Source organism: Peromyscus eremicus, chromosome 1 (genome assembly GCF_949786415.1).
Source record: "Peromyscus eremicus chromosome 1, PerEre_H2_v1, whole genome shotgun sequence".
NCBI lineage: Eukaryota > Metazoa > Chordata > Mammalia > Rodentia > Cricetidae > Peromyscus > Peromyscus eremicus.
In genome coordinates, this window is record NC_081416.1 from 80646139 (window position 1) to 80790317 (window position 144179).

Consider the following 144179-nt stretch of genomic DNA (forward strand, 5'->3'; position numbering starts at 1 on the left):
CTAGGCCCGCCCCCTCAGACTCCGCCCACACCTGCCCAGGTGTTTTCCCCAGGCCACCCCCGGGCTTGGCTGAGCCCGGAGTGAACCACGACCCCGCAGCGCCACCTCCCGTCCCGAGTCAGCTCTGCGCCGCAGCCCGGGCTGCGCGGCGTCTTGCTGTGGCCCCGCGCGGGCTTGCTGCCGCCCCGAGGCCACTTAGCAACCTGCATTCCCGCTGGGTCAGAGCCCCATCTTCCCCCAGGTATTTAGCAGAGCCAAAGACTGTGCAGCTCCTGGGCCTCACTCTGGCCCAAATCACAGGAAAGCTCTTATACCATTTCCAGCAGACGTTCCACGCAGCCTCTTACTCCTCACCCCTCCGACCTTGTCAGGACCTGCAGCATGAAGCTGCTTCAGGGTCCTCTGGAGTCTGGCAGCAGGAGCTGTTCAACCAAACCACTCATTCTTGGGGCCTGCCAGCTGCCTTTCTGTAGGAACTCACACAAACGACTGCTAGAAATAAGTTTAGAACACTGAAACTGTGAGGGACCAAAGATAGGTATCCGAGTGACGATGCCTTAGAGCTGGGAAGAAACATGGCCCCACAGAAGGGATGGCATTAACAAGAATTAAAATGCCTTAGACTCTGATGTGTTCATACCCACCTACAGACTTTGTTAAAATTCAGGTTCTGGGGTTGCGGATGTAGCACAGGTGGTGGAGTGCTTGTCTAACACACTGGAAGCTCTGGGTTTGAGCCGCAGTATCGAACTGAGTGTGGTGGTGCATGTCTGTAACGCTAGAGCTGGGGGTGAGGGTGAGAAGAGAGCTCAGAAGCTCAAGGACATCCTCAGCCTTATAGTGAATTTGAGAACAGCCTGTGCTGCATGAGACCCTGTCTCAGAAAAGGAAGGGAAGGAAGGAGGGAGAGAGGAACGGGAGGAAGAAGAAAGGCAGAATCTGATTCAGTAGGCTGGGGTGGGTCTCAGAAGTCTGGATCTCTGGCTTCCTGTGAGATGCCTCTTTTGCCTGACCAAAGATCGCGCTTTGGGTGAGCAGATACGTGTCAAGCATTATTGAAGAACAGTTTAAAGAAAACCCCTAACCATGATTTCTTGCAATAAATGCTCATGATGGAGAATTAACACAATAATCCACACTCCTCACTAAATACAGTTAGTAGCATTATTGTACTGGCTAGTTTGTTGTTAATGCATGTGATAGTTACTTAGGAAGAGAGATTCTCAGTTCAGAAAATACCTCCGTAAGATTTGCCTGTGTGCAAGCCTGTGTGCATTTTCTTGGCTGGTTGGTGACTGATGTGGAAGGGTCCAGCTCACTGTGGGTGGTGCCACCCCTGGATTGATGGTCCTCCATGCTATAAGAAAGCCAGTCGAGTATCCCATAGAGAGCAAGCCAGTCAGCAGCACTCCTCCATGGCCTCTGCATCAACTCCTAACTCTAAGTCCCTGCCCTGCTTGAGTTCTTGCCCTGATTTCCCTAGTGATGGACTGTTATCTAGAAATGTGAGTTGAAATAAACTCTTTTCTCTCCAAGTTACTTTTGGTCACGGTGTTTTATCACAATAGAAACTCTAAGACAATTATTATTTGACATACACACACACACACACACACACACACGTATTGGGTATATATTGCACATACATGCATATGATGGGTGTTTTATTATTTAATTTTAAAATAATTATTTTTAATTATGTGTGTGGTGATATTTTGTTTGTGCACCCCCATGAGAGTTATCTGGGGATCAGAGAACAGAACAGTCACTAGATTAAATATAGAGGCCAGGCAGTGGTGGCACTGGGCCACACTGGGAACAGAGCCAGGCATGGTGGCACACACCTTTAATCCCAGCACTTGAGATCTCATGCCTTTGCTTGGGAAGGACACACATCTTTAATCCCAGGAAGTGATGGCAGGAAGCAGAAAGGTATATAGGCGTGAGGACCAGGAATTAGAGGCTTTTTAGCAGCAGTTCAGCTGAAATCCATTGAAGTGAGGACTCAGAGGCTTTCAGTCTGAAGAAACTAAATTAGCTGAGGAGTTGGCAAGGTGAGGTTGGCTGTGGCTTATTCTGTTTCTCTGATCTTTCAGCATTTACCCCAATATCTGGCTCCAGGTATTTTATTAATAAGACCGTTTAGCAGTTCATGTTACGTGTGTGTGTGTGTGTGTGTGTGTGTGTGTGTGTGTGTGTGTGTGTCTGCGTGTGAGCATGTGCACATGAATCCAGGTGCCTGCAGAAGCCCAAAGAAGGCATTGAATCCCTTGTTGTTATAGGCAATTGAAAACCACGGGATGTGTGTGCTGGAAATCAAATTTGGGTCCCTACAAGAGTAGTGCATCTGAGCCATCTCTTCAGCCTGAAAGTTTTAAATGTACACTGTTTTAAATGTTTTGAGTTTTTTAAATGACATTACACAGGCTGTTCTCTATTATAGCATTGACATGTTTTTCATCTCTCCATATATGGTGGGCAGCTTTCCTCACTATGCACACGTGCTTAAGCCCATCGCATGTTCTCTTACTCAGTTTATTGTCCCTAAATATTCACTAATATAAATCATTCTTAGTATAAAGTCTTGTGTGTATCTTTAATTATGTCCTCAAAATAAATTCCTGCTAATGAGAGTTTTCCATGTCAATGTACTCCATCAGTGTAGTTCATAAAACAAAAAGGGACAGTTAAAACAGCAGAGGTGTAAAATGGTATATAGACCATAATAATAGTAGATTGTGTATAGCTATCATGCCAGTATGTGTTAAAACATGCATGTGTTAAAGAGTATATATGTTCAAAAGAGGTTATTTCTCAATATAGATGTACAAGTGATTTTGCCCATTTTTGTTATGTTGTTTTGTTAAACTGGAAATATGTTAGCTAGGCAGAGTGGGTCACACCTATAATCCAGCATTTGGGAGGCTGCGACAAGAGAACCACCATGAATCTAAGGCCACCCTGAATCACATAGCAAGTTCCAGGCTACAAACACAATAAAGAAATAAATTAATTTTAAAAAATTAAAGGGTTCAATGAAAAGGTATCTTAGTTACTTTTTTATTGTTACAAGACACTATGACTGTGGGAACTTATAGAAAAAAAGAGTTTATGGGGCTAAAGTTTCAGAGGAGAGCCCATGACCATCATGGTGGGGAGCATGGAAGCAGGTAGGAAAGCCTGGTGCTGGAGCAGTGGCCAAGAACGCACATCTCGACCCAGCAACTGAGGCAGAAATAGCTAACTGGGAATGGCACAGGCTTTTGAAACTTCAAAGCCCACTCTAGTAACACACACACCTTTACCAAAAAGACCACACCTCCCAATCCTTCCCAGATAGTTCTACCAACCAGGGACCAAACATTCAAATATATGAGCCTGTGTGTGTGTGTGTGTGTGTGTGTGTGTGTGTGTGTGTGTGTGTGTGGTGTGTGTGCAGGAAGGCATATGCTAGCCACAGTGCACATGTGGGTGTCAGAAGACAACTTTCAGAAATAGGTTCTCTCCTACCATATGGATCTTGGGAATTAATATTGGCTTATCAGGTTTGGCAGCAAGTGCCTTTTCTTGCTGAGCCATCTCTCTGACTCAGTTTCCCCACTTTTGCTTTTGGCATTCACAAACATCAACTGTTTCACGAGATCTTCTATTCCCCAGCTTCTCTGATCTGATGGGTCACCTTCCCTAAGATCAATACCGCTTGAAACTTCCTTTTGCAATAGTTATAGAGTTTCAGGGTCAGTACAGGAGTTCAGGGTCTCAAGGTTATTGAAAGAAATAGCAGGGGGTCTAAAGCTTCCAGAGAATCAGAAGCAACATAGAGATGTCTAAGGTATCTTAGAAGACACGGACTTAGGCACAAGTGTGGGGACTCTGTCAGATAAAGAAGCTTGCTCACAAGCTGGGATCTTCCTTGCTCTAGAGCAAATGGCCTTTGGTTCTCATCTTGTGCCTTTGGGATGAGAACAAGTTTATCTCTTCCAGCCTCCTCTTTGAATAAGTCTCTTTTGGAAACTGATTACTGGGGAGTCAGGACCAGGGTCTTTAATTTTTAAAGTGTTTTATTATATATATGGATGTTTTCCCTGCTTGTATGTCTGTACACCACATGTGTACCTGGTACCTATGGAGGCCGGATGAAGAGGGCATCAGATCCCCTGGATTTAAAGTTACAGACAGTAGTAAGTTGTGAACCCAGGTCCTCTGGAAGAGCAGCAAGTTCTCTGAACCACTGAGGTGTCGCTCTAGCCCCTTATTTATTTAGTATGTGGAGACATGTCGTGGTACATGTGTGGAGGTCAGATGACAATTTTCTGAATTGATTTAACCTTCTGCCATGTGGTCCCCAGGGCTCAAACTCAGGTCATCAGGAACTAGGTGCCTTTTCCTGACGAGTCATCTCACTAGTCCTGGACTGGGGTCCTTAGATTCACGTGTGTGTGTGTGTGTGTGTGTGTGTGTGTGTGTGTGTGTGTGTGTGTGTGTGTGATGCCGCTTCTCTGGCAGGAAGCTGGCTTTAGGTAATCAGGACCGTGGACAGCAGCCACTGCCTGTCCCAGCTTCTAGGAACTTCTATGCAGGAAGTCTCTAAAGTGTTGCTGGTCACCACAAAACGCCATTCACAATCTGAAGGTGGATTCAGCGAGAAGGACAAGGGAGCTAAGGTGACATGCTCCAGCCAGCCTATCAAGTCACTATAGATACAGTCAGCCACAGTTAAGCTGCCTTTACAACTAGAAATGAGCGATCAATTCTTAACTCTCCATGTTACTTAATGACCCATCGAGTTGCCATACATCGAATTAGCCAATACTGAATGATCTCTCCCAGGTGAAACAGAACTTGGTTGCTGAGAGCCTCTGGTGCAACATTCTCATCAACTAATCCATGCATGACTACATACAGTGGATGTGTTTACATTGAACTCGACTAACAAGAGCATAACGCATGCCTGAATACGTTTGTATATTGTCTTGGTAAGAAACACCATCATTGTCTTTTAGGTGCACTTCAGTACCATTTTTTCCCATAGAGCGGGGATGGATAGAAATTGGAAAACAGTGGCATTAATGAGACTACAAAAAAAGGAGTATTCGCTTATAGTATGAGAGCTGACGACAAGATGTCCCCACATTTGACCTTGGTCAGGAGAATATGTGATGGACTACTCAGATATGTGCTGCTCTGTGCACCTCCTTATGGGTACCTCCGTACTAAGTTTCAGTGATTAAAAGAATTTGCAAATATGGGCATTGTGGGGGTAATGAGCACTGATTTTATTTATTTATTTATTTATTTGTTTGTTTGTTTTTTTGTTTGTTTAATTTGTTTTTTTCGAGACAGGGTTTCTCTGTATAGCTTTGGAGCCTATCCTGGAGCTCGCTCTGTAGACCAGGCTGGTCTCAAACTTAAAGAGATCTACCTGCCTCTGCCTCTCGAATGCTGGGATTAAAGGCATGTACCACCACCACCCAGAGAGTACTGATTTTATTGTCTAATTTTCTTTCAAATTATTTTGTGTTCATGTATGTGCTGGTGTATTCATACCAGCATGGTGGTCATATGTGGTGTAGTACATACATGAAGGTCAGTGTCTTAGGCAGGGTTTCTATTGCTGTAAAGAGACACCATGACCATAGCAACTTTTATAAAGGAAACACATTTAATTGAGGTGGCTTACATTTTCAGAGGTTTCGTCCATTATCATCGTGGTGTGGCATAGTGGCATGCAGGTAGACACAGTGCTGAGAATCCTACATCTTGACACACAATCGAGAGAAAGTGGTCTGAGACACGAGGCATGGCTTGAGCCTATATGAGACCTCAAAGCCCACCTCCACAGTGACACAGTTCCTACAAAAAGGCCATACCTATTCCAATAAGCCACGCCTCCTAATAGTGTCACTCTCTATGAGCTTATGGGAGCCAATTACATTCAAACCACCACAGTCAGAGAATGACTTGCAGGGGTAGATTCTCTTTTCCACCATGTGTGTCCCAGGGATCAAACTCAGTTCTTCAGGCTTGATGGAAGCGTCATCACTTTCTGAGCCATCTTGCGGGCTCTTGTTTAGTTTCCTTTAAGCCAACTGGACTTGTTCCTCATCTCTTAGATTTTTCCCCTCCAGGTGTGAGGAGAGAGAAGATAGCCAGGGTTTCTCACAACGGCCCACACAGCCCTACATGTCTGGTCCAGTCTTCCTTCCCTTGTGTCTTGGGGTAAACAATTACATATTCATTTGCAATCTTCTTTTCTTTAATGAACTTTTCTTCTAATAACTGAGCTACATCTCATTACATTTAATGTGCTATGTATTTATTTTCACTCATCTCAAAGTATTTTCTGATTTCCAATGTGGTTTCTCTTTTTGATCTAGATTGTTTGGAGAAGCTTATTTATTCTATACATTTATGGCTTTCCCTGGTTTCTTTCTTTGAATTTCCACTTTTATTCACTTGTAGTCAGAGAACTACTACCATGGTTTGGGTAAGTGCCCTCCAAAGACCTGAGGGTTAAAGACTTGGTCCAACTGTACAGTAAATTTGAGGACACAGTGCACTCCATGAGGCTGTAGTTACAGTCTGGAGAAAAAGATGTTGGGTGCTCTAAGAGGAGGTAGACCCATGGAAGAAGGATGAATCAGAGAGCAAGGGGGGTCAGCAGAATGTGGAAACAGGAAAGGGGGACAGGAAGATGGAGCAAACGACAGTCAAGGAGAAGGTTGTAGTTGGGAGAAATGTGGGAGGATGTAGGACGCAGGAAGATGTAGGCATACAGGAAACTGTGACTGAGGGGTTCGTTTCAGTTGAAAGGAAAGTGGGTGATTGCTATGAAAAGCACTAACAGAGGCTGCTGGGCTCAGGCTTTCTTAACTCGGAAGGGTCAAACACTCATTCAATTGCAGGTGATTTGGTTGGTTGGCACTGGGGGTGGGGGAAGTTGACTAGTTGGCAATATATGTGTCTTGTCAATATACATAGTATGTGCATGTGTACTGTAAATGACTATGTATACAGTCCCTGGTTTGTTATTTGTCTCCTGATGGAGCTGATGAAACTCTATGGTTTGACCAACAGTTTACTTCACAAGCAGTTGAGCTTTATAAGTGTTCTGAAGTAATCTTTTAGGGAACAATTAATCCAGATTGTCAAAAGGGAGTTCTACATTCTATTTAATGTTTTCTCAATCATCTCTTTTCTATGATTCAATTTTTTATTGTAGTTTGTGTGTGTTGGTGAGCACAAACCACAGGGTGTGTGCACATGTCAGAGGACAACTTTGCGGGGCCAGTTCTTTCCTACTACCTTTACACGGGTTCTGGGGACCAAGGATCTCAGGCTTGTGCAGCAGACCTTTTTAACTGCTAAACCATATTGCTGGCTTCCATCTAGTTAAAAAAAATTGAAATGCACTTGAATTTTTAAAATGTACTCCCCAAAATCTACTTTTCTACAGACATTCATTTATTTATATTTATGTATGTGGGTGTTTTGCTTGCATGTGTGTCTGGGCATGTCATGCATGCAGTACCCATGGAGGCCAGAAGAGGGCGTCAGAGCCTCAGGAACTGGAGTTACAGGTGGTTGTGCCATCATGTGGTGATGGGATCAAATCCAGGTCCTCTGCAAGCACAGCAAGTGCTACTGAACTTAAGCCATCTATTTCTCCACCACCAGTACTTGACTTTTTTATAATAGTAATCATTATAAAATGCTAAACAATTCACACAAAATCAAAGTATTGCTTAATAAGCATGTGGCCCGGATACAAATTACTCTATTACTAACAATTTCGTCTATTATTTCAGACTTAAAAGTTGTTCTATAAATAACATTTTTATTACCTAAGCAGATTCATGTTTTTCTGAAATTTTATTTTTTTGTTCACTTACAAATTACATGGTCTTTCCATGGAGATCTGTAAGATGTACTTTATTCGTGTGTGTGTGTGTGTGTGTGTGTGTGTGTGTGTGTGAATTTTTTGTTCACTTACAAATTACATGGTCTTTCCATGGAGATCTGTAAGATGCACTTTATTCGTGTGTGTGTGTGTGTGTGTGTGTGTGTGTGTGTGTGTGTGTAATATATGTGTGTGTGAGCACATAGGCATGTGGGTGCACATGAATATGTATGCATATGCATGTGTAGGCTAGAGGTCAATTTCAGATGTCTTTCTCAGTCACTGCTGCCTCTTATTAAAGCAGATTATTGAGCCTCAGGGATCCATCTCTCTCTTCCCAGCTCTCAGTACTGTGGTTAGAGATGCCTTGCTATTTTCAACAGTCATGTAGCATTTCCAATACTCCTTTCTTTAAAAAAAAAAAAAAAAGAATCGAACTGAATGCGGTGGCACACACCTTTAATTCCAGCACTCGAGAGGCAGAGGCAGGTGGATCTCAAAGTTCAACCTGGTTTATAGAGTGAGTTCCAGGACAGTCAAGGCTACACAGAGAAACCCTGTCTTGAAAACAAACAAACAAAAAAACCAAAAACAACCAAAACCCAAACCAAACCAAGCAACCAAACAACCCCCCCCCCCAAAAAAAAAAAAACCAACAAAAACAAAGCAAAGCAAACAAACATCAAAAAAGCTGAACACTTTTTTGGGATAGGGTGGGGATTGTGTCTCCTAGAAATGTCAGAGAAGCTGCCTTGAAGTCCCACCAGCATGGCTGCCTACACATGAGCTAAACAACCACATCGTCCATGGACATGCTAAGGTGGATGCGGGGGAGCTCACAAGGCCTCAGCCCTAGAGAAAGAATGACAGACAGTTAAGGGAAGCTGAGGGTGGGAGGAATGGCCTTTCTCAGGGGAAAAACACACCAGTTCTTCTTGATCTACAGACACTTTCCTTCTCCTGCTCAGCCGCTAATTTCCCATGAGAATGTGTTACAAATGAAATATTTTTCCATTTAAAGTGAAACATCCCAGGATTTTTTCAGATCATTCTGGTTAGATTCTTTTCCCCTCTAACTGAACTCAAGATACTTAATAGGGGTTCTTTTTTGTCTTTAAGATTCTAGATCATAATGCTATTGATGCCCACCCCCATGTTGCACAGGATACAATTAGTTAAGACTATAGTTAAGCTAGGCGTGGGGGTGCACACCTTTAATCCCAGCACTCCAAAGACAGAGGCAGGTGGATCTCTGAGTTCCTAGCCAGGCTGGTCTACAAATCAAGTTCCTGGACAGCCAGGGCTGTTACACAGAGAAACCCTGTCTCAAAACAAAACAAAACAAAACAAAACAATACAAAACAAGAACAAAAGACTACATTTATCTCTGAACATAAAGAGCCTTGTTTAGTTGTGGTTAAAGCAAATACTCCTGGGAGATGAACTAAGGCCACGGAGAGTGGAAATTTATCGCATTGATGGACATTATTTTAAAAGACTATTTCCAGGCAAAGATGGAGAGAGACTGGGCTCACTACACATTGCTGATTGCAATATAACATAATACAAACACCTTGGAAAAGAGTTTGTCATTCTCTTATGAGACTATGCATATACTTAACACAAAATCCAGCACTCATATCCCCGGGCAGAAAAATGTACATGTACATTTAATCAAATTTCTGAACATTGACGCTCACAGCACCTTTAATAGCACTAACCTGAGACTGTTTCAGGTATCTCTCAGACAGACTTCAAGAGCAAGGTGCTCAGTGGGGTGAGGTACAACTCTAAAGGTTATCTAATGACATGTCTCCATTTCTGTGACATTCACTTTTGGTGTGTATATATGTGTGTGTAGTGTGCCTGCGAGTGTTCTCATGTATGTGGGCACACATGAATGCACATGCCCATGCGCATATACGGCAGACAGAGATTAACATCCGGAGTCTTCCTCAATTGCGCTCCATCTGATATATTGAGGCAGGATGTCTCACTTGAATCCAGAGAGCTCCCATTCGGCTAGTTTAGCTAGACAGTCTGATGTGGGGATTGCCCATCTCTGCCTCTTGGCACTCAAGTGCTTGCTGGAGATCCTACTTCTGGTCAGACCTCTGACAAGAACCACAGAGAAGAAGAACAGATTGGTTGTTGTAAGGTCCAGGAATAGAGTCAAGAAGGGAATGGGTGAGACAGGAGAGGATTTCTTTGTGGTGACAAGCCAGTTTTGTGTCTTGGTTGTGGAATGATACAGGAATCTATACATATTTACAAAGCACACACATGCACACACACACACACACACACACACACACACACACAATGTGCATATTAAAACTGGTGAAAACCGGGACTCAGTGGTTAAGGGCATCTATTGTTCATGCAGAGGAACCAAGCTTGGTTCCCAGCACCCATACCAGGTAGCACACAACTGCTTGTAACTCTAGCTCCAGGGGACCTGACAACTTTGTCCTACAAGGGTACCCACACTAATGTGTGCATATCCACACATACATACACACACACACACACACACAATTTTAAATAAAATAATTACTCAAAAAAACTGTTGGAAATAAAATAAGTCCTGAGTCTGGTCAACAATATTGACTAGTGTAAATTTCCTGGATTAGCTATTTTGCTTTAACTGTATAAGATGTTACTGTTTATAGAAGCTTAGTGAATGCTCAAGAAATTCTATGTACTAGTTTTGAAAGGTCTGTGAGTATGATAATTTATTTTTGTTATTTTTAACTGTGTGTATGTGAGTCATTGGCCTCTTTTTTTTGTTTTGTTTTGTTTTTCAAGGCAGGGTTTCTCTGTGTAGTCCTAGTCCTGGCTGTCCTGAAACTCACCCTGTAGACCAGGCCGGCCTCAAACTCACAGAGATCCACCTGCCCTTGCCTCCTAAGTGCTGCAATTAAAGGCGTACACCACCACCGCCTGCTGGTTGGTCTCTTTTTTATTATAGATATTTTTGTATGTGTGTGTAGTGTATATATATATGGGGGTGGGGGTGTTTCATGTATGTATGTGTGCAAGTAATTTTGCCTCTATTAAAATATTCTTTGATGCACTCTTATTTGTGTCAGAAGCACTTGCCTAACACTCCTGGGTTTGACCCTCAGCACTGAAAAAATATAATGAGTCTAAGGAGCTTGTCTTACTAGCCCTACCCTAGACCCTGGCAGTCTGTTAAAGCACAGAGACTCCAGGACAGCTCCCAAGGCTCTCCCACTTGGGTACCACCTTCCAAGACCCTTGGCAGCTGTTTGCACATCTGTTCTTTCCCTCGCGTTTCTCTGGCTGAGCAAGACCTGGCTGCCATCACTTAAGCTTTTCCTACTTGAACTCTAGAATGCTGTCTGTGTTCTCTCTCCCTCTCCCTCCCCCTGCCTCTCTCCTGTAAATAGTATTATCATTTTGAGGGCATTACTTCATTGTGTTTAGCCTATTGTTTTGTTTTTGAATGTCTGATAAAATTCTGATTTTTCACTTTGTATGTGAGGCTTTGACCTCTCTTTTTATTATAGACATGTGTGTGTTTGTGTGTGTGTGTGTGTGTGTGTGTGTGTGTGTACATTCATGCGTGTATATATCGGTGTGCATGTACCTGTGTACATGAACATGTGGAGAATAGAGGATAGCCTTGGGTGTCATAACTGCCATCCATCTCCCTTGAGATAGAGTCTGTCACTGGTTTGGATCTCGAAAATTAGACAAAGCTGGCTGGCTCCAGGAATCCACCTGTCTCTACCTAGCACTAGGACTACAGGAGCATGGCCACCATCCAGCATTTTCGTTTGGGTTCTGGATGTGGAACTCAGGTCCTCATGCTTTTGAGGCGAGCACTTCACTGACTAAACCATCTACCCTGCCTGCTTTCTGCTTCTGATGGACTCTTGTGGAATCTCTCAATCGCCTGCCTTCTGCTTCTGATGGACTCTTATGGAATCTCTCAATCGCCTGCTTTCTGCTTCCGATGGACTCTTGTGGAATCTCTCAATCATTGGGCTCTTCTCCTTTCATCCTTCCTTTATGGCTTTATATATTCTTTTCAATTGCCTCTCATTATGGTAAAATCTCGGTGTCGAGGAGCGGGAAGGGTATATGTTTACATTGTGTTCCTAGAACTTTCTCTATCCTCCAATCTCCCCTCTGAATCAGACAACTTGCCCTGGCTCTTCGCATCATCTCTGAGGGGTGACTGACAGTCCCTATGTGTTTCTGCTGGCATTTCAGTTTTCTGCACGTCTCACCATCCTGCTGTACCCGACACCTCAGTCATCTGCTCCTTGACTTGGGCTATCTTCTGCTCTGACCAACTCACAGCGTCCACTCTGATTAGCTGGCTCTTCGGGAAGATGCCAGACTCATTCCCAGCTCAGGCCTCCTCTTGCCTCTGTCTGTAGTGGTGGTTCGGATTCCCACAGCAGTTTCTGGTCTGAGTGTGCCCCCCACAGAGATCTTTTCAATACTCTATACTTGGTGTTACTATTTATTTTTGGTAGCTTTAAAAAATTTACTGGCGGGGCTGGAGAGATGGCTCAGAGGTTAAGAGCACTGACTGCTCTTCCAGAGGTCCTGAGTTCAATTCCCAGCAACCACATGGTGGCTCACAACCATCTGTAATGAGATCTGGTGCCCTCTTCTGGCCTGCAGTCATACATGCTGTATACATAATAAATAAATAAATCTTTAAAAAAAAAAAGTAAAAAAAAAATTTACTGGCTTTGGTTAAGACTTATTCATTTATTTGTGTGTGTGTGTGTGTGTGTGTGTGTGTGTGTGTGTGTGTGTGCAGATGCATATGCCTGTGTGCAGGCACAGAAACCAGAAAAGGACATCAGGTATCCTCCTCAATCACTTTCCTACCTATTCTTCTGAGGCAGTCTCTCCCTGAACATGGAGCTGATGTTTTCTCAGCTAGGCTGGAAGCCAGCAAGCCCTCGTGATCCTTGTATCCACTTCCCCCTAGGAGCTGGTGTTACAGATATGTTATGTGGGTGCTGGGATCTATACTCCAGTCCTTATGCTTGTATAGCAAGCAACCTTAACTGATGAACCATCTCTCCAGCCCTTGATTTTATTTTTCCTCAAAGCACTTACCAGCACCTAAAATAACACTACATATTTATTTATTTGCTTATTTCTGCTGTTTATCATCAAGATGGAAAATACTTTGTATTTTCACAGCTGCATACTGGGATCTTGAGCAGGTACCTAGGTTAGCACCCCAGTGTTTGTTGAGTGTGTACACTTAAATGACTCTCACAATGTTCTCACAAAGCAGAGGTTTTATGTTTTCTCTTTGTGTGGAGTTTCAGTGTTTCTCAGGCAGATGGAATTCTGTTGGATCTCTAGAAGGACCAGGTGTGCATCCTGTTATTCCTGACTCCTGAGATGATTTCAGGAGTACCAGGAGGAATTCATCCTCTATGGCTTCTTACTACATTCCCCCTCCTTCCTGGCCTGTGTGGTCTTAGAGACCTAGGTGTCCTCATACCCACAAAACATGTCAGTTACCTTTGCAAGTGCCAAGATGGGATGCTGTCCTCAAGGAATGAGTGCTCCGTGAGCTATCCTCACAGAGTTTGGTGTCCACCCTTCTTTTTAAAATTAAATGTTACCTTTATGCTGTTTTACTTACTGTTTTTTGTTGTTTAAAACAGGACCTCATATAGCCAGAACTGTACTCAAATCTGCTATATAGCTAAGGCTGCCTGGGAATCCCGATCCTCCTGCCTCTAACTCTCAAGTACTGGGATTACAGTGCCTGTTACTATGCCTGGCAGCTAAATGTATCTTTTTTCTAGGCAATTATTCTGCCACTAAGTTAAATCTTTGCCCTCTTTTCACTTTTAATTTTGAGTCAGAGTATCAATAGCGTGCCCAGGCTGGCCTCAACTCCGTCTGGAACGGAGACTGGCCTTGAATTTGTCATCTTCCTATCTCAGCCTCCTAGGCAGGCAGCACAAGGCCAATTTAAATGCACCATAATGGACTTTTTATGTTGCAATCGTTTCAGATTTGAAGAAGAATTGTAAAAAAGAATACAGCAAGTTCTTGTCTTCTTTTTTCAGCTTCCTCTAATATTGATCTCACATAACTATATGTCCTAATGGGCTTTAACTGTCAACCTGACACAGCATAGAAATAACTTGAGAGGATAGCCTCAAATGGGGACTCCTCTAGATCAGAGTGGCCTTTGGGCATGTCTGTGGGGGATTGTTTTGATTGATAATTAATGTAGGAGGGCCTAGCCCACTGTGGGTGGCACCATTTCCTAGGAAGGTGATCCTGGGCTTTATAAGAAAGCCAGCTAAGCATAAACCCATGAACCAGCCAGGAAGAAGGGTTTCTGTTTCAAGTTCCTGCTTGAGTTCTGGTCCAGACTTCTCTCAATGATGAACTGAAGTAAACTCTTTTCTCTATGTATTAGTCAGGGTCCTCTAGAGGAACAGAACTTATAGAATGAATCTATACACATATAGAAAGAGGATTTATTAGAGTGACTTGCAGGCTATGGTCCAGCTAATCCAACAATGACTGTCTACCAGTGGGAGGTCCAAGAATCCAGTAGTTGTTCAGCCTATGAGACTGAATGTCTCAGCTTGTCTTCAGTACATGCTGGGAACCTGAAGAAGTAGGCTCTAATGCCATTGGATGAATGGACTTGCTACTGGGGACAAGAGCAAGCAGGCAAAGAGAGAGAGCTTCCTCCTTTCATGTCCTTTATATAGGCTGCCTGCAGAGGTTATGGTCCATATTAAAGGTAGATCTTCACACCTCAAAAGGGCTGAATTAGAAATGGTTCTTCTCACTTCAAATGATTTAATTAAGAAAAACACCCTCACAAAGTTGCCCAGCCTTTTGGGTTTTAGTTAATTCCAAACGTAGTCAAGCTGACAACCAAGAATAGCCACCACACTCTCCTGAGTTGCTTTTGGTCAGAGTGTTTCCTCACAGCATCAAGAATGTGACTGGAATTCCACTGCACCATGGTATACTTTTTAAACAAGTGAAGAAATTCACATTAGTATAACGCTCACTATAGTTTATTTTGTGTTGTTATAACAAAATACATGATGCTGGGCCATGACTATGCATATAGAAAAGAGGTTATTTAGTCCACAATTCTGGTGGCTTGACAGGTCTAGTAGTGCAGTGGTAGGTTGCAGACTGTGTAGGGACCTGCCCCACTGGGAACTTAGGTCACCTGTGAAGAGGTGGCCTGGAACCTAGGAAAGGCAAGTACGCGTGCCACTCAGCCCGTTCCCCAGCCTCCCTCCTACCCAGAGACAATCAGACACAATGGGGAGTCAAGTCAAGCAAGAACTCGTTTATTGATAGGCAGTAAGCCTCTTTTATACCAGAAAACCTCAGAACCCTAGGAGGGGATGAAGGAACCAACCAATCATTTTAAAGATCACCCTATTTACAAGTTGTTTATGCCCTGACATCATCTCCTGTTTTTAGCATAAATAACTTGAGCTAACTTCCTTCCTCACTATTTGTCTTTAATCTCCATACAAACAACCCAAGCTAACTTTCTTTTAGCCATCCTTTGTATCTATTCTCTGCACAATCAGCGCAAACTAACTTCCTCTGGTACCATTTGTATTCACTCTCTGCACAAACAGCTTAAAGCTTAAGCTCTATTTATCTAAATTTCTTTCAGCACCCTCTTTGCAGCCCATGTATGCCCCACAAGACTGTGTCACCACACTTTGACTCCTAAAGCACAGCAGCCACATGTTATTTGCAACTACAAGCTTTTGCCCACCTGACTTCTGCTTCTCACATTCCATCTGTACACTGTCTTTCCTGGCTGGCAGACTCCTATAAAGCCTTCAGAACTCAGATTGACCGTTTCTCCTGTTTCCTACATTGAATACTACTTTTTGAGTGAGTGTGGGATATCTTCCTCATCTTAGTCTGGTTCAGCTGCTATAGTCAATGCACAAACAACACACCTTTACTCCTGAGAGCTCTGGATCCTGAGAACTCCAAGGTCAAAGTACTCAGTAGACTCTGTACCTGCTAAGGGCCATTTCTTTGGTTCATAGAGGTTATCTTCCCATGATGGAAGGAGTGAAGGATCTCTTTTGGAAATTTCTCCAGTGACCCAATCATCTCCCAAAGGCCCCACCTCCTAGTATCATCACTTGGAAATTATGGTTTCAAATATGGGCTGGCACGATGTCTCAGTAAGTAAAGGTGCTTGCTGAGAAATCTGATGACCCGGGTTCAATTCCCCAGACCCACATGGTGGATCTACTTCTGCAAGTTGTTCTCTGACTTCCACATGTGTGTTGTGGCATCGTGACAACACTAATAAAGATATAATAAAATTGCAGATCATGAATTTTTAAGGTACAAACACATTCAGACCCACAGCACCTCCCAACTGAATTATCGCTCTCATGGTCTGTATGCTTCAGGATTTCATTTTTCATGTCTGTGACTATACCCAGATGCCACAATATCCTGGTGTAATTTATTAGCCAGTATGCCCATTTTAAAGGACAAAGACTAAATTAAATCATCTTTGTCATAGACTTGCTTTCTATAATCAGACATTGAGTTGAGAATTCTCAAGTGATTAGCTAAGGAAGAGCTCTCAGAAGAGACTGCTAAAAGGCCACATTAGCTTTCCAGTACTGTAGCAAATTATCTGAGCTAATTAACATAAAAAGATGAAAAGTTTATTTGGGCTCACACTTTTGGAGAGTTTGGTCCATGGCTGTTGGCTCTTACAGCAAAACACATCATGACAGGAGTGCATGGTGTGGCAAAACTAAACTGCTCACCTTGTGGTGAATAGATGAGGGGATGGGATGTGGAAACCCTGGCGTCCCACAGATTCCTTCAATGGCATGCATCCAGTTATGTAAATGCTCCCACCCAGCCTTACCTCTTAAAGACTCGACCTTCTACCAAGAGTGCCAAGCTGAGGGCCAACCATTAAAACATGGTCCTTCTGTGGAGGCCATTCCAGACCCAAGCTCTAATAAGGTGAGAGGGAGCAGGAGAAGGTCAAGAAAGATGTCCAGGGAAGATGGGTGTGGTAGTTTGAATGAAAATGGCTCCATAGGCTCATAGGAGGGAGTGACATTACTGGGAGGTATGTCTTTGATGGAATAGGTGTGGCCTTGTTGGATGAACTCTATCACTGGGGGTTGGCTTTGGGGTTTCAGGAGCCCAAACCAGGCCCCTTGTCACTCTCTCTTCCTGCTGCCTGACTGTCCAGATGTAGGACTCTCAGCTACCTCTCTAGCACCATGTCTGCCTGCATGCTGACACACTTCCCACCATGATGATAATGGACTAAACTTCTGAACTGTAAGCTGCCACCTCTATGAAATGTTTTCCTTTATAAGAGCTGCCATGGTCATGGTGTCTCTTCACAGCAATAGAAACCCTAACTAAGACAATGGGATTAGAGCAAGGCCCTGGAAAGAGTCCCTGCACCCTAACCATGCAGACAGCTCTGGAACACGAGCCATCCCTCTGAACTTGTCTCAACTGGAGACAACGAAGATGGCTTCCATTTCCTGCACCCAGTATCCATTGGCTGGGAATCCCCGGGAGACAAGCATCCCTTGATTCCCCATGCACACCCTCCTGGCTTGCCAGGAGCCTACGGGCAGCACTCAGAAGAGAGGGACATGTTTGACTACCAGAAGGAAGCAAAGCATGCAGGAGCTGGAGGCCAGCTATGAAGAAAAGTCAGAAGGCTCCCAGAGGATGATGGGAACAGCAGCCACGCCCGCTGCAATGTGAGGCTCAGGACAGGACTTGGAAAGAGAAGCACATGAATTGAGGACACCAGCGAGAGCTCCAGTGGAGGAATGTGTTTAACTCAGTGCTGTGGCCTTGAGCCAGCAGAGATGACAGAACAATAATAATAATAATTCTTTGTGAGATTTCACTAATGAATTGGAGAATCTAGAATGTTTTTCAAGAAAAAAATGAAAGGACTAAAACTAACCTCAAAGGAGAAAAAAATTTAGGTATGGCAGTATTGGTGCCTAAAAATTTAGAAAACATTTCAAAGAACTGCCAGGTCGATCAAATAAATTGTGCAAATTCTCAGAGCCTTTGAAGACATGTCATTTAAATGATTCAGAGCCAAAGAAAATAGGAATGCTTTGCAGTTGGTTAAAAAGAACTAGCAAACCCGAGTGAAACTTGCCAAAGATAGTAGACAGACATTCCTCCATATGATACATACATACATACATACATACATACATACATACGCACGCATACTTTACCAACTGATCTTGGGAGCTATCTCCAGCCTAAGCTGGCTTTCTTATATGAACATAAAATTATGATAAAAAGATAAAGTAGTATATTTAATGTTATCAGTAAGGCACCCTACTTGAGAAGTAGTAATGTGGGTCAAGTTTGGTTTCTCAACACTTGAGTACTCTTCCCTTGAGGGAGCCTCACTGGAGGTGGGAGGCAACTTTTCTCTATTGTGATGACGGGAGGGATGTAATAGTCCCTTCTCTAAGTCCAGCTGCTAAGGACCAGACCAAAGCGCTCCTGTCCAAACGATGCTTCTCCCTTGGGCTATCGTGATGGTGCTGTGGGAGCAAGAGTCCAAAGACAATGACAGATTGCTAAGGACATTCATGGTGGCAGCAGAGTCCAGCAGTGTGACTACTCTAACGGCAGTACTGGTCTGGGTGGCATCAACTTCCTTCATCGTCCAGCAATGGCATCTTAAGCAGCATTTTCTGGAGCTCCGTCCTGCCTGGGTTTTCTTCTTCAGATTTGCAAATCTGATTCTCAAACCTTTCTGACAGTTCTATACATTCTTCCAGTGAAGTCCCAAGGCCACATTAGTGGAAGCAACTTAAATTGTTCCTGTGTTAGCTACTGTTCTCATGGCCGGGACTAAACACCAGACGGAAGCAATGTTGGGGCGGGGGCTTGTTTAGGTTCCCTGTCCACAAGGTTCTGTAACTTCCCAAAGCAATGCCACCAGCTGGGGACCAGGTATTCAAACACACACACACACACACACACACACACACACACACACACACACACACACACACACGAGCCTGTGGGGGACATCTCATGCTATCGTACCTGCTGCTTGTGCCCTCTAATGGGCAGATAAGGTCGAAGGAGAAGTGGGTGCAAGCTCATTTTCGTGAACACACAGAAGGTGTTTGATAAAGTTCAAGATCGTTTCTGATAATGATCCTTTCTGAGTAGGAATAAATGGATACCACTTTAATGCAATAAATAATATATATCTCAAGCCCCAAATCAGCCCGAGCTTAATGGTGAGGTCCTGGGAGCATGGCCATTAAAGGCAGAAACAATGAATGCTTTTCTACTTTTTTTATTGTTACAAACAGAACTCTGGAAGGACAATTAGACAAGGGGAAGGTACAGATGGGCTTTAGGAAGAGGCGAGATTATTATCTCATGCACTGGTATGCATTCCTAAAAAACCCGAGTCAACTGAAAATGATGAAAAAGAACCCAAATTCACCAAAGACGGCTGTTTAAATGTTGACAAACAGTACACAAATGTCCAGTGTATAGTAGAAACAGATAGGAACACGTTCACATTGTGTGGGACCTATTAGGATGCTAGTGTCTGGGAGGAAAGTGTTGGCTGGGGCTGGCCCTCGGGGTTGGGCTGAGGAGCAAAGCACCTGCTGGGCACATTTGAAGATCAGAATTAAGATCTTCAGAGCCCGCATAAATGCCAGGTGGGCGTGACAGCCTGCTTCTAATTCCAATGCATGGAAGGTGGAGATGGGGGAATCTCAGGAGCAAGCTGGCTAGTTAGACTAGCCACATCATGAGCTTTGGTTCAATTTAGAGATGCTACCTCAGTGAGCAAGGTGAATGATTGAAGAGAGCACTCATCAGCCTCCACCTGCATGATCATGTGCATTTGCACAGTGCAAGTCCACATTCATGCAAAAATGTATACACACACTGAGCGTGGTGGTGTACGCCTTTAATCCCAGCACTCAGGAGGCAGAGCCAGGCAGATCTCTGTGAATTCGAGGCCAGCCTAGTCTACAGAGTGAATTCTAGGATAGGCTCCAAAGCTACACAGAGAAACCCTGTCGTGAAAAACCAAAAAAAAAAAAAATGTACACATACATGCACACCACATATGTACATATAATGCAAAAAAAAAAAAAAACAAGGAAAAGAAAAAAGGAGCTTAGAGCATTGCACATGCTGGGCGAGTGCCACACCATGAGCCGCATCCTCACCGTCCTCCTGAATGGTTTGGAAAAGACAGACTTCATTCCCGAATAAGTTAAAAACTGGGATGATGTGACTTCTTCCTAAATTAATCTACATAACTTAGGCCCCAAAGGATTAAATTGATTTGAGAGGCTAAGCAAATTGCTAATACTAGGGGAGGATAGCCTAGCAAACACTTCAATATATTCTAAATCTCTGTAACTTTGGAATATAGAATATAGATAGCATATAACACTTTTCCCCTAAGACACCAAAGGTAAAGAGTTTAAGTGAGATGAAAGTGGAGTTTTAAAGCAATGGGGAGAGGTATGTTATTTTCTTTCAAATGGTGCTTTGAGCCATGTGGAATAGAGGAAAAGTAAGATTTTGTCCTAGAATTTTTCTGTTGTTAGAACATTTGAGTTTGGGTAAATTACAAAGAAAAGAGATTTATTTTGTTTGTTTTGAAATAGGGTCTAACTCAGTCTGCCCTTGAACTTCCTATGTAGTGGAGGATGACCTTGACTTTTGATCCTACTGCCTCCATCTCCCCACTTTTGGGATTACAGGTGTGTACTGCTTCACATCCCTGGTTTAGGGGCTCTGGGGATGGAACTCAGGTCTTCATGGACTGAGCCACAGCCTCGGGGCTCTGCTGGAGCCTGAACCCAGGTCTTCATGGACTAAGTCACAGCCTTGGGGCTCTGCTGGAGCCTGAACCCAGGTCTTCATGGACTGAACCACAGCCTCAGGGCTCTGCTGGAGCCTGGAAAGTCTGAGATATGTTTTGGGTCTCTGGCAGGGCTCTTCTGTTGCTTCAACCTGATACAAAAAGCAGAAGGGCAAGTGGGTTGTGGAAGAGAAGACCAAGGAAACTGGGGAGTCCAAACTTGCTTCATTACAGCCTGCTGTCATGGTAACTAATTCAGTCTCACAAGAGCAAGCAGGAACTCACCCGAGAAAGTCCTCAATCCCTGTGTGGGCTTCACATCTACAATCCAAACCCTTCCCATCAGGTCCTGCTTCCAAAAAAGCCATGCCGAAACCCAACCTCAACATGAGTTTTGGAAAGTCAAAAGTAATTTAAATCATAGTAGACCCCTATCGCATTTTACATACACACACACACACACACACACACACACACACAGAGAGAGAGAGAGAGAGAGAGAGAGAGAGAGAGAGAGAGAGAGAGAGAGAGAGAGAGAGAGGGGTGGGGTGGGTATGCATGTATGCATGTACACAAATTCCAGAAATTCTAACATTAAAGTGAAGGGGAACCCCTCACAAGAAAACTTTGTGATCTCGGGGGAGGGGAAAGTTGTTTGTCTAAGCATGACCAATAATCATTTTTATAGATGGACCCATTTGAATACCTAAAACATTCAAATATTATATGTGATATGAAAACACTGTGAACACGGTTGTAAGGTAACTAAATGATACAGAATAGACAAAGAATAAAACGATTCAAAGCAGGTGGTGACAGACACCTGTAATTCCAGTATTCGGGTAGTTGAGACAGGAGGACCACCGTGAAGTCCAGGCTACCCTGCGCTACAGTATGAGACACCTTCTCACAAAACTGAAGTATCAATAACAAGAGTTCATATGCAAATTACTGTTGTCGGCCAACACTTATAAAAGGAAAGAAAAATACAAATGTATGTGGGTAACTCACACCAGTGTAAGTTTAAGAACTGCTAATTAAAAGGTACTGCTGGTCATTTTCTTGATTACAGACAAAAGAAACTGACACCAGCTGGTTTCAGCAATAAAGGAATTTATAGGAAGCCTATCAGGTTAGCTCACAGAGAAAACAGAGCTGGAGAAACAGGCTTGGGCAGAAACTCAGGGAGGCAGACACCAGTAAGAACTTGTCACTAATGTAGCCAGCAGGACATGGACACTGGCTGCAGCCATGCCTGGCATTATTATTTACGGATGCTGCACGGATGAACACATACCTATGGGGGTTAGTTATCTCCAACTAACCTTGTTTCTGCACTTCCAGAGTCTAAGTCCAGAGAGGCACAACTGGTTGGTCTTTATTAGGTCACCTTCCTGGGTTCTAGCTAATAGGGTGGGAAGAAAACATTCCCCCCAAACCTTGCTCTGTTTTCACGATAGAAGCTTGAGTTCTCTCCCCTCATTTTGTATCACTCTCAAACTGGAAGTTGGTTTGAATGTAGAAGAGCTAAAAAGCCCAGCTTGTATTCAACCTCATTCATACAAATAAAAGCACATTACTATGCCAGCTAAAATCATCACACTTCTTTTCATGTCTGTTAAAATATATTGCTGACTACCTGGCTACTCAGCAGAGTATGTGGCACTTTAATACATTACCAAATATGTGAATATCAACACAAATGTGAAGACAGGCATCCACTCTTTCCAGAGATGAAAAGCTGATTCCCAAGGAAACAGACGTTTCCCCAAATCTCTTCAGTGTTAAATAGTGTTAATTTGTTCAAACCCTGACTTCTGACTCCAAAAAGTGGTGATGCCATCTGGGTTCTTTCTTGTTTAAGTTGCTGATGTGATAAAGATGATAAACCCAGCATCTTCTCCTGGGTGTGAACTGTGTTCTCCACCCATTGTTTTCCAGATAAACCTGCCCCAAGGTAAGCTTGACAGTCTATAACGTGCCCAAGCTCCTTGACCTGAGTTTCAGCACAAGGGTAGTTGTAAGAGTAAACCGAGCACAGGCCAGGATACTCCCTGCTGTGCTCTTCTTTCTCATTTGTGTTTCTCTAGCTTTAGTGGAAGGGAGGGACAGTGGGATATTTATTATGGAATGATGTTTCCAGTAAGTCTTAAAGAAAGAACATATTGGGTTGAGAGATGGCTCGGTAGTTAAGAGCCCTGGCTGCTCTTCCTGGGTCAAAGTCCCAGTACTCACAGGGCAGCTAATGTCTGTGACTCCAGTCTCAGGGAATCTAACGGCCTCTTCTGGCCTTACAGCACACTGTACATATGTGATGTACAGACATACATTCAGACAAAACCCTCATAAGCATAAAAATACATAAAATATGACAACAACAAACAACAGATTAGTGCTCCAAGAAGGGACTCTTCAAAGCCTGTTCTGAACAAGCCCGGGATTGGATGGTTTGGGGGTCCCTGGGGACCAATATGCCTAGACTAGTAGGAGGAGCTTGTAAAGCAGTCCTCAGATATCCCTCCAGGAGTTCACTTGTAATTCGGATATACTCTGTAGAGTAAGTGATCTTAACTGAGTATCCCAAATGAGTGACCGTGGTGGCTTGAACGAAGATAACCCCCAGAAGCTCATATATTTGAATGCTTGGGTCCTAATTAGTGGAGCTGTTTCCATTGTAAGAATTAGGAGATGTTTCCTTATTGGAGGAGGTGTGTCACCGAGGGTGAGCTTTGAGTTTCCAAAAGCCCACACTAAGCCCAGTCTCTGTCTGTCTGTCTGTCTCTCTCTCTCTTTCTCTCTCTCATGTATGCGTGCACACACGCATTCTTGTTCTCACTCTCATTCTCTCTGCCTCCAGCTTTTGGATGAGATGTAAACTCTCAGCTACTGCTTCAGCGTCGTTCCTGCCTGGCTGCTATAATGCTTCCTGTAGTGATGATCACGGACTAACTCTCTGAAACTGTAAGCAAGTCCCCAGCTAACTACTTTCTTTTATAAGTTGCCGTAGTCATGGGATCTCTTCCCAGCAACAGAACAGTAACCAAGATAGTGGCTCACTGTGTGTTGAATTCCAATAGGGTCAAGTTAACGCTGGGGCCCAAAAGTACCAAGAGTCTACAGAAATGATACCTCCAGGAGTTCACACCAAAGGTAAGATTTTAGGGATGAGGAGAGGTGAACTAAGTGAGGAAGTTCAAGGGAAGATACCTGACGTGGGTAGATTAGCTTGGGCAAAGGTTCTCAGTCAGGATCAAATCACTAGGAGCAGCAAGTGTGAGTGCGAAGGTGGAGGGCCATGGGCTTCAGCTTTGGTTGTCTTCAGATGGCTTTCTTTCTGATGTTGCAAGGAGCTTGAGATACATTGAGGGTCGATGTTTTGATTAGGAGGTAGAAGTGGAGTTGGTTCGAGCCTATTCAGAGCAAACCAAGAACGTCAGTATAGGATACCATACTTACTATTGGGTAGAAAACTAGAGGTCAAAACTTTGAAATGGGTGTAGGGTGGCCTTTCTATTTTTAAAATGTTATGGGCTTTCTTTCCTAATATCTCCATGCTGCAGTAACCAGGATACAGGCTAGTCTCTCAGCAAAGAGAACATACAAGGAGAAGGTCACAAACCAGTGGGTTTTGAGTAGAAGGCACCCTTAATGCACACTGTTCTCCCAGGCACTATTTTTTTTTTTCTTTTTCAAATTGAACCAACATTTAAAAATAGAATTCCCACCTTCTCTCTAGAAATCAGATGACCTGGCAACACTAAGTCCTCATTCTCACATGTGAACAACTGACTGGAGGTGAGTGGCAGCCATCCCTTTAGAAGAATGTTAATTAGCAGTTTGCCACTGTCCACAACAATTCTCGTGTTCCCAAGTCACATGAAGCGTGACCTGATCACCAGGATCCTTTGTTCATTGTCAGGACCTATCTGGTCTCTGCGATAGTAGTGGGTCTGTGACCCTTGGTTTAAAGATCAAGGTTAAGGCTTTGAATCAAACTTGGGTTGAAATGAGATACCAAAAGCATTGAACTGAAGATTAAAGAAGGTATTCCATGCTTGGTATATCGTGTAGAATACAGGAGGTTATTATGAATGAGTATCCATTGAGAGTGTAAATTGTAGGAAGGCAAGCGGAAACCCAGTTAGTTCCATTCTTGTTTAGTACAGTATTTGGCACACAGTTTAAGTGTTCGGTAGCTATTTATTGAATGAATGAATGGATGAATGAATGAGTGAGTGAATAATGAGAGAGCTCAGTGGATTTAAAGGCTGTTTTTTTTTAAAATTTTTTTTTCAAAACTTTTCAGTGAGGTAATTCTAATAATACTGGTTTGCTGGGATCTCAAGGTACATCCTGGAAGAAAAGCCCACCAGAATGTGCCAGGCTCCGTGACCGCGTTCGGGTGATACGCGGCAGTGCAGCCAGTTGGGTTAACTTGCCTAGGACAAGACAAAGCTACGTCCATGAGCTCTTTCACCACCTGGCAAGGGACAGTTTGATTTCTGAACTTTCTTCAGATTGCTTCCATTTGACGAGCAAAGACCGAGACCCACCCCTAAAATCCACCACCTTGCGCTTGCCCAAGCTTACGGGACTATGCCCACACTAAACATGGCCAGCCTCGGGCTTCACACCGCAGAACCACGCCCGGAGCCTGGAGTCCTACAGTCGGGCGGTAGGGACAGCACTGTTCCCACAGTCAACATGGTGGCTGCACAGCTTCAGCATGGGGCGGGGCTGCGAGCCGGGCGGGTCACGTGAGCCGCCCATTGGGCGGCCGCGCGGCGCACGCGCGCCCCTCGGCCGCCGCTCTCTCGCTCGGTCTCTCCGCGGCGCTCAGAGGTGGTGTGGGGCTCGGAGCCCCCCGGGCCGGGTGAGGCGCGGGCGGCGGGATGCGGCGGCGGCCGTGGCGGGGTCGCGGTCCGGGCGGACAGGCGCGGTGATGAGCGTCGGCAGCTACCGCCATGTCCAAGGTAACGGCGCCCGGGCCCGGGCCGCCGGTGGCGGCGGGCGGGAAGGAGAAGCGCTCGTTCAGCAAGCGGCTGTTCCGGAGCGGCCGCGCCGGGGGCGGTGGCGGCACCGGGGGCCCCGGGCCGGCCGCGCCCTCGTCGCCGTCGTCGGCGCGCTCGGTGGGCAGCTTCATGAGCCGCGTCCTCAAGACGCTGTCCACGCTCTCGCACCTCAGCTCCGAGGGCGCCGCCCCGGACCGCGGCGGCCTCCGCAGCTGCTTCCCGCCCGGGCCGGCCTCCGCGCCTACGCCGCCGCCGCCGTGCCCGCCGCCGCCCGCCTCGCCCGCGCCGCCCGCCTGCGCTTCGGAGCCGGTGCCCGGCGTGGCGGGGCTCCGCAACCACGGCAACACGTGCTTCATGAACGCCACGCTGCAGTGCCTCAGCAACACCGAGCTCTTCGCCGAGTACCTGGCGCTGGGCCAGTACCGGGTGGGCCGGCCGGAGCCGGAGCCCGAGCCGGAGCAGCCGGCGGGTCGCGGCCCGCACGGCCAGGGCGAGGTCACCGAGCAGCTGGCGCACCTGGTGCGGGCGCTCTGGACGCTGGAGTACACCCCGCAGCACAGCCGGGACTTCAAGGTGAGCCCCGGGGGCCCGGGAGCTCGGGCGCTTCTTGGGCTCCTCCTCTTCGGGCCGGGAGGATTTCTGCGCTGGATGCTCAGAGAGTTCTGGAAGATAACCCAGATGACAAAGGAACACATTCCTCCCACCATTCACGCATTCAGCTTGGTCGTCTTCTAGCGCCCAGAGCCCAGGCGCCAGGTCCTGTGATCCGCCTTGGGGATGGATGTTGCCAGGAGCAAGACCCTGCCTTCATGGAAACTGCAGTTTTTGAAGCGGGTATTGGTGGGAGAGCATTCAGCAGGGTTCGAATCCCGCTACTTCTTTCCTAGCAAATTACTGAGCCTCTTGGTGCTCCTGTTTGCTTGGTACCTACTCACAGCAAGTTGACAGGCTACATTGGACACTGTGAAATTACCCAGTTGGGGCACTTTTAGGGGGTTCACCCTGCTAAGTAAAGTACTTCAGCTCTGTCTAGTGCCCTACACACATAGTGCTCTATTTCTTTTCATTCTTAAGTAAAACTAACCAGGTGTTGTCAGATAGTACTTTGAAGAAGGCAGAACCTGATGACGTAACAGATGGGGGAGGTGGTCCTGGCCTTAGTTTGCAGCTGCTGCTGGAGCTGTCCAAGTAGTGAGAGGATGGGATTGGAATCGGAGAGCAGAGGAGTTTGCAAGGTCCAGATGGTAACAGTCTTTTGGGCTGTCCTAAGGAGTTGGGGTCTTACTGCAAGTTGAACAGGGAGATGATTGGAGATTGTAAAAAAGGTAGTTGGAGGTGGGACATGGGTAAGATATTAACTAGAAGGATGTCAAACAGTGAAAAAAATCAGTTACTTTCCATTCCCTTTCTTAGTTCCTCATGCTTGGGAGAACACCCCAGTTTGATATTTAGCCTTTTTAAAAAAAAAAAAAAATATATACCTGGCTCCCCCTCATGTTCTACCAGCCTGCCTTATTCTTGGATACAGGGTCCCACTATGTAACCCAAGGCTGACTCTCAGCTTGAGGTCTTCCTGACAGCCTACTGTGTGCTGGAATCAACCTCCCCACTCCCTCTTCTTTTTAAGTAAGAAAACAAATTTCAAGTTTAAAGACTTTGGTGGACAACATTATGTTTATTCAAAAAAAAGTTCTTTGTGTGTCTGTGTGTCATTTGTGTAGAGGTCAGAGGACAAGTTGTGGAGTCACCTTTATATGGGCTCTGGGGCTTGAACTCAGGTTGTCAGGTTTACCCGCTGAGCCATCTTGTCAGCCCAATAGTAGCTAAATTTAATAAGGTTATGCTTTTATTGGATTTTTTTTGATTTGTCTTCTATTTATGGCACGTGGTACTGGTTTTCCATTGGTGCTATCAAGTTTCTCTCTAAAATACATTTCTCTAAGTACTGATTGGATTGCAGGACCGAATGATGATGTAGCTGAGGAGTCTGTTTTGGGTAGATCCTGCCTTCTTGCTGAGGAGCAACACTGCTATTACACACCACTCCCTTTTTAATCATTTTTGCTTATAGTGCTTACAAAGAAAAAGTGTTTTGCTGTTTGATCTTGAAATTTTGAATGGAAATATTAGTCTGAAATAAGAACTGGCAAAATAAGGATTCATGTTAGAGGTCTCAAAGTGAGAAACTAGGAGAATGGTATTTTTTATAGGCCCCTCTCCTTTGCTTACAGCCCATGAGTAGCCACAACAGTGGGGGAGTTTTCAGGGCAGAAGCCTAGTGTGAAGTTCACAGTTGCTTGGTATGTCAGCATCCTAGCGTGTAAACATTGCAGGTGCTTTTCCGTCGAGCTCTGAGTGGGCAGAAATGGGTTAGTAATTCTAGATGTGCAGGACTGATTGATAGGCATACTTTGGCAAAGTTGAGCATATTCTTCGAGGTTGTTCCCATTGCTCTTTATGAGGTTGTGCTCACTTTTACATCCATTAAGCTACCAACAGAAACAGGTCAATACTTCTAGAAGAACAGAGACTTTAGAGGCATACTTGGCAAAGTTGAACACATTCTTGGAGTCCTTGCTTTTGAAACACTGTAGTCTTCTGAACCTTTAGTAGAGTTCACTGTGTGTTCATTAATTCACCTCCCTTTTACTAACGGTTTACTCAGACAGGCATGCATTCACCACAGAAGGAACATTTGCTAATGAGAGTGTTGTGAAGTAGAAATGTTGGACAGGCTGACACAGTAGTCTGGTGGTTCTGTGGTGTTCCAGAGGCTTCATTGTGTTTGTATTGCTAACCTAGATCATTCTGTTCTACTCTGTTGTCCTTAGCTGTCACTGTGATTGTAGTCTCATGTTTGTTACCTCACGGTTGCCTGACAGTGACACCTGCAGCACCTTGTGTTCTAGTAAGACGACAGGAAGTCATGAGAGAAAGAAATGTTCTCTTAGGAGCCCCCAGCAGGCCTCTGCTGACATCTTTCACTACCTATACCTGCGTTAGTTAGCTGCCACAGAGTCTAGAAGCAGTGTTTGGGTTTCCTGCTTTAATACAGAAGATGAGTAGGGTTGGTCTCTTAGTCCACCGAAGTACCTCATCGACCGTGGGCCAGACACTTGCAATTGAATCCAGTGGGACTTAGGTTCACTGAGAGCTCATCTTGCACTTGAACTTGTGCTTGACTCGCATTTATAGTTCACTTGAGGATCTTGTTATAAAGCAAATTCTGATATGCGGGAGTGGGGCCTCACAGTCTGCTTTTCTAACAAGCTTTCAGGCCTGCTGCTGCTGACTATCTAATAATAGTGGGTTCCAAGGAGCGGATGAGAGGACATCCCAGAAAAGGAGGCGCATGTTTCCTGGGCCAGGAAGTGATAAAGGCTAGTGTGAAACTGCCTGTGCTTTAGGGAAACAGTGAGACATTAGTAGGTGGTTGCACCATGGCCAGCCATAGTGGTGCAGACCACCTTGGGGAAGCATGTTGTAAAGAAATCGTGAAGGGCTTTGCGGGCTGGTTTGGACTTTATCCATTGGAAGTTGGGAACCAGAGCTGATAAAGTAGGAGAGTGATAGCACTTCTTTCTTTCTGTCTTTCTCCCTCCTTTTGTCTCTTCCCTCTTCCCCCCTCTTTCTTTCTCTTGCTCTCTGTGGAGGATTGGTTTTCCCTCTTCCTTTTTTTTACTGAATATTATTTTGAGCATAAGAGAAGTTGAAGATAGATGTGAGGCCTGTCTGTCCCTGCCCTCTTGCCTGTTTGTGGCCAGCATGGAAAATTTGTGTATTTTTTGTATTTAAGCAGCTCACTGAATCTCCGAGTCCTGCTCAGTTCTTGGCTCCAGGCAGCCACCACCTGACTGGAGCTGGCAGAGGAGTTAGAATCAATTGGCCGCCTTGATTTTGCCTTAAGGTCTAGAAGAGTATTCACTAGATTTGAGTGTGATTATTATCATATTAAATCTTCCAGGTTAGTCATGTTTCTCTGTAAGTTTTCAGTTAGAATTCCTTCTTCTACCTCCTAAACACATTGATTTGTGCTTAAGGAGCTTGCCAGGTAAATGTGTTTGTTTTTTCTTTGTTTGTTTTGCTTTGCTTTGCTTCTGGTTGGACTATGGTTGTGAAATTTGAGTTTCCATTTGCTAGAATGACAAATTGACTGGCCTAACTTTGATATGCTTCAAGAAATTTTTCTATGTGCAGCCTGTGTCTTTTTTTTTTCTCTCACATGTATCCTTTCATGCTCTTAAAACACTGGTTTGTAATCAGAACATTTTTACCTTTTTTTTGTGCCACATACCTCCAATCCCCTGGGATGTTTGTCTATGTTTGGAGACATACTTGGTTGTAATGCCACATGGGGTAAGAGTGCTATTGGCGTTTAGTGGGTAGATTTCAGGGATTCTCTATGCTACAGTGTGAACCCCCCTCCCCCCATGATTTAGCCCAAGATGTCAATAGTGGTGAAGTGGAGAAGCGTTTTGTCTGTTTTCAGCACAGATTTCCCTATCTTTCCCAGCCTCTAGCCTATTTACCTTGTAGCTCTGTGTATGTGTGAGCCTGTGCACAAGCTTGCTCATGAGGGTAAAACTTAGACTCAGCCCTTGTGTCAGCAGCTTTCTTTGTAAAACAGTGAAGTAAATGATTTTGAAATCTGAATACTCATTCTGGTGTTTTAAGGGGGAATCAGCAAGCTTTAATTTTACCAGGAGCATAGGTGTTTGGGTTCATACGAATTCCTTTGGTTTCTAGTACTCAGTCCTTTTCGTAACAAGTGAAAAAAGACAAATGGATGGGTACATTCAACCGAGATAGGTTAGTATTTTAGCCTCAGTTTTCAAACCACGCTCGCAAAGAGCAGCTACAGCAGAGTGATCTACTGCTGGAAGTGCTCTGCAGACTCCTTCCAAGTTTGCAGTAACCAAGAACATGAGTTTGGGGCCTGGAGTGGCCTTATCAGCCCAGCCACTGGCTTAACAGGTCTCAGCGGAGCACTTGAGCAGGCCTAGTGGACATGCTGAGACAAGCAGCATTTTTCCCTCTGAGGCTGGTGCAGAATTGTAGTGAAAATAAGGTCATCTGCAACCAGCTCTGAATGTGTGCCACTGCTCCTGAGGCTCAGGTACTTTCAGAAGTCTTGCTTAAAAACAACCCTCTCCGACTCTTTAAATGCATGAGCTGATGGTACCATTTCTTATCAGGTGCAGGAAGCGGGAAAGGAGGCAAGTTGGGGAATAAAATACACAGACAATCGTAGAACTCCATGTTTGCTGATGTTCTAGTTCTTTTTGCTATTATAATACCACAGACTGGGTGATTTCTAAAGAAGTTTATTGAAATTTTGGAGACTGGGAATTGCAACATTGAGGGGCCTACATCTGACAAAGGCCTTCTTTCTTTATCAGCCTATGGCAGAAGATGAATGGTCAGGAGACTGAGAGCTTGTGAGTTTGCAACGGGGTGAGGAAGGAGGGTGAGAATGGGGTGTAAACTTGGTCTTTTTAATCAGGAACCTACTCCTGTAATAATGACATTTATCCATTCTTAAGGGCAGGGCCCTTATGCCCAATTGCCTCTTAAAGGTCTCAGTGTTTATATTGGGGATTACATTTCAAAAACAGGAGCTTTGGGGGTCATGTTTAAAACATGGCATCTGACTTAAACCCAAGCACATCTGCTCAATTATTGTGTTTAAAGGAGCTAGTTTAGGTGAGAGGTTGGGAATAGCAGATTTAGTGTAAAGATTATGGAACAAGGTTCTTGCCCTCAGAGGACCTATCTGTTTATAAGGAAGCTATTTTGAACTACTAATGGAAGGTTGAGTAGGAGTTCAGAGAACTGGATTGTAAGCTGCACTGTAAGCAGAAGACTGGTTCATCTTTTAATTCATTGTCAACAGTTAACACTTCTACAAATTTGAGTTCCTAACACTGTACTAGCTAGTCTTTGGGTATGTAGTGTTTAAACACAATGATACAGCAGTGGTAAAATAAAGAAGGTACTACATAGTCCCTTCTCAGAACTTGTCAGAGAGGAGGTGGATATTAGCCAGTGAACATTGACAGATAAGAAATTTTAAATCCTAAGAGCTAAGAAGATAAGGTACATGGGTGAGAATAATGAATTTGGCCAGATGGGTTGGGAGAAAAAAGGACTCAAAAGGTTATATTATCGGAAAGACCTGGAGGTGCATTCAGAAGTCTGACAGGCTTTGTTTGCAGTGCAATGAGGCAGGAGAGTAGGGCAGACGAGGCTGGAAAGGGTGGGTCTCACTGGGTCTTGTAGGCCAAGGTCAAATACTTAGGTTTCATTCTGAGCAAAGGTTGGCTTCTATTGGTTTCTAAGATGATTGTGTTCAAACATGAAATACTCATTCCTGGTGCTGAATAGTGAACACAGTAGAAGTTGGTAGACTAGTCAGTAGGCTTTTGTGATGGACCTGGTGAAATTAGTGGAGGGAGGAGATGGAAGATGGGGCTGGATTTGAGACACATGTTAGAGGTAGACTGTCTTTTCCTCATCATTGTCAAAAATTTGATTATGTATTTATGTATATGTCCAACCTCTATTTGACTCTGTCGTTCTATATGTTTGTCTTAATGTCAGTGCCACACTGTTTTGATTACTATAGTTGTGTAGTGAGTTCGAAAATCTGGTGTGATACTTTCACTTTTATGCTTTTCAAGATCCTTTTGGCTTCACAGTCTCTTGATATTTTGTATGAACTTAAGGACTTATTGGTTTTTTTTTTTTTTTTTTTTTGTTTTTTTTTTTTTGGAGACAGGGTTTCTCTGTGTAGCCCTGGCTGTCCTGGAACTCATTCTGTAGATCAGGCTGACCTCGAACTCAGAGATCTGCGCCTGCCTCTGCCTCCCAAGTGCTGGGGTTAAAGGCATGCGCCACTACCTCCTGGCAAACTTAAGGACTAATATTTCTGGGGAAAAAAGTGGTTAGAAATTTGATAGGGATTGCATTCATCCTATAGATTGCGTTGGGTAGCAGTATCATTGTAATGATACTTAAATTTCCAGTCCACAAAAAATAGGAGAACTTCATTTATTTATGTCATATTTTATTTCTCTCAGCTTCTCTCAGTGCAGTCTTTTTCTGCTTCCTTGATTAAAACTGTTTCTAGATATTTTATTCTAAATGATGTGGTTGTAAGTAGGATAGCTCTTTTTGATTTGGGAATTGGATCTAGGGTCTTTCCCACACTAAATGGGTTTTCTGCCGCTGTATTGAGAGCTACACTCTCAGCTGCATAACAAGAACGCTAATTTCTTTTTTGGATTGTTTATTAATAGTGTATAAAAGTATATAATTGACTTTGGTATGTTGATTCTGTATCCTGCATCTTTGCCAATTAATTTATTAGTTATAGCAGATTTTCCTGGTATCTATAGTTTTCTACACAAAAGGGGACATCATTTGTGAACAGAGAGAGATTGGCCTCTTTCCAATTTTGATATTTTTAGTTTTTTTTCCCCTGGTTTATTGCAAAGTGATATCCTTGTCTTATTTCTTGAGCTTAGAGGAGTTGCTTTCAAGTTCCCGTGTTGAACGTGGTTACCTCTCTCTTGAAGGAGTATCCTTTTCTACCTGGTTTGTTGATGTAGTTTTCCCCCGTAATTCATTGGAAGAGTTAAATGTTTCTGTATGAACGTGATTACCTCTCTCTTGAAGAAGTATCCTTTTCTACCTGGTTTGTTGACGTAGTCGTCCCCCCCCCCCCCCAATTTATTGGAAGAGTTAAATGTTTCTGTATCAATTTGAGGTGCTCCTGCTTCCCTCCTCCTTCATTTTGTTTATGTGAGGTATTTCACATTGCTTGATAGTGTGTGGAACCTTCCTTTCACAGCAGGAATAAATCCTACTTGGTTATGCTGTCTACTCAGATTTTGATACTTTTTCCTTTTATGTTCCAAAATATTTCTCTCTTTAGTAATTTAGTAGTTTGCCTGGGTAAACCTTGTGTGATGTGGGATTTATACTAAGTTTTGTGTGGTGTGGTAAGTGGTTAAGTGTGGACTTAATTAAGGGAAATTAGTGTCTAGTCCCACTCCTCTCCTTACCTTGAGACCTTGAGGCTTCCATTTCTGGTCTTCACTTCCTTATCTGTAATGTGGAGATGACAGGATATCTCCTTCCTACCCCTGTTTTGGAATATGTGAGTGAAGAACCTGGCAAGAGGCCTGCATGCAGTGTTCAGCAAGTGTTAACTGATGCTATTGTTCTCATCCAGCCTTATCATCATCCTGCTTCTCTACGGAAAGAAGGCTTCTTTAGCATTTGATGATGCATTTATGAATTTTACATTGTTTCATCAGTTCTATTGATATCAAATATTGCTTAGTCTCATGCTCTTCTTTAAAAGTTCTCATTTTGTCAAATTAAAAAACAGTTATTTTGTGTGAATTTCAATGTTAAGTATCTATATTAATTTTGGACAGAGAACTATACCTACTGAATACTTGCCTGCCATTGACAAATGCAGTAGCCTTCAACAAAACTGTAAACTAATAACGATACAGTGAGAAAGCTTGCATCAGCTAATAACTAAGAAGAAATTGAGGTAATAAATCATCTGTTCCCCAAAGGATAGCAGGATTAGATACATTTATTCATACATTCTTCCTGGAACCAGATCATCCCATACATTGTATGAACTGTTAAAAAACAGAGAAACTCAATTCCAGAGGCAAGGGGACTCAGATTTCTGAGCCCATTGTTGTTTTTTTAAACCCCAGTTCCTTGTGTGTGTGTGTGGGCAGTGATTACGTCTTACTCAGCATCAAGTTCCCATTCCTGGTTTTTGGAATGTATACACTGTTGGTTAATCTGAACCGAGTGGGGAAGCCACAGCTGAGGACGGCTTGCAGACTAGACTCTGTTAGCAGTGTGGATGTGCTGATGATGGCCAGGTCTGTTGTAGACTTGGGTCAGACCTCACTTGAGGCTTTAAACTTGACTGACAAACTGCCATTTCTGCAGTTGATGGTACAGTAGCAGAGAACAGGGAAGGACTCAGAAGATGGAATGGCTGGCCTCAGGACACAAGCCTTTATGTCACTGCTTCCTTAAAGCAGTCTTGTGAGGAGGGTTGCATGCACTCACTGTTCCCTTTCCTTCCCTTTCCTCCCTTCTCCTCCTCCCCCCTCTCCCCTCCACTGGGCCCCAGCTCCTTTCCTGACTTGAACATGTGCAGAGTATGCACTGCAGGGTGAGTTGAGAGTTTTTGGCAGTTTGTGGGGGAACAATGAAGGAGAGAGAGTTGAAAATAATATGGAGAGTTCTTGAGACAAGGTATCTTGGGGTGGCACTTTTCAAGACTGGTAAAGTGGAAAATGGTTTTGGAGGTGAGAGGTGAGTTTACTTATGTTTGAACTTTAGAAACCTGGGCAAAACCCATTTTTAGTGCTGTATCTGTTGAGTGCTGCATTTTCAGGAGCTGTGCAAGAATCATTGAAGTTGAAAGGAGCTGCCCAGTCCAGTTCTGGTTTGCCCACAGAACAAACACCTTAACCCAAATGCAGTTGATGTAACATAGATGCTTGTTTCCACTGGATTGTTTGACATTTTCCTTTGTGTACTTCAAGCTTTTGCTGTGACTCGGCCACTTCTGTTTTGGTATTAGTATGTGGTTTGATGGTTTTTTTCCTGTCCCTTTATACCCTTGTCACAATGCGGGGTTACTAAATGGGGCAGTGTTCTCTGTTTGTATAGTCCCCACAGCTGTTTCCTATAGGAAAAACCCTGGAAAACAATGACCTCGTAGTCTCCACACACTCAAAACAAAACAAAAATCCAAACCTTTTTTTTTTAATAGTAGTGGAAGAGAAGTCATTGAAAATTGAGTAAAATAATGTCATCTGTTGCCTCTTCTTTCAAAAATACTTGTTTGCTCTGTTATTAATTGTTCATTCAGTGTTCTTCAAATGATTTTTTTTTTCCTGTATAACAAACATTTTTTCAGGGAGCACATGGGGTTATCTTGAGTCTTTTGTTGTGCTGTGATTGTTTCTTGTCTGTGTAGAAGCCATTGTTCTGTGCCCACACTGAGGCAGTGCCTAGAGGAACTGGCCAGTCACTGAACATCTGTTGCTTCTTCCTCCAGTTGTTAAGCTCAGATGGCAGCAAACAGTACATCCACAAACAAATAATTCATGCTTTAGAAGATTCCAGGGGGCTGGTCAGACAATGACTTTGTTGGTATCTGCTCCTACTAAAAGGAATGTTGGTGCTTATCATCAGATCAGTACATTTTAACTCTTGGCATTCTACCTTTAAGAATAAGGCATAGCCATCTGGTTTGGGGGAGCATGAGACTGGAAAGATGGTCAGGGGCTAAGAGCATTGACTGCTCTTCTATCCCTCTTTTTAATTCCTAGCACCCATATAGTACCTCACACCATTTGCAACTCCAGTCCCTGGGGATCTGATGCCCTCTTCTGGCCTTCATGGACACCAGGCATACATGTATACATATAGGGAAGACACCTGTAAGAATTAAAAAAAATAGTCATGAAAATACTGTGTGTGTGTGTGTGTGTGTGTGTGTGTGTGTGTGTGTGTGTGTGAGGCATATTATTTACAAAGCAATTTCACACTCAGTCTTTAATCTTCACAGCAGCTCTTCGTGTCTTAAATTTGTTTTAGATATTGGGATTCTGTGCTAGTGAGCAGCAGAGCTGGACTGCATAATCTTGACTGACAAACTGCCATTTCTGCAGTTGATGGTGGAGCAGCAGAGAAAAGAGAGGTGTGGCCTGAGGGGCATGCCTTACAGTAAAGTGAAGGAGTTGTTTTGAGGAAAGGCACAATTCCGGCTCCTAGTTTGGGCCACCTATGTCTTAGTTATATAATTGAAGTAGTCATCCTACCTTCCTCATTTCTAAACTCCCAATTTTGAGGATGTTCCTGGCTTAACTTAGATATTCCTTATACCACATCTGGGTTCAGTCAATTTGTTTCTGGGGTCCTGGTTCTTCAGTGCAAATGGTACTGATACCACACTCTAGGAATGTATGGTTTTAAAGCTAGATCATGAATTCAGAGTCTAGTTGAGAGTTTTAGGGGCTTTTATGTAACTCTGCTAGACTTAACCTCTCCTTTCTCCTTCATAGGAGAGCCTATTCTTACAGCATGCAGATTCTTTTTCTTTTTTCTTTTTTAATTTTACATCCGGGTCGCAGTTTCCCCTTTCCTCCTTTCCTCCCAGGCCCTCTCAACGCCCCCGTCTTTCCACCCCCCAGTACTCTCCTCCTCCATTTCTGTCAAGGAAAGGGCAGGTCCCCCATGAGTATCAACAAAACATGGCATATCAAGTTGCAAAAGACTAAGCACCACCCCATGTATTAAGTTTTGGTAAGGTGACCCAGTATGGGGAGTAGGGTCCCAAAAGTCAGTAAAAGAGATGGAGACAATCCAAGTTACAGAACTATAACATATATGCAGAGTGCCTAGGTCAGTCCCATGCAGGCTCCCTGCTTGTTGGTTCAGTCTCTGTGAGCCCCTATGAGCCCAGGTTAGTTGATTCTCTGAGTTTTCTTGTGTCCTTGAATCCTCTGTCTCCTACAATCCTTTCTCCCTCTCTTCTGCAGGGTTCCCCAACCTCCACCTAATGTTTGGCTGTGGGTCTGCATATTTCCATTCGTTCTGGATGAAGCTCCTCTGATGACAATTGGGCTAGGCACCAATCTATGAGTATAGCAGAATATCGTTAGGCATTGTTACATTGACATTTTTTCCCCCTCCAGTCATGTTTGGTTCTATTCTAGGTCTCTGGGTCATCCAGCCTGTGAGTCCTGGTGTTCCAGGCAGTGTCAGGGGTGAGCTTACTCTCCTGGTGTGGGTTTTAGGCTAGACCAGTCATTGGTTGGCTACTCCCTCTCTAGGCCACCCTTACCCCAGCACATCTGATAGGCAGGACAGACTGTAGGTGAATACTTTTTCTCACTGTTTCCTCACTCTTTGAATGTGTTTTATAGTACCCACTCATTTGCATAAATCTCATCCCTTAAGGCTTTTTCTTCATTAACTTAGTAGTTGTCCCAAAAGTCAGATTCAAAAGATGAACCATTTTCAATAAAATGGTTACTTATTTCTAGTGTTAGTGTAGAAACCAAATTTCACTTTAGGTACTATCTGTGAATCTAGATGCTACCATTTCATATATTTCTTTCCCTAAAATTGTGGATACAAGTTGAGTATCTCTAATCTGAAAAACCTGAGATGAGAAGTGTTTGGGGTTTCAAATTTGGTTTTGGACTTTGGAATATTTGTATATATAATGAGATATCTTGGGGATGGGACCGGACTCAAACATAGAATTCATTTATGCTTCATAGATACCTTATTCACATAGTGAATTTTATACAGTGTTTTTAGTGCATCTGTGCCATCACAAGAGTGGAAGAGTGAAATATTCCACTTGTAGTGTCATGTCAGCACTTACAATTTTTGGTTTTGGGGGACTGGAAGGAAGATTCAGCAGATAATAGAGCTTTCCATAGGAGGATAAGGATGTGAGATTGGATCCCAGCATCCATATAAAAAGCTGGGCATAGCTGTGTGTGTGTCTGTAACCTTAATGCTATGTGGGGTGGACACAGAAGGATCTCTGGGGCTTGCTGGCTCCCAGCCTAATTTCAGTGTAAAAACCCATCTCAAAAGAATAAGGAAGATGCCAGATGTGGTGGTGAATACTTTTAGTCCCAGCACTAGAGAGGCAGAGGCAGGCAGATCTCTGAATTTGAGGCCCAGAGTGGGCTATGTGATCCGGCAGGGCTACCATGAGATCCTATCTTGAGAGAGGGAGGTATAGGGGAGAGCATGGCAGGACATTTGACATCTTGTGGCCTTTGCACCTGCACAGGCATGCACACTGCACATAAATGCATAACTATACTACACACATAACACCTAATATGTATGTATGTGTACACACACAATTTTGGATTTTGGAACATTTTGAACTAGGAATGCTCAACCTGTACAGTTATTCTGATTCTTCTGTGATTTTTTTTCTATGTACTAATTTTGGATGTGGATGTTAGAGGACATCTAGTGAGAATCAGTTCTCTCCTTCTATCATGTGGATCTCAGGGATCAAACTCAGCTATATCGGGCTTGGTGTCAAGTGAGCCATCTTACTGTGCTAGTTCCTCAGGCCTCTGGGAAATAAATTCTATTCTCCTTCTGGCAAAAAAAGTAGATAGTGATTGGTTTGATGACTCTTAAAAACCACTTTGTCCCTAGAAGAGTAGCCCAATTTCTGATCAGTGAGTCATGTCAGACCAATATTGTGATACCTGTTTCCCATGAGAGGAAATCAACATCATTACTGGGTTGTCTTTGTCTTGGGGTCAGGTAAAAAATGTTTATGACCAGTCAGTATCTTTCCTGGGGCATGAGTTGTTGCTTGTTTACAGGGCTCTGTGAAGATTTCTCCTCATTGAACCTTGTGTCTGGAGGTGTATAGCTCCAGTGTAGACTTTATTTTTCTTTTCTGAGCTATGTTCCTAACTCATTATTTTTGTTCCAAAGGGAAAAAGCAGTGTTCCTTTTTAAAAAGAGGTTATTATGAAACTTAGAGTCTTGCAAGTGTTTTGACTTTTATTTGGTAAGTGTCTGTAAGAATCATCAACTGAGGAGACAATTGGTCTAATTATAGTAGGATGTATAGGACTTAAGCCAATAGACTAATTATAGTATTTTCCAAACAGAAATACCCAGATTCTATAACGCAGACACACGTATATGAGGTTACGCTTAGGAAGGTCCATGTTTTATTTTTCACAGAAGCAATGCATTGCATAATTTTAATGCTTTAATATGCTGTTATTCAGCAGATGATAGTGATAATCAACTATTAAAAACTTAAAAAATATAGTGACTAAGTTTAGGACATCAAATAAATTAAGGTTTAATAGTGAAAAAATCTTAAAAGAAAATCAAGGTAGGGTTAGGTATGACTCAGAACATGATGAAATTGCTTGCCAGGGCTGTAGGGGTTGAGCCAGTTAAAGATTTTGGCCATCAGAGTCTTTCCTACTCACTCATTCAGTGACTTAGACATCTCTGATGGTTGATGGCACTTAGGACCCTGACTTCCATTTGCATTTTTCTGAGGCACACACTAAAGAATTGGCTATTATTTTATATTTCATTTAGTCTGGGGAAGAGGTAAGATAAATAGACCCCTGTGTCTCCTTGGTGAGATGTCACCGTGTTGAGGGGCTAAAATCAGCAGAAAGAGGAGCTTTTGTGTTTGTTCAGTGGGATTTTCTTTTCCTTTAGTTCCTTCAGTTTGTGATAATGGTGATTGAGGGTGGGGTTGACCCAGTATGGATTTTACCCTAGTTAGGGTTATATTAGTTCAGTTGCCTGTTTAGTCTTGCCTGACATCTATCTTGCTAAACAACATAGCACAGTATCTTTGTACATAATGATTGGTGGGTGAGTGTAGATGAGTTGAAGTGTTAGTGGTAAGAAGCATAAGCAAACAATGCAATTCTTGATAAAGAAATATTGACCCGGCATTGATACATAGTGAAGATTGTGATTTTGGTTAATTTGTTTCTGGGATACACAAGCTGAAGAAAACAAGAGTGTGATCATACCAGAAGCTCACTGTGCTTCTGGCAGTTGCTGTGACCTAGCTACATGCTTTAGACTTGTTATTTCTCCAATGACATGTAAGACCTCTTAGTAGTGTTCTCTGTTTCCTCCATGAAGTAAAACATGAAAAGCAAACTGATAGTAATGGTTTCTTGCCCTGTCTGTAGTTAGCTATCAGTGTCTAGGACTTCCATTGCTTGGTTCCTTCTGTCGGCTGACCCCCACCCTCCACATCTGTTTAAGGCAAATTCCTCGACTATTTGAATCGCTCCTCTTTGAGCTGAAGAATAATCTTCAGAGCTCTCCTTTCCATTAGCTGTTCCTCTCTGGATAGTCACAGATTCTTTCTTTGCCTGCACAACTCAGCTTCTGGGATATGAAGGATAGTCCGTGGAAGCTGTTCATTTTCCTAACTTTTCTTCTGCTTTACCCATTTGTGATGGATATTTGCTTCACTAGATCAAATGGGCAAGTGGCCCTTTTGTTTGCCATCCCAGAGGATGGGGCATCCCAGTGTCTGTGTTACATGACTTTTCTGTAATATTTTGCATTGTTGCTTCGATCTCCTTGAAGTTGTTTTGGTTCAGCTTGTGTGAACTTCTTTGACCAGTCTCATTTCCTTTTCTTATGCTCATGTTTGTTAAGATTCTGGCCTGGTGGCTGCGTTTCTCACTAGGTACCCCATTTGTTGTTCTGTTTGCTCATTTGATAGTCATATGCCTTTCAGATTTAAATCACCCACCTAGATATCTTTACTGAGCACCCTAAGCAGCCTTATTTGAGGTGATGTAGGTACCTCAAACTCAGCTTGCTCAGAACTCTGTGGTCTCTCATGTTCAGGTTTGTTCCTGATCATTATCCAAGTCAGAAATAGAAAACCTTGATGATATTCCTAGATTTCTCTTTAGCTCCACTGACCTAGTATCACCAGCTACCTATTTCTCTTCCATACTCTGTAAGCAACTGGTCTAATTGCTAGTATCAGTGATATTTCTTACAAAAGATGTTCTAGGTCTTTTTTTTTTTTTTTTTTTTTTTTAAATCTATCTCATTCTTCTGTTGTACATAGCAATGGCTTTGTTCTGATGTAGGTGAAGGAACAGAAGACCACAAGTCAACACATTTCACAGTGGAGATGTCCAGGGACACTGAAGAAGCAAAGATTGAGAGGGCTGAATCCTAACCACTAGACCACCAAGGAAGAGGTAGAAATAAAGACCAAGAAAGGAGTCTGGCCTCTGCTGGGAGAAGTTGGGTAGTGTAGTGAAGGCAGTCCTGCGCCTGTCCCACCCTGCATGATGTTTCTAGATGGCGTCCACCGTGTATTCCTCTAGCCCTGTTTGTTATCAGGTCCTCCCTCCACTATTTTTTGAGGCAGGGTCAGTTTCTGTATTCCAGGCTGGCCTTGAACTCATATAGTCATCCTCTTGTCCCAGACTCCCAAGTGCTGAGATTAGATGTGAGCCACCATGCCTGACTCCCCTCACTTGTTTGCTGGTGTCACATGAATTATTTCTAATATATCTTTGACTTTTCATCACAAACTGAATCTTAAGATAGTTTATAAATCAGTTTTTTTTATTTACATATAATTGGTCATGAAGCTGTGACAGTTCTTCACAATCAAATTACAGTCTGGTTTTTTTTTTTTTTTTTAGTCTTTATTTTTCTTAATTGGAAATATAGCAGGCAGTTTGTGACTTTCTTTCTCTCTCTCTGGTTCTCTCTTTCTCTCTCTCTCTCTCTGTGCATATGCACCTGCATGACATGTGTGGGGATGTGCACACATCATAACGTGTGTGGAGGTCAGAGGACAGACAACTCTGTTTCCACCAACCTTTACATGGGTTTTGGGGATCAAGCTCATGTTGCCAGGCTTTCATGGCAAATGACTACTGAGCTGTCTCTCCGGCCCCAGTCTGTGGTTGGTTGGTTTGCATTTATTTTGTCATTCTCTACCTTTAATATACCAGTAGGTCATTTCCCTCATGAAACTCCTCATTCGGTTCTTTGAACTCCATGCTCTTGGCCACAGCGCTAATAGTTTTTTCTTGGTCTCCTTTGATGTCTTCCCAAGCCTAAATGTGTGTGTCTTCTGGGTTTTCTCCTCTAGCTTAATGTCTTGCGACATCACTGGGCAATCTCAGTGGTATTTGTGATTGTAGTCACCCCTCTGTTGACTTCTGTACCTCTGTTTTTAGTGTGGACCCTTGCACTGAGCCCAGATGTGTATTTTCTCAGTTTTCTGCCCTGTCCTCCTCTTGGAGACGCTACAGAATGTCAGCCACAGTGGATTTGAAAGAGAACTCGTCACCTTCTTTGCTTTCCCCCTTTGTCTTGATGTAGGTGAAAGTCACCATCAGAGAAGACATGGGTGGCATAGAGAGGGCTACTTCCTAACTCTCTACCATTGAGTCACAAATTCTATTGATTCTGACACATTTCTAAGTCTCTTGCAAATTTCCCTTCTCATGTGTGCCTTCACAGTGTGTGCCTTCACGGTGTGTGCCTTCTCATGTGTGCCTTCTCATGTGTGCCTTCTCATGTGTGCCTTCTCGGTGTGTGCCTTCTCATGTGTGCCTTCTCATGTGTGCCTTCACAGTGTGTGCCTTCACAGTGTGTGCCTTCTCATGTGTGCCTTCACAGTGTGTGCCTTCACGGTGTGTGCCTTCTCATGTGTGCCTTCACGGTGTGTGCCTTCACGGTGTGTGCCTTCTCATGTGTGCCTTCTCATGTGTGCCTTCTCATGTGTGCCTTCTCATGTGTGCCTTCTCATGTGTGCCTTCACGGTGCTGCCTTAGATCCTTGTTTCTTTCCTCATTTTGTTTCATAACTGCTTTACCACTGTGGACCCTCCCCCTACTCCAAATGAAATACTCATAGCTAAAGTTGGAGTGCTTATTTGTCTCATTTATATGTAAAATGTTTTGCATGCGTTGTTTTCTAACAATCCCAACAGGCCATTACACCTCCTTTTACTTTGGAATAGTTGTATCCAGCTTCTCTTCACAGCACATGGTCTTAGCCAGTTCACTTAGAACCATTTCCTGGCTTCCTGTGCCATTCTTAGTTTGCTTTTAAAATCCTTCCTGAGCTCATCTTGTCTTTACTCATTCCTCTTGCTCTGCCTTGCAGACCTGCTCTTGCAGGTCTGTTGAACTTCTTGGTCTTTCTTGAAAGCATCATACTTTCTTATACTTTTTGTGTTTAAACATGTTGCTGCCCCCACTTTGATCCCTGCCTCTACCCCTTCAAGGCTTAAGTGACATCTCTTGAGATGTCATCACTGTCCATCAACTCATTCTCTATCTTGTGTTCTACTCCTGTGACACATAGTTTGTACAAATGCTCTATTAATAAAAAAATATATTCTAAAACATAATTCTTAGGATAATTTTAGAATTATAGAGAAGTCAACAAAAGTAACGTAAGAGTCCTTTCAAAATCTATACTAGTTTCCTTGTCATTAACATCTCATGTCAATGTCCTGAGTAAGAAGTTGACATTAGTACCTTGCTGTTGACTGAATTTCATTCATCAAGATATTTCTCTGGTTTTGTTTGTTTCTCTGTGGTCTTTTTGGGATACCCTTGAGATTTCGTATCCCTTCATTCAGAATTATGATAGTTTGTCTTCAGAGCCAGGAACTCACAACTGTTTGTGCTGATGTATTTCCTTGCATAGAGTATCGTGTCAAAGAATGCTCTGCAGTATCGAGGAAATTCCCAGCATGATGCCCAGGAGTTTCTGCTATGGCTTTTGGATCGAGTTCATGAAGACCTCAATCATGCTGTAAAGCAGAGTGGCCAGCCTCCTGTGAAGGTGAATACATGTACTCACTCCTTGCAAAGGCAGTCAGGGAGCAGGGAAAGGGGTAAGGAGAGAGGGAAGTCTTCTCACAAACTTCTGTTAAGGGCTGTTGCATTAAGCAGAATGACTAGCTCTGGGTGAGTATAAAACTAAGTGGGCACTTTATGGGATATTTTACCTGCTTATTGTGCTGGCAAAGTAGATAAAAGACAACTGTACCTAAAGACCTTACAGTCTAATGAAGGGAACCAGTCAGACACATACTGTGTAGATCAATAGAACAAGTACACAATCAAAAAGGAAATTTGTGAATCCCTCTGCTCTTAGACTTAGATTTGAGCATAGGAACTGAGGCCAGAATGGTTTTACTGAGAAACATAGCAATTCACATATATAACTTTTTCACATACAGCTTTATTATTATAGGTAAAGTGGTTCATATAGTAGGAAGAATACTTCTGTGGAGCATTTGAAGTTTGTTACAGTCTGTTCTGTATTTCAGATTTTCTAGTTTTAGAAAGTTAGTGCATTATTCTGATTTAAGGTCCTTTTGTTCCTGAACACTGTACTGTCATAACCGTGTATACATGGTTGACTCTGTCACCATATTAAGACACCCTAAAGGCCAGGCACTGTGTTACTTATTCTTGTGTCCTAAAATCCTGTACAATGTTCTCTACATGTGGTAGCACATGCTTAGTAGCTAGGGACATGAAAAGGTTAAAATGTGAAGCAGACTGATTAAGCATCAAGATGAAGATTGGAACATTCTAGGGAGGAGAACTGGCAAGTCTAACAGGCTAGAGAAATGTGGTAGTCTGTGAGGGAATGAGTCCATGTGACCTACAGGCTGTGTGCTGTGTTCTGTTTACCTTCGTACAGTATGTTACAGAAGCATCTGGGGTCCGTATACAGTTTATAAAGGAAGTTAAGTATTTGTGACACTTTAGGCTCAACTTCAATCAAGAATTGGTACTTTAGGCCTGTGAATTGTACTTCTTTTTTCTTCTTTGAAGCCACCATCAGAGGCTGATATGATGCCTGAGGGACCATCTTTTCCTGTGTGTAGCACTTTTGTACAAGAACTTTTTCAAGCCCAGTACAGGTAGGAGCAAATGACATGTTTGTTCCCTCTTGTTTTGTCTGCTTGATGGAGTTCTATGTGAGCTGACGTGAATGTTTTACATTTTTGTTTTCAAAGATCTTCTTTGACATGTCCTCATTGTCAGAAACAGAGCAACACTTTTGACCCTTTCCTGTGCATTTCTTTGCCAATTCCACTACCCCACACAAGGTAAGAATGTATGTGTAAAATTAACAGTTTGCTGTGATGGAGTACTTCTTCCTCTGTAGCCTTCTGTTAAGGAAGGCCTTCTACTTATTTAGTTAAGTAATAGACTTAATGGTAATGAACACAAGCCTTGTTATATTCTTGAGGCTAAGTGCCTGTCTGAGTATACAGGCTGAGCAGGCACATGATACAGGTGAACCCAGGCCATATTGGTTTTTTGTTTTGTTTTTGTTTTTAAACCACTAGTCCTAGAGTCTCTGGAGACTCTCCTTGTACTTATTTCAGAGTTTCCAGAAGTTAGGCTGTTTTGAAGAAAAAGACAACCAATTATGAATATGTTACTTGAGAAATATTTTTATGAAGATTGCTTTTTCAAAGATGTTTTGATTTGTTTAGTAGTTTTTAGTTAGGTCTAAATGAACTTTTCCCATTTGACTTCCACATAAAAGGGCAGAGTTTTCTTGTTTTTAGATAGAGTCTAATGTATCACAGTCTGGTCTCAAACTTCTGTGACTGAGAGTGACCTTGACCTCTCACTCTCCTGTCTTTAGGTTCCAAGTGCTGCAGTGGTGGACACATGCCACTGTTGGTGGTTTTCGTCAGACGGGGGGTGCAGGACTGTGCATACTAGGCAGCCGAGCTGTCTCAGGCCTCTGTTTAGTTTTTATGTTGCTTTCAGGTTAGGGTTGTTTCACTTCTTCTGTATTTTAGCTAAAATAAATGACTAATGAGAAGATCTGACTTTGATCTGTACAGGCCTCTCTATGTCACTGTAGTGTATCAAGGGAAATGTTCCCACTGCATGAGGATTGGTGTGGCTGTGCCTCTGTCTGGGACTGTTGCCAGACTTCGGGAAGCCGTGTCTATGGAGACAAAGATCCCTACTGATCAGGTAAGAACCTGCTAAGACCAACTACTCGTGAGCCACTAAAATATTGCTTTCTGCTTATCTGGATTTTTTTTTTTCTTTTTCAATTTTCTGCCAAATATGTTGTGGGAGGATGGATGGATAGGGGAAATCCAGACTCAAAGAATACAGTGTATAGAAAACCTTTGCCTGCTTCAATTAATTGTATATATGAAAGGAAAAACTGTTTTATGCAAGACCTTGTGGCTTTCTTTGTAAAGTGTAATTTCTTAACCTTTCACACTACTGTGGTGTTTGACAGAGAGACTTAGGAATCCCCTCCTGTTACGGTGGTGAGAATGGGCACCTTGCCAGTGTGATGTTCTGTATATAGTATATGTTCATTGTGTTGTTTTTCTGGCCCCTGTTGAGGCACTGGGGTTTGAACCCAGGGCCTTGCCACTGCTAGTAAGTGCTCTATACCTGAGTTATACCTGCCACCCTGTTTTGTTTCCTTACTGAAGACCAAAGTCTTTTGTTTAGATAGGGAAAAATTGGGTTTTCCCTTTTGGGGAAGGGGAAGAGGATCACATCTTTGATAAGTCAGTGTGTTTAAATTGACCAAAAAATTCTTTTGGCTTGTTGGTGACTTAAAATATTTTACACACAGTTTTTATTGGAAAAACATTACAGAAAACATTGCTTAGGATTTGTAAGGAAGGATGACTTACCAGTGAAATAGCTTTTCCCTGGATAGCTCTTGGAAGCTTCTATATAATCACTTGAATAATAAAGATATTTTGTTCTTTGGCCTCATTTGGCCCCATTTGGGCAAATACACTTAAAGCAGTGTTGCCTTAATGTAGCAGATCTTTTCTATTTTCATAGGCTGAGTACTGGCACAGTGATGAGATGTTGGTATTTTCTTTGCTTTAGATTGCCGCTTGATTCTTTTTCCTCTCCAGGATGAGGGAGGGCAGAAAGGAGAGAGGTCTGGTGTCTAAGGCAAATGCAGCTGTGTCTTTAAAGCCTCGGTGCTGTCTGCTCTTTTCACATGTGGTGTACATTGGTGATATAATTACTAGTTTGCTTTAGCCCTCAGCTTTCTGGAGAGGTGAATTATACTTCGTGCTCACCAGGAGGAAAACAGCATAAGCATAAAATTCCTTAGAAGGAAATGTGCAAAGAACATTTTTCTTTTTCTTTTTTTTCTGGGTCATTTGTGAAACAGGCCTCCGGCCTTTTCACTTCAAACTTGTTGAATGTTGGGACTCTTGAGGTGGTGATGGGGGAGGGGGAGTGGCAGTTGATGCCCAGTGGTGCCTTTTCATCCTGTTGAAGAAGGCCCTGTTTAAGGACACAGGGCTGGTTGATGGCAGGCTGGGCCTGGAACCTTCTCTTGCTCTGCCTAGTTCTTTGGAATTGGGCACTATTGCTGAACCTGCAGCATAAGCTTTAAATGTAGCCATTGTTTTCTCTCCTGTCTTTTGTTTTTCTGTTTCATTGTAAAAATATAACTTAGAAATTAAAAGTATCTTAAGAATCAGTGCTAAGAAGGTCACCACTACCTTTAGTGCTGTGTTGTATAGTAGTCTTTAGATTTTTTCTGGGAAAATTCTATAGTCTTTTCTAAAAGTATAGTTATTACACATATCATTCTTAGCTGCTTTTTGTTTACTTAGAGCTTGGCTTCATAATGCAGATATATGCGTGTCATCCTTTCTAGTAGCTTTCTTAGTCAATAGGGCTGCATTTAACTAGTTACTATCATTGGGCATTTGAGTTGATTTTATGTGTTTCAATACACATAGCCATGGTCATTTGACATTTTTTTTTTAATCTGAAAAGAGGAGTATTTAATGATATGAAGGAATATCTTAGATTCAGATGTAGTCTGCCCTCTCCATGAGACTGAAAACATGTGGAACCTTAGGCAGGTCTCTCTTTCCTTTTTCCTTCTGTGAAACAGAAGAATGAGTCATTCTGTTATAACCTGTCCCCAAACTTGGAGGGACTCTGGATTTAGTGCCATAGAGTTCTGGATTCAGAGTGTATTGTTACATAGTCACGGAAGCTATTATACTTCTAAGAGTCTCTCATTACCAGCAAATAATGTGGTCCTAGAAGACATCTAATAGCCCCCACTGAGCATTACCAACCTGATGGTCTTGTGAAGGTCAGGGTAGGATTGGAAGATCATTTTATATTGAATTTCCAGTTACCCAACTGTTCACATTTTCCCCATTTTTTAGATTGTGTTAACGGAAATGTACTATGATGGGTTCCATCGTTCCTTTAGTGACACAGATGACCTGGAGACGGTTCATGAAAGTGATTGCATTTTTGCCTTTGAGACTCCAGAAATATTTAGGCCTGAAGGAATTCTCAGTCAAAGAGGTAAATGGTCACGTCTCTATAATGCACCTGAGTTTGCAGATTTGACCACTGTGGGCATTGGAGTGTTATATGATAGTATACTATTTTAAAAATTGTGATTAAGTGTACATACTGTTGTGTTTTTAGATTTTTATTATCTTTGTTTGTTTTTCTTGGTTTCAAAAAAATCTCTATTTTTTTTTTAATTGCTAGTAGTGATCCTTCTGAACCCCAAATCTTATTCCTGTGTATTGAACATCTGACCCTTCACTTGCCTTTTGTACTAATTTCTTCACATGCCTTTACATTACCCAGATGTCCACCCCACCAGCTCTTCTTCTCCCTAGTTTGTACAAATTTGTCTTAAACTACTTGAATTCTCTAGTTGTGTATGTGTGTTTGTGTTTTAATCTCTGTTCTGTTCCTTTTCCTTTATTCTTGAAAGCTATTAAGCACATTATAAAGACGTCCTTCCCCAAGTTACTCAGAGAGCAAGACTGATTTCGTCTTCTTTTTCACATGTTAGCAACAACTGTTTTATTTGGTTCTTCTATCTCTGCCATGAATTTGCACTTGGATCCTTGGATGCCCTTCCTCCCATTCAGTCAGGTGGAGTTTTTCCTTTCATACCATTACTTCTAAGAAATCACTGTTCCCATATTTTATTCCTTTTTTGTTGTTTTTCTGTATCTCATTGCAACAGGAATTTATGTTCCTGTGCTCAATGATAAATAGAAATACAAATTTAAGAAAAAGACAGTAGAGGAGAGAAATCTCAAAACTAATTCCTTAAAAGAAAAAAAAAGGTGTAACTGAAAGAATAGCCCGACTTCTTTTGTAACTAATTACAAATTACACTTGGACAGAGTCTGATACCACGAAGATAGGCAAGTAAGTGAGTCAGAGTGTCCCCAGTGACTGCTTCCTCTAGGGAGGCCTTATATCCTTGGTTTGCACTGCTTCTTAGTGGTGTTTTTAGCTGAGGACCAAGACTTCAAATACATGGGCCTGTAAAGGACATGTTTGCTCACTCTCCTGGATTGCAGAGCGCCAGTCATTGCTTCTCATCTAGTGTATATGTTTGGTCTCCTCTGCCTTTCCGTCTAGACTGGCATTCTTTGGAGTGCTGCCATGTTATAGTTCATCTTTTCTAATATGCAGCAAGAGTCCAGCTAGTGATTTTTCAACTGAAAAATCCCCCAGTTCAGTTCCTGCTCTTTGATTGCTTAGGGTTTATTTTATCACATTGAGTTCCTATGCATTAATGAATCTCATATCTAAACATTATACTCTATCTAGAGCATGCCTCTCTTGAAAGGCACATCACTTGCAAGCATATGTTAGACTATGATTTAAAGACCTTATGAGTGCTCTAGTTAGTAGCAACATGTGAGAGCACCATATTCCTCACTCTGGGAATGACAGCTGTGAATTAGAGAGGTTAAATCACTGACCCCAGGTCCCATCTGTTAGGAGACACAGGGCTGTGATTTGAAGAGTGGATTTTTGTAGCAGTTGAACAGCATCCCTTTATCTGACTAGAAATACTGATTACTTCACACATTTACCTTTGCCGAGAACCTGGGAATGAGGTAATTTGTTGTTTCAGATTTGGTTCTGTTATCTTTATTTTTCCACATCACAGTTTAAAATGACTATAAAGTGATACCTACTCTTGTTACTTTGGGATTTCTTTGTGGTATTTATGCCTAAAATATGTAATTCTCTCTAGTAGCTTGGTTAAAGTTCAGGTTTTTGTATTTCTAGTGATTGCTTTGTTAAACTACGTGGAATTTATTTTGATATTAGCTTTGTACTTGTCATTCAAATTATTATAATGCTGCTGCATCTTAACAGCAAGTCTTAGATTGCTGGCTACTTAGCTTACTGCCAGAACTCTGCTGTGAGTGCTTTTCTATAAGCTGTTCTGTTTTCTTCTTCTAGTGTTATTATTATTGGTGGTGTTGGCAGAAAGGCCTTTTCTTCTTATGGAGGTACATTTCACTAGGTGACATCCTTTTGAAAGAGTAAAGGTATTAGCAGATATTGCCATTGACTAGCTACAGAGCCTTGTGATAGGTATTGAATAGCTGGATGGATGGTCCTGATAACAGGAAGCTCTGCTATAGAACACTGAGGATCTGTGCTGTGTGTCAGGCGTTTTTTGTCTTGCTAATGTGGGTTGATCTGTTCTAGTTATGTTCTCACAAAGGCTCTGGATTAGTAAGTGCAGTTTTATCTCTTGTTATGATAATCAGGGACAAGAAACTCCAGTGAAACCTTGTAGCTGACTCCAAATGTTGTCTACATTGCTTTTGGGATGCATTTGGTTACTGGTTACTGGATCTAACTTTAAATCGTATTTGTTGGTCATTCCAGTAAACTTGCCTTTCTTTTGAGTCAGTTTTCTGTCTGACTTTGACTCATGGCGAATTCTAATTTCCAGTTTTAAAGGTAGGGAAGCCTACTCTAAAGGAAACGAATGCTGATGCCTAGCCTAATGGCTAGATGAGTAATGTCATAATAGAGTGTTTGTCCCTATTTTTGATTGTGGTTTAAATTATATAATGACAGTTTCCTATTAGTTCTATTTCTGTTCTTTATAATGAATAAATAAAAAGAATCTTGAAGGGCTAAGTTGAGCGGTTTTTTTTTTTTTTTTTAATCTGTTTCAGGCATTCACTTAAACAACAATTTAAACCACTTGAAATTTGGCTTGGATCATCACAGACTGTCTTCCCCACCATCAACAGCAGCAAAACAAGGGAAAGTGGACTTGCCCCCCAGAGTGGCAAGTGACAAGATTGTTCTGCTTGTGTGTAACCGGGCCTGTACTGGGCAGCAGGGGAAAAGGTAAGAACCAGATTATTTCCCAGTAAGTACTGACATTTTTGAGGCTACATGATTTAAAAATCTTTTGAAAGCAGGAATGAAAAATCTACTTTCCATTGGAATTTTGTTTTGGTTTTGAGATAGAGACTTGTGTATCCCAGGATACCCGTGAACTTTTGATCCTCTAGCCTCAGCTCCCAAATGCAGGAGTTTCAGGCAGGTGCCATTATGCCTAGCTGCAGTTCATTTTCCATTCTGTTATTCACAAGGCATCTTTGTATAAGTTGGTTTGGTTTGTTGGATTGATAAGGGAAAAGCTATAAAATTAGATGTTAGAATTTGAAAGATGCTTATTTTAAAGCTCACTTAAGCTGGGTGGTGGTGGTGCATGCATTTAATCCCAGCACTTGGGAGACGGAGGCAGGCAGATCTTTGTGAGTTCAAGGCCAGCCTGGTCTACAGAGTGAGTTCCAGGACAGCCAGGGTTACACAAAGAAACCAACCTTGTCTTTTGGGGCGAGGGGAGAAAGAAGAAAAGAAAAGCTTGCTTAGATTTTGAGAGCTTATGTCCTATGTATATTAGGCTTTTATTAGAATGCTGAACCTGTATCTTAAAACTTAAAAAAAAAAAAAAGTCTTAACATATCTCTTTGGATGGTACATGATCTTTAGACTTATGTCCACAACTGAACTCATTATCTTTCTCTTCCAATATTTTCTGTGTTGGCAAATGGCACCATTATTCATTCATCATTCTAAGTCAGAAATCTGGGAGTAAACAAGTAAACAAAACAAAACTCTGAGTCCTTCTGAAATGTACTCATCTGTTGTTATCATTAGGTGAAACTTTTGTGATAAAGCTACTTTGAAGACATTCTGTAGTTCTCGTGAATTCTTAAAGAGGGCAGCAGAGAAATTGGAGAGTTTTGACTCCCAGATTTCTGACTGCTCATGGTAAGCAAGTCAGTAAGCAGCATTCCTCCATGCTTACCGTGGCTTTCTGATGGCACCTATCTAGGACCACCAGCTCAAGACTACAGTGAGCTGGTCCCTCCTTTATCAATCATTAATCAAGAAAATGCCTTGCAGACCAATATGAGGGGGCATTTTCTCAATTGACGTTTTGCAAAATGAATCTAGCTTGTGTCAAGTTGATGTAAACCTAGCCAGCACATAGGGATGGAGTCAGGCGGTGTTTCTAACCCAGTGGCTAGTGCTGTGGTTCATGGGGGAAGGAGGTTATCATGCAGATGAGTAGGAGAGAGCAAAGGAGGGTATGCAGTGCATTCTGTGCTGAAGGAGTATGGTCTGCAACAGATCTGGGTGTGAAGAGAAGGACACATTTGGGGATCAGTACATAGGTTTGAACAAGTAGGGTGTGAATGAAGCTGAGGCCAGAACAATGATCCTCAACTTTAACTTCATATTGGAACTACCTGAGGTCTCTCAGAAAGGCCTCAGTGCTAGATCACATTCCAGATTGACTTCATCAGAATCTCTGGAGCTGGCTTGAGCAACAGTAGTAATTTTTGATGCTCCTTTGGTGATTTCAGATGCAGCTAAGGCTGAGAACTACAATACTGTCTCTGAGTGTATGGGGTGTAGGAACCTGGAAGAGCTCAGCTGGCTTCTGTCCTAGTTAGGAGCTGACCAGCTGTCACTTGCTTGCCAGTGCCTCTCTTGTCAGTACCAGGATTTGGCTGCCTGCTTCTTAGATCTTCTAGCCTTACCTGTTCCTGACACTGTTTGACTTGGTGTACATGGTTGGTCATGCTCCTGTCCACTTTGGTGTTTCTTCACTGTCTTTGCCCCCTTGCTGCTTAACCGTGCTCCACAGAGGCCATTTATTCACCTGAGAGATCTAAGCATTTCTTCTGACCTTGTTATCTCCCTACGAGATTATCATTGTTGGGTTTTTTTTTTCTGTTTGAGAACTGTCCTAAAACAAGTTAGATAGTGACCAAGAATAAGGGCTTGCAACTCTGAAAGAATTGCTATATTTTAAGGTGACCTTTTTGTTTGTGTGGTAGATTTGGACTGCCTTTTGTCCTACACCTAGAGAAGACAGTAGCATGGGACCTTCTGCAGAAGGAGATCTTGGAGAAGATGAAGTATTTCTTGAGGCCTACTGTCAGCATCCAGGTTTGTAAGCATTTTGCTGTCCCAGTAGAGCATGCTTTTTACCCAGAAGCAGCAGTCAGTGCAGTGAAATGGCTTTTGTTGGGTTTTTCAAGACTTAGAATTTACTCCCAGTTTCTGAAAGGAGTTGCCATTGTAAAAGTTCCCTTGAACTGCTATGTATTCCTTTATGGTGCCTGTCTAGTACAGCTGGCATATGATCAACAGCTTGAGATGTTATAGAACTTCTCTCTGTAAATTTTAAAAATACCATGTTAAGAAGGTATCCATGGAAGACCATTAAATTAGTGTTCAATGAAAGCAATGGAATGCTTAAATACTTGATAAATAAGCTATATTTGAGTGCCTTGTACTTAAAGTGGAGGAGTATTTTGTAAGGTGAGCTGCTTGCTGTATCTGATCTGTTTTGGAAATGCCACTGTGAAACATGCCCTTGATTAAATCCAGCCTAATTCTCATTTGTCATTTGATATAGGTGTGTCCATTCAGTTTGCGTGTGGTCAGTGTCGTGGGAATAACTTATTTGCTGCCTCAGGAAGAGCAGCCCTTGTGCCACCCGACAGTAGAAAGGTAAAAACAAACACAAAACCATTTTCAGGAATCTCTCATGTGCTCATGTGACACTTACTGTGATGTCTGATGTCTGGTATAATTTCCATGTAGGTGTCTGAAGTTCTTTAAGCTCATGGAGAAATTAAGTACTAAACAACTTGATATGCCATGCATTGCTGATACTCATGGAGGCCTGCCCCCGTTCTAAACAGAAACAGAGGAGGAGTGGATGGGGTGGGGGCAGAGGGGAGGATGCGGGGAGTTATTGGGAGGAGAGGTGTCCAGGGAACCTGAGGTCGGGATGTAAAATAAAATAATTAAAAAAACTAACAAGTAAATATAAAAAAAATAAATTAAGTACTTGTTTTACTTTTGATTCATACTGGGTACAAAGTTGTCCTAGTCAGGGTTACTATTGCTGTTATGAATACCATGACCAAAAAGAAGTCTGGCAGGGCTTACACTTCCATGTTACTGTTCATCATTTAAGGAAGTCAGGACAGGAACTCGAATAGGGCAGGAACCTGGAGGCAGGAGCTGATGCAGAGGCCATGGAGGAGTGCTGCTTACTGGCTTACTCCCCATGGCTTGCTCAGTCTGCTTACTTATAGAACCCAGGACTACCTGCTCAGGGTGGCCTCACTCACAATGGGCTGGGCCCGCCCATCAGTCACTAATTTAAGAAAATACTTGACAGGCTTGTCTGCAACCCAATCTTATAGAGGCATTTTCTCAATTGAGGCTTCCTTTTCTCCATTGACTTTAGCTTGTGTCAAGTTGTCATAAAACGAGCCAGCATGGAAGTATTCTATGAATTTTCTTGAAATTAAAGTAGCTCATGTTAGGAAGATTAAAAAAAAATACACATACATACACATGCACACAAACACACATATATGTATGTATGCATGCATAAATAAATACTTAAATGAATGATAAATAAATTACACTCTCATCCATGAAGATTGAAGTGTTCCAGGCTAATGTTCTGGTCACGCCCTAGTCATTACCCTTACCTGGTGACTTGTGGTCTAGATGGTAAAGCCCATATCCCGTAGTTTGAACTCTTTACTTCTCTTTGGTCAAGTCTCTTTGCTATCCCACTTCCCACTACATCAAACACCTGCCTTTGTGTTTATTGTACTGATGATTGCTTGAACATGTGACACTGTCCATAATTCCTTTATTGTGAAAATATTTATTGTTCCTTTTCCTCTGATAAAATTAGTTGCTCTACTTTGCCACTCCTGTGATTTCATACATAATATTCTATTATCTTTATACTATCTATTATACTAGCAGATATATGTATCTAGACTATCCACATGTGGCTACATTAAATATGAAAAGTTGCATTGTTTTTATTGTAATGATTTTTTTTTTAACATATACTTTTTAAAAACACACAAACTGGTCATAGTGGTGCATGCCTATAATTCCAGTACAGGAAGATCAGGATTTGAAGGCTGGCCTTGGCAACATGGTGGATTTGAGACTTGGGGTGTATGAGACACTTGTCTCATTCTCCTCCACCACAATTTTTTTTTTTAAACAACATAGTCTTGTTTCAAATGTCACTATTTGGTTGACATGAAAGTAGCTAAATAATCTAAAAATATTGCACAGCATACAAAAGATAAAAGATGAGTAATATTATCCATTAGTGATGAATGTCTCGAAAAAATGGCGATGACCAGTGAATTGACTGGTGTGTGTTTATGGAAGAAGAAGGTACAGGGGAGTTGACATGGACACAAGGTAGGCATAGGGGGGTTGGGTTGGGCAAGTGTGAGAGCAGACTGTTCCAGGAAACTGAGTCTAGTCTCTGTGTGGGTAAGACACTGGGCAAAAATTGGAGAGATAATAAATAATATCTGCAAATATAAGCAAACTTATAAGGTGATACTAAATTTCTTTCACTCTTATTTCTATATTGAATGTTTTAAGGATTTTTCCATTCTGCTTGTAAACTAGTTACAAAATCAGTGGCTACATTGGTCTGATTAAAGACTTTCTGATGGGGACTATTAAGATTTCCTTTAATTACGAGATTCTAGATAGACTATAATCACACTGAAGTAAAATCTTTCTTTTAGAAAATACTATGTGGCTCCACTCTCATTCTTTAGGGCATTGAAGTCCTGTGGACCAGGCGGCACGGCTCATGTAAAACTGGTAGTAGAGTGGGACAAGGAGACCAAGGACTTGTGAGTTTGGTTTTCGGTCTTTTAATTTAGCTGTCACATACCATTCTTATCATTAACTGAGTATAGCTTAAGTGTGTTTAACCCTTTATGGAAGCAGTGCATTCTTCTTTACAAGGCTCAAAACCTTAGAAAATGTACTTGCTGCTGAGGGAAAGCCATTTGTTCATTAATTGCTGTGTATGTTGATTTGCTTTGACTTTTTGTTACAGGATCATCAGCTCTTGTAGGCTTATAGCAGACAGGATCGGGTGTGCTCAAGATTGTACAGCTGTAGACTAGTAACCTTCTATCAAGTACATGTTCTTAGATACCATGGACAAGAATGAATGATTTAAGCAGCATGGACAGAGCGAGAGAGAGCTCTGGTTAATAGCACATACTACTCTTGCAGAGGAACCAAGTTCAATTTTTGCACCTGTGTCAGGAGGCTAACAACAGCCTGTAACTCCAACTTTAGGAGAACTGACACTCTGGCCCCCACGGGTACCTATACTCACATGTGCACATACACATAATTTAAAACAAAATAAACGCAATCATGGACAGTTTGAGAAAAGCTAACTCCAAGTTAACTCTTGAAATAAACTTTGCAGATGAAGAAATTTCCAAGAATATTTTGGAAGGATGCAGAGTTGAATTACCACATTCTTATGCATTGGTCTTTTGGGTTATGAATTCATAGTACTTTGAAAAGCTGTTGCTATGTCTGTCTTATAAGACATTCTCTGAAAGCTGCCTTTCCCCTGAATTGCAGCTTGTTTGTAAACACTGAAGATGAGTATATCCCTGATGCAGAGAGTGTCCGTCTGCAGAAGGAGCATCATCATCAGCCACAAACCTGCACTTTATCCCAGTGTTTCCAACTCTACACCAAAGAAGAACGGGTAAGTTGGAGGGCCTGCAAGATGACAGTGAGGAGATTAGTCCTGCCCAGGAAAACTCCTCATGCCCGTGCTTTAGGAATTTGCATTCCCACAGACTCTACATTTTTAGTGTTAGTCCCTTTAGGACTTTAACAAGGAGTAACTTAAATTTTTGAGTATTTGGAGTTCTCTAGAAACGAACCTTTATAATTATTTTATTTTTAACGATTAATATATTTTTTGTTCATTTCCGCTTGGAAGTCTTAAATTATTTTCCTGTAATGAAAACTTTTCTCAGTTTTTTTGTTTGTTTCATTTTTATTTTGTTTTTATGTTTTTGTTTTTGAATCAAGGTCTCATGATGCAGTCCTAGCTGGTCTAAAACTTGCTATGTAGACCAGGATGGTTTCAAAGGCAGGCCTCTACCTTCCCTCTTGAGTGCTGGAATTACAGCTGTGGCCACCAACACAACCCAACTTTTCTCAATTTAGTATACATGTCCTGTAAACACAAGTGTCAGGGCCTATTGAAATTTAAATTAAGTAAAATAAGATAAAATGAAAAATTAAGTTCCTTAGTTGTGTAAACCCCATCTCAAGTACTCAGTGGCTCCAGTACAGAGCAGCGTACATATCATGTGATGTTGGATCATAGTGTACTAGACAACTTGGTTTCATGGTTTACCTATAGTAGGGACTCAGTAAATATTTAACTGTTGAATGGACAGGTAGGTGGATGGATAAGTCTCTGTGGGGCCCAGGCCTATGGGAAATTTTGACCAGAGTGTGTAGAGTTCATCTAATCTTCCTTTTCATGGCCTGTGTTAGTCTGACTTTGTGTGGCTGTGACAGAATACCTGATATACTGAAGATGAATAGAAGAGGGAAAGATCTATTTTAGCTCAAGGTTTCAGGCCACAGTCCTTTACTTTGTTAATTCTGGGTCTATTATGAAACAGAATATCCTGGAGATAGGAGTATATGGAGGAGAAGGCTATTCGCCTCATGGTTGGCAGGGAACAAGGGGAGAGAAGGAAGGGGCCAGGGAAAAGACACCCCAAAGATCACCTTGGGTGACCTTCTTCCTCCAGCCAGATCCTTCCCAAGGTTTCCAGTACCTTCAAAAATAGTCTTACCAGGTAGGGACCAAACATTCAGTATATGCACCTTTGGGGAGCACTTGTATTAAACTGTAACAGGATTATAATTTTGACCATTAGTTAACCCTTTGCTCCTGTCCATATGGAATTAGGCACCACAGGATTTTTTTTTTTTTTTTTAAACTCAGGTCCTCATTCTTTTTATTTTTATTTTTATTTTTATTTTATGTGCATTGGTGTTTTGCCATGGGTGTCAGATCCCCTGGAACTGGAATTACAGACAGTTGTGAGCAGCCATGTGGGTGCTGGGAATTGAACCTAGGTCCTCTGGAAGAAGAGTCAGTGCTCCTAACCACTGAGCCATCTCTCCAGCCCCCAGCACCTCAGGACTTTACCTCAGGACTTTTCTATTTTACCTCATTTAAAATGAATGATTGCTCCAGCTGCCTGAGTGCCTTCTGTTATAAGGAGTTTGCCTACTTAAGACCTGGTGCCCATTTCCTTTCTTGATAGGTCTGATAGGGACTGAAATTAGCCTGAAAATAGGTCCTTTGGTCATACAAATAGTAATTTTCTTCAAATAGTGAGAAATAATTTTCAGAATCTCACTGAGTTCTCTCCCCCAACCTGTTTGTAGCAAGTTCTTCAAAAATAGTTTATCAAAGGACATGTGTTATCAATTTTTAGCTTAATTATAAAATAGCAGTTGGTTTTGAAGCTGGTTGATTGAAGACTCTTGATTCACTGTCTTTTTCACTGGGTGTTAAAAGTTGACTTGAGATGTTTGTTTGAAAACAATACAAAGCTTAGGTGTTAGCAGATGAACTGATGGCTACATTTGATCTACAAAACAGCTCACTGCCCTGGATTGAGGAGTTTGTGCTGGCAAGGTAGGTTGCTCTAGACTCTAGAGTCTAGAGGCTCATTCCTTTAAAGGTTTATCAAGTTGGCTCCTAAACAAAGCGCTCTGATGCTTGTCAGTGACCAAGACAGTGGTTCTGCCTTCATGTTCTTCATACCCTAGACAGGAAAACAGCCATACATGGAAGTGAAGGTCTTAGGGTAGAAGGGAACTTGACATGGTTGAGAACAGAAGTGTAATCAGTGTGGCAGGGGCACAAGAGCTAAGGCAGAGAGTTAGGATAGTGTGCGCTCCAGTGAGAGCCTTGACTCTGTCTCCTACTAAATATCTTTGTATCCAAGAGAGGTGGTGCTTGGCACATAGGAAGTGCTCAGTAAGTATGTCCTGGAATATGTACGTGGTTGGAAGTTTAATATGGGGTTAAAAATAACAATACAGGTATAGAGGAGGAGGTTGAACTTAGTCAGTTGTGTGACAATAGTCTGGGGTCCAGCTGTCTTCAGGCTCAGGTGGGTGTGAGCCATTGTTGTGCTGTCCATGGAGGCTTTAGAAACACTGCCAGAAACTGTGATGATGCTGGTGCTGCTCTTTTCTTCATTTCAGATATGTATGTACTGTTAGTGAGGATGGCACACGGGGACATAGGTGGAAGAGAGGGTGGGATGGTACATCTGGAGTCATGATACAGCCAAGAATATTTTGATGAAGGAGGCCTTGAGGTGGGGGGGGGGTCTGGTAGTTATTTGGGGGCACTTTGACTGTCCTGTGAGTGAGATGTTGGGCTTAATTTTATGTAAAGACAGGATCTAAAGGTTGGGAAGTGCTGAGGAGAGTGATCTTGACCTGCCATGAGGAAGATCTGGGCAGAAGACCAGACTGGAAGTCCATATGTCTGCAGAGCTAGTTCCTTCATTGCCAGGAAGACTTGATAGACCAAGGATACTCAGAGTGCAATGGCCTGGCTTGGGAGCTTTCCAGCAATTTATAGTCAGTACAGAACCTGAAAAATGTCTTAGAAACTTTCAGAGTAATTAGATGTGTTATGTCATTAATACTGTATTTCATGGAAGTGTCTGTTTATAATGTGTTGGGATTTAAACGGACAGAACCTACTTTGACACAAGTGTGGAGACTGCGTAGCCGCATACAGGGAGTAGTAATAGGCCACATGAGATGTGGGCTTCCTGAATGGTAGTTTGGGCTCCTTTCATCTGACTTTCTGATCATTCCTGTTCGTTAGCCCTTCTGTCCACCAGTCTTCTGTGAACATGATAGAATTGCAGCAGCATGAAAATTGTGCTTCCCTTTTAAGTTACTCACTGGTCTTTCTCCTCTCTGCTACCCAGATTTACTGTTGGCAGCCCTCTTGTCCCCCCAAAGCCTCTTCTTGTTGTCTAAGTTGAAGTGTGGACACTGGTGTCTGAGGTTCTCAGTGGCCTCTGCTCAGGCTTCATTTGACCACCTCATGGTGCATGGCACTAATGACTACATATTCTCACCACTCTTTTTTGGCTTTACCTGAAGGGAATGCTTCTGGTTTCCATATTTCGTTTGTTTGTTTGTTTGTTTGTTTGTTTGTTTGTTTGTTTTGGGGTGTGTGCATCTTCAGATCCTGGTGGCTTCTTAAAACAGACATGTCCCCCAAGTTTTCTGACTTTGGCTCTTTCTCTTATATTCTGGTGGGAATTATCTTCCATTCCCAGGGCTTTTCTTACCTCATCCCATGTGCGATCCCAGGTTGGATGTCCCTTCTGTGGCTGGATTTTTCATGCATTAGACACTTCTAAGTTGACATGTCCCTAGCTTTTTCATTTAGAGATGCTGTATTTGGATGTCGAGTATTGGACTGGTGTTTGGAAGAGCTTGTTGAGAGCATTATGAGGAGGATTGCTTAGAGCAGTTCAGTGCTGCTGGAGGAGGGAATGGTTAGGACACATGAAGTGTGGAGGAGAGTGAGCGAGAACTTGGAGTACAGTGTGTTCATGGAAGTTAGTGTGGAGAAAAGACAGGCTCAGAAATGGAGGGAAGTGGGGTGAAAGGAAGAAGGAAGTGGGAGGGACTTGGGACTTGGGGTAGCCCCCTTTGTTCCACCTTGGTTGGCAGTAGTGAGATTTGCTCAGCTAAGACGTTCTAGACCAAGAAAGTCCATATTAATGCAAAAGTGATAAGATGCATTTGGTGGCATGCTGGGCTTGGGTGCCTCTGTAACAAGAGCATTTGGTCATTCTTCTTTGAGGAGGGAGGTTTAGCACTCATCCAGTGTCCACACTGGCCAGGTGCTACTTGTCATTGTGTTATCCCATTGGCTGTCCTCCTGTGCAGCTTCCAAAGAGATGCTGAGTGATACCAGGCCCTGGGCAGGAAAGTAGTTCAGCTGTCTGCCATGACAAAGACTTTCATTATGTGGTACCTAATGGAAGTCCTGCTCCTTGTTTCCAGCTTGCTCCAGATGATGCATGGCGGTGCCCACACTGCAAGCAGCTGCAACAGGGGAGCATCACATTAAGCCTGTGGACTCTGCCTGATGTGCTTATTATACACCTCAAGAGATTCCGCCAGGTAAGAAAATCCTGTCACTGGGGAACACTAGCATGACCTTGTTTCTCTTGACTCCTGTTGGTGGCTTGTATAGGTTCTTTGGTGACCCTGTTGGATTCACCCACTGATGCTGTCTGAATGTCTCCACACATGTTTGACTGACCCTATCTATAGTCATGTTTTCTAAAGCAAAATTTGATTATCCTGTGATCCTTTAAGTCCTGAAAATTATAGTTCATGTAGTTCATGCACATGTTTTACTTTATTCTCAAGGATTTGCTTTAGACTTATAAATGTTTTCCTTAAATTTTAGTGTGTTTACTTTAGGGTTGAGAAGTGATCAGGTAGAATTCTATTTCTACCTGATGTAATAAACAGTACTGTCCTGCTTCAAGGAGCTGTTATATAGTTGGGTAGGTGAGTGATAAATAGATATAAATATCAGCTTTTTGTTGTACTGCTTTGTGAGTCACTTTCCCCAAAAAGTCTGTCTACTACAACTTGAGGTGAAGAATGTCCTAGACAGCCCCAATGTAAGAGAATTTAATGAGAGGTGAGCTGTAGTGAGTCTTTGTGGCCTGAATTTAAGAGAGTTTGTGAGAAAAACGAGCAGCTGTTTGCTAGATGAGGAGGAGGAGGACTTCATGTGACAGAGTAAGCAGTTTATGCTGAGCCTGGGCCGTGAAGAGGCTGAAAGCAGGACAGTGGGGTGGCACACTCCAGAAGATGAGTGGTGGGAGCTAAGATGGAAGAGAAAGGCGGGTAGAGAGCAGTTGTCCAAGCATACCCTTGAGGGCAGAGTCAGCTCCAGTGAAGAACTTTGGACAGAAGCAGCAATTGCCAAAGTGTGTGGTGACATGATCTGTCAGCTGTTGGGTGGTTAGCAGGTGAGAGGTTGCAAGTGTTGTGGGCAGCATGAGGCTGCTGCTGACTAAGGGGTAGCAGAGGTGTAGCAACAGGGAGGGAGGGAGAGCTGTGAAGACGTAAGATGGAACAAGGGTGACACAGCTAGTCCCTGGCCGGGGTTTTCTGAGCACCGAGGTGGGACTTAGGGGACTCCTCCAGACTAGGCTTCGGGATAATGAAGCATGGCACTTGGCTTGGGCGTCCAGCTTGGGCTCTGCAGGTAGGAAATTGATTGAAACTTCAGTCCAGCCTTCTCTGTCTTCCTCCCCTAATGCTAACTGATTTCCTTCACTTTTCCTTCCAGAATCCCAGACTCCAAACAGCAGTGTCATCTTTGGCATTCCTTCTTGTCTGATCTAGGTCGCCACTTGTGCAGATTGACTTGGCTTTTCCAGGGAATCCTTGTGTGTCTCCTCCTGATTGCTGTCACCTACCACTAAATGACTTTCTGTTATTGTTCAGGCGGTTGCAGTTGCAGTCTTTTAATTGATTTCTTAGCCTCTGTAGCTCTGCCCTTCCTGGCATGTTGTACACACTGCTTACAGTTCTTCACTCACAATTCTGGTGACATCACTTCCTTCCTGGAAGCCTCAGTGCTTCCCTCTTCACCAGTAATAAGCCTGGCTCTCATTCAGAAGCTTTTCTCCTATGAACGTGTATTGTTCCTTAGTAGATCCATCATAAATCATTGTGATTGTCACATCCATGTCTGATTAGTTTGCTAAATGTTCTCCTGGACATTGAAAACACGCAATAATATTCATTCAACAGATTTTTAGGTTTTAAGGATATTCCAAAGGGTTTAATGGAAAATACAGATTATTCAAGATTGTTTGCTAACTAGTTAAGTTCAGCCAAGTAAATGTGCTAGTTGGAGAAGTGAGGAGGGAAGGATCACTGCTTATTGAATTCCTCTCCTGGGCTAGGTGTTGGGGTTTGCCCTTTACATGGCTGTACTCTATTATCTTCAGGCACTTCACAGAGTGAAAAGAAATTGTCACTTTTCTTCTAAGCTTGCCTCCCACCCCAAAACAAAAGCTTTGAGAGATAAATAAATAAAAATCGGGAGATTCATTTTCCCCTACATGCTGCTTCTCACTGTTCTACTTTAGGTAGTACTAAAGCTTATTGCTGTACAGAGTTAATACTATTAGTCTATTTCCCTTTTAATGTGTCTTGGGAAACATCAGATAGGTGATTCAAAGTGATTGAACTGACAGGGCCCACATTTCATGCTAAACTGAACTTCCATCTGCTTGCATTAAAATGTCATCAGAACTTGTTTTTCTTCTTGCAACAGGAAGGAGACAGGCGTATGAAACTTCAGAACATGGTCAAGTTCCCCTTGACTGGCCTGGATATGACACCTCATGTGGTTAAGAGAAGCCAGAGCAGCTGGAGCTTGCCATCTCATTGGTCCCCATGGAGACGGCCCTATGGACTCGGGAGGGACCCTGAGGACTACATCTATGACCTGTATGCTGTGTGCAATCATCATGGCACCATGCAAGGGGGGCACTACACAGGTCTGCAGTGCGAGAGGCTGCGTGTCTGTGCTGACGCTTCCTTCAGGCTGTTTGCTTGTAGCTTTTGAACCTCCCTTTCTCTTCCAGTGTGCCTTTTGCCAGCTCTGAGAGCAGCTTCATCCTCCAGATCTCTGTCCAAGATCAAATACATGAACCTTCTTCCTTCTGAGTTCATTCATCCAGTAGTGAGCAGACCTGATGGGAGAATGTTTGCACAAGACGGCTGAGGAGCCACTCTTGTTTACCCAGCGTGCCTCCCCATTATAGCTATGTGATGCTTTTGAGGCTCTAGCATCTCCCTAACTTAAAATGGTCATGAGCCACTTTCATGATGTCTTTATTCTTTTAAGGGTAAATTTACTTTTGCATTATAAAAGCAACTGTGGTCAGCATAAGAAGTCTAGAGAGAGGTGGAAAGGATGCTATTGTGAAACGGGCTTATCAGGTATATCCAGATAAAGGTTATTAACATTAAAAAAATCATGGTTAAAATATATATAATTAAACTTAGCATTTTAGTCAGTATTAAGTGTCCAGTTTGGTGGCATTGAGGACACATTGTTGTATAGCCACATCACTATCCATTTCCAGAACTTTTCATCTTCTCTAACAGAAACTCATTAAACAGTAATTTCCATGCTCCCCTTCCTCCAGCCTCTGACAGCCACCATACTCTGTCTTGATGAACTTATTACTCTAGGTACCTCTTGTACATGGGACCACACAGTATTATTAGTTCTTTGTAGCCACTTCATTTTATTGAGCGTAACATTTGTAAGGTTCATCCATAGTAATACTTTGATACATTTGCTCTTTTATACTGATGTGACTACTGGTATGTTTCACTCGTAAATATTAGTAGTTAGCTTGCAATAGACTCTTATCATATCACAGGTGACGAAATCCCACTGTGTATCTTCTAGGAGTAGGAACAAGTAGGTAGAGATGTAGCTAGAAATAAAATTTAAAGACACTGCCATGTGTGTAGTAAGTGGTAGTGGAGATGATCCCAGGGGAGGGGAGGAGACGCTGCCTGAGATTGGCAACCTGTTTGTGCAGTAGTACCGTGTGGGCTCAGAGTGAGAGCCACATCTTTACTGTGGTCCAGTAAAGATGATATTGCTTAATGATACGGTGGCATCATAGCTTGTGTAGTTATACTGATGTTCTAATGACAAATTGTCTAACATTGTGTTTCTCAGAACATATTTCTGTTAAGTGACTTGACTAGTAACTATTCCCATTGTTAAACATAGATTGTTTTCTTTTTGAAACTTTTAATCTAATGTTGATGACTCCTTGTAGATTCTTCTCCTAGCAGTTAGCCACCAATCCCCCTGTGTATTGGCAAGGTAATAGTGACGGTTGGCCTTCCCAACCTTGCACGCTCTCTTCAGTCAGGATAGGAAGATGACTAGCCATAATCACTCATTCTTGAAACCCTTGTAGTTTAACTCTGCTGGCAGCAGCTGTTTTTGAGAGGAACGACCCAGCCTCCTGGTGTGTTCATGGCAGAACAGTTTGGCTTCTGCTTGTCTGGGAAGTATTTGCAAGGAGAAAAGGGGTTCCTAAGGTGCTTTCACTTCACATAAGATATTAGTAGCACATAATATATTAAATATATTTTACCTTGTACTTTTTTTTTGTTGTTTTTTTCGAGACGAGGTTTCTCTGTGTAGCTTTGCGCCTTTCCTGGAACTCGCTTTGGAGACCAGGCTGGCCTTGAACTCCAAACACTAGTTAGATGGCAATGCAATGTTTGTTGTTTTATATATTTTTATAACAGGCACTTGTGTGATGATTATATTTCTAGTTGGATATTTGCTTTTCTAACATTACTAGTAATGTCTGTGTTCTTGGATGCTGAGTCATGAAATTATTCTTGACTCTTAGAATGGAAAAGGACTTAGATGTAATTGAAATCTACTAGCTACTCACTGTATTAACATCTTTGCCAGCATTTCTGGTTGATATTTACACTGTTTCAGCTTTGGTAAAAAAGTTATTTTCAAATTAGGGACTTATATACTACCTAGGCAAGGAATTGTTAGGGAAAACAGGACAGTACTAGGTTTCAGAATATCATGTTGTTCTTTATTTAGAACAGACTTTAGAAACTACTTGAAAACCTCAGAAGCAGTGTGACTTAGTAAAAGGAGCTTGGGTGTGATTGTAGACCCATCTAAGAACTTGGCCAAATAACTTTCCTTGGGCCCATGAAGCACAGTGATGAGCAGAAGTGAGTGTGTCTGCTCATTGGCCCTTCCCTAGGAGGTACTCGCATAGTCTCTGTCAGTGGTTCTCAACCTTCCTAATGCTAAGTTCCTCATGTCGTGGTGACCCCCAACCATAAAATTATTTTTGTTGCTACTTCATTACTGTGATATTACTACTGTTACGAATTGTAATGTAAATGTCTGTGTTTTCTGATGGTCTTAGGTGACCCCTATAAAAGGGGTTCCGACTCACAGGTTGAGAGTCACTGGTCTATATTATTTCCTCTTTCCTGTTCTATGTGTGTATTTGGGTTTGAATTTGAAGGCCAGAGGACAACCTTGGGTGTTGTTCCTTAGGCTTTGTCTACTTTGTTTTGAAACAATTTCTTACTGGCCTGAAGCTTGCCAATTTAGACTGTGCTGTCCATTGAGCATCAGCCTGACTCGATAGGGTTATCACTATGTACCATGCAGAGCCATCTCCCCAGGTCCCTCCTTTCCTGTTCTTAAGGCAATCCATTGCTTATCTTATCTCTAATGTTTACAGTTACAATTTAGAGAAAACAACCCTTGGCATTACATGACCTTTTTTTTTTTTTTAAATTATATTTATTTGTCTTTGGGGATGGCAATGCTTGTAGATGTCAGAGGACAACATGTGTGAGGGAGTTGGTTCTATCTTTCCATCATGTGGTGCCTAGGGATCAAATAGGCTGTAAGTACCTTTACCTGCTGAGCTACCTCACAGCATGTATTTAGCTGACGATACTCTGTTTTTAAGTTTTCACTAGAATGTCTTTGATGCATTCTTGCTGTAATTGCATAGTGTGTATATGGCTAACTTGTACAAGGATTCTAGAAAAGAGACTCTCAAACTATCTATGATAAAGGCCTTGATATTTTCTATTTTAGCATTTCCAATCCTTCATAAGCCAGTTTTGTAAAAATACAATACAAATGTTACAGCAGTATCATATTGCTAGATGTTTTTGAATGCTTATCTTTGTTTTGGTGCCTCCTTTTGTGGACAAATGCCAGGTTCTGAGCTATAACTTGAGTAGCACTGGCCTAGAAAACACTTTGGAAGGCAGTGTTCGGGAGAAAAGCAAGTAGAATTAGAAATAAATAGTTTGCTTATTAGTAAGTTACTATGTGGCCTTTCCATGCCACACTCAAGAACAGACCATCCTGAAAGGAAACAGACTGAACTAGAGCAAGGCTATTCTATCTCTTGGTGGGCGTATCCCTGTGCAGTTCTGCTCCCACTCACCTCTCCAGAATAGCAGCCTCCTCCCCAGATGGGCCCTTTGTGTGTTAGCCTGGCCTGACACCATTGGCCCAGCTGGTGCTGTTGCTATGACTCCATTTGTTGTGTGTGTCTCCATTTCACTCTCTGGTTTGGTAGCTGCACCTGATGTCTCTCCCACTTCAGAGTCTTTGCTTCTCTTTTGGGACCTGTCTAGCTAGGAACAGTTCCTCACCTGGGTCCCTTTTCATCTCTGTGGTTCCGCACTTGAAAAGTGAAGTGGCCTAACGAGGGTGTCACTCGTGGTGCCTGTCAGGATTGTATGTGCCCTGTCTTTGAGAGCTAACTAAGTCTGTGTCAGCATTTACTGAATATTCCAGCACCCATCTGTGTTCAGTAAATGCGTATTTTAAGAAGTGTGATAATAGTTTGCTTTTCTGGATAAGGTTTATAAGATCCCTTGATCCAGCCTAATAGTATGACTTGGCCTCATGACCTCAAGGTTTTGGCATAGGTATGGTGCTTGTGATAGAACCCAGGTTCTTGGGCACACTAAGCACATATTCTAATAACTGAGCTATATTTTTATTGGCTCTTACTGGTTCTGATTTTTTGTTTTTCTTGATAGTACTTAATTCTTCTTTATTTTTATCTCAGGCTTAGAGTTGAAACTGGGGAGAAGGCTCCATGTATGTATTCTTGAGTTCTGTGTTCTCAGGTTTGCAGGGAACTTCCGGATCATTTAGTCTTCCCCTGAAGGAAAAGGGTGGGGTACAGTAGGGCTTTAAGCACAAGCCAAAAGATTAGATAAACCCAAAATGCCATATACTCATCCTCCACCAGCTGCACAACTATGTGCTAGGCAGTCTTTGTGTGTGGGATAATATGGATGTATTTGTGGAGTGTGTGAGGTCAGGTGTCCTCAGGTACACCTACTTTGTGTTTTGGTTTCTTGTTGCTGTTTTTTTGTTTGTTTGTTGTTCTTAAAGACAGGGTTTCTGGGGCTTGCGACTTGCTGATTTGGCTAGGCTGGGTGGTGGGGATTGAACTCAGGTCCTCACCTTTGCCTGGTAAGCACTTTACCAGCTAAGCTATGTCCCCAGCCCCATAAGGAGTCTTTCTGAGCCTGTGTAAATTTGTAGGAATAAAAAAATCTCAGGATTAAATGAGATGTTTAGATTATGGTAAGTCTTAAATATTAGTTGGTGGCTGTTCATATTTTATGTCACTAGTAAACACAAAAATCAAAGTTCTTTACCCTGCCTTTTGACAATGAGACTGGATATTCTGTGTTGTAGAATGCTTCCTATGTATTGTGGACATGCCTGGCCTCTACCCACTAGATGCTTGTTGACCTCCACCACCAACCCACCTAGTTGTGACAATCAAAGTGTTTCCGTTCATTGCAAAGTGTCACTAGCAGGACAAAATTGTCACTGGTTGAGACCTACTTATACTTAGAAGTGTAATGAGTTTTCTGAGATGAAATAGTTATGAAATTGGAATACTTAGGAATTTCTTGGAACATTCTGCCTAGGTGTGATATGAAATTTGGATTTTTTTTCCCTTAATCTCTTTCTGTTACTATGGGCAGTTTAAAATGCTATTGAATTAATTATAAACGTGAACTATAAAGGGTATATATAATATAAAGTATGTGGGTAGAGTGCCTGGTGTGGCCTTGCTGGTGCTGACGGTGGGCTCTTTTTGGCAGCGTTCTGTAAGAACTCCGTGGACGGTCTCTGGTATTGCTTCGATGACAGCGATGTGCAGCAGCTGTCAGAAGATGAGGTGTGCACGCAGACAGCTTACATACTTTTCTACCAGAGGCGGACAGCCATCCCATCGTGGTCGGCCAATAGCTCAGTGGCAGGTAACCTGGTTCTTGGTGTGTTTTCCCAGAGCAGGAGGTTGTAATTCTTGGTCCAGAGGATGTCTCAGAAGGCTTCATTGATGAGATTAATTTTCACACTTCCACTTAATCTGGGAATCTAATATGATTTCAGCTAAGGAAGTTTGGGTGGATGCTGAACTATCATGGACCAGCAGAGCTCACATAGAGGTGGGGCAGAGCCTAGCCAAACCACTCATAATTTCCTTGTTGGTGAAGTGCCTGGAGGAATAGTGTTAGCAGCCTGAGGTGCTGTTCTGACATTTGTTTGGACTGTCTTGGAACATGTCCCATCTGATAACATCCACCCAGTGGGGTTGCTGGTTGTTTACCGTTGGTGAAGGTATGTGAAAGCATTCTGTAAGCAGTAAAGGACCATTAGGAAGGAAGGAAGGAAGAGTTATTTTTCTTCCATAAGATTATTCTTTTAGGGGAAGAATTGACTGCTGTTAACTGATTGAGGGCTTTTTTTTTTTGTTTTTTTGTTTTTGTCTATCTGTTTGTTTTTTCGAGATAGGGTTTCTCTGTGTAGCTTTGGAGCTCATCCTGGAACTCACTCCGTAGATCAGGCTGGCCTTGAACTCACAGAGATCTATGTGCCTCTGCCTCCTAAGTGCTGAGATTAAAGGTGTGCGCCACCACTGCCTGGCTGAATTTTGCTGATGAGATGCAGCCTATTATGTTAGTCAGTATAGACATGAGTCCTACACAAAACATGGATGCAGCTATAGATAATCCAAATGAGAGGAAGATGCATGCTTCTTACTGCGGACTATGGCTTTAAGAAAATAGCTTGAAATGTGGTAATATAATCAATAGGAGAGGCAGGGAGTGGTGACTTATGTACCTTTCCAGGCCTCTACGGGGGTCTGCTTAAAGCAACTGAAAGGAAGTGTTCCTCAAGCAGAGCAACCCCCTGCTAGGAGACAAGGCCTACATGGTGGCTGGAAGAGGGCACTCTGGTACTCTTGGGCCATTCCAGAATCTGAGATGTGCTAAAAATGATGGTCTCTTTAGGTCTGTTTAAGGCAGTGCTGCTTCATGTAGTCAATTTCAAGAACACTATTGCACTAACATATATTTAAAGGTACCCCTGGAATTGATAGGACTGATGGACATAGAGCACATTTGTATCCCCGACTGTGTGTGTGTGTGTGTGTGTGTGCTGGTGCGTGCGTGCGTGCGTGCATGTATCATTAGTATTATAAAATGGCTTTAAAATGTCCAAAAGACATTGAAGCTAAGTGAAACAATGTCTGTATTACTGCCTTTTCTCTGGGTGATTCAGTAGTACTGCCAGTGCTTAGAGCTTGTGCTTAGCGAGTCCCTTGTAGAGTGAGTGGCTGTGTGTCCTTGTTCTACTATTCCCTTGCCAGGATTAGGTATTGCTTTTGGAAACATTTATTCTATATTTGCATTTTGTTTCTACAACTTTTCTGTAGGAATTGCTTGAAATTTCTTCGTTTTTGCTAGAGATACTCAGCTGTGGGAGTTTGTTTTAACTCTGGAATGAGGACACAAGTCTCTGGCTTGACTGGCAGCTTAACTTGATAGGATGTGTGCAGTGCAGGACCCTGGCTGACCTCAGGACCCATCTTCTTTTCTGCAGGTTCCACAAGTTCTTCTCTGTGTGAGCACTGGGTGAGCCGGCTCCCAGGGAGCAAGCAAGCCAGCGTGACCTCTGCAGCCTCCTCCAGACGCACCTCCTTGGCCTCACTCTCTGAGTCTGTGGAGATGACAGGAGAAAGGAGTGAAGACGATGGTGGGTGTGGGTCTTGGTGTCAGATTTCCAAAATGACAACTCATAAACAAAGCACAGGTTCCGCAGGCTTGGGAACAAAGTCTTTTTCCAAGGAGTTTGTAGAACTCAAGAGAGTGGAGTTGCATAACTGAGTTGTGGCTTCTCTGTGACTCAGGGCTTTCTCCTTCTACTTCATTATTTCCCACTTTTATATTCCAATGTACAGATTAGATCTTCAGCTCTTTTAGTAATAAATACTTTTTGTTAAAATTTGCAGAATGGCTGTAAGGACCCAGAGACGTCTGTCTACCTTGCCTGAGACTGCTTCATGTAGAGTTGTTCTCAGTTCAATGAGGACACCATTAGGTCAGCTTGACCTCTACTCTAAACATAGTCACAATATCAATACTGGGGAAAATCTGATTAAATATTGAAGTGTATTTTGTTTATTTATTTTTTTTCTTGGTACCTTGCACTTAGGCTTGAGCCTTGACAGGATAGCCCTTAGTACTACCAGGAACCCCAAGTGGTATGGGATGGATTGGCAGCCTAAGTACTAAGAGCTGGAAGGGGGAGAGGGTGAGCTCAGCTTCTGTAATGAAGACAGTGACTCATCTTCCAGAGAGATTCACTTTGCCGCCAGTATTTCAGTTGCTTTAATCTGCTTCTAGGGGTGATGGATAATTCTTTTTTTTTTTTTTTTTTTTTTTTGGTTTTTCGAGACAGGGTTTCTCTGTGTAGCTTTGCACCTCTCCTGGAACTCACTTGGTAGCCCAGGCTGGCCTCGAACTCACAGAGATCCGCCTGGCTCTGCCTCCCAAGTGCTGGGATTAAAGGCGTGCGCCCCCACCGCCCAGCAGGGTGATGGATAATTCTGAGAAAATGAAATGGAGCCACACTGGAAGGTAGTTGGAAAGAAGTCAGGTAGGAGAGCTGGGGCAGGCTCTGACTCGACCTGCTTTGGCATTTTACTTCTTTTCCTCGTGAAGCAGGAGTGTGTTGGACTATGGTTGCTAAGCCCTTTCTCCTTTCTGGTATTTTAGGAAAAGCTGACTACGGAACCTATGCCTATTTAGGTGGATGTTATTTTCACCACAGCCCTGTAAACTTGGAATTTGCTGTTGTTTTAACAATAACCCAGGAGTAGCTTGCTTTAATCTATTTTTAAACAGTCTAGTTGGTGAAATCAATATCTTCTTAAGCATCATCATCATTTAGCCCTGCTCAGAGTGGTCACATAGAACAGAACTTGACTCTTAGAAGTCACAAAGGCCACAGCTACAGTTATAAATGTATACAGAATTCAGCTTGGAATTGTCTTGGGAAGGTTTAAACCTTTGGAAATACTAGTCTACCAGTCATTCAAGGTAGTATGTATAATAATATCCAAGGCTCTAGTTCTTTCCACTAATACCCTTTCATTGTTTCCTGTTATAGACTTACTTCAACAGGGAGTGCAATGAGGGTAATAGGTCTTGTGTCATTTTGGGCAAGGAGTTTGTTCTGTCAGTCCCAGGTGTCCTTCAGGAAGATGAAGGAGATGGGTTAGCATCCCATGTTTAGTGAACATCTGTGAGTGCCAGGATCCTTGCTGGACACAGACTAATAAGATTTTATTTAATTCTCTAATTAGACCAATGGTCAGCTGACTGTAGCTGGAGGCCACATATGGATGGCTGGTTTTTCCATAGATTTTGGAACATAGCCTTAATTGTATGCCACCTGTGGCTACTTTTACGGTAAGGTCACAGAGCTAAACAATTGCCTGAACAGCCTGACAGACTGACTAGGTCTTTCCAGAAGGTGTGCTGACCCTGATGTAGGATGAAGTAGGTGGAGAACATTTGGCTGACTTCAGTGTTAGCATGACCCTATTTTGTGGATAAGGGAACTGGTCTTTAAAAGGTTGAAAACACACAGCTATTCTTGACTCTAGCAAACAGGCCAGCTTTGAAGGTCATGGTCCTGTTGTTCCATCAGGCTTGCCCTCGCTCTCTCTCTAGTGTCTGAAGGTGTTACTAAGTGTTTTTGTTGGTTTAGCCTGACAGAATTTTCTCTGCTGTGCAGGAGGCTTTTCTACTCGACCATTTGTGAGAAGTGTGCAGCGACAAAGCCTGTCCTCCAGATCTTCTGTCACCAGCCCCTTGGCAGTCAATGAAAATTGCATGCGACCTTCTTGGTCCCTGTCTGCCAAGCTACAGATGCGCTCCAGTTCTCCTTCTCGCTTCTCAGGGGACTCCCCGATCCATGGATCTGCCTCCACCCTTGAAAGGATTGGGGAAGCAGGTGATGACAAAGTCTCCATTTCTTGCTTCGGTAGTCTACGGAACCTTTCTGGTAGCCACCAGGAACCAAGTGACAGTCACAATAGACGAGAGCACAAGACTGTGGGCCGGGCCCCACTGGCTGTCATGGAAGGTGTGTTCAAAGATGAGTCAGACTCTCGAAAATTGAACTCCAGTGTGGTAGACACACCAAGCAAAAATCTAGCACAAGGGGATTGCTTGCCCCCCGTCTCCGATCCTTTTGATAATAACAACCAGATTGCTTATGTGGACCAGAGTGACTCTGTTGACAGCTCTCCAGTCAAAGAGGTGAAACCTCCCAGCCACCCAGACTCCCTCACAAAGAAGCCAGAGAGCACAACAAAGAGATCCCCTAGTTCCAAAGGCACTTCTGAGCCAGAGAAGAGCATGCGGAAGGGGAGGCCAGCCTTGGCCAGCCAGGAGTCTTCTCTTTCAAGTCCATCCCCTTCTTCACCTGTTCCTGTGAAGGTTTCCATGAAACCTGCCCGCTGTCGGAGCAAAGCAGATTCTTCCAGGGCCAGTGGGAGGCATTCATCCCCTGCCTCTACCCAACCCAAAAAAGAATCGTCCCCCAGGTCCCAGGAATCCATGTCTTCTCCTTCACCACAGAAGCAGAAGTCTGCTTCTGCCTTCACTTACTCTTCTTCCTCCATATCTGCCAAAAAAGCCCCAGGCCCTGGCACCAGGGGCTCCTACCCTTCTGGGAAGAGCAGGACTTCTGACCGGAGCTTGAGTAGAGAGGGTTCCAGACAGAGCTTAGGTTCTGACAGAGCCAGTGTCTCCTCCACCTCCACCTCCAAACCCAGCTCTCCGCGGGTGAATCAGGCCAGAGCAGGGGACAGCAGAGTCGATGGCAAACACGTGCGGAGCTCCTCCATGGCCAGCCTGCGCTCACCGAGCACCAGTGTGCGCTCTGGGTTGAAGAGGGACAGCAAGTCTGAAGATAAGGGACTGTCCTTCTTCAAGTCAGCCTTGAGACAGAAGGAAACCCGGCGGTCCACTGATCTTGGCAAGACAACCTTGCTGTCCAAAAAGGCTGGTGGGAGCTCTGTCAAGTCTGTCAGTAAGAATACCACAGATGACAAGGCAGAGAAAGGCCATCAACCCCCAGGCTCACAGCAGCCAAACACAAATGCAGTTGGAAAAGAACAGCTTGTCTCCAAGGACCCTGCTTCTGCTAAACATTCCTTGCTATCTGCTCGCAGATCCAAGTCTTCCCAGCTAGATTCCGGAGTTCCCTTGTCTCCCAGTAGCAGGCTGGCCACCGAGAAAGGCTCCAAAAAGCTATCTTCCAGCATGCAAACCTCTGCACGGCCTTCTCAAAAACCTCAGTGATCTTCTGCAATTCGGGTGTTTTATCTGTACAGATGTTTATTTATTTAGAACTCCTCCCTTCCCACCAAAGCTCTGTATGCTTTTATTTTGTTTTTGTTTTTGTTTTTGGTCATGTGCCTGACTGTGTGAGAGAGTATGAGTGTGTGTGTGTAATTCAAATTGTTAAAAGTGTCGCCTTATTCTGCCATTGAACCAAATAACAGCCATAGGCAAAGCATTGATACCAAGCTAACTAGAATAACTGTAGAAAATAATCTGGATAGTCCCTTTAGCAATTGTACCTATTTCTTTCTAGAGAACTCTAACACTTTCACTGGACACTAGGGTTTGGAAACCTGTGAACTAATTAAGCTATCAGTGTGTAGACAGATGAACTGTTTGACTTGGGTTTCATCTGAGCAGAATTTATCTTCATGTAGATTGTTGAGTGGCATCAGGAGCTTAAAAAACAAAAACTGTGACGCTAACAGCAAAATAAACTGAGGGAAAACTTGCTTTCTGCGCTTGGGCCCATCTACCAGTTTTTGTAAGGGCAATATCTTAATACTAATGTTTCTCAGGTATACATACTCAGCTAGTATAGGATGGATGTACATTACTAATAAATGGGTTCAAGAGGAAGGTGACATGCGGGGAGGTGGAGACTGGCCTTTCTCCTACTGCCACAGGTAGAGGGATCAGAGGTAGACATAAAATCTTTTGCTGCCTTCACATCTGCAGTGATATGCATACCCTAGCCTGTCTTGACTCCTTGGATATGTTCTAAGATCTGGCAAAGTTTGGATAGTCAGAAATCCAGTCACTAATATTTCTTTTTCATTCTAAATTTGCTGGGTAAGGCCATTGGAATTTTAAACTATAGCAGAACAGTTAATGCCTTTGAAAAGTAACCAGAAAAAATTTTTATTCCAAGCTGGAAGCCTGAGTTGATACCATTTTCCTTCCCTGATGTTGCTTTTTTCCGTTAGAAGTTGAGGCTCTCATACTGCCCCTTGTGTGCATGTTTACTGCCTTGCCTTGTTGCTTGGGAAAGAAAGAAGTTGCCTGCTGCCGAGAGCCACTGACATGAGGTGTGTTGACATGAGATGCAACAAAGCATTGCATGTGCACTTTGGATCCTGCCTGTCAATCTTCCCTTTGACTGCTTTTCAGTAACTCTTTTATGTCTACTCTGTTCTGGAGAGCCCATCTCAGACCAAGAACTCAAGCAGAGTCTGGCATATGTTCCCTCTGGCATGTAGTTGCAAATTACATTATTGTATGTGAAAAGGGGAACCTCACTGAATTCTCACAGGTAAAACAGTTTTCCAAGCTTTGAGGAAATCACTTGGAAATACTTTCCAGCCCAGTTTTTTAGTATCCTTTTTTTTTTTTTTTAATTTTTTTTTTTTTTTTAGCATCAAGAGAATCATGGTCTTGATTCTCAGAGTAGCATTTGTCACTTTGTCATTAAGTATAGCATGTTGAGTTTATGTGTTATTAAATACTGAGGCTCATGGTTTCCAGGTCCATACAAACTCCTTTTCAGTATTTCTGTGAAGCGACTGCAGTACATATGTGCATGCAGTTTTGATTTCTGCACTGTCCTGTTTTTGTTTTTTGATTTTTAATGAATACCTCTTGGGAAGTATTTCCAGTAGATTACTTAAGTTTATTTTGCTGCTAATGTGGACATTAGCTGGTAGCTTGCAGGGTCAGGTTGGCTGGGATTTTCAGCCCTTGTGGTATTTGAGGCTTAGGTGTTCAACCTCGTGCACGTTACCACAGTGCTCCATGTAATCCAGTGTGTGTGAGCCAGTGCCCACTGCACTCAGACCCGTACTGGCTGCTTCTCTGTCCGTCCCCCTTTGTGGCTTCCCAAAGCATTGAGGCTCTCTGGCCTTCCTTGGTGTGACTGAGGTGACAGCTACCTTTGCATGCCATCATTGTTCAGTGGCACAAGGTCAGCCCCATCAGTGTTTAGCCACCAGTCTTGTTTTCTTATCTGAAAAAGCAGTAAATGTGAGGCCATCAGTATCAGGAACTGAGTGTTTGTGTGATTTGAGCCTCTGAAATGGTCTTAGAATTAGAGTGTGATAAGACAAAGGATTTTAATAACAAGCTGTTTTGCCATAATTAAGATGAATAGAAACTAGTTTAATTTTCACAGTACTTCATAGTTTTATTCTTGAATGCAGTAGGAATGGATCCTCCCTCCCACAAGTATCATGTTTTCTTAAAAAAAAAAAAAAAATTCCTCTAAAGTCTCTTTACTTTTCCATGGGATCTAGAAATACAATTTCTATAATATAATAAAATTGAAAAGCTCTGTGTGTGTGTGTGTGCGCGCGCATGCACACACGTGTACACACATACACACATATGGAGTTTAGTCCTTATTTCATATTTAATTTACTAGAAAAAAGTCAGGACATATGGCATTGTCTAGGCTATGAAGCTGTCATGCTTGTGAGGTTGGGAAACAATGAAATCTAATTCCTGACTACTGGGGTGTGTTTAAGACCCAGGAAAGGCTGCTTTGAAGGCATTGTCTGAAGTGACATAGCTTACCCGAGTGTTGTTACTTGGTTCATTCAGTTCTGTGGCAGGGTTAAGGACTTGGTTATTACAGTCTCTTCCCAGTGATTGGATACAGTGAACATATGTGTGCTCTGGGGTCAAAATCATCTGCTCAGACGGTAGGCCTGAGTTTCTGCTTGGCAACCCACTGAGCCTGGTTAGGGCAGTCATTTCCAGCAGGCACACAGCACCAACCAACAGAGTGATGCAATAGTAATTTTTTTTAGTGTTAAATTAGACCCCTTTTTATCCTTGCTCTCTTTTCCTGTAAACATCCTGTGTATGAGGCTACACCATTCCTTAAGTTAGCCTTCCACCTTGCCTTCATGTCTCTTTAGATGATGCTCTTGTCACTTAAGACCCTTGCCAACCCCTTTTGTATTTTCTTATGCCTGAGAGTAAGTAGTGCCATGCCAGACCAATAGAGCAATGTGGTATATCTGTGCTGTGCCACAATTGTGCAGAGATCTGAGGTTGACTTGAACACATGTAATTTTTATTTAATCATTCATTCATTCAATTCATTTAGGCCTGCTTTGCATACAGAGGTAAACAGAAAGCTTCAGCAGTCTGCTATAGTTGAGGAGTCCTGGGAGACACCAGAGCAAACAGGGCCTGCCATGGAGTGATAGTCTTTAGCAGAAACACCAAATGGATTCTGGTCGGCTAAGGCCTGAGATTCTCTTGAGGTTTTGTCTGGAAACCAAAAGTGTCCTTGTTTATCTCTGGAGACATTGTGGTCTTCTGGCCACTGGTTCAGACTGAGCTGTCTACTGTGTAGAGGTAAAATCTAGTGCCTAGTCACGCTGCACTAGAATCAGCCCTCTGTGTTTGTATGAGGTGGAATGGAGATTGCTGAGGGATGGGATGCATTGTTACCCTCTAACTGTAATAAAACAAATAGGAATGGTTTGTCAAGGGAGCAGTAGTGGCAGCTTAAGGGAATATGGATTAAAGAGTTGTAAACAAAGCTCACTTCAAATAAACCCTCTTTAAGTAGATGGACACATGGCATCACATTTCATTTTGATAGATTACTAAATAGCTGAAGTTAGAGTTTTCTGTATAGATTGCCATTGAATGCAAAGGTAATTAGTGTTCCGGGTTGGACTTTTGAACTAGAATGAAAATCATAAGCACAGTTTCAATAAAACACAGTTTGGAGGTGCATTGATACTTATATTTTGGAGTTGAGAAGGGCAAAATTTGCTGACATACCAGTGCCTAACATAAAAACAACTTAGCTGCTAGTATGCAGGCTGCTCTTGCTTGAATTTTATAAAAGGTTCATTGCAGTTCAACTGACTGCACCTTTCAGGTGGGACATAATGCTTTTATTTCAATCAATGCTCGGTGTCCCATGCTGCCTTTTGATCAGACCCCAAATTGGTTTTTTTTTTTTTTGTAGCTGCCTTTTGAGCATGACCAATCATTTTACCCCCAAGTAAAGAAAGCAGTTTTGCATGCCCTCCATTTACCCTAGAAAGCATGCTCATACTACCTATGCAAGCAACTGATTAAAAGTATACAGAGAAACTACACTAAACGTTGAGTTTTAAAAAAGGAAAAAGACAACTCAGATTCTGGAGCTCTATTTTTGAATTTGTAATTTTTAAAATGTGGCTTAATCATCAGTGTAGGTGAGCATGAATGTGAATTTTAGGTTGCTTTGTGTCTATTTCTCTGCCAATCTTTTTGATCATTGGTGAGATTGTGTATAAAATAGTATTTTGCAAGCAGGAGTGGATTGGATATGTTGAACATACACTGGTGTATATATTGTATTTAGCCTGAAGACTTTCCTAAAGTATTTTGTTCTAAGAAATAACCTGCCATTTTCTATAGATTTTAATTTTTTATATCTTCTAGTGTCCTTCATCACAAGGAGAGATGTGGCTTCACATAGTGCTAACAATTTTTAAATGCTTTTGTAGAGACTTGGAGCTGTTTAGGAAGGCTCTGGGTCTTCCCACCCACTGGTCTCAGTAAGATTAAGGATGTGGAATGTATGATAGTGTTGTACAGTGGATTCAGGTCTAGATCCATCTTCCATTCATTTAAAACCATTGTTTCCTATGGGGCAGGGACAGGGACAATAGGCTCATAGTGTATGTGAAAGGTGTCTTCAAATCTCATACATACACTATCCCCAGGCCTCTTCTGGATGATTCACCTGAGGTCACTAGGATCATCAAGGGACTTGAAATGCCTGGGCCTCTTCCAGGCTTTTAGTGCCAGTTAGCACTGATTGGGTCCCGTGACTTTCTCTCCTAGTTGCAGTAGAATTGAGAAGGATATGGTACACCATCGTTTGCCAACAGTTTATGGTGAGACTCATCACTGCCATGCAAAGTACTCAGGAGGAATTCCAGTTGTGTTGGACAAGAAAATTAAAAGAAGGTGTAAATCCCCTGCTTGAAATTCAGGGGACAGGAGCTTTCTGACTTCAAGGCCTGATTTGGACCTGTGGAGCATTTTATGGGTGGTATGTCACTTGCCTTTCTGAGGATGATCTTGGTGGCAGGCACAGTGCCCGAAGGGGTCCAAATTCATTTCCAGAGCCTCTTTCCAAATTCTGCTGTGTGGCTGAGACCCATGCAGGAGGAGAAGTCACTCCAGGTTAGAGAATGTGTCAGAAGACGGTAGGAAGCTACCTGTCTAGCCTTGCAAACCCTTCTCTGCTTTGACAGCACAGTTGCAAGCCACAGGCTGCACTGGGCCTCCTGCGCAGATTGCACTCCACCCTAGGCCTTTCCTACTCAGAACATAGCTGAGGAGTCCTTTTCAGTTTAAAAACAAGTGTGAAACATTTTATTTGAATTATTTTGGAGCTCTCACTGCTATTTATTCATGTAATTAAAAAAAAATCAATACTTATCCAGGAATTTGGCAGTATATGTTACCTGCAGAGGCACATGATGTTTGGTTTTAATCCGTGGTGAGCTAGGTGCACTATACCATCTTCAAAATAATCTACTGTGCTGTGTGGCCTCATCCCATTGAGCATCAGACTGCCTACAAAAAGAGACAGTTTATGTGACATGGTCCATATTTCAAGGAGTAAGGATATTAGGAAAAATCAGAGCTGGAACAGCTTTGGCACAGCCTCCCAGAGTCGAGCTCTCTGCTGCTGTGAACATGCAGCATGAACTTTCCTAGGTGCTATTCCAGACTGGGGGACTGTGTCTCTGCCCTTGCGGCTCCGTCAGTCTTTCCTGTAGGCATTTATGTCCTGTGTAGGTCTGCTCACCGACTGTGCCTCTCACCACTGGTTAAAAATGAATTCAGGCCCCATTACCAAAATGGTTTCTTGATTCTTTTGTGTATTTACAGCGGCGTTTATTTCTCTGGTTGTCTTAAAAGCTGCATGTCATATCACTGTACACAAAATGCTTTGGTGTCATTCATGAGCCAGTAGTGAGCTCTGTATAAATTTTTCAGTAAAAGGATGGCAGAGTATCTTTCCTGCAGGCTGGAAGAAAATGTTCCCTACATTTTAAATTATTTTAGGCCAAGTGCATGAGGTGTGTCACTGCCTTCTGTTATTTATTTGTATATTTTATTATTCCAGGTGTATGCACTTTTAAGAAGCAGAATTTATATTTTTATGTTTAAAACATTTTATTTCTGAGACAGCAGTTGGTTATATAGTATACAATTGGAATTAAGAGAAAACTGGAAAATGTAACAAAACATAATAAATTTATTACATGATGCCTTCTTCAAGACATACTTCTCTTTTCTCCCCCTTGCCAAATCATTTTTTTTTAATGTTGACTAGTATTTGTACTGCATTGATTTGTACAACAAAATGCTTTAAAATTGCGGCATTTCAGGTAAAAACATCAAGTTATAGGATACTACCATGCAGTCTGGCCAACTCCCTATGCAATTACTATGTAAAGAGATCCCATACATACTTGTTCAGTGTTCCCAGTCATCGATTATGAGAGATAAGATACTGTTTGTTCTGAGCTACATAGCCGGGCAAGAAAGTTCACATTCTGCCTCACTTCCAACAGATTGTCTCCATTATTCCTCTTTGGTTTGGAGAAAATTGTAGCATAAGTAGTGTTCTTTCCTCAGCCTTCTCTCACCCCTTAACACATAGCACCTGCTCTATTTTTTATTTTATGTGTATGAGTGTTTTGCTTGCATGTGTGTAAGTGCACCACTTGTGCCTGGCCTAGTGCCTAGGGGGAGGCTAGAAAATGATTTTTGGATCCCCTGGAGTTGCTAATAGCTATGATCCACTGTGTGGCTGCTGGGAACTCCACCCAAGTCCTCTGGAAGAGTAGCCAGTGCTCTTAATCACTGAACATCTTTCCAGCTTCCCAGTACCTGGCTTTTAACCATCTCCTGAGGTTTTTGTTTGTTTGTTTGTTTTCTTGTTTGGTTGGTTGGTTGGTTGCTTCCCCGCCCCCCCCCCCCCAGCTGTCTTGCCCACAAAGACAGAACTCTCTAGTGGGGTGTCGTATCACTTTTGACCACTTGGGGGCAATAGAGCTCAGCATTCTCCAGTGTATTTTAAAAGTCCAGCTTACCAGTTTTTAACTTCTCATCTGAGGGTGGAAATGCCTGGGATGATGGAGAACAGCATCTCTGAGCAGGCCTTCCTCATCTTGTAAACAGTCCAGCTATCCTTTTCTCCTGGAGAAGTCAGTGCCGTGGAAGCAGGCCATGCAGGATTGGGGCAGACCACATGCCAGGACCATTCAAGACAGCACTTAACCTCCTCAGGTTTGGAGTGGTAAACTTCCCTTTAGCTTAACCATTGCACACTGTTTACTAAAGAGGTTTCATTATGCATGCAAATGTTCATGTATCACAAAATATATAGATTTAATATTTGCACAAATATTTAAAGACCGCTTTGCCTCCACTGAATTTGGAGGATTATTTTCAAATACTTGAATGCTCAGTGTCTACAAACACATTTTAGCCTCTGAAGTCTTCCTGAAGAAAAAAAAGGTGTGGCAAAGCCCCTTGACCTGGTCCATTTGTCCTGTGTAGTAAAGCCCCCATAAGAAATTTGCGGCCTAAGCCAGCAGAAAGTGGCTGAAAAACCTGTCACCCCAAGTCTGTGCCCCTTCCCCAGGTGGACTCCAGACTTCAGCAGATGTTTGGTTCTTGCCTGCGGCTCTTCCCCTTTTTAGGCATCTCCTTGTGGGTTGTCCAGGACTTTGATCTATTGGGTAGGTCTACCTCATGCAGAGTCCTTTGGGATTCTGTCTTGAGATCATGGCTCACCATCACACTTTCCTCTCTCGGTCAACATTCACTACACAGGGATAACAAGGGATCTCCTCTCAGCGACAAATTTTCCATATGTAGTCTAGTGGATATCACCCTGTTATTTGTAGTTTGCATGACTATGTCATTAATTTGTCCTCTTTTGGTTTAAACAGCTCCATTTTTCTTTTTCAAATTTGAATTTATTTATTATTTTGTGTGTATGAATGTTTTGCCTACATGTATGTTTGTGCACCATGTACCTGCCTGGTACCCACTGAGATAGGAAGAAGATCCCCTTGGAACTGAAGTTACAGATGGTTGTGAGCCACCATGTGAGTCTGAAAATTGAACCTGGTCCTCTGCAAGAGCAAGTGCTCTCAATCTTAGCACCAACTCTCCAGCCTTCCCATTTTTCCTGAATCGAAGGTCATTTGAGACTTCAATATTTAGTTAAGACCAGGCATGTGGTATTTCTTAGGTTTCCCTTTTGTTTATGAAAAATCCATAGAGACTCAGATCCACTTTCCAGTTCCTAGAGTAGGCCTTCAGACATTGTGGTATAAAGACTGCAGATGGGTCTCAACAGTCTGGTTTATACAAGGTCACATGGGGGGAAGATGACACTTTTCTATCATTCCAAGGCAGAGTTCAGATCTCTTCTTGTACCATTATCTCTGTGGCCCGGCACTAGGATATAGTCACAGTAATGAATGTCATGTTTCAGCACCACCCTCCGTGCTATTCCTCAAGGCATTTGCCTACTAGCATTTGCCTACACCCAGAGGGTTCATTTCCTCACCCTCACAGCATCTCCCAAATATGACCTTGCTTCAGAGCCCTCCTGGACCATCCTCTCAGACTTGCAGTCCATGATACAATCTACCTCCTCCGTACTTTATGTTCTGTGTGTCACTCAATCAGCTGGCTTTGCATGTTTGAGGGAGATGCAGGGAGGTGGCCTGCTCCATTTGCTTACTCTTTTTCCTCTTAAAGGAGGGCACCTGGTGGTGAGTCCCTGAACTACTGGGCTAACTGACTTGTCTGAGTGAACCTTCCTGTCTAGGGGGTGCAGTTATGAAGGCTAAAGGGGAATGATGCTTTCTAAGCCTGTCCCACTGTACTGGACATAGAGAAAGGTTCAGTGAGTGGTTACTGTCACTGTAACCATAGCGACAGAGGAGGGGCTAACCCTGGAGGCCTTGCAGGATAGCTCTCATTCCACCCAAGGGAAACTGTACTGTCTAGAAGCCCCAGGAGGCCCTTCCTGGCTTGTAGGGCAGAAAGCAGTGGGAGGAGGGAGGAGTGACCATCTAAAGGGACATCATATGACCTGCTACCTTTGTTCCAAAGTAAATGACAATCAGGAACAGTTTAATTTGGGGGAAGAGATGAGATCCAGGGGAGATTTGTGCCATTGCGCAGTCACCATGACAACAGTGTGGTACCTGAGAAGTGAGTTAGGAGCTTGCTGCAGGAATCTGGGTGCAGGCTGCAGAAGGGGTGACCTAGAATGGTGGGGGTGCAGGAGGGTAGGGAGGAACTGTGCAGAGGAGGCTGGCTTCTGGCCTTGAGCCCTGCAGCTGTGACTTAAGGGTTGGACACTTAGGACAAGTTACTCAACTTCTCTGTGCCTGGGAGTCTTCCCCTGTGGAATGTAGATTGTGATGTCTACATGAGGAGGTATTTGGTTAATGGAGTGTTGTATATGTTTACACTTAATTACTAGTGTATTTGGTTTTATCTGTTATCTTACTGTTACTTTGATATTTGTATTACCCTCTTTATTTTTAATTGTTTGCTTTTTATAAGTGACTTCATTGCCCTCTACCTCCCTTCCACCCTTCCATCTTCTATACCACCTGCTTTAGACTCTCTTCTTACACTTTTAAAACTCCAAGCATTTGTGCATGTATAGGTGTATTTGTGTGTGTTCATGTGTCAGTGTACATGTGTGTGTGGTTGGACATGTGTGTGCTCGTCTGAGGGGGCCAGAGGTTGTCGTTGGGTAGCCTTCTCAGTTGCTCTCCTCCTTGTTTATCGAGACAGTCTCTTACTGTTTTGGCTAGGTTAGCTGGCCAACAAGCTCTAGGGATCTTTCTGTCTCTGGCTTTCCGATGCTGGGGTTCCAGATGTGCCCCACCCCACTTGGATTTTCACTTGGATGCTGCAGATACAAACAGGTCCTCTGGTTTGCACCGCAGATAGTTCAGCTGGCCCTGTTCTTACTCTGCCCCAAACTGGCCTCCTACTGCAAACCTATTCCCTCCTTTGACTTCAGCTGCCATTTCATTACTAAAGACAGGCTCTCACCATGTACTTCATGCTGACTTCCAACTCACACTGCAACCCCAATGCTGAGATGACCAGCGTGTGCTGGCTGTCAGCGATCTGGACTTAGGAGAGCCTGAGAAATGATACTTTAGTATTTTTCACCCCTCAGGGCTGTAGAGCACTTTCATTCTCTTGCCCTTTCTGACCATTTGCTATTCCACTTCTGTGCACCTTTAACAGTACTAACATTGTAGAGTCAGTCTTCGCTTAGGTTAGTTTGCTATTCCACTTCTGTGCACCTTTAACAGTACTAACATTGTAGAGTCAGTCTTCACTTAGGTTAGTTTGCTATTCCACTTCTGTGCGCCTTTAACAGTACTAACATTGTAGAGTCAGTCTTCGCTTAGGTTAGTTTGCTATTCCACTTCTGTGCACCTTTAACAGTACTAACATTGTAGAGTCAGTCTTCGCTTAGGTTAGTTTGCTATTCCACTTCTGTGTGCCTTTAACAGTACTAACATTGTAGAGTCAGTCTTCGCTTAGGTTAGTTTGCTATTCCACTTCTGTGCGCCTTTAACAGTACTAACATTGTAGAGTCAGTCTTCACTTAGGTTATCTGGACGTTTACTTCCATTACTCTTCGACAGTTCACCCTGGGGCTGGTTTCTTCTGCCCAAAGAATTCCTGTCAGTATTTTTTTAAGCCTGTGTTAATGGTGCATTCTCTCGGTTCTTATTTGGTTAGAAATGTCTTTATATTTTTAAAGAGGAAATTGTTTGTGTTTATTGATCCATGTATGTTTTTTCATTAAAAGACAGTTAACCTTTTGACTGAGGGGTATCTGCTTTAGGCACGACAAAGGACCAAACAGCAGCAATGATCTTCTATTTTCTAATTGAAAACGTATCTCTATATTAAAAAGAAGAAAGGAAGGAAGGAAGGAAAGAAGGGAGGGAGGAAGGGAGGGAAGGTGGAAGGAAGGAAGGTAGGAAGAAAGAGAAAGAAAGAAAGAGAGAAAAGAAAGAAAGAAAAAGAAAAAGAAAAAGAAAACCATTTAGTTGGATACATCTCCCAATTACTGACATGTTCTGGCTAAATTTTATGTCAACTTAACACAGGCTTCATTTTGGAAAAGAGAAAATATACTTCCGCCATATTGGCCTGTAGGCAAGTCTGAGGATCATTTTCTTAATTAGTGATTGATTCCCTAGGGCCAAGCTTAGTATGGGTGATGCCACCCCCTGGTCCTGGGTTGTATAAGAAAGCAGACTGAGCAAGCCAATAAGTAGCACTCTTCCATGGCCTCTGCATCAGCTCTTGCCTCCAGGTTCCTGCTTTGAGTTCTTACCACGATTTTCCTGGGCTGTAAGATGAAATAAACTCTTAACTCCCCAAGTTGCTTCGGTCACGGTGTTTTATCAGAGCAGTAGACACACTAAGCCAGCATGCAAACCAGTTCTGTTATAGCCCTGCTTGTCCTCAACAGAGCCATCTCTGCTTACCCCAGCCCTGTCCTTGTTGGCCCACAGAGCCTCACCTATCTCCTCTCCCATCCTGGCCATCATCTCCAGAGTATGACTTACCTTCCTCTCTTCTCAGCACACCAGACTCGGCACCTTTCTGCATGCTTATCTGCTATCCTCTTCCTCCGTCTGCCTGGTTTATAGCTGTGTATTGTTCGGGTTCCAGCCCCTTCCCCAGTGTATAGAGGGTGGGACTCCCAGCTTTTCGGGTGTGAGGCAAACGCTACCGCCCAGCTACATCCCCACCCTGCTTTTAGCTTTGAAGGGGATTGTCACTGGGGGTGGAACTCTGGGTTGGAGATGATGTTCTTAGATATCCATGGACTTCTTTGCTTGGTGAGTCTGCTATCAGTCTTATTGCTTGGACAATATGGGGTGGAATGCTTCTTCCTGGACTCTTTGAAGGAGTTCATTTTCCATCAGCTTTCTTCTGATGGACAAAGGTGCGGGTTTCTTGTTTTTTATTCCCCAAAACAAGAATCTGACTTGGAAGCACCATTTGTTGCTTTAAGTATCACTTGTGACACGTGTTTGTCTTCTAGGACTCCAGCTTCATGTGACTTAGACTTGTCATCGAGTATCAAATGTCTCTTTCACTTGTTTCCTTCCTGGGATTCTTTTGTTCATCCTTTAAAAACTTCATTCTTTATTCTGGATATTTCCAGCAGAATGAGTCTTCTCTAACTGGGTTTGATCTTTCCAGGTAAATGAAGAAGCATCCTATTAAATGGGAGCTTCACATGAACGGTGGATACATTTTAGAATGTCTAAAGTTTTGAATGGGGCATATTTATACCAAGCTTCTGTTCTTTGTCTGAAATTAAAGTTAAACCGGGCATCCTCTATTTCATTTGCAAAACCTGTCAACCCCTAGCTATGTCCAATTTGCTGTTAAACCTATCTCATTGTGTTTTCAATTTAATTTAGGTGATTGGTTTTTGGTTTCTTTTTCAGTTCTAGTTTTTTTCAGTTCCATGGGTTGTTTATAGAGTCTAGGTGTCGGGCACTGTTCCTCACTTGGCTGTCGGTTCCCATACGTGACACAGTCAGCTGAAAGTTTATGTCTGCGACACTGGTATCTAGTCACATGTGCATTTTCTTCTATTACAACCTTTGTCCCACTTTCAGCACACTTTCTTTTTTCTCTTTTATCACATTATATTTATTTGGTGGTGGCAGGGACATGCTCCTACATGTTTGAGGTCAGGACAACTTTCACCTGTGTGTTCTCTCAGGTCCTCGGCTTGGTGGCAAGAACTTTACTCACTGAGACATGTTTTTTGATTTGATGCTAAGCAGTGTATAAGAACATACCACAGAGGCTCTGGATGGTGTTGGTGTCTCCCTTCAGGGAAACCTACACCATCCATTTCTGGGCTGGAAGATGGGAACTGATCCGATCGATGGTTAAAAGACTCCACATACTTAAGGTCATTGACTGCAGACTGGACTTTCATTCCATTGGTCACTTGACAAGAACATGTGGAGTCCTGCCAAGTGTATCAGTGAGCAAGCCAGAATCCTCACCACAGAATAAACCCTTTCCTTAAAGGAATTTATCTTTTAGTCACCTCTCCAAGAGACATAGAGAATGCTAACAGTTGATTTTACTTGGATCAGCTTCCCGAGGAAATGAGTCCAGGTAAGTTTGTGTTTTAAAACTATGGATGTCTATACAAAAACACTCCACACACTATTAGACCACAGCCTTTCTGTCTCTGTAAATAACACCCTCCATCCTGACAATCCTTGATGCTGCTCTTCCTTGAAATCTCTTCCTTGAAATCTCTTTATAGCTAAGCTATGTGTGGGCTCCATCCAGTTCCTTTTCCCTAATTATGTATTATGTGCCAAGTCTCTCCTCTGTCTCCACAGATGAACCTATATTCCAGTTGTCATGGTCTCTGGTCCAAAGTCCTGGGTCTCCAGCTACATCTGTCTACTTACCCAACCCTATCTGGCTCAGTCCACCCCTGATGCTATAACAAAATGCCTTAAACTGAGTAATTTATAAACACTAGCAATGTTTCACTTCTAGTTCTGGATGTTGGGAAGATCAAGGCATCAGCAGATACAGTGATGAGTTTTGGTTTTTTTTTGTAGGTATTTCCTATCACTTGTCCTTTTGTGTAGAAAGGATAAAGAAGCAACATTACTTTTTCTTTTCTTTTTTTTAAATTTTTGTTTCTTTGACATAGGCATTCTCTGTGTATCCTTCTGTCTTAGAACTTGCTCTGTAGACCAGGCTGTCCTCAAACTCACAGAGATCCACTTGCTTCTGCTTCCTGAGTGCTGGGACTAAAGGTGTGCACCACCACCAGCCAGCTAAGCTAGTCACTTGTTATAAGGGCAATTTTCCTGAATGTATTAGTTATAAAATATTCAGTGTCTGATAACACTAGTATCTCATTAATAAGGACTCTCTGTTCATGGATGGTTACCCCATGAAGGCCCCCCCCCCCTTAATATCTTTGCATGCAGAACTAGGCTTTATCATGAGGGGGTGGGCAGTTAGGGGAGCACCAAGACTCAGATGCTGGAACCCCTTCTCATCAGTCCTGATAGACCCTGCCTTTTGCTTCTGGGGCTAAGGCCTTGATGCTTTCTCTGCCAGGACACTATTCTCTCTGATGGTCACATGGCAAGTTCTTCCTCATCTCAAAAGAGACCTCAAGTCCTTAGACCACCAAGCCTCTACTCTGCAGTGTGTTTCAGCTCATCACTGCGTTTTATTTGAGAGGACTTTGTGGACTTGGAAATTGTTGATTTGTCCACTGACTTTAACAGTGGGATATAGTTACCACAAACATTGATCATTTGTCTGTCCCCTGGTAAGTGCCATTGCAGAGGTCTTTAACAATAGGTAACTTACTGTCTAACCAAAGAAGGTTCTGTCATTTTAGTTTTATGCAGAGGCCCAGAGAGATTAAATAATGGCAAGGCACAGGGACAATGCATGTTAGATATGGGCTAGGAACCAAATCTGAACTGTTTTATTTCAAAGCTTGTGGTTTTATTTATCTATCACACCAGTACTTGACAAATAGGAAAACATAGTAACATATACAAGTATATGTGGTGATATGGTTTCCAGAAGGGGATTCCTTCAAGACTCAAGACAACCCTCTTTTGTGTAATCCCCGAGGAATTTCTACTACAGCAAATCCAGAAGTTAATGAAGTTTGTACAATTTGGTAACAGAATTTAGAGGGTATTCTTGAGTGTATCTTTTTTTTTAATAGTAAAGAAACATTCAGATTTTCCCCAAAGATGTAAAAATTATTCAGTGATTTCTCTCCTATCCTTTGCTATGCTTCTCCTGGGGGCAGCCTACCCAACCACAATACAAAGGTCAAAGCCAAAGCCAGACATTAACTTTGTCGTAATACAGACTCCAGTTGGATTTCACCTGTGTACCAGGCTTTTTCTTTTGGCTCCATCAACCAGCTCCCAAATGATACAGAGACTTATTAGTTTTGAATGCTCGACCTTAGCTTAGGCTCGTTTCTTGCTAGCTCTTATAACTTAACCTGTTTCTCGTCATCTACATTTTGCCTCGGGGCTTTTTACCTTTCTTCTGTATATCTTACTTTCATTGCTTCTCCATGGCTGGCTGGCAGCTGCCTGGCTTCTGACCCTGGGCATGTTCCTCTCTTTCTCCCTTGTTCTCCTCTTCCTTGAGAGCCTAGATTTCAACTCCTACTTATTCCCTCTGCCTGCCAGCCCCGCCTATTCCTCTCTTGCCTAGCTACTGGCCATTCAGCTTTTTATTAGACCAATCAGGTGCCTTAGGCAGGCAAGGTGAAACAGCAACACATCTTTACATAATTAAACAAATGCAGCATAAACAAATGTGTTTATCTTTACCTCATTAACACAGGCAACAGAAACAAAAGTAACACACCTTCACACAGTTAAAGTAATATTCTGCAGTATAAACAAATGTAACACATCTTTGCCAAGTTAAAGTAATATTCCACAACACACCTAAATGTCTTTTTTATTTTTTAATTTTTGCTGTCTAGGAACCCATCTCTGATACCATGACATACCTAGTTGTCTTGTGGTTTCTCAATCTTTCATGACCTTGACATTTGGAGTGTCTAAGCCACTTGTACAGGATTTCCTTCAAATTAGGGCTTGTCTCATATATTCTCATGAACTGATTAAGGTTCTGCATTTTAAGGGGAGAATCCCATAGAAGCAGAGTGCTTTGCTTGGTGCTTCTGAAGGCATAACATGGCCTTTATCATGACCATGACCATTTGGTGAGTCCCATTATTATGAAATGGCTAGCTTCTCTTTCATCAGTATTATATAGCTTGGCCATGCAAACATCCCATTTTCCCTCAGATCTTGGACTCATCATCCATTGTGTGGATCTTGCCTATGATGATTTTTTTTTATTAACTTGGCATTCTGAAGGGTAAAGGACAAGCTTAAAAGCCTCTTTTACTTGGACCTAAAAGGGATGTCTCCATCAAATCCCTTCTCTCAGAGCTCAGGGAACTTCACAGAAGAGGAGGTGGAAAGAGCCAGAGGGGATGGAGGACATTAAGGAATCAAGGCCTTCTAGACACAACAGGGCTGGCACATGTATGAACTCACAGACACTGAGGCAGCATGCACAGGGCCTGCACGGGTCCGCACCAGAAGGGGTCCTAGAGCTGGAGAAGTGGACACATACCCCCTCCCTAACCGAGAAGCTATCTCACAAGTAAAAAGTTAGTTTTTTTTTCAGCCAGGCGGTGGTGGTGTGTGCTTTTAATCCCAGCACTTAGGAAGCAGAGACAGGCAGATCTCTGTGAGTTCAAGGCCAGCCTGGTCTACAGAGCAAGTTCCAGGACAGTCAGGGCTCTCACACAGAGAAACCCTGTCTTGAAAAGCAAAACAAAACAAAAACAAAACAAAACAAGAAAGAAAAGAAAAAGAAAAACTAGTTTTCTCCAAAGGAGTTGTCTCACTGGAGAAACACGCCACTCTTTTTTTTTTTTTTAAATTTTTATTTTGCAATGCAATTAAGTTCTACATACAGGCACAGATTCCCTTGTTCTCCCCCCTCCCGCCCCCCTCACCTTCCCCCCAGCCCGCCCCCCATTCCAATCTCCTCCAGGGCAAAGCCTTCCTCACAGACTGAGATCAACCTGGTGGACTCAGTCCAGGTAGGTCCAGTCCCCTCCTCCCAGGCCGAGCCAAGGGACCCTGCATAGGCCCCAGGTTTCAAACAGCCGACTCATGCAATGAGCACAGGACCCGGTGCCACTCCCTGGATGCCTCCCAAACAGATCAGGCCAATCAACTGTCTCACCCACTCAGAGGGCCTGATCCAGTTGGTGACCTCTCAGCCATTGGTTCATATTTCATGTGTTTCCGTTTGTTTGGCTATTTGTCTCTGTGCTTTATCCAACCTTGGTCTCAACAATTCTCTCTCATATAAACCCTCCTCATTCTCGCTAATTGGACTCCCAGAGATCCACCTGGGGCCTAGTCATGGATCTCTGCATCCAGATCCCTCAGTAGTTGGATGAGGTTTCTAGCACGACAATTAGGGTGTTTGGCCATCCCATCACCAGAGTAGGTCAATTCGGACTGTCTCTCGACCATTGCCAGCAGTCTGTTGTGGGGGTATCTTTGTGGATTTCTGTGGGCCTCTCTAGCACTTTGTTTCTTCCTATTCTCATGTGGTCTTCATTTACCATGGTCTCCTATTCCTTGTTCTCCCTCTCTGTTGTTGATCCAGCTGGGATCTCCCACTCACCCAAGCTCTCTTTCCCTCGACCCTCGCCCTTCACTACCCCCACTCATGTCCAGGCTGTTCATGTAAATCTCATTCCATTTCTCTGTCATTGGGCGATCCCTGTGTCTTTCTTGGGGTCCTGTTTTCCAGGTAGCCTGCCTGGTGATGTGAGTAGCAGTCCAGTCATCCTTGTTCCACATCTAGTATCCTGTTATGAGTGAGTACATACCATGTTTGTCTTTCTGAGTCTGGGATACCTCACTCAGGATGATTTTTTCTAGGTCCATCCATTTGTCTGCAAACCTCATGATGTCATTGTTTTTCTCTGCTGAGTAGTATTCCATTGTGTATATGTACCACATTTTGTTTATCCATTCTTCAGTTGAAGGGCATCTAGGTTGTTTCCATGTTCTGACTATTACAAACAACGCTAATATGAACATAGCTGAACAAGTGCTCTTGTGGTGTGGTTGAGCATTCCTTGGGTATATGCCCAAGAGTGGTATAGCTGGATCTTGGGGGAGATGGATTCCCAATTTTCTAAGAAATCGCCATATTGATTTCCAAAGTGGTTGTACAAGCTTGCATTCCCACCAGCAGTGGAGGAGAGTTCCCCTAGCTCCACATCCTCTCCAGCATAAGGTGTCTTCAGTGTTTTTGATCTTAGCCATTCTGACAGGCGTAAGGTGGTATCTCAGAGTTGTTTTGATTTGCATTTCCCTGATGATTAGGGATGTTGAGCAATTCCTTAAATGTCTTTCAGCCATTTGAGTTTCCTCTGTTGAGAATTCTCTGTTTAGTTCTATAGCCCATTTCTTAATTGGACTGTTGGGCATTTTGATGTCTAATTTCTTGAGTTCCTTATATATTCTGGATATCAGTCCTCTGTCAGATGTGGGATTGGTGAAGATCTTTTCCCATTCTGTAGGCTGTCGCTTTGCTTTGTTGACTGTATCCTTTGCCCTACAAAAGCTTCTCAGTTTCAAGAGGTCCCATTGATTGATTGTTTCTCTCAGTGTCTGTGCTACTGGTGTTCTATTTAGAAAGTGGTCTCCTATGCCAATGCGTTCAAGACTACTTCCTACTTTCTCTTCTAGCAGGTTCAGAGTAGCTGGATTTATGTTGAGGTCCTTGATCCACTTGGACTTAAGTTTTGGAAACACGCCACTCTTAAGGGCAGGCCCCATGCCCAGCAACAGATGGCCAACACAAGATGAACTCAATGGCATCTTTAGAAGTCTTTGTCTCATAATGTTAAGTTAGGGATTTTTTTTTCACACCTTACAAGTCCTTTGCAAATATTTTATAGCTTCTGGTTTTGTGTTTTTTAAGGGATTCCCGTGGTTGCAAATGTGTGTATTTCTGTGTCTATCTGTATTTCTTGTGTTTTTTCTTTGGCACTTTTTTTTCTTGTTTGGTTGCCTTGTCCTATTCTGATTTGTCTTTTTAAAAATGTATTTTATTATTATTCTTTAGATGCTTGCTTTTTTGGGGGGGAGGAGATGGGGAAGAACTGGGAGGGGGAAAATATTCTATTAAAAAAACCTGTTTTCAATAAAAGAAACCAAACCAAACCAAACCTTTCTTCATTCGAAGCCCAGAGGTATGGCAGGTACCAGGAAGCATGCTCCTTCACCTGTGTCCTCAAGGACTGAGGGATTTATTTTTCTCTCTGCTCCTCCTAGTGGCTTTGTCTTCAAATCTGTCCTGAGTGACTGCCATAGTTCTGAAAATGTGACAACACCCAGATGAGAAAAGTAGGACCTTTCTTCTCCTAGGTTTTTCATTTTTCTTTTTCTCTCAAAAAAGAAAAAAAAAAAACACAGGAAAACCAAACTTTTTCATACAATGCATACTGGTCACGGTTTTCCTCCTCTAACTCCTTCCCACCCCTCACCCACGAGGAAGTAAAATGTTTCTCAGAGTGGAACCAGCTCTCTAAGAGTCTTCCTTCCCTTCCCACTGAGCAGGATCTGGATCAAGCTCATGTTTCCTCAACCTTCCTAATGGTGCAACCCTTTAGTACAGTTCCTCATGTTGTGGTGACCCCAACTATAACATTATTTTCATTGCTACTTTATAACTGTGATTTTACTAGTGTTATTAATTGTAGTGTAGACATCTGATATGCAGGATGGTCTTACGTGACTCCTGTGAGAGGGTTATCTGACACCCCCACAGGGGCTGGGACCCACAGGTTGAGAACTGTTGGTCTAGTGCCTATAATGGAATAGCAAGCAAGGTGAAGGAAGTGTCTGGCATTCCCACTAGGGGATGGGATTTGTCATGAAGGCACCTGGAGGAGACACTTTGGAGAGGCAGCCACATCATGTCATTCTAGTTCCTGACCTGTCAGCACTCAGGGAAGCCTTGCGGAATGACTGGGATTCTTTGCCATCCTCAGGCTTATCTTCTTCCACGGCCAGGAAAGTTCACACAGCATTGCTGTCCTAGGGAAGAATGATTGAAGGATAGATCTGGGGACAGTAAGGTCAGTGTGACAGCCCCAGGAGCCAGGTGGGTCCTTGGTAGGAACAGTTGTGACTCAACTGCTCTCCCCTTAGTTTCAGTACTGTGGTTGCCAGTTGGAGGCTAACCACCATCCTGTGATCACCTGTCCCCAGGTCTTAGAGGTTCCACAGGACACATATTAGGAGGAAGACAGAGAGACCTGCCTGCCGGGCCCAACCATCCTTAACCAGAAGCTTCTTCAGAGGAAGGGCCCTTCTCCATACTCCCAGTCTTTCTCTGGGGGGCTCTGACACAGCTGGGTAGCTTGTTTGGTAAATAATGACATTGTTATAAATATTTAACAAGTCAAGGGACTGCGGTGCATGAAAAATTGATGAGGTCCCCGGGTGGGAAATGCAGGCTTCTCTCCCTGCGCTCGGGGGAGGTGGTTAGAGTCTGACGTGGGCTCAGGCTGACACCTGTATTTGTGGTGGGGTTGATGAATGGCCAGAGAAATAGTCTCCATGTTTAGGAAGCATCAATCCATCATGCTGGAGCTTAGGCTGAGGGAGGAATTCGCAGCCATCAATATTGCCCATGTTTATTAAGCCTCACGTGCAGCCCAAGACAGCCAGTCCCATGTTGGTCCTGGGAGCAGTGCCTCTGGAAAGGGCACGGTGGCTCCTTGATGAATGACTTTAATAAGCAGCAGCTTGGAAGTCCCTCCAAGTAAGAAACTAATAACAATAATTAGATGTTTCTTAATCATTTATTTATTTTATAATGTATGCCCTGCCTGCTTCCGGAAAAAGAATGGAAGTAGCTTGCAATTAAAACACATCTACCCAGGATGGCTCAAATGAAGATAAACAGGAGATCAGCAGCCAGATAGAGGGAGTGAATTTTTCTTAATCAACTTTCCTGTTACCAGCTGAGGATATTGCGGTCCCTCTCCTCAGCAGTCACCTCTGGCTCTGTGGAGCCACGGGAGCGCATGTAAAGCAGCAGCCAGCAGCGTCGTGGGGACAAGAGGCTGAGGTGGAGCGTGATGTGACCTGTAGCCTGGCGTCTCTGGACTCCCAGCTGTATCCGAATTCCATTCATCAGAGCCCCAATCTAATCCGCGTGTCTGCAGCCGGGTAGCATAAAAAATTAATACCCCTGTGTCAGGTAAAGCTTGTCAGAGTGACAGTGCAGATAGGGAATAACAAAAGGGTGACGCCCACAGTGCTTTCTACTTAACGGCTACTCTCGCGTTCCTCCAACAAGCCTCCCTGAGCCCTCGTGTCGGGGTTAATGGGCCTCAGCAGCTAGCCTCTCCCTCTGGGCTGAGGGCAGAGAGCCCTGCCCCTGGGCAGCGACTCTGTCTGTGTACCAGGACCTTGCTGCCCGCCTGCAGGCGAGAGCCAAAGCCCTTGTGGCCTCAGATGGGTGGCTTGTGTTTGCTGAGCTGTCTGTGTACAGAAAAAAAAGGAGAAAGGAAGCCCCTTCTCAGAATCACACTAGTGCAGGGATGTTTGGGGGCTCCAGAGTAGAATCCCCTGAGGAACAGGTGGAACTGGGTGGAGCTAAGCGTCACCTGTGACTTCAGACCTTGGGATATCGGGTCTAAACTTCTCAGCGTCTTTAGATGCCCCACAAACCACTGCGCCAAACGATGCAGTTTTGTACCCCTCCGTCTTCTAAGGTCATAGAATTTGAAGGGGCCACCCCATTCTTGCATAAGGAATGCTCTGGCACAGTGGCTGGAGTCATGGAGCTTGAGGCCTGGCACTCTGTGTTCAAATCCCAGCCTTAGCATTTTGTGACCTGAAGCAAATTATTTTATCAGTTTTGTGGTTCTGTTTCATTATGTAGAATACCAAGACAAATGTATTAATTGGATTAGGTATTACCATAGTCTTTACCCAAGGTGAGTGGTTAAAGAAGGGACATACCACACAGACTTAGCCTAGTGCAGGACTGAAAAGTCGTAAGGCTGGAGCTTTGAGGAGAGAATTGGGTTTTGTTGACTTGGGAAAGGTTTGGGGAGACGTCTACACCATCTGGCTAGGAAGACGGATCCTGTAGCAAAGTGTTTGCCATACAAGCATTAGGACCTCAGTTTGGGTCCTCAGCACTCACATAAAAACAAAAGCAGTATGGAGCACGTGCCTGTAGTCACGCTGCTGGGAGGCAGAGATGGGTGGAAACCTGGGGCTTAACTGGCAAGCCAAGCTAGCTGAGCTGAAGAGTTCCAGGGTTAGTGAGGGACCTGTCTTGGAAAATAGGTGGAGATAGATTGAGGACACCTGACATTGACTTCTGGCTTACACACACACACACACACACACACACACACACACACACACACACACACCCTCTTCCAAAGACCTACCCAGAAACACAAAGCCCTCCCACCTCCCTTCCTTATCAAGAATGAACATAGTACATACAATACAAAGTTTATTAGATGATCAGCCCTCATGTCCACCAATGCGAAGCAAGGCACTCCCCTCTTGAAATAGAAAGGAACAACTCTTTTATGTCCTTTGTGGAAATTTAGTTGTATTTTTTTTTTATTTTGCAATACAACTCAGTTCTACATATCAGCCACGGATTCCCTTGTTCTCCCCGCTCCGGCCCCCCTCACCTTCTCCCTAGCCCTAGTTGTATTTTTTTTTTTTTTATGTGAATACCTCAGGTATCTTTCCTCTGACACATTAGAATCCCGTTGGGAATGAAAACTGACAGAACCTTGGGGCTGGAGAAGAGAGTCCAGCACCCATGTCGGTATCTCACAGTCCTGTTAGTCCAGTCCAAGGGGATCCAACACCCTCTTCTGGCCTCCAAGGGGACCTGCGTGTGTGTGTCGTGCACATACAGACAAGCACACATGTACACAAAGAAAAATAAACACAAACTTTAAATTACAGAACTTGAATTGGGAGACTCTGATAGAGTTGGTCTGCGGAGAAGCCTGGTTAATGCTGTGGGTCCAGTGAGCAGGTTAGGGCTGAAAACCCCTGCTTCTCCCTGCTGGCAGCACGGTTTGGTTTTGGAATGCAGTCCCATCAAGTACAGGAGGAGGTGATGGTAGAGTCAGAGGCTCTCACAGGAGGCCTGGAGAACAGGAATGGAGGATGGAGGACAGTGATGTGCAATCCAGAAGGGCTCTGCAGAAGGGCGGGGTGGGCCATCCTGCTTCTTCCTCTGGCCTATGAAATAGGACCTTTTGTTAATACTCAGAAAGTGTGAAGGAGGCATTAGGGTTGACTTCTCTGCATTAATGATCTCATCTTTCACCTTTCACTCTTTACCCAACTAGAGGCCCCAGTTCCTAGACTCCTTACAGGTCAGTAGTGTCACCCATACATCCCAGCCAGTAAGATGTAAGAGGAAGTTCTCCGTGCAAATTCCAGATTGTGTCTTTAAGAGGGAAGCACCTTGTCCTCCACTTCCTCTCTTCCCCAGTTCTTGATCCCCGGAGAAACTGCCCAGGGCAGCAATGGAAGGCACCTGTCAGGGGGTGGGCGGGCAGTGCAGCCCTGCAGCCCTGGACTGTGCCCTTTTGGACCGCAGAGGAAAACTAAAAGCTAATTATTTGATTTACATTACCATATCACTGGCTATTTTGTAGCACAGCCTGTGCGTGTCTCATCTATGCTTCATCTGACACTGATTTTTATCACCCTCCAGAATTCCGGGAAGAGAAGGCAGAAGGAGGTAGGTAGTGGCAGGGGGAAGGGGGAGGAATGAATAGGAGAAATTTTGCTACCTGATGGATCTTAGATTCCACTAAGGTGTTTTCTGATTCTGTAACCAGATCAGCTGCCCTTCACCTCCGCTGTCAAAGGTCTCTCAAGTCCTGCATTAGTAACTTACTCCACTGTGACCAAAGTACCAGACAGAAACAACTGAAAGAAAGAATTGGTTGGTTTGGGCTCATTGTTTCAGGGAGCTCTCTGCCCTCCACAGCAAGGAAAGCATGGAGGAAGGAGCTCACATTGTAGGAGCATGTGGTGGAAGTACCTCATGTGGAATGGGAACAGGGGTGGATATAACTGTGAAAAGTCCTCTCAGAGTGACCTGTTTCCACCACCTCCTAAAAGATACACAGGGTCCTGCTAGGTAGGATGTTCAACGTGTTGACATTGTGATAGGATGGTGTCATCGCCAAAGTTCACACTCAAGAACCATGCAACCGGATTACAAAAAATTACAACAAAATAAAATAAACCACAGACGAATCTTCACGACTGATAATTTTGTGTTGGGCTGTACTCATAGCTATCTAGGGCTGCATGTGATCTCTGGGCCACAGGTTGGGCACCCTTCCCTGTGGACCAAGCATTCAAATGAAAGCTGTGGAGATATTTCAGATCAAACCGTGAGCATCAGGCACCTCTGATTTAAGGCGTTTCCCATAGCCATGGCTTTGCACATTCTGTTGACTGTATGGTACCTGTGGGTTTTTTCTCTGCTGGCTCAAGGTTTCAGTGTGTCACCAGGGTGGGGACACAGAATGTGAGTCCTTGGCCCCTTCGCTTTCTGTTGTTAGCAGTTAATAATGATCTGCGGCCCCTCCAGGCCCAGCTCTTGTGGTCAGAACTCAGAACTACAGTGCCAATAAAAGCCTCCATCTCCTTGTAGATGCCACCTGGCTACCCAGTATTTTCTCAAAGAGTTTTTCATTCATTCAGCAGGTCTTTATGGACTACTCCCTGTATGCTGGACACTGAGGAGGTGGTAAAGGATATGAAGATATGGCAAAACAGGTGTGTTCTTTGCCGTTATGGAGCTCTTCTAGTTCCCTTTCTGTTGATGTGATAAAACCCTCGGACCAAAAGTGGGGGTGGGGTGGGGATTTATCTGTCTTAAACATGATCCAGTTCATAGTTCCTGACCGAGGGAAGTCAGGGTAGAAACTTGAAGTAGAAACCATGGAGGAATGCTGCTTGCTGGCTCGCTTTTTGCCTAGCTAGTTTTCTCTACAGCCCATGACCAGCAGGCCAGGGAATGGTGCTGCCCACAGGTAGGATAGGCCCCTCTACATCAATTAGCAATCAAGACATGCCCACAGACCAGCCTACCCTGGGCAATCCCTCAGTCCAGACTCCCTTCTCAGGTGACTGCAGATCGTGTCAAGTAGAGAGCCCAAACTAACTGGGCCTGTCGCTTACAGTCAAGTAGAGAGAAAGATACTAGTCAAGTCACCACCTTGACTTACATGATTAACAGAAAGATATTTGTATTTTCTACCTTGTTTAGGTTTATTTGAAAAAAAAAGTAAGAGTATCAGCTATCAGTTCTGTTCTCTATGTAATGGGGAAGAGCTCTAGCACTGTTTTGACTCTTATATTTGACTTTCCGGCCTGATGGAACTACAATGAAATAAGCTGGAGAAAAGGTTTCACAGGGCACGTGATGACTTTCGTCCATGCGTCTGATACTTCTCCTCCAGTAGCTCATTGAACTGTTCTAACGTAAATGAAAGGGAAAGCTCTAAGCAAGAGACAGAGCCACACTCCAACCCCCAAGGCAGCAGCCGACTGAGACAGATCCTTGAGAAGATGCTGACCGAAGGTTTGATGAAAGAAGTCCCCCAACTCTAATATGTCTTAGGGTTTCTATTGCTGTGAAGAGACACCATAACCACAACATGACCACCTTCTTGTAAAAGAAAACATTTAATCATGGCTGGCTTATAGTTCAGAGGTTTAGTCCATTACCACCATGGTACGAAGCATGGCAGCAGGCAGGCAGATGTGGGGCTGGAGAAGGAGCTGAGAGTTCTACATCTGAATCCAAATATAGCAGGAAGAGAAAGACCCACTGGGCCTGGCTTGGACATTTGAAACCCCAAAGCACACCCCAGTGACATACTTCCTCCAACAAGGCCACACCCACTTCAACAAGGCCATACCTCCTAATGCCACTCCCTGTGGGCCTATGGGGGTCATCTGCATTCAGATAACCACAATCCCTAAGCCCCACAGCATTTGTTAAACCAGTGAGGGGCAGAGCAGCCAGAGGGATGTGTCCTGAACTTCCAAGCATGGATGGATATTCTAGAGAGCTGTAGAGAGCGGCCAGCTATCCTTCCAGGTAGCTAATTGGACAGGGCATTATGAACTAATAAAGAGAGAAAGGCTTTTTTTTTACAGACTGACCCAGAGAATGGGCTGTACTCCAAAGGACATATGTCCCTCAATTTTCTGTGACTGAAGTCAGTTAAATAAACAGTCCAATGGTCTGACATGTGGCATTCCCTTCTCTTTTGGACTCACAGTCCATCAATGCAAAGGCCTGCTAATGAAGCCCATTTTTGGTGACTGGCATTGACCTTTCTTGACCTTACGTTTGTGAAACCCTGCAGTTCTGTGTGGACATCCTGTGTAGACTGCGATAAGTTCTAAACACACCATTAAACCAGGTGAGCATTAGAGTTAGGTAAGTACGGGTAGCGTTTAAGTCTACGATGGCTGATATACACATTTAGGTAGCCAAGCAGAGTGTGGCTGGTGATCCCAGTATGTCAATGCTGGAAGCAGGAGCATCTCAGGCTCGAGGCCAGTGTGAGGTACACACCAAGATACTGTATCAAAAAATAAAACAAGGGGCTAGGGACGTGGCTTGGTTGGTAGCGTACTTGACTCTTGGACATGATGTCCTGGATTTGGTCCCCAGAATTGCAGAAAACAGATGGTTTCTACATGTGCCTGCAACTCTAGTGCTTGGGAGGGGGAAGTAGGGGGATCAGAAAATCAAGTTCATCTTCAACTACACAGCAACTGTGAGGCCAGCCTGGGCTGCACGAGACTCTGCCTCAAACACTAAAACAAAGCAAAGCAAACTCAATTAGGTGGTGTGTGAGAGACAGTTAAAGGAACAAGTGATGGTGTGGTCCGTTATTGCTTCCAGCGTGCTGACTACCAAAAGGCTCAGCGTTTGGAGGAGGAGGATAATGACCCTAGAGTGTATATCTGTCAAACTATATATTCTGCATAAAGATAAAAGACAAAGGCTCCCAAACATCCAAGAGCAAATGCCACCTACGTCTAAGTGGCTTCTTTGAGGCAACTCTTCCAGAAAAACGAAACAAAACAAGGAAGTTAGCATTCAGGGAATCTGTGGTTTTAGCTGTATCCATAAAAGTTAACGGAGTAGAGAATCCAAGAACACAAGGACCCAGACTGTAAGGCTGGATGAGAAACATATGGCTCTGTTGACAGGAGATGCTTTGGACTCAAAGATGGATGTGAGGTGGAAGTCATCAGACGGGAGGAGGATATGAAGAAAGCTGGAGCAACAAGATTGACAGATTCGCCAAAGACTTTCAAACAGAAGGCAGAGTCTGGGAGACATCCAGGTGAGAGGACTGACCCAGCTGGAGAGTATGCCAATCATGTAGTCATCTGTCCACAGAGCCCCCAAGTGCATGGCATAGACATGGAGCAAACTGGAAATGAAATAGGTAATTCAACAAAAATGATTTGGAGACTTTAGTATCCTGTCTTTATAAAGTTTTATTTTGATTGACAAGAATTGCGCATTTTTTCCCCCTGGGGTCCAGTGTGACATTTCAATATAGATAGGCATTGTGTACTGCCCAAATCAGGGTAATAAGGGCACCATCAATACTCCACTTTCTGTGATGAATGGAACAACTAGATAGAAGATCAATATGGAAACTGAAGTCTGAGAACACTGTTGATCTCGACTGCTAGATTTAGAGGTAGTCTCCTGGAGTTAGCCTCTAATAGGCAGCTGTGAAACACTCCACCGAGCAATAGCAGGGTACATGTTCTCCCATTCACATAGGGGTGTTCTCTAGTAGAGAACACACAGCACCCTGTAAGGTGTTTAAAGGGATTGGACTCATAGGATATATTCTCACTATAGTGGCATGATTAGAAGTTGGTAACAGCAGGGTGAGTTGGTACACAGCTATAATCTCTGAATCCCTGTGAGAACAAGATAGGAAGTTGCAACTTCAAGACAGCAAGCTTTGTTAGTGAGACCCTGGCAGAAATACAAATAAACAATCAAAAACAAACCAAACCAAAAGACCTCACCTAGTGAGTGGCTCAGCAGGTAAAAGCTTTTGCTTTGAAGCCTTACAGCCTGACTGAGTTCGAGCTTGGAGACCCACATGGTGGCAGGAGAGAATTAACTCCTGAAAGTTGTCTTCTGACCTCCACAGACATGCCATGGCCTGTGCACCCCACCCACCCCCAATGTAATTTAAAAAAAAATTAAATCAATAACAGAAATTTGGAGAATTCACAAATATGTGGGAATAGCACACTCCTCCACAATGAATAGGTAAATTACAAGACCACAGGAAGTTACAACATCCTTTGAGATCAGTGAAAAGTTTGGGCAATGTACAAAATATGTGAAATGTTGCTAAAACAGAAAGCTTTGCCTGTGAACACCCATGTTTTAAAAAGAAGAAAGCTATGTGTGGTGGTTCACATCTTCATCCCAGCATTTAGGAGGCTGAGGCAGGAGGATTGCTGTGGATCAGATGAGATCCTGTCTCAAATCAGCATTAGCAACAAAAGAAATAAACAATAATTAAATGAAAATATAAGAGATAAAACAGAAGAGACTTCATATCAAAATCACAATCTTTCATCCAAGATATGGGAAACAGCATACTAAGTCAAAAGCAAGCTGAGTTGAACAGTAGAAACCAGAAATTAGTGAAGCCGAGAATGAGCAAACAATGGAGAAAGGTCAACAGACTGAAAACTGATGAATCTGTAGCCAGGCAGACCCGGGGACCAAGTGTCAGTGGTCGCAGAGGGCTGTGAGGGGGAGAGGGTGTGTTTCTAAGGGATGCAGGTTAGTTTTAAAAAATGGATGTGCCCATGTGTATGTGCTGGTTTGTGAGTGCTAGAGTCTGAGGAGGCCAGAAGAGGCGGTCAGATCCCCTGGAACTAGAACGGTTGTGAGCTGCTGTGTGGGTGATGGGAACCGACTTCAGGTCCTCTGCAAGAGCAGTATGAGTTCTTAACCACTGAGCCATCTCTCCAGCCCCAACACGCAGGATCTCTTGTGGGTAATGAAAACACTCAAAAATAGAGTAGAGTTGTGTACTGGCTAGTTTTATGTCAACTTGACACAAGCTAGAGTCATCAGAGAGGAGGGAGCCTCAATTGAGAAAACGCCTTCATAAGATCCAGCTTTAGGCAAGCCTTTAGGGCATTTTTTCTTTTTCTTTTTTTTTTAACTTTTTATTTATTCTTTTTGTTATTCACATCATGCATCCTGATCCTACCTATCTCCCTTCCCATCCCCCAAAATAAAACAAAATAAAATTTAAGAGAAAAAAATGTTAAAAAAAAAAAAGGAAAAAGGGGAAAATTTCATCATGGAAGCTGCAGTGTGATAGTGAGTCACGCAGCAAACCCCTCTATTCATACACTTTTACATGCAGGTGTTCATCGCAAAGAATCATTGGTCTGGTTTGAGGCCCCTGGTCTCTGCTGCACCATTGATGCTGGGCCCTCACTGGGATTCTTCCTGGACATCCCATTGCTGTCTGTCCTGTTCCGTGGAGATCCTGCAGCTCTGGGTCCACTGGACTGACCCCACCCTCTCCCTTCTACCCCTCTACCCCTGTGCTCCTGCAGGTCACAGATGGGGTGGATGTTGGGGTGGGCCAACACATAACCCTAGTTCTGGGCCTGGGTCATTGTAAGGGTTGGTCAGCCCTCCAGCTCTCCTCTGTCTTCGCCACCAGGGTGAGCTCTCCAGCATTGCCCTGGCTAGTTCACCCCTTGCAGCCATGAGTAAGGGGGGGGGCAGTTCTTTGTGTCCTCAGGGTCTCTCCCACACACACATCCCCAGGGTCAGCTCTACTGTGTTGCCCAGGTGAGGTGTAGGGGACACTCTCTCAAGTGCTGCAGGTGATGAGAGGCAGGGACAGTTCTCCTGCTCTTATGACCTCAGGGTCAGCTCTTCCACTTGCCTTATGCATTGATGGGTGGGAGCCAGGAACATCTCTCCCCCACCGGTACCACCACATCATGACAGATGAGTAATGGGGACAGCTCTCTCATGCTCACAACTTCGGGGCTGGGTCACCCACACCTCCACCAACAGAGTCAGCTCTACTGACTACCAGGTGAGGTACACAGTCCACTTTCCTGAGTACTGCAGCTGGTAAGTGGAAGGGTCATTTCCCATGCCCACCACAGGAGGCAAGAGCAAAGAGAAGAGGGCATCTTTTCCTCACCCTCACCACTACATGATAAGCGGATATGGCAGCTATCCCACTCTCACACACTCAGGGCTTTCTCATCCGTGCCTCTGCCAACAGGGTTAGCTCTACTGTGCTGACCAGGCAAGGGACAGAGTAGGGTATTTTCTTAATTAGCGATTTACGGGTGGTGCCATCCCTGGGCTGGTGTCTTGGGGTCTATAAGAAAGCAGACTGAACAAGCCATAAGGACCAAGCCAGTAAGCAGTACCCCTCCATGGCCACTGCATCAGCTCCTGCCTCCAGGTTCCTGCCCTGCTTGAGTTCCTGTCCTGATTCCTTTGATGATGAACAGTGATGTGGAAGCATGAGCTGAATAAACCCTTTCCTCCCTGAGTTGCTTTGGTCATGGTGTTTCATCACAGCAATGGAAACCCTAAGATAATTTGGTATCAGTGTAGTGGGGGTATTGCTGTGACAGACCTGACCATGTTTTAGGGAGGCTTGTGGAAGGACTTTGGAACTTTGGGCTAGAAGAGCCATTGAGTGTTGGGAGCTCAGTGAGATGTTCTACAGAATCTTGGAAGATAAGCAGTCCAGAGATGGAAGCCAGACTTTGTGAAGTTTCAAGGGGAAATTTCAAGACTCTATCAGGACTGTTTGCTATTTTGAATTTAGATCCTGTTATTCTGACCAGCTGGGGCTGAAGAGTTGGTCATGATTAACAAAAGACCAGCACCATTGAAATGAAATCTTTCAGTTACTGGGACAACTGATGATGCTTAGCTGGAGCTAAGAAATTAGCAGAGATTTACAAGACCAGCATCATTGAGGTAAAATCTTCTGGGGAGTGTTTCCTGAGAGTCAGCACTCAGAAGCCGTGTTCCAGAGGCAACCAAGGTTGTACCTCCAGCTGGCAGCCAAACTTGGTAGAGTTAAGAGTCCCTCAGGTAGTATTAGTTTTGAAGGCATGAAGGGGTCCTGGAGAGCAGCTGAGGCTTGGCACGATGCAAGGAGGAAAGGCCATTGGTGGAGGTGCAGCCTCAGTGACAGTTAAAGACATCGGAGTGATGGGGTCATGCAGAGCAGCTGAGGCTTGGCGCTATGAGGAGAGCTTAGGAGAGACTATTGATGAATGTGCAGTCACCACAGAAGATCCCAGCTTTTTGAAGGCGCCAGTGTTGTGGGAGGACCACCAAGAGCAGCAGCAGCAGTGGTGTGGAGCCAGCCAGAGCCTTGAAGACAAGCTGTGTGTGCTGCAGAGGGAGGAGCCAGAGAAGTGACCCGAGCCCCTTGGAAGAGTGTAGAAGATCGTGAGTGGATCTCAGATATTGGACATTCGGTTATTTACACTGTTGGAGTCCGGTTCTGCTTTGTTCAGATTGCGGCTGTGCTCTGATCCTTCCCTCTTGAAGTAAGGCTGCATTTAATTCATTTTTGATTTTACAGGATCCCACAGACTGAATTTTAAAAAAGATTTTAGGTTTTAAAAGAGACTTTGAATTTTAAAAGGATTGAATTTTAAAGAGTTTGAATTTGTAAAGACTGGGTCTTTTTAAGTTTGTAAAGTGTTTTATGTTGTGATACGATATTGATGTGTCATCTTGGGGATAAACAAGAAAGGAAGTATTGTGACTTAATAGCAATGTGTTTGTGTCAAGTTGACAAGGGATCTGTTGTACTGGCTAGTTTTATGTCAACTTGACACAAGCTGGAGTCATCTAAGAGGAGGGAGCCTCAACTGAGAAAATGCCTCCATAAGATTAGGCTATAGGCAAGCCTGTAGGACATTTTCTCAATTAGTGATCAATGAAAGAGGGCCTAGCCATGGTGGTGGTACCATCCCTGGGCTGGTGGTCCTGGGTTCTATAAGAAAGCAGGCTGAGCAAACCATGAGGAACAAGCCAGTAAGCAGTACCCTCCATGGCCTCTGCATCAGCTCCTGACTCCAGGTTCCTGCCCTGCTTGAGTTCCTGTCCTGACTTCCTTTGATGATGAACTGTGATGTGGAGGCATAAGCTGAGTAAACCCTTTCCTCCCTGAGTTGCTTTGGTCATGGTGTTTCATCACAGCGATAGGAACCCTGACTAAGACAAGTGACATCTTCACAACTTCGTGACTGCACTAAAAACTGTAACAAACTGTACACTTTAAGTGGGTGAATTATACCTCGATTGTTAAAAGGTATTTTAAAACACAGTAATGAATCAATAACAATGCAGAAAGGTGGCTAAAATAGGGTTGGTATGGATACAGCTTTGATAAAATATTTTATTGGAAAACTATATTTTGTAAAGAAAATGAATGATGTATTTTTATAGAAAAATTTCACATATAAATAGAAAGCACAATGGTTCATTATTTACCAGTCACCCAGTTCAACAACTGCCACACTCTAGGAATCTGGTTTCATATTTTTAATGCATCAGTGGTAAGCTGGAGACATAGACACTCGGCTCTGTAGTTACAGGTGTGTATTTAGCATTCTTTTCAGTCATCCACAGAATACCTCCAAAGGATTGTTATTCACTGAAGATGGGAATTGTATGTCTTGTTTACACATTGAGTTCTTTTATCAGGTGGAAATGCTTTCAGATGAACGTGAAAGGCTCAGCCACGGTGCTTTGTGCAAACATGAGTTTACTTTTTCTTCATACAAGAATCTGGGAGTAGACACTTTGGGTATTGGTTTAGAAGCTCAGCAAGTCAAGGCAAACAGTTGAAAGATTCTCCTGGCTTTCTTCCCACAGGGAGGCAAAGCAGCCTCAATATCAAACAAGTAAAGTACCCCCAGGAACCCCAATCATTTCCACTTATTGAAAATATTTTAAAGTGACATTTTATTTTGTGTAGGTGTATGAAGACATACATCCTACCATGCATGGGTGAAGTATACAGTTTACAGAAACTAGTTCTTCTAACATACGGATCCTGGGGACCAAACCCAGGTTGTCAGGCTTGGTAGCAAGCACCTCAGCCCACTGAGGTGTGTGGCTAGCCCCAGATTCCACTTGTGTTTAAGTCTCAGTGGTCACTTCTGGATGAGAAGTAAGGGACTGGAAATTGAATGGAGTGGGTCACAACTAACACTGCCAGACAGTCCCTAGAATTCAGTAGGATGTATCGCCACAGTCTTGCAGAAACATCCACTGCACACAGTCTCAAGAAACTCCTTTTTAAATCCCAGCACTCGGGAGGCAGAGCCAGGCGGATCTCTGTGAGTTCGAGACCAGCCAGGCGGATCTCTGTGAGTTCGAGACCACCCTGGATACAGAGTGAGTTCCAGGAAAGGTGCAAAACTACACAGAGAAACCCTGTCTCAAAGAACCAAAAAACAAAACAAAACAAAACAAAAAAAACCACCTCCTTTTGCAGGATCAGGCCTCTATGCTCTGCCTAGTTCATGCATCTGAGTTTTCTTTGATTAATAAGATGGATGTAGAAGTGACTTTAAGTGCCAGGCTCTTTCTTCTCTGAATATGGAGGTGTTTGTGCTGAGGTGCACTGTCAATCAACTCCAGTCCCTGGGTGACTGTAATGAGGATCTCCATCTTGTCCTCTGTGAACAGGGACCACAAGCAGGATTAATCTTTGTTATTTGAGCCACTGTCATTTTTTAAGTTGGTTGTTATTGCGGCTATACTTGCCCTACTCTGACTAATTTAGTATCTGTACCCGTTTACAGAGAAATCCATAACAATTTTCCCAATGAAGACTTTTGACAAATGCCCAGTCCCAGTGGGTACATCTACAAAACAGCTTCTGCTCCTAAGGCTCAGGGAACCATGCAGAAGAGGGCATAGGAAGACTGTAAGAGACAGAGGATCAGGGAGTTTGCTGTGAGAGTGTGTCTCCTAGTAATGTCAGAAGCTGTACCTATGATGTCTCACCAACACAGCTGCCCAAATGTGATCTGAACAAGGACAATAGACATGGCCTGTGGCTGGGGGGAAAACCCAGCCTCAACCCAATATAAACTACAGGAAACTAAGGAGTGTTGAGAGTGGGAGAAATAGTCTTCCTCAGGGAAGAGCACACCAAGTGGTTATCTGATACTAAATAGTCAGCCCTGAAAACATACATATGAGTAACATTATAGAGACTGAGAAGGTTATATTTAGGGGACACACACACACACACACACACACACACAAACCCACCATCACATCATGACAAATAATGAAAACAAAGGCCATAAATTTGAAAGAGAGCAAGGAGGGGTATATGGGAGGCTTTGGAGGGAGGAAAAGGAAGAGAGAAATGATGTAATTACATTATAATCTCAAAACTAAAAAAGTCCAGAAAAGAATGTATTAATGTTACTTCTGAGCACATTAAATAGCAATAGCATGGCTGAAGATAGATGATGGCTGCTTGGAAATTAAATAACATAAAATATGCTTTTTATTAAAGTGGAAATCAATACTTCTATGGTGGACTATTTGGATATTTAAGACAATGGGACCCTGTATAAAAATTATATGATATTTAAAGAAATCTATAATCTAAAAATGCTGTTACTAAAATAAGCATACCTACATGTTTAAAAATGGAAAATAATTGAATTAAGAAGTCAAAATAGGTAGAAAATGAACAGCAGAATAAAAGTACAGAGGGAGGAAGCAATTAATGCAGATAAGAGTTGCACATTAATCACGAAGCAAAAAGCCAGCAGGATTGATTAATCAAATCAAGAAGCAGAACTTTAAATCAATAAAATAAAATAGATGCATCTCTGGAAAGTTTAACTCCCCTGCGGTGGGGGAGCAAACAGAGAGATTCAATGTAAGGTACGAGAAGAAGGCAGTGTAAATTGGCATTCTTCAGTGGGTGGTTTGACGCAGCCCTCAAGATCTAAAATGTATGTGCCTTGAAAGTTTGGTGAATACAAAATGTTAGAATCAAATCACGCTCTCAGATGTGAAGGCCAAGGAAAGAACAATGACTTTCCTGTGAGAAATTTAGATGACTGAAAGGGTTCTGCAGTGGATGTTGCTGGAGGATCCTTCCTGCTCATTCTGGCCAGTTGGCCAATCGATGCTATAATCCTTTCTCACTTCTCTTCCCTCCTCTTCTCCCAGGGATGTCTCCTGGATTGTTGTCAACCTCAAGAAGCCAAAGGCATCCCCAGAATCCTACAGCGTTGCCAAGCTGATTGGGGCCAGTGACACCCTGGTCATTCGCTGTTCTCTCTCTCTCTCTCTCTCTCTCTCTCTCTCTCTCTCTCTCTCTCTCTCTCTCTCTCTCTCTCTCTCTCCCTCCCTCCCTCCCTCCCTCCCTCCCACCTCCCTCCCTCCTTCTGTCAGAGATATCACTTGGTTCAGCTTTCTCTTCTGTACTGTAAACACCCTTTCACAATGCTGGTGCAAATGTCCCTCTCTTTCACAATTTTGTCTTTTAGAGGAACCAGCACTTAGGAAAGAAAGCCGAGGCGCATTCTGTGTTCTGCCCCCTCAACTCTATCTCCAAAAGGGAAGATATTTCTCCTCCTCCTTCTCCTCCTCCTCCTCCTCCTCCTTCCCCTCCTACCTCTCCCTTTCCTTTTCCTTCTCCTCTTCTTTCACTCCCCATTTCCACACATCTTCCCAACTTCGTGTCCTCTCTTTAAAAAACAAAATAACCCACCAAGTCCCCTCTTCCTCCATCACCTCCTTTGCTTTTAGGCAGAGACTGAAACTCATGCTACAGAGAGGGGCTTGGAGAGAAAGAGAGGAGGGAGTCAGACTCGGTCTCTGCTCTGATTTCAGACATGGTCTTGTTGCAGAGCCTATACCGGGCTTAGACTTAACAGTCCTCCTGCCTCAACCTCCCAAGTACTATAATTACAGCAGGTACCACCCTCCCCAGCTAACATAGCTTTTAATTTTGATATAAAGATTCAGTTTTATTATTGTTAAGCACATGTATCTGAGTGTGAGTATGTGCACAGGAGTAAGGTGCCCTCGGAGGCCAGAGGTGGCATATCCTCCTGGGCTAAAGTTACAGACAGTTGTGAGTCACTCCGTGTGGGTACTGGGAACCTAACTCAGGCCCTCTAGAAGGTCAATAAGCACTCTTAACTGCTGAAATAACTTTAAACACTGAGAACCAGCACCTTCTCAGGACAGCTACAAGGCAGCATCGTTTCCTGTGAGTCACAGTTCAACCCCCTCTCCTTCTCCAAGATCTGATGTGAAGTCATTTCTCAAATCCTTTCCCCAACACTGTTTCAGAGGCTCTGCCTCCATGCTTGGCCCCAAGTGATAAGGAGGGCAACAGAAAGGGAGCCCAGGTTCATCTGAATCCTGCCTCAGTTCCCTTGCTCATTCTCCTCAGTGACAGTCACGTCACTGTGTAACCTACTCAATGAAAAACAACATTTAGCTAGGGCTGAGAGAGTTAGGCAAGCCAACGGTGAAAGGTTCTATTGTGACTGGACATGTGGTGAGCCATTTAAGCTGCAGTCCAGTAAGGAACCATTATAAAGGTTCAGAAAAATGGAGACATAGGAGTGCACTTTTGCCCTGAACCGAAGACCCGGAGCCATGATGATCTAAAGCTTTGATGGTGGTGAATGAAGACTCAGTCTCAAGAAGGCTCAGCTCAGAGCAAGGGGAAGAGACAGAAGGCAGGTGCATCCATCGGCTAGATGAAGAGGGTGAGATGGAGCTCAGACAGGAGCCTGTTTGCTAAGCTGGTTTAGACAAGAGTGACAGGGAATTGTGGGTGTTATCTATTTATTTATTTTATGTTTTATTTTTTTATGTCTAAGAGCCACCGTGAGAATTCTGCCTGGGAGGGAAAAGCAGCTTAAATGAAACTTCGGGATGCCTTGTGAGATGCTGGATTATAGAGTAAATATGTCTAATAAAATCCCCCTGCTGGCTCAGTTGTGAGGATTTGGAAATAACTTCAGACTCTTTGGGGAAGGCATTGCTTTGCTGCAACTGCTTAAAGACCTGCTGGGGCGTCGTAGTCACACATGGGGCCCAGGGATAAAGACACCATCCGTTGCTAAATCCCTGTAGCCAGGACTCCTGCCCAGGCCCCTGGGGACGCACAGGGGCCAACTCAGGTTCCTTTTCCTTTATTTCCTCTTGGTGTCTCCTCCTCTGTAACAGTTGATGTAGCCTAGAAGAGTGGCACACACCTGTAATCTCAGGCCCCAAGAGACTGAGGTAGGAAGATTGTGATTTTGAACCTGCCTGGCTATAGCAAGATCCTGCCTTAAAAACCAAACCCTGCCAAGCAGGCATGGAATGGGCAGTGTCAAGGGGTAGGGTCTGGACATAGTTCCACTCTAAGTAGGCGTTTGGAGTTTCAAGGATCAGAGAACCCAACTCAGTCTGGCTTGAGCAAGATGAGATCACCAGGTTTAGGTAATTGAAAAATCTAGACTGGATGGATCTTCTGCAAGGTGCGGCTAGAGTGAGGTGCTGTAATGTTGTTCAGAGGAATCTGTCGCCTTCACCTTTGACTCTGCTTTCCTGTGTGTTGGCCTCACTCTCAGAGAACTCTCCCTCTGTAGTGGTCACGTGGCTCTTAGAGGCACCATGTGTCTATGACATCCCATCAATGGCGGTCGTCAAGAAGTTGCTCCTCTTTCCTAAGGCTAGGAGCACTAGAGAGGGGACCTCTCAAGGGAGGCCTAAGTGTTGCGACCAAAGTGTGGTGCTTTGGGTGACAGCCACAGCACCCCACTCTTGCTTCCTGATCTTCATGGTCATGGTCAAAAGTTTATGAAGCCCTTTGGATTCAGACATATGGGATTGTTGGTGCTGTTTCACCATGAAAGCTGTGGTCCATGGGTGGAACCATCCTGGACAGGGCCAGGTGACACAGAATCTTCCTGGCTCTTCCAGTATCATTCAGGCTCTACGCTCTTGACCCTTGTTGGGAGCCTGAGCCAGCTGGTCACATTGAGTCCAGTCAGGAAGCAGACAGGTGCTGGTACTCAGCTTGCTTTCTTCTTTTTATTCAGCCCAGGCTCCTAGCCCATGGGACAGAGCCAGGCCCTTTAGGGTGCATCTTCTTGTCTTACAAATATGCCCAGCTATTTGTCTCTTAACTAATCTAAGTCCTGTCATGTGACAAGTAAGTTGACAGTTACAACCTCCATATCCTTCACAAGAGCAAGGATTGATCCTAGAGGGAGGAGGGTGACATTACTTCCGAGTGGGGCTTTGGACTGTCTCTAGAATGAGCCAAAAAGTTTAGACTTGAGGGCAAAGCTCTTTCAATAGAAAGACAGTGGGTTTTACTTGGAGCATCTTTTCTCTCCCAAGCCTCAGTAACCATCAGCAGCCGAGTGTAGAGTCAGAGCCCTGGGATTGGTGGAGCTCATCATGGCCACCATATTTGAAGTTAATCAAACTCATTTTGTTCTGTTTTATTTTTAATCCACAAACTTATCATCATGTGACTTCTCATGTGCCTTGCTTGATAGCAAGGGTGAGCTGACTAAGCAATTGTGTTCCTCACTGTCAGTGGATATTTCAGAGCTATGACGTAAGCACCAGCTTAGTTTCATGAGAGTCTGCCCCTGGAAAGTGAGTCCTTGTGTTAGGTAAACGTGAGATTGCAGCCTGATTCATGGGGTGCTAGACTGAGGCCTTTGGGGGTCACCACAGCAAATGCCAGCCTATAAAGCTCTTTTGGACTCGGGACAGCTGCCTTTCTTAGAAATTTCCCAACCTGTCATCAGGTGGATCATGTGTATGTATGTGTGCATTCGTGTATGCATGTGTCTATGTGAGTACATGTTCTTGCATGTGGGAATGAATGTAGAGGGCAGAGGTCAAGCTTGTTATTTTGACACAGGGTCTCTCATTGTTTTGGTGCTCACCAAGTAGTGAGCCCCAGGGGACCTCCTGTCTTCTCCAAGGCACTGGGATTATAAGTACATACTACTAGGCCTGTTTTTTTAAAAGCCATGTTGTTTTTAAAATTCCTATTTAGTTATCTTTCTAATTGTCCTATAGTGATTATTCATGCTTATGCAGTGCCATGTGATGTTTTTATACATTGTATAATCTCCAAATTAGGACAAGTCCATAATACTCATCATCTGGGTTAAGAATAAAGAATTTCCATCATCATTTTTGAAATACACACTGCTTAGTGTTGTGGAATATTACTTTAAATAGGCAGAGATGTGTTACATTTGTTTATGCTGCATTTGTTTAACTATGTGAAGATGTGTTGCCTTTCCTGCCTCAGGCACCTGACTGGTCTAATAAAAAGCTGAGTGGCCAATAGCTAGACAGTAGAGGGGTAGATGGGGCTGGTGGGCAGAGAGAATAAGTAGGAGGAGGAATCTAGGCTGGAGAGAAGAGAACAAGGGAGAAAGAGAGGGAGACAGCTGGGACCAGCCAGGCAGGCAGCAGCCAGCAGCCATACATGGAGTAGGACATACAGAAAGAAAGAAAGGTAAAAAGCCCTGAGGCAAGTGTAGATGAAGAGAAACAGGTTAAATTAAGTAATAAGACCCGTGGGACAAGCATAAGATAAGGTTGAGCATTCATAATGAATAATATGTCTCTGTGTCATGATTTGGGGGCTGACGGTTCTAGAAAGTCTGCTACAACTTAGCATTATCTACAGCCATCTTTCTTTGGATACAGTAACACTGCAGAACTTATTTCTTCTGGCTAAACTTAGTACCCTGGCCAAGTTTCTTTTCCCTTCAACCCTCCCAGCCTTTAAAAAAAAAACCCACCACTCTACACTCATCTTCTGTAGGACTAATGTTTTTAGACTCCTCACTTGTATGCCAATGACAGTGTTTGTGTTTCTGTGCCTGGTTTATTCCATCTAACATAACAGCCTGCAGTTCCCAGCCATGTTGCCGAGAGAGGCGGGTGTGTGTGTCTGCTTCTCGTTCCTGTGACAAAACATCTGAGGTAATCAAAGAGCACAGATTATTTCAGCTCACAGCTTCCGAGTTTCTAGTCCATGGCGATTGGCCTATTGCTTTTGGGCCTGTGAGGAGACAGGCTATCATGGGGAAGCACATGAGGAAGGGAGCGGCTTACCTCGTGGTATTCAGGAAGTGAGAGAGAAACAGGAAGGGCCTGAGAGCTCAGTACCTCTTTAAGCGCGCATCCCCAGTGACCTAACTTACTTCTACCAGGGCCCACCTCCTAAAGGTCCCACCACCTCCAAGTAGCACCACATGCTGTGGACCAAGCCTTGAAGACATTAGCCTTCGAGGAACATTCCAGATCCAACATAGAAACAGATTTCATCTTTTCACGGCTAAGTATTCCACTGTACATTTGTGCCACATTTTCCTTCTCCATTCGTCAGTCACCAAACCATACAAGATATGAATGGCCCCACCATTCACAAAACATCTTCAACACCGTGAGGGTGCTGCTGACTCTAACTGCCATAAACAACCTTGCTGCTATCCAGGTGTGGCCACGAATCTAGGTCTAGCCCGTGGGCTATGGGGAGCAGCAATGTGTGTGCCTTCTGAGTTGTGACTCCACAGGTAAAGCAGGGTTCCTGTCCCACTTTCACCCTTTCTACTGTCCATGGGGCAGACACGATGCTGTTATCTGGAGCAGCCACCTGGGGTCACAGAATTGGAGCCACCCAGCAAGGCAGGAGGAGCAAGACAGAAGGAGGCTGACATTTCAATAGTCACACAGCCACCAGCTAGCCTTTCATGACAGAGAAAGGAATACCTTACTTTTAAATATCCCCTGATGCTGGGTCTCTTACAGGCAGAGCTATTGTCCTAACTCACACAGTGCTTTTGTTCCGTGTGTGTGTGTGTGTGTGTGTGTGTGTGTGTGTGTGTGTGTGTGTGTGTGGAGAGAGAGAGAGAGAGAGGATTGGCAGACAACTGTAAGTTCTGGACAAAACTGCTCCTGACCAGTCTAGGGTGTTGTATGGGGCATAGAACAGTCAAAGGAGCCGTGAGCGAAGGTGAAGCCATGGTTGCCCAAGGCTGGTCAGGAATTGGATCAATTTGGTTCCCAGGCCAATGTCTTGACAAATAATGATGGGCCTTCATCAAGTCAGTGAGGGCGTTTTCTTAAATAATGATTGATGTGAGAGGGCCCAGTCCACTGTGGGCAGTGCCACTCTTAGGCAAGTGGTCCTAGGTGGTATAAGTGAAAGCAAACTGAGCAAGCCATGGAGAGCAAGGCAGTAAGCAGTCTTCCTCCAGGGTCTCTGCTTCAGTTCCTGCCCCCGAGTACCCGCCTTGAGTTCCTGCCCTGACTTTTATTCATGATGGACTGTAATCAGGACATGTAAGCCAAATAAACACTTTCCTCCCCAAGTTACTTTTGGTCACGGTGTTTATCCCAGGAAAAGAAAGCAAACTAAGACAGTGGCCATGGGATGGGTGGCTACAACTTGAGACAGCTGTCACATGCAGAAAAATTCCCATCAGAAACATTGCTGTGGATAGAAAACCCCACACACCAATTTTTGCACATAGCAACAATTCAAAAACAATTCTGACGGCATTTTAATAGGGGGAGTTCATGTTAAAACTCTCTGTCTCTGTCTCTGTCTCTGTCTCTCTGTCTCTGTCTCTTTCTCTCTCTCGTGTATGTTCATATATGAAGGTCAGAGGTTGATATCTGACATCTTCCTCAGTCTCTCTCTACCTCATTTTTGTCACCACATCTTCCACTTCAGTACATCACTTCTAGGCTGGCCAGTCAGAGTTCTCCAATGATCTGCTCACTTTGGTTACAAGTGTGAGCATCCACCCCTGGCTTTTTATGTGGGTGCTGGGATATCTGAATCAGGTCCTTATTCTTACAGACTCAACATTGCCCCCAAGCTCCCCATCTTCTCTTTTCATCTAGGACCACAATATCTTCTGCCTCCTTGGAATTCAAGCCTTGGGTCTCTCCACACTGGAATCCCACACTAACTGCCTCTGCTGATATCTGCAGTCTGGCTCTTGGTTCCCCCTGTGTTTGTGATCTGCTTCAGGAAACAAAGCAAGTGAGATTTCCAGAGGACAGAGGCAGGTGAATCATCCCGGGATCACTTGGCCTAGGAAAGATCCTACATACCAGCTTGCAGAATGGCCAACCTGGGGCCCCAGGAGCCCATACGACCTTTACATTTTGGGGTGGGGTAGGGCAGAGCTATATTTGTGGCACTGTGAGCAGGTTAAAGGGACTCACAGGGCTATCAGGGCTGATACCTTTCTGAGAGGAACAGTCCATACTGTAAGAGCTGCAGAATTACTCCACAGTCTCGTTGGGTGAACAGTCACTGGTGTGTGTGTGTGTGTGTGTGTGTGTGTGTGTGTGTGTGTGTGTGATATGTATGGCAGTCAGAAAACAACTTGTAGGAGTCAGTTATCTCCTTCCACCATGTGGGTCCCAAGGACTGAACTCAGGTCATCAGCCTTATTGGTAAGTGTGCCTCCCTCAGAGACATCTCACCGACCTATCACAGAGCTCTGTATCAGCATAGTGCAGTTTAATTGCTAGCAACTCTTCTCCCTCCAGAATCACTCATTCAGTTCAACACAGAAAATACAAATAAGAACCATCCATGCTGGTCACATGGTCTTGGAGACCTCGCTTCTGGTCCTTGCCTGTCAAGTGCTTATCCAGCCGACTGAGTGTCCAGACTTCAAGTCCCCTTCTTTATTTCTTTCTTTCCTGAGCCATGGCTTTCGCCTGTTCTACGGAGTCATTCACACCTCATTTCTCTCTGCAGCTTCATGGCTGCAGAATTGTTTTTTTAATTTAAATAAATTTAAATCATCTCAGAATATAGTAGATGGGCTCTCCATTGGGTTGGATATTTGTAGGGTTGGGAGTAAAGCGGGCACTTGGCATTCTTCTCTCAGTTAGGCTGAGAGAAGATTGGTGCCTAGACTGGAGACCTCCCTGAGTACTCCACAGCTGAACTCTGGTGATCTCTAAAGGCAGAAGGCCAAAGCAGGGTGAAGGCATTTCAGTTTGGGGGGCAGAAACTGGCCTTGTGAATAACACCATCTGGGTGCTCCTGAATCCACAGTGATGGTCAAGCACTTTCTTCATTGGAAGTCTATCTGCCTTGTGTCCTGACTCACAGAGACCCCACACCATCAGGAAGCAGCTTTGAATTTTGCAAGTGATTTATGATTCATAGAGTAAAAGGTCTGCCCTTCAGATGCCCTGTTGAAGTAAGCCCATGGAAAGTCCTTGGTCTCTATGTCCTAAGGGACAGGAGAGACCAGAAGGGCCACAGTAACACCAGGACTTACATCCAGCCACTACAGTGTCTTTGTGTGAATTTGCACAATGTAGGTAGACACAGCCACTATCACACAGAACATGGGATTCTGTTTCAGTACACTCAGCCTTGGGCTAGGGCTAGGGGCTTGAGGGAGAGAGCATGTAGTGTATTTAGCTCCCACTGGATGTCATGGTGATGGTTCACAGCCCGGAAGTGGATGGAATTCTGTATCTTGTGGCAATTGTGGCATTCTGTCCAGGTTCTGGCTCTTACCCTCATGAGAGAAAGGATGACCAACCCTCTTTGTTGTCCTTTGTTATGTTCTTGACAGGTCCCAACTGGCTGTGGAATTGGCTCCATTTATGAGATGAGAATGGGATCAGGGAGACGGTTCAGTGGGCGAGAGTACTCACTGTGCAACCATGAGAACCGAGCTCAACTCCCTAGAACCAACGTAGAAAAGCCAGGCATGACTGAAAGTGACTGTAACCCCAGCAGTCTATGGTGGAGATGGATCCTGGGTGCTTGCTGGCCAGACAGCCTAGGCCAACCAGGCACCTTCCAGTTCAGTGGGAATAAGAGTGATAGAAGAAGATATCCAACATTCTCCTCTGGCTTCAATATGGTGTGTGTACCTGTATACTCACATGCATTCACACACACACACACACACAGGTCAGGAAAAACACTGGTTAGGAAGATCTATTTTCCGATGTAATAAGGCTCAAAGGTAATGAGACAGGGTGATTAGAGTTTAGTCTGCCCAATCCAAAATCCATGGTAGCTGAAAGTAGATTACACTGGAAAAGCCATTGTCATGGGGTGAGTGGACACTAGTACATTTAGTCTGAGGCGTATGAATGTGTGGGTATGTTGGGTTTGTGTGTAAAGGTTTATTGTTGGATAACTTTCCATTTCCTGTGCATTAGGCACCTGTGGCTGCTGTAGTGTTGGCTCTGCTCCCTCCTCAACCCTGTGGTGACATATTTGGTCCAAATCTAGGTACCACCTCTGCCAGGATCAGTGATAAGGCTGTGTGCTGAAGGCCACAAGCAAAGAAGCTTCTTTTTTTTCTGAGACAGGGTTTCTCTGTGTAGCTTTGTACCTTTCCTGGAACTCACTCTGTAGCTCAGGCTGGCCTCGAACTCACAGAGATCCACCTGGCTCTGCCTCCCAAGTCCTGGGATTAAAGGCGTGCACCACCACAGCCCAGCGGAGCTTATCTAGTTGGGAGAGACAGACGGAGGCAGCAGCTACTCAAACCTAATATCTCTGTGTTTGTAGGACAGGTTCCTGAACCAAAGAGGGAAGTCTGGGCTGGGGATCAGTGGTTTGGGAGCCCCAACAAGAAGTTGGTCTTGTTTTGTGCCCTGAGCAAATCATTCAACGCAGTGACACCTCACCAGGATTTGTCCGGGACTTCCGCAGTTGTAGCACTCTATGTCCCCTGCTCTGGAATGTCATTTCTCTGTGCAAACCTCTCACCCTACATGTGATCTCCAAACTTCTGTGTCCTTAGAATGACTGTGTTTCACAGGAGAGAGGGGGCCTAGTGTCTTCTCCCCCTTTCTCTCTTTTCAGAATTACAGTCAGGCATCCCGATTGTTGCAAACAGAGATAACCAGAAAGCAGTAATGAAACAGCTGATCTCCATAAGAAAAGGTGCTCAGGGTCCCGCTGAAAGAAATGCAAATCAACACACAGCATCATCTCCACCTTTCAGATTGGAAGAGCAAATGAGAACCCTGAGAATACTTAGTTTATGCTGGAGAGGCTGGCAGGTGGGGCACAGCTCTTCATCTCCTAGGCTGGGAATGCCAGTTGATGCGCCCCTTCAGCAAGTCCATTTTGCATGCATATTAACATCTCACTGTGTACGTTATCCACTCTAGCATTTCTATTTCTAAGAATGTGTTATGGAGAAATCCTTGTGTGGGTCGATGAAGATGCACGTGAAAGATTGTTCAAATATACATTCTTTGTTGTAGGGAAAAAATATGGACCTAATCTACGAGACTACCAGCTAGGGTCAAACTTCTAGGGCAGTGGTTCTCAACCTGTGGGTTGTGACCCTTTGGGGGAGGTGTGAACAACCCTTTTATAGGGGTCACCTAAGACCATCTGCATATCAGATATTTACATTACAATTAATAACAGTAGCAAAATTACAGTTATGAAGTAACAATGAAAATAATCTTATGGTTGGGGGTCACCACAACATGAGGAACTGTATTAAGGGGTCACAGCATTAGGAAGGTTGAGAACCACTGCTCTAAAGTGGAGACCATCAGTCAGGGTGACCAATCGGAGTGGTGGTCTAGCTCTCCTTTTTCTGTTGCTCCTGTAGGAAGATGTTCTCACATTGTAGTGTGCTTCCAAATCACCTGGAGAGGATGTCCTTGCAGACACAGTGCTTGCTCTAAAGGGAGGAAGAGAGTTTATTTTGAGCCACATATGAGTGACCACGGCCCAGGAAATGGATTTAATTTGCCCTCATGACCCGTTCTGCTGAGGGAGATTACATGCAGTTTCCTTAGTCACAGAAGAAAATAAAGTTATACATCAATGCATTTGCCAGAAACCCTTGGTTGGGACATCAGACAGGCAAGTCACAGCTAAGCAGAGAGATTTCTGTATGGGTCTCAGATACCATCTGAAGACATTCTTACTTTGGGCTTGGTGGAAGCTAGAGGTTTGTTAAATGAATACCTTGAAAAGGTTTTTACCTGAGAGCCAAAAGGAAAACTAAACATCAAGAAAACAAAGAACACAGTTAAAAACTGGGGCATGGAACTAAACAGGGAGTTCTCAAAAGGTGCAATACAAATGGCTGAGCAACACTATTAAACTGTTCAACATCCTTGGCCATCAGGGAAATGCAAATAAGACTAATTTGAGATTTCATCTTACCCCACTCAAAATGGCTAAGATAAACAAGAGCAAACCCAAATGACAGCAAATGCTGGTGTGGGTGTGGGGAAAGTGGAACACTTATTAACTGTTAGTGGATTGCAGACTGGTGCAGCCACTATGGAAATCAGTGTGACGGTTCCTCAAAAACTAGAAAGACCCACCATGTGATCTAGTTATATCACTCTTGGGCATATACCCAAAGGACTCTACATCATACAGAGATGCCTGTTTATCATGTTCATTGCTGCTGTATTCCTTCACCAATATTAGAACCAACTTCCTCAGGATTCCAGCATAAGCTGAAGACCAGCAGCTCTTTAAGAATTCTCAAGGCCTCCAGTATCAGATGGAGACTGCTGGGATATCTAGTTTCATAGACTGAACAACAACTGGATTCTTGGCTTTTATAATGTGAGATGGCCATTGTTGGACCACAAACTGTAAGTCAATATAATAAATCCCCATCTATCTATCTATCATCTATTCATCTATCTATCTATCTATCTATCCATTCTATCAGTTCTGTTCCTTTAGAGAACCCTGACTACTAATGGGCTTAGTACTAAACCAAATCCTAACTACTTATCATTCTACCCATCTCTATACCCTCATTGGGGAAGTGTCTTTTTACAATACAGTGATTAACACAGAGAGTCACAGTTGGCAAAAGGTACAGAGAATGAGAGACTGTGGAGTGCTCAGCCTAAATAGGACACTTGTGTCACCACCCCCTCTCTGCCAAGGTAGAGACACTTGTATTATCCTTCCATCCTCCCTACTCCCCACCCTCTCCACCTTCTCTACTTCCGCCAAGGTTTAGGGATCATTTCTGAAGAATTTAAGACCCAGAAGCTCTGAAACAGTCTGTTCCAGACCAAACAGTGCCATACATGTGAACTCAAGGTGGTTGTGGCAGTATATACAAAACTTGAGCAAGCTCCAGCCTAGAGTCCCACCCCCTACCTGAGGATCTATTGGTATTTGATAGTTGCTGGGAGGGAGAAAGCCCGTTTTCTTCAATGGCCACTGGTAGGTCAACCACATTCCAGCGGATGGCCACATATCAGACGGTATGTAGGTAGCACATATTGGACTTGAGTCTTAAAAAATAAGAAAAAGAAGACATAAAGTTAGGTTGTTAGAAGAGGGGATTGGTGGATTTTGGAGGAGTTGGGGGAGGGGTGACTATGATCAAAATACATTGCATGAAATTCTCAAAACTTTCTGAGAAAACATGGTTGATAAGTGGCACTTCAGAGAATTAAAGATAGCCCAAGATAATTTTGTCTCTTGACCTGCAACATCCAGACTTTCCATAATTACTAAGTTCTTATGTGCACGTGTGGGTGTGGGTGCCAGAGGTCAGCCTTGCTGTCAGTCCTCAGGAGCAGACCACTTGATTTGATTTGATTTGTTTGAGAGAGGCTCTCATTAGACATCGGGGCTCATCAATTAGACTAGGCTGGTTGGCAGTGAGTTCCAGGGATTTTCCTGCGTATGCCTCCCCAGCACCTGGATTACAAGTGCACCCCAGCACATCTGACCTCTAATGTGGGTTCTGGGTAGTGAACTCAGGGCCTCATGCCTGCGTGGTAAGCACTTTCCTGAGCCATCTCCCCAGTCTTCATACCCGCTAAGTTCTAATCAATTGATCAGTCTGGAGACTCTGTCAGACAGATATGGATTTTTCATGGAGCTTCAGTCCATGAGGGTTTGTTCAGAGACTGGCTCCTAACTCCAGCCCAGTTTCAGTAGGCTTGGGATGGAGCCTAAGAGCTGGCATTTCAAGGAAGATCCCAGGGGCTGCTCCCCCGAGGCCATGTTTTGAGAAACAGAGATATAGGGACAATTAGGAAACCTTTCCCGATATGACTTAGTCTAGATTTAGAAGCAGGAGTGTAAAGAATCAGAGAATCAAGCAGCGATTCCTTCCTCTGGCCTGAAGCCCCAATCTGATCTCTCAGAACACAGGCCACATAGAACCTCAGGTGTGGGGGGAAGGAGGAAGGAAGCAGCCTGTGCATTGGCCCTCTCCAGCAAAGGTGCATAGCTGGGAGGGGGAGGGAGGGTCGGTTGGGACTTCTGACAGCTGCTTTTGTTGCTCTCTCCTCCCTGGGAAGCTGGTATTCTGGTTTCAAGGACAACATCAGATGCACAGGGACCAGAGGAGCAGGTGTTCCTAGGAGTCAAACGTTGCAAATGAATTAGCAGGTGTTGATTGCTGCCAAGCAGAGGTATGCTGTGCCTGGCTATTGCTTTCTGTCTTTTTTGGATTGAAGGCCAAGACCTGGACTCCCCCTCCCCCCAACCAGCTAGCACATCTTCTGAGACTCTCCCAGGTACATCCCGTGACTCATTAGAGATCTCTCCCCTAGGCACATACAGTTTTGTCCTGTCCTCCCAGCCATTGTTGTAGTGTGAGAAATGTAAGAATGGAATGAGAGAACACCCTGAGGCTTTCCTCTCACTTGGGAACCCCCATGGTGCTCATAATCAGAACTACTTTTGCTAGAATTCTACTCCTCATATCCTAGGTGAGATTGATGGATGGAGGGGAAAGGTAAACAAATGTTTACCTGTTTGCCACACTCCTCCTCACCCACTAATCTGAGCCTTGTTCTGTTTCTTGCTCTTGCTTCCTAGATGAGCATGTTGGTGGGTTGGCTCAGATCCTTTAAAATGGCATATCTTCTCCTGAATGTCTCTTGTCCCAGGAAGGATGTGCTGTGTCCACTTACTGCTCATGGTTTTGTTCTTGAACCACACTGATTCACCCATTGCACATTGCTTCTTTCTGGTCTTGACTTTCCTGGCCGTTGACTGTGTTAGGCACGCTCCCACTTGTCTCTTTGCCTCACCCAACATGGCTGCTCTCAGAACTTACCTCAGTTCTCCATCCATGGCACTACCACCTCACTCTTCCCATCCCAGCATCTCGCCTACAGACAGAGCAGACTGCAAAGGAGATTAGGAATTTCTTCTAGAGGAAGTCCTGCCCCCAACTGGAGACATGAAATAAGAACTTGGAATTAAAGGACCTCTATGATGAGAGCCAGAGCTATAGGACTGTGGCCTGGCACTAAATCAAATTTACAGCTTGCAGAATGTCTTTGAACCATGAGCTGAAAAGCAGGTGCTGCAGGTGGTCAGAGAAGGGGCTACATGTCAGTAACCGGGCTGGCGGCCCTTTGCTGTCCATGGTACTGAATTCCTTTGCGCGTTTGCCCACAGGAGAGGAACACAAGCAAGCTCATCAGAGAAAGTCCAATTCAACTGACTGTCTTGGAAGCTAAGCCCTCTTCGGGAAGGCAGGCATGATTAATTTGAATCTATTTGAACTAGGTATCTGGGGCCATCTATCCAACTGGGGTCCCTGTCCAAACACCATTGAACACCTGGCTGGGCCCCGTGCTTGCCATCTTGATGACATTATGTGTAGCATGATCTTAAAAGTTCTTATTAATAAAATCAAACCTGAGCCAGGTATTGGGGCAAACACTGGATGATCAGAGAGACAGAATGGGCCACAGCTACCTCACCTTGCCAGTTCCTCAGCTGATCCTGTTTCCTCAGACTGGAAGCCTTTGAGTCCTCATCCAGAATGAAACTCAGCTGAACTGCTGCTCGAAAGCCTGAAAGCTTAACCAGCCAAATGCTTAAGCAGCCAAATGCTTCTAGTTTCTGGTTCTCACGCCTTATATACCTTTCTGCTTTCTACCATCACTCCCTGGAATTAAAGCCTCGATTTCTGAGATTAAAGGCGTGAGTCACCATGCTTGGCTGTATCCTTGAACACATGGATTTCTGCCTCTGGAATGCTAGGATTAAAGGCGTGTGCTACCACTGCCTATCCTAAGTATCTAGTGGCTTTTCTGTTCTCTGACCCCAGATAAGTTTATTAGGGTACATAATATTTTGGGGAACACAATACCACCACAATTATGTGTTTCAGTCTTTAGTCACACAAACAGGCTGTTGTGCTTGTTGCCTGATGAGGGAGTGGAGGCACGACAAAGTTTCTTGCACTTTGGTCAAGCTCAGGCCCTTCCTGAAGGGTGATGCCATAGCTCAACCACAGAGGTGTCAGTCTGTTCCCAGAGCTGGAACTGGTATCATTAGACCCACAAACCCCAAAGTATGTGTCAGTGGCTTTTTGTTGATATCTACATGAGAACTGCTGACACTCAGTCAGGTCATCATATTGTTTGTTTCTTTCCTGGGACATTTCAAATTTCAGAATTTTCAGATTGTGAAACCATTTTAAAGGTCTGCATTGTCTTCAAGACCCCCCCCCACACACACCACACTCACATAAATGTACAAGACCCATTCACATTTCTGTTTACAGAGAATATAAAGCAAGACACACAGATTAAAATGGATGGTCTTATTTAATTGGCCGGTGTTTCCTAACTCACTGTCCCCCTCCCTCCAGGTCCTGGCCTCTTCCATCCCTTTCTGTGCTCTGTGATTCATCAGGGCCCCAGGCTCAGCAGCTGTAATTGGTTCGTAACTTCCTGGAATGTCAAAGCCAAGATGGAAATTTTACGTATCACTCCACCAGTTCCATCCTGGCTTTAATAATAAGCTGGCAGAAAGGAAGGCAGATTTACAGCGGGAGAGGAATGTAATCAAATTTGGAGGTGAAATGCAATAAGTACAAATGCTAGTTTTCATTTGGAAGCTTCTCAGATAAATGTGATCTCACCCTGATCCACAGCCAAGCCCTTTGTTTCTTCTCTGGAAACAGTGGGGCACCCTGATGGAACAATGATCCTTGAAGGAACAGTCATCTCTGGGGTTCCACGCTCTGTCCCAGCAGAGGCTCTGGTGACTGGAGGTTGATGGCTGGAGAGACAGGAAATATCAGCTGGGCAGTTATAGTTTGGGTATGAAAGTGGCTGTGTGTTTGAATACTTGGTCCCCAGCTCGTGGTGTTTTGAGAGGTTGTGGATGGAACCTTTGAGATGAGAGGCATGGCTGCCAGAAGTAGTGATAGCCTGACCCACTTCTGGTCTGAGTTCACTATTTCCTGATTTGCAAAGGTATGAGCAAGCTGTGCAGCAAGTGCCTATCAACCACCCAGTGCCACACCCACTTGGGCATGGTGGGCTGCATCCCCTGCAATGTGAGCCAAAGTAAGTGCTTCCTTGCGGAAGCTGCTTCTGTCAGGTATTTTGAAAATAATAATACAGAGAACAAGGATTAGTTGGAGCCTCTGATAGACTAAATACCAGGGAATAGAGAACGGAGCACTCACCTGTGTTAATTCCTCCCAAGTCTTTACCTGTCTCATCTTTGTGGAGACCCTGTAATATTAAGTAATGATATTCTTCCTATAGTATAATGAGAATACAGTGAGGTATAGGGAGAGGATTCTCAGCAGTAGTGGGGTGGGGTTCTGTTAGATTTTGCACCTTTTCTTTTTTTACCTTTCTCTACAGGACTAGCAATGTTTCTTATAGGAACCCCTCCCCGTAGTATTCATGATCCTATTGTTAATGCTGGAATGATAAGTGTGCCCACCATGCCCAAACTAGTTACACTTCATACCTCTTCACTCCCCTCTGCCCGTCTGCGTGGGTGCATGTGCAAGCCAAAGGGTGACATCAGCATGTCTTTCCTTAACCTCTCTCCATCTTAGAGAGTTTTTTGAGGCAAGGTCCTTTGGCTCTCTCTGAACCCAAAGCTCACTGTTCTGATAGGCTGGCTTGCTCCCAAGCCCCAGGGAGCCTTGTATCCTTGCTCCCCAGCGCTGCAGTTCTAGGCAATGCACCTGGCTCTTCTGTGGGTTCTGAGGATTTGAATGTAGGCCCGTGTGTTGGCATAGTCAGTGCTTTCCCCACTCCTAGTGTTTCTTGGAGAGTCATACAGTGTGTTCTTTTCTAGAACTCACCCATCAGCTCTCTACAGTAAGTATTACTATCCTAGTTTTTAACCCTCCATCTATTAGGTGGGAAAATGATCTCAAGATTAATTTCCTTGCAAAGGTTTGTGAGAAGTTATTCAACATCATTAGTCATTGGGAAATGCAAATTAGATCTCAATGAGATGATGCTACACATCTATTGTTATGGTCAAAATACAAGATAGTGATAACACTAAATGCTGTTGAGGGTGTGGAGGGCCAAGGAACATTGGTCATTGCTCGTGGCAAAATAGAATGACATGCTCTCAAAAAGGGGGTGACAATTTCCTACAAAATCACAAGTGTCCCATTTTTTTCCCCAGAGAGGCATAGATTGATGCTCACACAAAATCCTGTATAAGAATGTTCATAACAGAGCTGGGCGGTGGTGGCACATGCCTTTAATCCCAGCACTCGGGAGGCAGAGCCAGGCAGATCTCTATGAGTTCAAGGCCAGCCTGGCCTACAAAGCGAGATCCAGGACAGGCACCAAAACTACACAGAGAAACCCTGTCTTGAAAAAAAAATGTTCGTAACAGTTTCATTTATAAAGCTCCTAATTGGAAACAATTCAAATGGTCTCCATAGGCAAATAGTTCAACAGACTGTGGACCATCCATACTGTCATCAGCACTGTGAATTCCCATTCAGCAATCTAAACAAATAAGGAACAAGGTATCAACATGTTTAACCACTAGGCTGAGTTCCAAGGAAGTTATGCTGAGTGCAAAAAACCCATGTCAGTCCATGGAGGCTTCATGGTGCATCATTCTTATTATGCAGCATTTTTGATATGTCAGGAATGGAGGATGGAAGAACGGTGGCTACTGAGAGGAGAGCTCAGGAGGAGGCAGGGGCCTGTGGATGTGAAAGGTAGCACTGGGGCTCTGTGGGGATAGATATTCGCTATACCGGTGGTCACACAAATCAATGTATGTTGTGGGTTTGCGTGCACAGGACACTAAAACATGTAAACTATAGGGTCTCCAAAGAATGGAGAATTGTGCCAATGTCCAGTTCTTGGTTATCACATTGCTGTGTATTTATATAGAGTGCCCCCAAATTCTGTTTTTAGAAGAATTAACATGGATATTAAGAGAGTCTTTTGTTCTAAGAGGACCACCAACAAAAACATTCTGAATGCTCCTTTCCCCACCACATCAAGACACTGTGTCTTAGAATGGAACAAGCACAGAAAATCAGAAGCAATGGATGGAGAGAGAGGCAGAAACCTGATGATAAAAAGGGGCACCATCTCTTCTTCTCTATACTGTATCCTCTCCCTGTGTTAAGGCTGAAGCATCCTCCCCTGATCTGCTTAGATCTATGGAGCATCACATCTGCTTCTCAGGTGCTTATGCTGTGGGATCACTTCTGTTAGTTGTAATAGTCCCAAGAAGGAAATGGCCCTGCTTGCTATGTGCCTCACAGCACTCGCCCACCAGCCAAAGCTCTGCTCAGCCACAAGAGTCATTAGGGAACCAACAACTCTACAGATTACCAGAGACCCAAGGAAGCTAATCTAAGCTTTGCTCTGGGTATCTTGATCCTTGTTAGGGAGAAGGAATAGGATGCCGTGTCCCAAGATGTGTCTATGGAGCAGCAGGCCTTTATCTATAGATATGTTTTCCCTGAGATCTCAGCCTTTGAGTCTGCTTCTTCTTCCAGTTGTCAGACTATCTTCAAAATAGTTTAAATCAGGGCTGTGGAAATTGTGGATGATGAGGAAAAGTCATCCATCTGCCATTATCCTAACCTGAGTTGACCTTCACCAAACGACACACTGTGGATTCTATCCTTGATAAGCTGGAAAGTTTTCATGGGCAACATGTACTCTACTGAGGGCTCCGCTGGATGTTCAGGGTCTTAGTGGATCCTAAGAGATGTTCTTTATACAGGTTGAGTAGAGACCAGGTGAGCTTTATGTGCGCAAGCATCCATACTTGCAACAGGACAGTGCCTTGTCCTTCTGGAACTTCTTATTGGTCTTACTGAGGAGGACAAACTTGAGGCCACATCCAAAACCTCTATCTGATGCCATGTTTACCAAATGACTGTAGTGGGAGACCCCATGTTCTGTTAGGAGGCTGACCTCATCATGTCATACCCCACTGTCAGTTTTCCTTTCTTTCCTCCACCACCATCTCCTCTCCCACACCACTCTAACTCAAGTTCCTCCACCATCTCCTCTTCCACACCACTCTAACTCAAGTTCCTCCACCATCTCCTCTCCCACACCATTCTAACTCATGCTCCACCATCTCCTCTTCCACACCAATCTAACTCATCCTCCTCCACCATCTCCTCTTCCACACCACTCTAACACATGTTCCTACACCATCTCTTCTTCCACACCACTCTAACTCATGCTCCTCCAACATCTCCTCTTCCACACGACTCTAACTCATGCTCCTCCACCATCTCCTCTCCCACACCACTCTAACTCATGCTCCTTCACCATCTCCTCTTCCACACCACTCTAATTCATGCTCCTCCACCATCTCCTCTTCCACACCACTCTAACTCACACTCCTCCACCATCTCCTCTTCCACACCACTCTAACACATGTTCCTACACCATCTCCTCTTCCACACCACTCTAACTCACGCTCCTCCACCATCTCCTCTTCCACACCACTCTAACACATGTTCCTCCACCATTTCCTCTTCCACACCACCCTAACTCACGCCCCTCCACCATCTCCTCCTCCACACCACTCTAACTCACGCTCCTCCACCATCTCCTCTCCAACACAACTCTAACTCATCCTCCTCCACCATCTCCTTTTCCACACCACTCTAACTCATTCTCCTCCACCATCTCCTCTCCCACACCACTCTAACTCACACTCCTCCACACCACTCTAACTCATCCTCCTCCACCATCTCCTCTTCCACACCACTCTAACTCATGCTCCTCCACCATCTCCTCCTCCACACCACTGTAACTCACCCTCCTCCACCATCCCCTCTTCCACACCACTCTAACTCATCCTCCTCCACCATCTCCTCTTCCACACCACTCTAACTCATCCTCCTCCACCATCTCCTCTTCCACACCACTCTAACTCACCCTCCTCCACCATCTCTTCTTCCACACCACTCTAACTCATCCTCCTCCACCATCTCCCTTTCCACACCACTCTAACTCATCCTCCTCCACCATCTCCTCCTCCACACCACTCTAACTCACCCTCCTCCACCATCTCCTCTTCCACACCACTCTAACTCATCCTCCTCCACTATCTCCTCTTCCAAACCACTCTAACTCATGCTCCTCCACCATCTCCTCTCCCACACCACTCTAACTCATCCTCCTCCACCATCTCCTCTTCCACACCACTCTAACACATGTTCCTACACCATCTCCTCTTCCACACCACTCTAACTCATCCTCCTTCACCATCTCCTCTTCCACACCACTCTAACACATGTTCCTACACCATCTCCTCTTCCACACCACTCTAACTCATGCTCCTCCACCATCTCCTCTTCCACACCACTCTAACTCATGCTCCTTCACCATCTCCTCTTCCACACCACTCTAACTCATGCTCCTCCACCATCTCCTCTTCCACACCACTCTAACTCACACTCCTCCACCATCTCCTCTTCCACACCACTCTAGCACATGTTCCTACACCATCTCCTCTTCCACACCACTCTAACTCACCCTCCTCCACCATCTCTTCTTCCACACCACTCTAACTCATCCTCCTCCACCATCTCCCCTTCCACACCACTCTAACTCATCCTCCTCCACCATCTCCTCCTCCACACCACTCTAACTCACCCTCCTCCACCATCTCCTCTTCCACACCACTCTAACTCATCCTCCTCCACCATCTCCTCTTCCAAACCACTCTAACTCATGCTCCTCCACCATCTCCTCTCCCACACCACTCTAACTCATCCTCCTCCACCATCTCCTCTTCCACACCACTCTAACTCATCCTCCTCCACCATCTCCCCTTCCACACCACTCTAACTCAACCTCCTCCACCATCTCCTCTTCCACACCACTCTAACACATGTTCCTACACCATCTCCTCTTCCACACCACTCTAACTCATGCTCCTCCACCATCTCCTCTTCCACACCACTCTAACTCATGCTCCTTCACCATCTCCTCTTCCACACCACTCTAACTCATGCTCCTCCACCATCTCCTCTTCCACACCACTCTAACTCACACTCCTCCACCATCTCCTCTTCCACACCACTCTAGCACATGTTCCTACACCATCTCCTCTTCCACACCACTCTAACTCATGCTCCTCCACCATCTCCTCTCCCACACCACTCTAACTCATCCTCCTCAACCATCTCCTCTTCCACACCACTCTAACATATGTTCCTCCACCATTTCCTCTTCCACACCACCCTAACTCACGCCCCTCCACGATCTCCTCCTCCACACCACTCTAATTCATCCTCCTCCACCATCTCCTCTCCCACACCACACTAACTCATCCTCCTCCACCATCTCCTTTTCCACACCACTCTAACTCATTCTCCTCCACCATCTCCTCTCCCACACCACTCTAACTCACACTCCTCCACACCACTCTAACTCATCCTCCTCCACCATCTCCTCTTCCACACCACTCTAACTCATGCTCCTCCACCATCTCCTCCTCCACACCACTGTAACTCACCCTTCTCCACCATCTCCTCTTCCACACCACTCTAACTCATCCTCCTCCACCATCTCCTCTCCCACACCACTCTAACTCATGCTCCTCCACCATCTCCTCTTCCACACCACTCTAACTCATGCTCCTTCACCATCTCCTCTTCCACAACACTCTAACTCATGCTCCTCCACCATCTCCTCTTCCACACCACTCTAACTCATCCTCCTCCACCATCTCCTCTTCCAAACCACTCTAACTCATCCTCCTCCACCATCTCCTCTTCCACACCACTCTAACTCATGCTCCTCCACCATCTCCTCCTCCACACCACTCTAACTCACCCTCCTCCACCATCTCCTCTTCCACACCACTCTAACTCATCCTCCTCCACCATCTCCTCTCCCACACCACTCTAACACATGTTCCTACACCATCTCCTCTTCCACACCACTCTAACTCATGCGCCTCCACCATCTCCTCTTCCACACCACTCTAACTCATGCTCCTTCACCATCTCCTCTTCCACACCACTCTAACTCATGCTCCTCCACCATCTCCTCTTCCACACCACTCTAACTCACACTCCTCCACCATCTCCTCTTCCACACCACTCTAACACATGTTCCTCCACCATCTCCTCTTCCACACCACTCTAACTCATGCTCCTCCACCATCTCCTCTTCCACACCACTCTAACTCATGCTCCTTCACCATCTCCTCTTCCACACCACTCTAACTCATGCTCCTCCACCATCTCCTCTTCCACACCACTCTAACTCACACTCCTCCACCATCTCCTCTTCCACACCACTCTAACACATGTTCCTACACGATCTCCTCTTCCACACCACTCTAACTCACGCTCCTCCACCATCTCCTCTCCCACACCACTCTAACTCATCCTCCTCCACCATCTCCTCTTCCACACCACTCTAACACATGTTCCTCCACCATTTCCTCTTCCACACCACCCTAACTCACGCCCCTCCACGATCCCCTCCTCCACACCACTCTAACTCACGCTCCTCCACCATCTCCTCTTCCACACCACCCTAACTCACGCCCCTCCACGATCTCCTCCTCCACACCACTCTAACTCATGCTCCTCCACCATCTCCTCTTCCACACCACGCTAACTCATGCTCCTTCACCATCTCCTCTTCCACACCACTCTAACTCATGCTCCTCCACCATCTCCTCTTCCACACCACTCTAACTCACACTCCTCCACCATCTCCTCTTCCACACCACTCTAACACATGTTCCTACACCATCTCCTCTTCCACACCACTCTAACTCACGCTCCTCCACCATCTCCTCTCCCACACCACTCTAACTCATGCTCCTCCACCATCTCCTCTTCCACACCACTCTAACACATGTTCCTCCACCATCTCCTCCTCCACACCACTCTAACTCACGCTCCTCCACTATCTCCTCTTCCACACCACTCTAACTCACGCTCCTCCACCATCTCCTCTCCCACACCACTCTAACTCACCCTCCTCCACCATCTCCTCTTCCACACCACTCTAACTCATGCTCCTCCACCATCTCCTCCTCCACACCACTCTAACTCACCCTCCTCCACCATCTCCTCTTCCACACCACTCTAACTCATCCTCCTACACCATCTCCTTTTCCACACCACTCTAACTCATGCTCCTCCACCATCTCCTCTCCCACACCACTCTAACTCATCCTCCTCCACCATCTCCTTTTCCACACCACTCTAACTCATCCTCCTCCACCATCTCCTCTCCCACACCACTCTAACTCACACTCCTCCACCATCTCTTCTTCCACACCACTCTAACACATGTTCCTACACCATCTCCTCTTCCACACCACTCTAACTCACGCTCCTCCACCATCTCCTCTTCCACACCACTCTAACACATGTTCCTCCACCATTTCCTCTTCCACACCACCCTAACTCACGCCCCTCCACCATCTCCTCCTCCACACCACTCTAACTCACGCTCCTCCACCATCTCCTCTCCAACACCACTCTAACTCATCCTCCTCCACCATCTCCTTTTCCACACCACTCTAACTCATTCTCCTCCACCATCTCCTCTCCCACACCACTCTAACTCACACTCCTCCACACCACTCTAACTCATCCTCCTCCACCATCTCCTCTTCCACACCACTCTAACTCATGCTCCTCCACCATCTCCTCCTCCACACCACTGTAACTCACCCTCCTCCACCATCTCCTCTTCCACACCACTCTAACTCATCCTCCTCCACCATCTCCTCTTCCACACCACTCTAACTCATCCTCCTCCACCATCTCCTCTTCCACACCACTCTAACTCATGCTCCTCCACCATCTCCTCCTCCACACCACTGTAACTCACCCTCCTCCACCATCTCCTCTTCCACACCACTCTAACTCATCCTCCTCCACCATCTCCTCTCCCACACCACTCTAACACATGTTCCTACACCATCTCCTCTTCCACACCACTCTAACTCATGCTCCTCCACCATCTCCTCTTCCACACCACTCTAACTCATGCTCCTTCACCATCTCCTCTTCCACACCACTCTAACTCATGCTCCTCCACCATCTCCTCTTCCACACCACTCTAACTCACACTCCTCCACCATCTCCTCTTCCACACCACTCTAACACATGTTCCTCCACCATCTCCTCTTCCACACCACTCTAACTCATGCTCCTCCACCATCTCCTCTTCCACACCACTCTAACTCATGCTCCTTCACCATCTCCTCTTCCACACCACTCTAACTCATGCTCCTCCACCATCTCCTCTTCCACACCACTCTAACTCACACTCCTCCACCATCTCCTCTTCCACACCACTCTAACACATGTTCCTACACCATCTCCTCTTCCACACCACTCTAACTCACGCTCCTCCACCATCTCCTCTCCCACACCACTCTAACTCATCCTCCTCCACCATCTCCTCTTCCACACCACTCTAACACATGTTCCTCCACCATTTCCTCTTCCACACCACCCTAACTCACGCCCCTCCACCATCTCCTCCTCCACACCACTCTAACTCACGCTCCTCCACCATCTCCTCTCCCACACCACTCTTACTCACCCTCCTCCACCATCTCCTCTTCCACACCACTCTAACTCATGCTCCTCCACCATCTCCTCCTCCACACCACTGTAATTCACCCTCCTCCACCATCTCCTCTTCCACACCACTCTAACTCATCCTCCTCCACCATCTCCTTTTCCACACCACTCTAACTCATGCTCCTCCACCATCTCCTCTCCCACACCACTCTAACTCATCCTCCTCCACCATCTCCTTTTCCACACCACTCTAACTCATCCTCCTCCACCATCTCCTCTCCCACACCACTCTAACTCACACTCCTCCACCATCTCCTCTTCCACACCACTCTAACTCATGCTCCTCCACCATCTCCTCTTCCACACCACTCTAACTCATGCTCCTCCACCATCTCCTCCTTCACACCACTCTAACTCACCCTCCTCCACCATCTCCTCTCCCACACCACTCTAACTCATGCTCCTCCACCATCTCCTCTTCCACACCACTCTAACTCATGCTCCTCCACCATCTCCTCTTCCACACCACTCTAACTCATGCTCCTTCACCATCTCCTCTTCCACACCACTCTAACTCATGCTCCTCCACCATCTCCTCCTCCACACCACTCTAACTCACCCTCCTCCACCATCTCCTCTTCCACACCACTCTAACTCATGCTCCTCCACCATCTCCTCTTCCACACCACTCTAACTCATGCTCCTCCACCATCTCCTCTTCCACACCACTCTAACTTATGCTCCTTCACCATCTCCTCTTCCACACCACTCTAACTCATGCTCCTCCACCATCTCCTCTTTCACACCACTCTAACTCACGCTCCTCCACCATCTCCTCTCCCCCACCACTCTAACTCATCCTCCTCCACCATCTCCTCTTCCACACCACTCTAACTCATGCTCCTCCACCATCTCCTCCTCCACACCACTCTAACTCACCCTCCTCCACCATCTCCTCTTCCACACCACTCTAACTCATCCTCCTCCACCATCTCCTCTTCCACACCACTCTAACTCACGCTCCTCCACCATCTCCTCTTCCACACCACTCTAATTCACGCTCCTACACCATCTCCTCTTCCACACCACTCTAACTCATCCTCCTCCACCATCTCCTCTCCCACACCACTCTAACACATGTTCCTACACCATCTCCTCTTCCACACCACTCTAACTCACGCTCCTACACCATCTCCTCTTCCACACCACTCTAACTCATCCTCCTCCACCATCTCCTCTCCCACACCACTCTAACACATGTTCCTACACCATCTCCTCTTCCACACCACTCTAACTCACGCTCCTACACCATCTCCTCTTCCACACCACTCTAACTCATGCTCCTCCACCATCTCTTCTTCCACACCACTCTAACTCATGCTCCTCCACCATCTCCTCTTCCACACCACTCTAACACATGTTCCTCCACTTCTTCCCCACTGGCTGGCTACACAATTCATTTAATTTCCATTTCTCTCACATCTCTCTGGTTAATTTCAGCCCACTTCACTCTGCTCACTCCTTCTATTCAGTCCTGGGACAGCCAGGTGACTTGCACTAGACTCCACCCAAACCGTAGCATTCAAGAATGATCTCCCCAAGAGAATGATTGTTAAGATTCAAATGAAGGTGACAGATATACTCCTACCAGACACTGTCTTACATTCATTTACTCTCCTAACAGCTTCATTAGGTAGAAATGAATGCCATACCCATTTTCAGAAGAACAGCGGCACAGAATATTAAATACTGTTTCCAAGGTTCAAAGCTACTGAATGAAATAACCAAAAATCAAATACTGATGTACCTACTTTTATCCACGCTCAGAAGTGGTGATGCCGGTCTCACGAGGCCTTGACAACAATCCGTCATGCACCCGGGGCTGGTGACACACACCTGCAATCCCAGCACCTGGTAGGCTGAAGCAGGAGGATTCTGAATTCTAGAGTAGCCCAGGGTACATAGTGAGACCCCTATCTCAATGAACAAACAAATAAATAAAGCTTATGATTCTCAGGCACTTAAGGGAAAGTAGAATATGAGCTCATGAGTCAGGAAACAAGCCTCCAATCATTACATCCAAGTGGGACAACCTCTCTCTGACTCTGGAGGAGAGCATAGATCAAGTCTGTCCAACCATGGCTCCTGGCCATGGTGACTGATTTAGTCACAGACTCTAGACACAAGTCAGTTCAATGAGATTTGATTTGGGACTTATGAGGGCTTCTGGTCACTGCCAGTGGGATACTGTCTGTTGATTGGTCAGGCATAGGTCATGTGCTCAGTTCTGAGCAATCATGTGAAAAAGATGAGGCTATAGGATAATGTATTGTCCTAAGAGTCCTGGGCCTTTAGTCTCCTGCTGAGTAGCTGTTACTGAGTGGAGGGGGTGGAAGAGCAGGGTGTTATCAAAAAGTGAAGGAACAGGCAGCATGCTGCTTATATGGGGTGTCCCCCATCTTCTCATATTCAACTACTCATCATTTCAGGATTTTAAACCCCTGCTGAGAAAATTTGAAAGATACTATGCATGTGGCCCTCTAGCCCCTCAGCTAAAGCCTCGTGTCCAGATGGAAACCAACTTTAAATCAATTGAGCCTTTATAACCAAGAGCCCAGGGCTTCCCACTGTGGGATCTGTGGCCTAGGCACCGAGACTTCCCAAGCGTCTACACTCTAGTCATTTTCACACAAAAGACTGAACTTTAATTTAAACTCAGCCTTTTAAAAGGAAAGTTACAAATATGTAGGCGATGGAACTTGAGGTTTTCACTAGATGGCTCTGTTCCATAGATGAAGCCTGTACACGGAAAGCCACAACCCTGTTTAAGGCTGCAAACTCTGAAAGATCAGCATGTCCCCAGACCCTCCAACAGGAATTAAAAATGAACTTAGTGTACTCTTTGAAATGGCTTTCTTCTAGAAATGCTAGCCAGCAAATGTTGAATATGATTATTGAAATGAGAACAGTTTTATTGGGGGGACACAGTATGATTTAGCTCTTGTTCCATGAGAAGTCACATTGCTCTGATGTCATTCATTCATTCATTTATTCGTTTGTTTCTGCAACAAATACCATTGCTTGTGGAGCGTATGTTCTTGTGATGCAGAGCAGGGAGCCAGCAAGGGAAATGTGTAAACAGAATGGGACAGTGAGATGGAATGCAGAAAAGTGAAGCAGGAGGGAGAAGAAGTTGCTGGAGCTAAAGGTGGACTGATCAGGGAAGGATTCCCAGAGCACAGGGTTTAAGAGAGCTGTGTAAGTGAGCCAGGTTCTGAGAGAAGAGTCTAGAACAGTGGTCCTCAGCCTTCCCAATGCTGTGACCCTTTAATACAGTTCCTCATGTTGTACTGACACCAACCATAAAACTATTTCATTGCTACTTCATAACTGTAATTTGGCTACTGTTATGAATCATAATGTAAATATTTTTGGAGATAGAGGGTTGACAAAGGGGTCTCAACCCACAGGTTGAGAGCTAACGGTCTACGCAGAAGAGGACCCAGAATTCTGCTGATTTCTGGAGCTGTAGGCAAGTAAAGACTCTAACAACCTCCTACCCAGAGCAAAGCTTGGCTAGACTGTGGCTCTCATCTCGTTGGAAGCTATGTGTAACTTTTTGACTCCAGGGTGGCCAGAGGGGCTGGCACTCAAACTTTGCCCACAGTCACCACATTGCCATTGAGGAGTGAGTAGGAAAGATTGTCCAGTTAAACACCAGCTTTGTGTCCAGACCTGTGCAAGGTGTCTGAAGTTCAGAAATGGCTCAGCAAACCTGGTCAAGAAACTTAGAACTTCTGCCAGGCCATGCGGCTCAGGCATGCAACCCCAGCCACTCAGGAGGCCGAGGCAGGAAGTTCAAGCAGTTCTCACGCTACAGTGAGTTCAAAGCCTGAGCAGCTCAGGAACTCTGACTCAAAATTTAAAAAATCAGAAACAGGACTGGGATGTAGCTCAGTGTCGAACACTTGCCTCACAGAGCTCTGGGTTCAACCCCTGGGGTGGGAGGGAGACAGAGGCAGAGGAGGCAGAGAAGGGACATCTGGTCTTGGGGTGGGCAGTGACAAAGGGACTGCCCAGCCACTTGATGCTTCTCATCTTAGTAACTTCAGACTCCCTAGAGGCCTCTGTTCAGACCTCAAAGCATCCAGTTGGTTCTTGCGTTGGGGCTCTGGCTGGTCCCTGTCTTGATGGCCAGTTCCCTGCATCTTTCCTGGGGTAACCACTCACCATGTAGCCTCCAGACACTGGTTACCCCCCTGCAGGACCTTCCCAGGGTGTGTCATCTTGTGTGTCTGTTTCCTTCTCGGCACCCTCTGAGGTTATTGGCACAGAATTTAACACTGTCTCCTACCTTCTCCACAAGAGCTGGGACTCAGTGGCCCTCAATTCCCCATCTCCAGGGCCTGGCAAATAGAGACGCTCCATGAACACAGATGAATGGATTTACTTACTGAACAAGGACCACCAATGCCTCCTTCCATAAGCCCCACACCCTGACTGGCTTTCTCGTGTCACTCACCCTCCTGTCTCTGCCTGCAGTGGAGGGCAGTTCTGCCCATTCCTGGATACCCTCACTGGCTACAGGAACCATTGTTATCTGTTCTATAAGACCCCAGCCAGTGTAACAGTTAAGACTATGGTCTGGGGACCCAGAAGGATTTCTTGGATCTCTGCCTTTGCCACTTTCAAACTGTATGTTCTAGAAAAGTTAATTTACCCCTCTGAGCCCCAGACTCAGTTTCCCCAGCTGGGCAGACAATATTTACAGGAAACACCAGGCTTTGTTACCCTGCCAACCAGTAATTACCGATGCCTCTCTCTGCCATCTCTTGCGCCATCCCTTCTTGGGAAGAGAGCCCTGCTTCCAGCCCACAGGGACCCTTGAAGAGAGACCTCTAGAACGGAAAGTCCACACTCAGTGATTGTGCCCCTGGGGAGCAGGAGGTAATGATCCGGGGATGGTTAATGAGCTTCCGCCTCGGCTCTCTCCCATCACAGGTGGTATGGCAGCCTTCCAGACCCAGCGGCTGCTCCCTGCTGCACCTGCCCCCTCCACATCTAATTTCTTCGCAATGCCCTAAAAAGCTAACCAAGCTGAAATAGCTCATTCCAAGGCTCTCAAACTCTGGCACCATTATTCAGTGTTTGCAGAGGCCTAGCCTCATCCCTGCCACTCAGTCTCCATCTGTTGGGAGCACTTGACTGTGGTAACTGGCAAGGTGGTGTCTGCAGTACTCAGGATCAGGTTTTGCTTGGAGTAGGGGCTAATGGGTAGGGGAGTGACCTTGTCACTCCCAAGCATTCTTCCTTGGTCCTTCACATTAGGGTTATGCCCACAATTCTTTTATTATAAATAAAAGCCAACAGCAAACACCCCTAGAAGGGTACAGGTCATGGAAGCCTAGTCTATTGACTGGGAACCAGTTTGCCTAAATTTGGGGTTAAATCTTGGCTCCACCATTTGATAAATGAAATCTTGGACCTCAGTCCAAAATAATGCGAGCTTTCTTTTTCTATTTGTGTGACATGAATTGAAGCCCGGGCCGCACACCTGCTAAGCACACGTTCTACTACTGAGCTACGTCTGGAGTCCCCACTAGTAGCTTTTCTGTTACACACCCTTTGCTTTGTGGTAGCTAACAGGGGTCATAAACACTTGAGTGAAAAATAACTCTAGTTAGTGTTTATCAAGAGTCCATACTGTTTCTTGCTTAGTTTGCACAAGACACATTAAAGGGTATCCTGACTTTGGGGGTTGAGTAGTGTATGTTCAGCTAAGATTAGACACAGAGTCTAGGAACCCCCCGGCATTGTTCGTGTGAATGGGATGCATGAGAGCAAGAGAATTATGGAGAGGTCATTTTCCCTACTACATTTATTTATGTAGCTATATGTGGATGTGTGCATGTATCACAGCACGCTGAGTGTGGAGTTTAGAAGACAAATTTTGGGAGTTGGTTCTCTCCTTCTACATGTGAACTCAGGTTGTCAGGCTTGGTAGCAAGTACCCTTACCCACTGAGCCACCTCATTGGCCCTGATAAATTAACCTTAAGGATTCATTTCTAGGATCAGAGAAAAATGATTTATTCCCAGCCCAGCCCGTAAACTGGGTATGTGTAAATGTGAGGGACACTCTTCACATTTCTATCATTTTGGTTCTATGCAAGATTCTCTGTTACTTTTGGTGTTTCATGCTGCACCCCTTGGCCCTTCAGATTTTAGCAGCAGAAATGGCAGGTGGTCCTTATGCCAGCTGACAGCATCCCACCTCAAGTGCCTGCCTTATCTCTCTTCCTTTTTGCCTTCACTCTTGGGCAGGGAGCAGGCAGACTGTTCAGGCACTCCCTCAAGCAGTGGAGTGTGTTTATTGGAGATACATTTCTCAGTCTTTTGTTTTCTAGAAGGACACAAAGTATTCCTGAGTATTTGAGTCCCTTTTGCTCAAATTGGCAATCTGTCATGTTGTGGTTTGAATGTGTCCTTCAAAAGTCCACAAGTTGGGCCTTTTCTAGCGTTTGTGTTCATGGTGTTTAAACATGGGGCTTTGAGATATCAGGGCTAGAGGAAGTCCTGGGGCTGGGGTTCCTCTCTCCACGGCAACAGTGGCTTCATAAGAAGGGCAAAGGAGACCTGTTTTAGTTTATTTTCTTGTGATAAAATATGAAGAGCTGAGCAACCCAAGAGAGAAAGGGTTTATTTTTAGCTCCCAGTTCAAGGCACAATTCATCCTGTTGGGGAATTCAAGGTAGCAGGAGATTGAAGCCATTGGTCACATTGCATCTGAGGTCAGAAGAACAGAGCAACTGTTTTCTGGGTGCATGCTGGTGTTCAGCACTCACTCTTTCCCATTCTTACATAGTCTAAGACGCCCAGCCTAGGGGATGGTGCCACCCACAGTGGGCTGGTCTTCCCACTTCATTTAGCATAATCAGGATAACCCCACAGGCATGCCCAGGGACTCTGCTGCCAGGTGGTTCTAGATTTTTGTCAAGGTGTCACTGAGCACTAAGCATCATAAAACTCAAGCTAATTCAGTTGCTCTGTCTTAGCACCTTAGGATGCAAGACGCAGGCTCCTGCCATATGCCAAGCAGATGCCAGCACCATGCTCTTGGACTACCCAACTTTTCAAATTATGAGCTTAATAAATCTCTATTCTCTACCAATTACCTAGTCAGGTATTTCATTACGGCAACAGAAAATAGACCAATGTCAATTACACAGGATTCATTGGCTTTTCCTCCTTTCCTTCTCACTCTCCCTCTAATTCCTCCTTCTTGAAATCCCCTCTCAGATCATCTACTGGCACCCAGTCCTTGCCTCTGGCTCCATTTGAAGTGTCACAGTGAAGATGGTCACAGACCTGGAGCCCAGGGAACAGCTTCTACCTGGCATAGTTCCCCAGAGCAGTGATGGAGCAGACACGACTGGGCTGGGTCCATGCTACCCTGGAGCTGTCCACACACACGTGGAATATCTTTCAGAGACTCCCAACAAACCTTGTGTTGGTGCTCTGTATGGCAGAGACTCCTTATTGCCCTAAAAATCAGCTCTCTCCTTTTTCTGAGTAATAGGACCACATTAGTCAGGTTTGTCAAAGAGATCAAAACACATGGCATAAAAAGGAGATGAAGAATGTATTTTAGTTTGAGGCATTTAAGTCCATTATGGGAGGAGAGCATATCACCATGGCCAGGATATAGAAAGACAGAGAAGGGACCCCAATGGAAACAGCCCTTAGTGGCCTGCTTCCTCTGGCTAGGCTTTACCTTCAAAACTTTCCAGTACCTCCCCATGGCATAAGTTGTGGAGCCAACCCTTCAGGACATAGTAGGCCCCTCTGAGGGATATCTCATACCTAAACCAAAACAAGGACTCTTTAGACTATTAGAGACAACTACATTTCCCAGCCTCCCTTGCAGCTAAAGTGACCATAGTTCTGCCAATGGAATGTGGGCAGAAGTGACAGGTCACTTATTTCAGAGTAAACATTGTTTTCTATGTCCTTTCCTCTCCTTCTTAGGGGGCTGAATGGGGACTTGGTGGTGGTGATGGTACATGAGCCCTGATAAGGGTAAAAACAGTACCACACAGGAAAGTGGAACAAGTTAATAGAAACCTGAATCCTTGAGGGATCCTATGGAGAGGAGCTGACTCCCTGCCTAGGACCACCATCCCTTCCTGTGATGTTATATGAGAGAAAAAGGAATTCCTATTCTGCTTGAAGCACTATGTATTTGGGCCTCTCTGTTCCAGCAATCTATCCCGTGACCTAAACTAACTCAGTCAATAAGAAGAGATCTGAGATAGCCAATTATGGATATAAATGCTGATGCGACCTCATTTGTGCCATGTGGCTTGTGAGGCCTGGGGACATTTAGTCTATATAATTACCCTGTGGTGTGCTAAGTACTGCAGAGTATCTGGGAATTTAGAGAGTGTCAGCATCACTGCTGGGGCCCTAGGCTCCTCTCTGGCTTATTAGAGACTCCAGTGGCTCATTTCTTAGCATTTATTCCCTGTCTCATAATACTGCCTGTCTCTGTGTCCTTTCTTCTAAGTCTTCTCCTCCCAGGTATGGCTACAGATTGGCTCTCAGTTTTGTCTCATGAGAAGGGGGCTTACAAAGGAATGAGACCACCTTCGAGGATGCAAGTTTATGAGTGGACATCGGGTCTGGGACAGACATGCCCTGCCTTGTGAAGTCTCATCGTTGTGCTCCAGTATGGGAAACTTTTACTTTCTGGGAATCCTGTGTCTTTCTACCCATTAGACGGGGATTGATGACAGTAACTTCAATTGGTGTGGAACAAGTTATCACAAACTTCATGAAAACACCCAGTTAAGACCTTACAGTTTGGCAGATTGGAATTTGGGGTGGACACAGCTAAATTTCCTGCTTAGGGCCTTGTAAGGTTACTTCCCTGGAGCTCATATCTAGAGGGGTGTTGGAGAAAAAATCAGAACTAAGCTCACTCTGCTGTTGGGAGTTGCTTGTGAGTGTAGGACCGAGCTCCTAGTTATCTTGCTGCCTGCCACCCAGGGTCTTGTCACCTGCAGGCTCCCATTCTCTGGTTCTTATTCATAGGCACTGCATATACAAAATCATTGGTGGGACATTCAATCTTTCTTATTGTTTGAACCAATGACTTACCTTTCTGAAGGTAGCTTGAGAAAACACTCAGTTCTTCACGTGATTATGTCATGTGATTATACCAGCCCCACAGATAACCTACCTTTTGATTCATTCAAAGTCATTTGATAGAAAAGGTGACAGAGACAGTGACAAAGACCTCTTTAACAGTGTAAGGAATACACTCACGGGAATGGTGTCTTACCTTCTTTATGGTCCTAGACTCTGAAGAGAGCATCTTGAGATCTTAGAATTCTACTCAGCACATTTATGGACCTTTTATCTTAGAATTTTTAAACTTCTTTTCTTGGGGAGAAAGAAAATGTTTTTTACTTTATTTTTTTCATGC

General features: G+C 44.2%; 1 protein-coding gene across 1 annotated transcript; it reads left to right on the top strand.

Annotated features, from left to right (window-relative positions):
* The first annotated feature begins 25771 nt into the window (after window positions 1-25771).
* Window positions 25772-76408, top strand: Usp31 (ubiquitin specific peptidase 31). Its single transcript, XM_059267496.1, has 16 exons — window positions 25772-26392; window positions 44117-44254; window positions 45259-45347; window positions 45444-45536; window positions 46290-46425; window positions 48633-48777; window positions 51432-51609; window positions 53619-53730; window positions 54203-54297; window positions 56409-56486; window positions 57241-57370; window positions 61750-61869; window positions 64055-64280; window positions 69457-69615; window positions 71243-71395; window positions 73442-76408. The coding sequence occupies exons 1-16, from the start codon at window positions 25772-25774 to the stop codon at window positions 75013-75015; spliced, it is 4047 nt and encodes a 1348-aa protein (XP_059123479.1). The 3' UTR covers window positions 75016-76408.
* Window positions 76409-144179: the final 67771 nt, after the last annotated feature.

Excerpts from the sequence above, each read along its gene's own strand:
- Usp31 (XM_059267496.1), top strand. The coding sequence starts at position 25,772 with ATGTCCAAGGTAACGGCGCCCGGGCCCGGGCCGCCGGTGGCGGCGGGC. Across the intron at positions 61,870-64,054 it reads ACCTCAAGAGATTCCGCCAG|GAAGGAGACAGGCGTATGAA; the intron begins GTAAGAAAATCC and ends TTCTTGCAACAG. Across the intron at positions 64,281-69,456 it reads GCAAGGGGGGCACTACACAG|CGTTCTGTAAGAACTCCGTG; the intron begins GTCTGCAGTGCG and ends TCTTTTTGGCAG.